This window comes from Rana temporaria, chromosome 3 (assembly GCF_905171775.1).
Source record: "Rana temporaria chromosome 3, aRanTem1.1, whole genome shotgun sequence".
In the NCBI taxonomy this organism is placed as follows: Eukaryota; Metazoa; Chordata; class Amphibia; order Anura; family Ranidae; genus Rana; species Rana temporaria.
This window is the reverse complement of record NC_053491.1, coordinates 312,551,279-312,666,645: the sequence shown is the minus strand read 5'-3', so window position 1 is coordinate 312,666,645 and position 115,367 is coordinate 312,551,279. Positions and strand designations below refer to the sequence as shown.

General features: G+C 44.7%; 2 protein-coding genes across 2 annotated transcripts; both read left to right on the top strand.

Annotated features, from left to right (window-relative positions):
- Positions 1–24,467: 24,467 nt before the first annotated feature.
- Positions 24,468–34,753, top strand: CD14 (CD14 molecule). Its single transcript, XM_040344822.1, has 2 exons — positions 24,468–24,706; positions 32,100–34,753. The coding sequence occupies exon 2, from the start codon at positions 32,113–32,115 to the stop codon at positions 33,511–33,513; it is 1,401 nt and encodes a 466-aa protein (XP_040200756.1). The 5' UTR covers positions 24,468–24,706; positions 32,100–32,112; the 3' UTR covers positions 33,514–34,753.
- A 33,000-nt stretch (positions 34,754–67,753) lies between these two features.
- Positions 67,754–106,550, top strand: LOC120930478 (kinesin heavy chain-like). Its single transcript, XM_040341658.1, has 6 exons — positions 67,754–67,849; positions 75,762–75,813; positions 84,721–84,797; positions 88,213–88,260; positions 93,681–93,827; positions 106,446–106,550. Exons 1-6 carry the CDS (start codon positions 67,754–67,756, stop codon positions 106,548–106,550), a joined length of 525 nt encoding a protein of 174 aa, XP_040197592.1.
- The last annotated feature ends 8,817 nt before the right edge of the window (positions 106,551–115,367 follow it).

The window sequence follows — 115,367 nt, the reverse complement described above, 5'->3', positions numbered from 1 at the left end:
ATGTCATAAGCCTAGGCTAATGACCAGACAAGAAACAGGAACGTCGGTCCGGAGCAAAGAATTGACCTTGTAGGCTCAGGCCCAGATTCAGAAAGATCAGCGTATTTTTCTGCGGGCGTAACGTATCTCAGATACGTTACGCCGCCGTAAATTAGGGCGCAAGTTCCGTATTCAGAAAAAACTTGCGCCCTAAGTTACGGCAGCGTAACGTATGTGGTCCAGTGTAAGCCTGCGTAATTCAAATGGGGATGATGTGGGCGTGTTTTATTTAAATTTAGTGTGACCCCACGTATTTGACGTTTTTTACGAAGTGCGCATGCTCGAAATTCCACCGCAAATCGTCAATGCTTTTGACGTGAACGTAACTTACGTACAGCCCTATTCGCAAACGACTTACGCAAACGACGTTAAATTTTCAAAATTCGACGCGGAAACGACGTCCATACTTAACATTGCGTACGCCTCATAGACCCAGGGGTAACTTTACGCCGGAAAAAGCCTAACGTAAACGACGTAAAAAATTGCGCCGGGCGGATGTACGTTTCTGAATTACTACCTAATTTGCATATTCCTCGCGGAAGCGCCACCTAGCGGCCAGCGTAAATATGCAGCCTAAGATACGACGATGTAAGACACTTACGCCGGTCGGATCTTATGCCGCGTACACACGGTCGTTTTTTGTGATGAAATAAAACAATGTTTTTAATCATGAAACAAAACAACGTTTTTCAAACTTCATTTTAAAAAACGACGTTGCCTACACACCGTCATTTTTTCAAAATGCTCTAGCGCGGTTACGTTCAGCACGTACGACGGCACTCTGTTCACGTCATAACTTGCTTCTGAGCATGCGCGGGTTTTTAAAAACGTTGTTTTAAACATCGTTTTAAACGTTGTTTTACCCACACACTATCATTTTAAATGACACAAAAAACGACGTTTTAAAAAACGACATAAAAAATTGAAGCATGCTCGAATTTTTTTTTGTAGTTTTTCAGAAGACATAAAACAACGTTTTTCCCACACACGGTCATTTTAAATGATGTTTTTAAAAATGTCGTTTTTTTTCATCACAAAAAACGACCGTGTGTACGCGGCATTAGGGAAATCTATGCGTAACTGATTCTATGAATCAGTCGCATAGATACGACCCCGCAACTCAGCGTTACGACGGTGTATCCGGAGATACGCCGTCGTAACTCTGTTGTGAATCCGGGCCTCAGTGTGTAGACTGAGTCTGCGGCTGCAGAGTTGTCCTGTGCTGTCCGTCCCGAGGCAGGAAGTCGACCGATGGAGAACCTGTCTGGGAAATACCGAGCAGGAGGCTGGTATCTCAAGAGAGGCCTACTGCTTCATCGAAGGACACTTTGTTTCTGAGAGGCTGGACGATGGTCGTCTATCAGTACCGAGATTACTTAACGCTGTTCAAGGGAGATCTAGGTGCTTAATCCAGTGTTGAGAAGGATTTTGGACCGAGATAATCTCCACCTTTGGGAAGGTCTGTGGCAGAGACTTTGCTAAAGCTCCGAGTGACACTCTGGCTGCTAGTCTGGTGAGAGCTGCCTATCCAGATGCACTATACCCACTCTGGCTAGAGTCATGGGAGATGTGTGCAGGAGAAGGATAATGCTATGAGAGTCAATGGACTATAGAACTGCAATTGCCAATGTGAGCATAGTAGAGAGATAGAGAGAGCTGTATTTTCCCAGACTGAATACCAAGGGGTTTCCTTTTTGCAGAGAGGAGACCAAGGTGTGCATGTCTCTGCTCCTGTGTGTACATCAACCTGCTACAAGCCTAGAGCTGTGTGCTGAGGCCGGGGTCACTCCAGACAGATCCAACAGTGAGGTGATATCTGAACAGTGAGTTGCTGTATCGCTGGGAATGGTGAGAGGACACTGTTGCCATTAACCTGTTGCTGCTAGCAGAGACTGAGCACAAAGAGAATGGCCATCTAAATAGCTGCACTATTTACTGCATGCAGCCTTTACTTTACTTACGTACTTTTTTGAGCATAGGGTTTTGAGCATTTGGCAACTGAGCGTACAAGTGTGAACAGAGACAACTAAAAATAATGGGGTTCTCTGCATGTTTAGCATAGTCAGGTGTAGTGTGATGTAGGAAAACAAGCAGAAAAAGCTCAAGTTTAAACGTGGGCAAAAGCTGAATTTTTGCATAATTACAATGGACCAGCTTAGACCAATGTAGGTATACATACTCCATACGTGGTCAGTCCCTGTGAAAGAGGAAAATCACTGTAGTAGGCACTAATACTCCATTTCCACAGAGATTGGCCTCACCTCATATGAGTCTCTCCAGCACCTCATACACCATATGTTGCTTAGGGGGAGGGAAGGGGTGAATATCCTGGTTATGACTTTACGGATCTTTAGAATCTCTAATCTGCTACTGCCCACTGCCCTTAACCTATACTCACCCAATGCCCCCTTATAGGGAAATCCATGCCTACCAGAATTTTTCCAAAGAACTGATGGGTGTTACTGGCTCAAAAAATGGGTATAAACAATCTCACACTTATTTACAGATACTACATTCCGCTCTTTCATGGAATTCCAGAGGGATTTTGGTCTTCCTCGCACGGCTTACTTTCAATACCTTCATATACTACACACTACTGCTGCACTAATTGGCCTTCGAAATATAGAGCTGCAACCTTCCCTACTTGAGCACCTATTGACTTACCCCTCCCACACCAAACTTGTTTTAACATACTACAAGACTTTACTCCACTCCACGACTAGCAGAGTTACCACTATTGAGCATAAATGGCACAGATTACCATCTCCCTTAGGCCCCGTACACACGATCGGTTTGGTCCGATGAGAATGAACCGAAGTTCATTTTCATCGGACCAAACCGATCGTGTGTATAGGCTATCGGTCTGGTTTCCTTCGGTCCAAAATTTCTAAACATGCTTCAAAACCGAACCGATGGACCGCTGCCCCATCGGACCAAACCGATGGTTAGTACAGAAAAGCATCGGTTCAAAACCCGCGCATGCTCAGAATCAAGTCGACGCAAGCTTGGAACCATTGAACTTTGTTTTATTCAGCACCGTGTGTTTGACGTCACCGCGTTCTGACCTGATCGGATTTTGGACTGATGGTGTGTACACACATCAGACCATCAGGCCACTTCAGAGGTGAACTGATGAAAACGGTCCTACTTGCCAGTCTCATCGGTTTGGTCCGACTGTGTGTACGGGGCCTTACTAATGATTTGTATAGGGGCAAAATGATATCTCTCTCTCTGGAGTCCATACCTCTCTTAATACAAGAAAGGACTTTGCTTGCTTTGGAAACTGCAGCTTGGCATTGCATGCCATTATTCAGCTTATGATCTACCAAAACCCCCAGATCCTTCTCCACTACGAATCCCCCCAGTTGTGCTCCTCCTAGTATGTATGATGCATGCATATTCTTACCCCCCAAGTGCATAACATTTATCAACATTAAACCTCATCTGCCACATAGTCGCCCAATTAGACAGAGCATTGAGGTTGGCTTGTAAATTGGAGACATCCTGTAATTACGTTATTCCACTGCATAGCTTGGTGTCATCTACAAAGACAGAAATGTTACTTTTGATCTCAGACCCAATATCATTTACAAAGATATTAAAAAGTAAGGGTCCCAACACTGAACCTTGGGGTACACCACTGATAACATTAGACCATTCAGAGTAAGAATCATTAACCACTACTCTCTGAATTCTGTCTTTTAGCCAGTTTTCTATCCATTTACAAACTGATAATAGCTATATTGGCACAAGGGGCATGTGCTAAGTAAACAAAGCAGATAGACCTGTTTTAGGTCTACCTGTGCCACCCATGTTCATTTCTATTTCAGAGTGAAATAGAAATTGGCATGGGTTCATGCCAAATCAATAAAGAGATGTTGACACACCCACAAAATCATGCTTCCATTTTTATTATGAATTTAAATAATTAGTCACAGACATTTGGAACAGAAGGTGGACATTCAAGGAATATTGATCAAGATATACACATACATAATTAGGAGGAATGCCTTGAAGGTATCAAGAAGATAAATGTGGTATGCCCGCCAAACACCTGGAGGTTTATCCAAAAAAGGGGATGTATGGCTTGGAGTGTGGGAGTAATATGCACTGAATAAATATTTGTCCTATTCACTGCTCATGTTCATCCAGAAATGAATATACTATGCTCCATTAGTGCATTCTGTAAAGATTACAGAAAATTTGTATATTTGGCGTTGCAGTCATGTCCTCAATGTTTCCCTCCTTGTTGGGCACCAAGCAAGTGTCTCATGAGAGGCCTACCCCAGAATGGGTTTTTCTGCCTACACTAGGCACCTGGTACAGGGTAATTTTGCTTTGTGCCATTTTCATCAATGCCCTGGGACAAGGCTGAGGTTGCCATGCAGTACACTTGCATTAAGGAGGGAAACACTGATGCCGCGTACACACGATCGTTTTTCAGCATGGAAAAAAACGTTGTTTTTCAGCATGTCTAAAAAACGAAGTTTTCCCAACTTATCATTAAAACGACGTTGCCTACACACCATCGTTTTAAAAAAATGCTCTAGCAAAGCGCGGTGACGTACAACACGTACGACGGCACTATAAAGGGGACGTTCCATTCGCCTTTGGGCTGCTTTAGCTGATTCCGTGTTAGTAAAAGACGATTCGTGCTTTTCTGTCTGTTACAGCGTGATGAATGTGCTTACTTCATTATGAACGGTAGTTTTACCAGAATGAGCGCTCCCGTCTCATAACTTGCTTCTGAGCATGCGCTGTTTTTTTACGTCGTTTTAGCCCACACACGATCATTTTTTACAACCCGAAAAACAACATTGTTTAAAACAACGTTTAAAAATGCAGCATGTTCGAATTTTTTTTTGTCGTTTTTTAGAACCTGAAAAATTATGTGTAGCCCACACACGATCATTTTAAATGACACATTTCTGTACCTCTGTACAGGATGGGAACCTCTGCGGCGTGCATCCGTTCCTGTTGCTCTGGGAGACAGACCACTGGCAGAATGAGTGCCAATAACATCTCCCTCACGGATAGAAGCCATTCCACCTACAGTATAACAGGTACATGCTATTGACAGGCTATTGTAAAACCTCATCTTACCACAATGTGTTTAAGAGTCACTTGGTAGACTATACACCACTTTTAGTAACGTCAGACCAGGCAAGGACAAGGTTTCAAATGCTTCACTTAGAAAAGTACAAGGGACAATTACAGAGTCTAAGGCCCCATACACACGAGAGAATTTATCCGCGGATACGGTCCAGCGGACCGTTTCCACGGATAAATCCTCTCAAAGATATCCGCAGATTTCTATGCGATGGAGTGTACTCACCATCGCATTGAAATCCGCGCGGAAATCCTCTGGCGATGACGTGTCGCGCCGTCGCCGCGATTATGACGCGGCGACGGGCGCGACGCTGTCATATAAGGAATTCCACGCATGCGTCAAATCATTACGACGCGTGCGGGGAATCCCTTTGGACGGATGGATCCGGTAAGTCTGTACAGACGAGCGGATCCATCCGTTGGGATGGACTTCAGCAGATGGATTTGTTGAGCATGTCAGCAAATATCCGATCTGCTGGAATCCATCCCAGGGGAGATTTATCCGCGGAAAAAGATCCGCTGGCGTGTACACACCATAGGATCTATCCGCTGAAACCCATTTGCTGGGATTTATCTGCGGATGGATTCTATGGTGTGTACGGGGCCTAACATTCAAAAGCATAGATCTTCCCTAATTCCTTAACTCTAATGCCGCGTACACACCATCGCTTTCTGCGATGAAAAAATGCGACGCTTTATGTGCTTTAAAAAAACGTCATTTTTCAAACTTCAATTTGAACAACGACGTAGCATACACACCATCACTTTTTCACAACGCTCTAGCACAGCGCAGTTCCGTCAATCACGCACGACGTCACTATAAAGGGTCGTTTCCATGCGGAAGACGGCCTCTTTTGCTGATATCGTGTTGCTGCGTGTTAGTAAAAGTTTGGTGAGATACGATTCGTGATTTTCAGTGACTGTGCTTTAAATTTCGTTTTCTGTCGTACAGTTTGTCGTCGGATCTGTGATACAGTGCTTGTACTAAGGACGTTTTTGTTTTGGCATTATGTTTTGTGTGCACGGTGCTGTTTAGCAGGTCGTTCTTCAAAGGCCATTCTGTACTTCAGGGCGTAATTTTTAGTCTGATCTGATTTGACGACCGTTTTCTAGCCATGTTGCGGGTACGAACTCGTCGCCGAGATCGTGCTGTGCTTGTTGTTAGGATGTGTGCTGCATCCCAGCGACGGTCCATGAACAGGGTGAGGAGGAGGTTGTGGACCAAGAACTGGTTGCTATGCAGGGACCAGTTCTCTCATAGGCCTCTGCTGCGGGAGATCCGAGAAAATAACCCTGATGATTTCAGGAATTTTCTTAGGATGTCTGACCCCGTATTTCAGCAGCTTTTGGCTTCGGTGTCGCCATATATCACCAGGCAGGACACCGTTATGCGGGAAGCCATCACTGCTGAGCAGAGGCTAGTTGCAACATTGCGCTACCTTGCAACAGGGAGAAGTCTGCAGGACTTGAAGTTCTCGACGGCATCTCCCCCCAGGCTCTGGGCCTCATAATCCCGGATACCTGTTCGGCCATCATTCAGGTTCTTCAGGAGGACTTAAGGTAAGTGGTGTTCTTTCAATGGTCAAACTATGGCCCTAAAAAAAAAAATTACCTGTTTCTAAAATATGCTCAGAATGTTCACTTTGTCTCCATGTATGCTGTTCTACACAATTTGTAAAGCCCTACATGTTTATTGTATTTAGCCAACCTGTCCATCATTCTATGTTGTGGCCAAACCCACCTAGCATAGTCCCTATATCCCCGTTTATTTGTGGCCTCCATTGTAGTGCTGCATTTTGTGTGTCCCTATATCCCCTTTTATTTGTGGCCTCCATTGTAGTGCTGCATTTTGTGTGTCCCTATATCCCCGTTTATTTGTGGCCTCCATTGTAGTGCTGCATTTTGTGTGTCCCTATATCCCCGTTTATTTGTGGCCTCCATTGTAGTGCTGCATTTTGTGTGTCCCTATATCCCCGTTTATTTGTGGCCTCCATTGTCCAAACCCCCCCCCAAGATTGTTTCACTACATACTAATAATTATTTTTATTATTATTTTTTCTTTTTTGTGGGGTTGTTTCTCAGGTGACAAACTCATCTTGGGCCCCCACTCCCCCTAATTAGATTTTTGGAACATCAGAGGGGGTGATTAATATGCTTAGTGTTCACATGTTATTTTTTAATCCTAACCTTTTTTGTTTAAGTTTTGGTGGGATCCCTTGAAATTGTAGCTATATTCTGTTCAGAATGTTTGTTTGAATGGATTTTTTATTTTCTTTCTATCCAGTTCCCCACCACGCCACAGGAATGGCAGACTGTGGCAGCGGACTTCTCCCAGCGTTGGAACTTTCCGAACTGCGGAGGAGCCATTGATGGCAAGCACATCCGCATTGTGCCCCCACCCCATAGTGGATCCCATTTCTACAACTACAAGGGGTTCCACAGCGTTGTTTTGATGGCGGTGGTCTCTGCCAATTATGAGTTCATGTACGTGGATGTTGGGAAAAATGGCCGGATGTCGGACGGCGGTGTCTTTGCGGAGACGGAGTTCGCCCAACGGCTTCAGTCGGAGGACCTAGGATTGCCACCTGCGGAGGAGAACGAAGAGGGTCTGCCCTTCGTGTTTGTTGCAGATGAGGCTTTTGGTTTGGGTCCCCACCTCATGAGGCCATTTCCCCAACGCACCCTCACCCATGAGAGAAGGGTTTTTAATTATCGGCTGGCCAGAGCAAGACGTGTGGTAGAGAATGCCTTTGGAATCATGGCCAGCCGATTCAGATTGTTTTTAACAGCAATAAACCTTGCGGAATACAAATGGAATCACATTATTTTATGTTGTTGCATTCTCCACAATTTTTTAAAGAGACATTCACAAAATTACCTCACGGTATTGCCTGATGAGGCAGATGTTGTGGCTCCGGAGCCGGGACATCAGGCTAGCCATAGAGGCTTGGCCCCCCAAACCGCACGTGCAGTGCGTCAATCCTATGTGGACTATTTTATGGGGAGGGGGGCCATTGCAATGCCCGATCTTCAATAAATAATAAAATGTACTTTTTGCTTGATTAAACAGTGTTAATTTTTTTTTGTTTCTTTCTTTTTTCTTTTTTGGGGGTATTGTTTCTTTTTCCTAGGTTCTCATCCAGCCATGTGTTTGGGATGTCATAAATTCCCATGAGTGTTAAATCTTAATAACTCTACAAATATGCCTGAGTAATTTAATGAGTCAGCATTGATACCAATAACTACACACACATTTTTGGGAGTACAAAATATTTTTTTTTTTATTTTTTTTTTATTAGTACACAATATAATCATTTTTTTTATTTTTTTGTCTTTTTTTTTATTAGTACAAAATATAATTTTTTTTTTTTTTTTTTTTGTCTTTTTTTTTATTAGTACAAAATATAATAATTTTTTTAATTTTTTTGTCTTTTTTTTTATTAGTACAAAATATAATCATTTTTTTAATTTTTTTGTCTTTTTTTTTATTAGTACAAAATATAATTTTGTATTTTTTTTTTTTTTTTTGGTTTTTAAAATTTTTTTTAAATAAAATGAACACAAACAATTAAACCCTCCCCAAAACATTAATAACATTTTTAAGCTGCCGTTCCAGCGTCTTCGCTTTGTGGCGAATTTCCCGGCAGGCCAGAAGTATGTCCTCGACTTGGGCCCTGCATGTGAGAACCTCGCCGATGAGGAGCTGGGCACTATATGTGTCCAGTCCCTGACCAGCCCGATTTCCTCCTGAAATGTGGAACCAAAACATGTGTTAAAAGATTGTATGCCTATATCTATATTCCCTGAAAATGTGGTATATGTTACTTTACCGGATGTTGTGGCAGGTTCCTCGTCATCTACATCCCTCGGGGGTGTGGCTTGGTTGGCTTGTGCCTCCTGCCTTGCTGCTTCATTGTGCCCTACAAGATTGAAGAAAGGGAAAACAGGAGGTTAAAACATTACGAGCGGCCTGAAATGACCCAAAAATATTGGAAAATAAAAAAAAAGAGGGCAATATTGTTGATTTTAAAAAGCGTTCCAAGAAAATAGACCAGTATTTAATCCATTCACAAAGTAATGTAAAATCTGGTGACAATTGTTTTTTTTTTCTATATGTAAGCTAACCAAGTATCCCCTGGATCTGCTCACCCCTGTGTGTGACCCAACATAGGTTGTGATTGTGACAAACAATTGTGCTACTGAGTACACATGTTCAATAAAAAAAGGAGTAGCAAACGCTCCTTTTTGGGAATCTCAAGGTATTTAAGTTTCTTCAAAAATAAGCTGAAACACATTGACATCAATACCAGAATTGAAGACACCTTTTAAGCCCCAAAAATGTCACAACTTTCATATTTGTGTCGAATAATTGGTCCTAGGAGTTGTCGTTCATTCGCCCACAATTCCTACATTTACGTTTTTATTTATGATACAGTGCTTCAACTCCCCTTTGCACATGCAAACTAGGCATGATGCCATTTCTGAGTAATATGGTATTGGATTATTGAAAGTCAGCGAATGAACGACGACTACGACGACTGCATCATGCGTCCACATTCATAATATTAATTATGGTCAACCTGCAAAAAAAAAAAAACATGGCACAAAGAACACACCAAAATAATTAATACACATGGAAAAAACTTACTTCTTCTTCGAATCACCCTATTTATTTTGGCAAGTTGGTGGGGTTCCCTCTTTTTTAAATCGGACCACCTTTTGCGCAGGTGCTCTCTGCTCCTGCGTTTTCCAAACTTCCGCTGGAGCCTACGGATGACCTTCTCCATAATTTTTGCTTTCACTTTATTTGGATGCATGTAGGGGCCATGCTTGGCATCATAGTCCTCCCTCCTCAATATGGTGACCATCTCCACCATTTCATTAAATGTCATGTTGGAGGCTCTGCATGTGAATCTGCGGCGTGGTTGGGCCTGGCCTGCCTCCTGGCTTGAGCTGGAATACACCTCCATGTTGTCCATCTTTTCTCCCTCACCAAACGACAGAGAAGGGGCGTGGAAAGGACGATACCGAACGTCAGGGGCGGGGTTTCGTGCGGAGCGTCACGCGTGCGTAGTGTAAAAAGGGATGGGACGTGTTTGTAAACGGCGTGCATAGTCTGTGGAAGAAGGCGTAAATCACGATCTTTCATAACGACGATACGTAAGTTTTTTTTTGCGACTTTATTATAGTGAAGAGGGAATGAGTTTGTGGGCTAGTTAGGGGAAGTAAGCTAGTGGCTTTAATGACATTATGTTTTGGCTTCTGTTTCATGTGCAGAAAGAATGGATCCCTTCAAGGATGCTGATTTCCTCACAGAATTCATTCAAAAATGGAAGGAACATCCTGTTCTGTGGCAAACCAAAAATACAATAAATGAAAACAAAGATGCCAGGGAAAAAGCTAAAGAGAGCATGCTTGCTTTTCTGAAAACAAGGGTCCCCAACGCCACTAAAGCCACAGTGAAAAGCAAAATAAATTCCATCAGGGGCACCTACAGGGCCCAACGGGTCCAAGTCCTGGCCTCAATGAGGTCTGGGGCTGCAGCTGACTCCATATACAAACCAACCCTGTGGTACTACAGTCAGCTGCAGTTCCTGGACGACCACATTGAGACCAGGGCATCCCTGTCTACCCTTCCCCCAAGAGGTAGCTCCCAGCTTCCCAGCAGCCAATCCTCCAGTATTCTCTGCAGACAAGAGCAGGCAAGCTCGGAGGAAGAGCAAGAGTTCCTGGAGGACCCCAATTGTGAGCCATGGAGCATGGTATGTGTTTTTTTTCTGAATTTAGTTAGTATATGACAAGTATAGTAATAATGTTAAATGTATGTTACTATTGTTCTAAATTCTAAGTGAATCTCCTAAGTTTAGGGATAAGATCAATAGTCAGTAGTGGCAAAACAGGATGGGGACAAAATTGCCCAATTAATAATGTTTATGAAGGAGTGGGTGGCATTTTCAGATAGGCCAGTAGGGGGGAGTAACGCAATACACCTGCAAGGGGTCCCAGATGGAAAACACCCTTTTTGAGTACTATCTAGTTGACACGAAATTTAATATTTATTTTTTGGGGGAAAAGGCCACTTATTTCCTAAATTAGGCTTGCAACAACCCAAATAATTCCAGGGGGACCATGTCTGAAGGTGTGTAAGGGGCCACATAATTAGGGATGGCGACCCTGTGTGTAATATATGTTGACATTCAATTTGCATCACTCATGATTTTAAAAATGTGTGTGATTAATGACAAACACAAATAAAATATGTTCCTTTTTTTGATACACAGGCAGACCAAAGCCAGGAAGAGACAGGGCCCACAGGGAGCCAGGAAGAGACAGGGCCCACAGGGAGCCAGGAGGAGCCAGGGCCAACTGCAAGGCAGGAGGTGGCAGAGCCCACTGGGAGCCAGGAGGTGGCAGGCCCCAGTGGGACCCAGGAGGCACGCCGGCGGGATACCATCTCCCGGATCCCTCCATTCCGCAATCCCAATAAACGGCTCAGGAGTATGCGACAAAGGGAGGAGGAGACCCAGGGCCTGCTTCGCCAAGCTACTGCAGCCATCCGAGAGCCACCCAGTGAAGTTGAGGGGTTCGCAGCGCTCATTGCAGCCAGGCTCTACAATCTGGAGCAGAGCCAGCGTGTGCGCTGCGAACAACTCATCTTCAAAGCCATAAGCATGGCATCCCTGGGGCAGCTCGATGACGACACCGACATTGTGCGGATTGCTCCTCCTGTCCTTGCTGCTCCTCCTGCTCCTGCTCCTGCTCCTGCTCCTCCTCTTCATGAGGCTGCTCTGGCTCCTGGCACTTCATCTCCTCCAGATACCCAGCCCCCAAGGACTCGGGCTGCAGGGAAGACTGCAGAGAAGACTGCAGGGAAGGCTGCTGGGAAGAAAAAGCCCAAAAAATAACACAGTGCCCCTGATGGAATTTTAATGTGGACTCACAGGCTGTATTTGTGGCTTCGGGGACCCTTGTTTTCAGAAATATTCAAGCATGCTCTAAAGTGCTGCCTTCCTTGGCATCTTTGTTTTTATTATGTTGTGTTTTTGGGTTGCCACCATTTTTTATTTGAATTTTTCTGCAGAATAAAAGAAATGTTAATTTTTCAGCCAAATTTGACCATGTTTCTTTATTGTAGATTTGAGAGATCATTATTGAGTGGGCAGACCCATTCCCAAATAAATATTGCAAACATTAACAAGGTAAAAAAACATGCTTGTGGGTGAGTTAAAGAAAAAATTAGGTTGTTGCAGCCACTTCACACACTCCCAAATCAACACAAAATAGAGATTAAAAATAAAATTGGTGACAAAATAAAAATCAATAAATAAAAAGGTGGACCAATATATATATTTAAAATTTTTAAGATGGAAGATACAACTAAATAACAGAACACAAACATAAACATTATCAAACAAGAAAGAAACTAATTAAAAGCTTGTCATAACTATGTAACAAGATCAGCCGCAACAAACGTCCATTTCTGGGTAGCAGTTAAAAGCAGGGGTTAAAGAAGCGCTTTCTTTTCTTGTCTATAAGCTGAAAAAGACCTTAACGAATGTGCTGATTCCATTCTGAACAGTCGTTTTACATGAATGAGCGCTGCCGTCTCCTAACTTGCTTCTGAGCATGCGCGGGCTTAAAACAACGTTTTTACGTACACACGGTCAATGTTTAGAACACAGAAAACGACGTCGGCCAAAAACGACACATAAAATTGAAGCATGCTTCAATTTATTTGTGTCGTTTTTTAGAAGACATAAAACGACGTTTTTGCCCACACACAGTCAATTAAATTGACGTTTTTCAAAACGTCATTTTTTTTCATCGCAGAAAGCGATGGTGTGTACGCGGCATTAGTCTGTGTGCTGCCCCAGCATACCATGTAGTGTTTGTGTATTACAGAGTCTATCAGAGGCATTCTTCCAGTACTGGTGTCTTCGGGGTGAACCCCAGGTTCTGATGATTTTACATCCAGGTAGTAGTGAGCGACATCCTTCTGCTCGAACGGGTGTCATTCTCTATCTTACTCTCTTACGGGCATCGGTTTTAGCTCTTCACTAGGCCTTTTTCGGGAACATGCTGTCAGAGGTAACTTAATTCGAACCCAATTCGAACTGACCCTGGCTGGCTTCTCTCAGGGGGAACCCCTCGTACTGGACCACTGTCCCATACTTATATCACAGGATTATAGTGGGCCGGACCAAGAGAAGAACCCACAAAAAGACCAAAGAATAGGGAAAGGCATTAACTCTTTCCCTCCCGACCTGGACAAGACCTAACTGGCTACAGTATTTCAACGTGCTTACAGACATCTACTGCATATGTATTAGCTATCCAACCCCAACACTGTAATAACTAACTACAGCCAGTTTACATACTGTATATATTCATAAGTGAAAGTTATTCACTGTTTACTTTAAGGAGTGTTGCATATAATTAGTATTCCTGAAGTTTATGTTGCTGCATTATGAAGGCGCAAACTAACAAGTTTGGAGGGACACATTTTACGCCTTATGCACACAGACTCTTAGCAGCCAGGGCGTAAAATCCCAAGTGCTTTTTGACTCCCGGGGAGCTGCACATGGCACATACAGCTGCAATTACACATAAATGGCTGAGAGAGTGGGTAACCGCTCAAAGAGAACCAGGTAATCTGATTCCTGTGGTCCGAGCCAAGGGTGCAGGCAGTGCAATCAAAATGCAGGTTAGGATGAAGGAAAAAAACTGGGACAGCCGCACTCCAAAAAAACTCCTCCTTTAATTAAAAATCACAAAATACATGCCACAGCAAAAAACAGCACAACAAAAGAAAAGCTGACGTTTCGCACTATGCCTTAGTGCTTCTTCATAGCTTCATAGCATAAATGGCTGTAAGCAGCCACCCTTGGATAAAACACTCAACATCAGCGTTTACCCCCACATGTATTTATGGTGTTTCTCCCCAAATGGGCCCTTTTCTCATTCTGGGAGAAGAACTGCACGCACATATGTGGATAACTGCTGATGCCGAAATCATCTGAATTTACCTGACTATAGACGAATACAGCCATTCATTTCTATTGGTAGCTGTATGCCGCTTCCCAGGCGTCAGAAAGCATTAGGGATTTTACTCCTCCGCACACAGTTATGCCTATTTGACTGTTTGCCAATTCAATTGTTTTGATTGAATTGCACAACAATCTAATAATAAAATCAAAGTGTGTATGATCATCATAAACCAGTAACTGTGCAAATAGTATACTTATAGTACAATAATAAAGACCAAATATGTGCATCACAATGAACAAATTTATGATAAAGATAAAAATTATTTGATAAACATATAAATGTGGTTTCTTTCTCAATAATCAATTTACCATGTGATCATATGATTCAAATTTTTACTCCACCGCGTATTCAGTGAGTCCCACCACCTTTCAGACCATGCTCTTACCTTCAGATGTGGACCTGCATATAAATTAGGTCTAAAAGCCTTTTCCTTTAAGGCAGGGGTCTCAAACTCAAATTACCTGAGGGCCACAAGACAAGTTTTCATATCCCATGGGGGGCCGCATACAAACTTTCAAACTTCAAAAACAACAGTACTAGTGTCAGCGAACGCATTATTAACCCCCAGCACTGGTGTGAGCGGACACATTATTAACCCTGACCACTACACTGCACACTACACACTGACCACTACACTGCACACTACACACTGACCACTACACTGCACACTACACACTGACCACTGAACAATACACACTGACCACTGAACAATACACACTGACCACTACACTACACACTGACCACTGAACAATACACACTGATCACTACACTACACACTGACCACTACACTGCACACTCACCACTACACTACACACTCACCACTACACTACACACTCGCCACTACACTACACAATGACCACTACACACCCCACTGACCACTACACTGCACACTGACCACTCACCATCAGGGCACAGCACATCAGGGCACAGAGCCCAACACATCAGGGTACAGAGCCCAGCACATCAGGGCACAGCGCACATCAGGGTACAGAGCCCAGGACATCAGGGTACAGGGCACAGCGCACATCAGGGTACAGGGTACAGTGCACATCAGGGTACAGGGCACAGCACATCAGGGCACAGCACATCAGGGCACAGCACAACAGGACACATCAGGGTACAGGGCATGGCACATCAGGACAAGGCACATGTCATATCAGGACATAGCACATCAGGGTACAGGGCACAGGACACAGCACATCAGGGTACAGAGCCCAGCACATCAGGGTACAGAGCCCAGCACATCAGGCTACATGGGGCACATCAGGGTACATGGGGCACATCAGAGCACATGGGGCACAATCGGGGCACATCAGGGTACATGCGGCGCATCAGAGCACATGGGGCACATCAGGGTACATGGGGCGCATCAGAGCACATGGGGCACATCAGGGTACATGGGGCGCATTAAGGCACATCAGGGTACATGGGCACATTAAGGCACATCAGGGTGCATGGGGCACATTAAGGCACATCAGGGTGCATGGGGCACATCCACGGTACATGGGGCACATCCACGGTACATGGGGCACATCAGGGTACATGGGACATATGAGGGCACAATCAGGGTACATGGGGCACATGACTTCACAATCAGGGTACATGGGGCACAATCGGGGTACAATCGGGGTACATGGGGCACATGGGGGCACAATCGGGGTACATGGGGCACATGGGGGCACAATCAGGGTACATGGGGCACATGGGGGCACAATCAGGGTACATGGGGCAAAATCAGGGTACATGGGGCACAATCAGAGTACATGGGGCACAATCGGGGTACATGGGGCACATGGAGGCACATGGGGCACATGGAGGTACAATCGGGGTACATGGGGCACATGGGGGCACAATCAGGGTACATGAGGGCACAATCAGGGTACATGGGGGCCCAATCAGGGCACATTCAGGGTACAGGGGGCACATTCAGGGTACATGGGGCACAATCAGGGCACAATCACGGCACATGTCAGCGTTTACTTGTTGTGTTTTTTTCTTCACAAGCAGAGTAGCGCAGGAAGCATCTGTCATAAGTTCACTTCTCAGTCTCACGCTGCGGCTGCTCCTCGCCCCCCCGGCGGCCCCCCCCTCTCTTCTCGTCCATCCCAGGTGATATCACAAGCAAATGTGATTGGACGAGAAGAGAGACAGAGACAGAGACGCTTCCTGCGCTACTCTGCATGTGAAGGAAATCTACTCCCCCCACTTCCGCGGCACCCACCCGCCCTGCCTGCGGGCCTTTTCAACCAGTCCTGAATCGTCTTAAGGCGCTTTTATCCAACTTGTCCAAGGTCCTTCAGAAGAGATGAGTCTTACGTTTTTTCCTGAAGGCCCGATGGTTTTCTTCTATGCGGATGTTCGTTGGTAGAGCGTTCCATAGCCGTGGTCCTTGGACTGCGAATCTTCGTTCTCCTTTAGATTTGTAGCCGGACTTCTCGCATAAATATTGAGGTGCGTTTCTTTGTGTACATTTGTGGGCGAGACAAAGGGTTATGAATGTAATCCGATCCTTTACGGATAGCCAATGTAGAGTCCTCAAGGCCAGGGTGATTGATTCCCATGTTTTTTTCCCTGTTATCAGTCTTGCTGCTGTGTTCTGGACGACTTGTAAATGAGAAATCTAGTATTTGGGTAGTCGAGCTGGGAATTGATGAGTGTTCCAACTACTGCTGCTGTGTCCTCTTCCCGGGATGAATGGGATGAGTCTACGCAGCAAGCGAAGAAGATGGTGCAATCCGCTGACTACTGATCCTATTTGGGCATCCATAGTCATGTCTGAGTCAAAGATGACTCCGAGGCTTTTGACTTTGGTGCTGGGGCTGATGGTTTGTCCAAGAATGGTGGGTGGTGTCAAAGTTGTCCTGGAATTTGTCTTTCAGTTTGCGTGGTGACAGTTACCAAGGCAATGGATGGCGACAGTTAGTAGGACAGGGTATGCGGACACTTAAAGCGGTTGTATAGTTAAAATTTTCACTTTCAAGGTAATTGGGCATGTCATTATTTTAAACCGATTGCTATTAGCCATTTTTTTCTTACCTGTATACTTGTGAAGTTACAGGTGCATTCACGAGTGGGGACGTGTACCGCGCATGCGCCGGATCCCCGTTCATTCCGGCAAGCAGAGCCTCGGCCGGATAGATTCTGTGTCTATGTCGGGGCTGCGTCATTTCCTGTTGTAGACGTCAGCCCCGACATCCCGCGATGCTTGCACTGAATTTTCCCCCCCAGAGGATCCTGGACTCACTACGTCACAGGGTGGAGGGTTTTCTCTTGTATTGGAGCAGCTGTGATTCGCTATGCTTCGTTTCCGTAGTAACAGGAAACGAAGAAGAGGCTTGGACATTGCTATTAGTGTGCATGCACGGTATTACGGAGAGGAGTATGTACTGTGGGCGGAAATGCATATCTTTACAGACACGGAAGACCACAGTGGAGATGGCGCCAGCTAATATGCAGAGAAACTTTTACAATATAAAGAAAATTTGCAGTAAGAACAAAATTTTATATCTATTCAAAGTAACCATTTGAATCGTAATTATATATCAGACAGGAGGCTCATATCTTATGCATTATCTTTCTTTAATAATGCCCATAGCAGAAATACAACTTTTCAGTGATTTCAAATAGAAAAACGTTTTAACTGAAAGAAAAGAAAAACTACAACACCCAGCAGCCCTCAGGCTGGGACTGCCAATCATGAGGCAGGACAGCCGGCATATAAGGGGCTGCCTCCTTAGAACCTTCCTCTTTCTTTCTGCTCATGGCAGAGCATACAGATAAGTATTTCATGTAACTTTAAGCTTGATTTGTGTATATCTTAGCCCTGATACCGAATTTGGTCTCAGGTACTTTTATGGAATTTTGATTCATATGTTTAAATATTGTGGAATATTGGGGGTTTCCCTTGTATTTCCCCGATTTTGTGATTTTATATTGTCTCCCTGATACCGGATGTCCCGGTGTCAGGTAGGTTTTTGCTGGAAATTCTGATTGTTTTATTGGAAGATTGTGGATATGGGGAGTTCTTCCCTGGTATCCCCCGATTTTGCACCTTTTGTCTGTTTTCCCCTGATACCTAATGGTGTCAGGTAGTTGTATTCGAGCCATGTCTGTACTTTATTTTTACTTGCAGTCATCCTGACTTGGGCTTCCCCCTCCTTGGTGCCGGAGCGCTGCGGCTCCTCCATGAGGGGTCCGTGCTTTTTCCCTCGCTCCCTCAACAGGCGCCATCTCTGGGCAACTGTCCCTCCCCTCCTTCTTCCCCACGCTCGCCTTCGCGCGCTCCGTCGGGGGGCGTGGCCTCCGTCGGGGGCGTGGCCTCCGCGGGGGGGCGGGGCCTCCGTCGCGGCCGCTCCCCTCCTTCACAGTCTCATCGCCCCAATCTCTGAGCGGGTCGGGAGAGAGCGGACCTCATCGTCCGCTCTGTCCCTCAAACCCTCGGCTCAATATGGAGTTGAACCCCGTCAGACTCTCCTCGCAGGCTCTCCTCCCACCGCAAGCTAACCCAGCGGTGTTGGAGGCAGGCAGGCACTGTGATCGTTCTCCTCTACAGTGGCAGTGCTCCTAGCTTAGTGGCTAGCACGCAGACTTGGCAAGGCTGTTCTCCATAGGCTCGTAGGTTCGAATCCCCAGGGGGGTCTGCTCAACACAGCTTGCCAGCGTGTGCCCTAAATTGAAGAAGATCTCTTTTAATTCCCCCTTGTATTGCTACTGTCAGTAAATCAAATAATTTGAATAAAATCTTCTAGATAACCTATATTTAAATATATATATATATGGATATTCTCATTGTCTTTCAATAAATGAATACATTTAATAAAATTTAATAAATTAATCTGAATTGAAATACATAAATAGATAATTTAAAGATTCGAATCAAAATAAATAATTAAATAAAATAAATATATATAATAACAAATAAATTACATAATTTATACAAGCCAGGACCTCGCTCCCCCCTGTATCGCTACGCCAGTGTGCGGCATGCGATGCAAGACCCAGGACGCGGGTTCTCATGCTTTGCTCCACTGTGGTGGGGAATCTCTCCCCTCACTGTACTATCACAAACAAATGAATACATTTAATAAATGAATAATAATACATTATATTGGTGAATAAGTGTTTTATGATTATATGATTAATTTGATATGACAAATATATGATGTATATTTTAGAAATATAGATCATATTATGTAAATAAATGAAATATTATTTAATGAATATATTATACTAATCATCGGTTATGTCTCTGGGGAATTTATTCCCCTGGCATGTACTCTTCTGAACAATTAAATAAATAAATAAATACGTTAATATACATAGAAATGTATGAAATTATACAAATAAATAATAAATTATACCAATAGATGATTTTATCACAGGTTTCTAAATATCTGATCGGTAGATCCGTCCGGGCCGCCCTGGCGTCGGTTATCCCAACCCGCCTGCGCCCCCTACGTCCGGACCGTCCGGCAACGGTTTACCGCCCCTAAGAGGGACTAGGTGTCTCCAAAACACCGCCACATTTCTGTGGCCCCCGACTCCCCGGCAGGGGAAGTAAATAACATGCCCCAGGCAGTACCCCACCAGGACTGCCAACCCACTGCTCTCCCAGACTCCGATCGACCCCGAGCCTCGGGGAGATGCACAGGCAGAGGCAGCCATCCGCTAGACGGATTAGCCAGACCCACTCATGGACTCTTCCAGAGTCGTCCGAGGCGGCTAACACCTTTGAGTCTGAGGATGAGGATGATGATGACTATTTGAGCAGTGGGCACATGACGCTTCATGACGGCACCAACCCTGTGGACCAGGGTGGAACACTATTGGACTCTCATGGAGAGCCATGTCGATCCGGGGGCGATTGCCATCCTCACTCCGGTGACTGGGCACCTCTACCCGAGGTGGCCCAATATATATCAATACTGGACCCGGACATCGGTCGGTAAACCCCACCGAAACAAATTGAGGGCGTACTACCCCCTTCCATTGCCAAATAAGGTCGTGCACACTCCTGGGGTGGACCCCATACTCTGGAGGTATCTCACCAAACACGAGAAGTATCCCAAAAGAGGATAGAGAGGTCCTTTTGGACCATTCAGTCCAGGGTCTTAGACCTTTTTGGTCCTATCACCACAACCTACGCCTTACCGAACGGGCTACTGCCGCTGAACAAACGTTCGACCCAGTCCAACTCAGGGGCTGGGCCCAAGGGGAAGTTGCCTCCTGGGATGCACGAACATTACGTGTCCGACAGGACACCGCCGCTCAAGCTCAATGAGACTTGATCCCCAGCGGTTCCACCTAGCCGAATCAGACCCCGGTCATACCACCGAGGGCATACTACTCGGGACCACGCTGATAAAGTTATTACAAGTCGGTAGGGCTCCGGGCTTCCTCAGTAACATCTTCCTGGCCAGGTAAGGGTGGAGGTTATCGCCCTGCGGTAAAATCTCACCTCTGCGGTTCAGAGGGGTGAGGTTGGTTATCTACTTGGAAGACCTACTCTTAACAGCTCGTCCTCCTCGCCTGGCGAGTGAACACGTCTTCCGGACAACTCCCCATAGATCACGGGGATCTAGCCTCTCCCCATCGCAGGGGATAGAGTTTTTTTTCGGGTTCTTGGTGGACACCAGCCGAGCGGTCCTTCAGCTACCCATGACCAATTGACCGCCATCTGCAAGAGGTCAGTATCTTACTGGGCAAACTACGGGTCTCCTTACGCGGATTGGATCGCCTAGTCGGCCTGTTATCGGCGTAAATCCAGGCCATTTTTCCGACACCACCCTTTCACTATCGAGCCCTCCAGAAACTCAGGGCCCTGCGTTTTCGCTAGGGGCTTCACTGTGCAGACGAAATTGCTTTGGGCACAGAAGCCATACTGGACCTACGGTGGTGGTTGCGTCAGGCCGGCGATCGGACGGCAAGACCATCTTCAATTCCATGACGGACTTCGTCATAGAGTCGGATGCCATCCGCCTCGGCGGGGTGCTCGGTGCGGTCCCTCGTCCGCAAGAGGGACCTGGCCCGCAGCGGAGTCTCTGCTGCATGTCAACACGTAGAACTTCTGGCGACCTTCCTGTCGTCAGGAATCTGCTGCCTCACGAGTCCAACTACTGTGTGTTCCTGCGCATGGACAACGTAACCACGGTCCGGTACGTCAATCGCTTGGGGGGTCCCAGATCCAGTATCCTAGCAGATCGTCCAAAGACTTCTGGCAATATACCTGGAGCACAACATCGTTCCGGTTGCGGAATATGCCTCAGGCACTTCCAATATGATGGCGGATTGGAATTCTCGTTACCCAATCGATTCCGGCGATTGGCGGCTTCGCCGGTCAATGCTCCTGACCTTCGCTCACCTATGGGATCCTTGCTGAAAACTATGGACTATTCGTCTTTCGTCTCTCCTGCGCTTTTGCAACCAGAGGCCGGATCCGGGGGCGGACTCTGTGGACGCCCTCCGCCGAAACCCAGCCACAGGGGACACATTACGCGTTCCCCCGTTCTCGTTGACCCTCAGGGTCCTCCTTCACTTTACAAACATGAGAACATCAGTCGTGCGGTTCACTCTGCGGTGGCCGACGTAACCAAGGCTTCCCCTCCTCCTGGGGATGTCGATGGATCTTCCCGGGTTGTTTACTCGCTCCCCTCATCTCCTTGCCAGTCCGGACGGGGATCTGCACCCTCTACTCACGGCGCTCATCCTACCTCGCCCCGCTTGGGTGACTTCGGGGTGCCGGTCGCGAACAGCGATTTTTAAAAGTTCAGCTGGGGTCTCCTTGCTTGGACCTGGGCCCCGGGACTAGATCGACATCTCGATCTACCTGGGGACGCTAGTTGGTGTGATCAAGGACAGGTTGGCCTGTTCGAACGTCTGCCTGTAGTGACCAACTATCTGACGGACTATTTGGAATCCGGGAGGTCCTATGGCTCCCTTAACATCTATCGCTCGGCAACTCTAGCCTAACGCTCCCTTGTAGTCTTACTACCGGTGGGGGAAGATCCATGGGTGTACCGACTTTGACAGGCGTTAAGTTTCAACGCACTTCACTCCGCCATACGTGTGTCGGGCTTCACGACGTTGGACATAGCCAGGCGTCGGGTCTCATTTCACTGAGTCAGGTTTTTTCCATCATGTGTAGGCCAGCGACGGGTCTTCCATCGGCTTTCCACCCGTTCTTCCCTGCGCATCCACAACTAGGCGTGCTCCGCTCTATACAGGCTTACGAGCCCTTGACGGTCCCGCTGCGATCCTCACAATTCTCTCAATTCCTTATCTCCTACGTCAATCCTCAGTTTCTGGATTTCGCGGCTACGCTAGCCAGAGGGGCACGGTCGGTCATGGTTAGGGCAAGGTTTGACATAACCCCATTAGGTGCCCATCACTAGGGTCGTCACCTCGAACGGCTCCCTCTAGGACTTACGACTAGCGGCGGACTGGTCGTCCCGACCACCTTCCGCCAATTCTGCTTCAGACCGGAGGAACACATATCTGTATCAGTTTGTAGTTGTTCCGATTGCTATCATTTATATATACATTGTCATAGCTTTGAACTTGCATAAGATATGAGCCTCCTGTCTGATATATAATTCGAGATTTTCCTAGCTTGTGACGGAAAATATTAATTATATGAAGACAGGAGGCGAGTATCTTCCCTCCCGACCCAACCCTATCACGGTGTTGTCTCTCTCTCGTTCTAGGCTGTTGAACCACGCATCCTGCAAGTCGGGGGCTGATACGCCCCGGGAGTTGAGATTGCTGTTCCGTTTCGATCCATGGGTTTTAGTTCATCGCAGACCAAAGAGGGAGATTCCTACTGCGCTCCAGATCCGGAGTCGGGATGCCGTTGACCGAATCCGGTACCGAAGGTCCAGTTTACCAAGGTCCCGGTGTTTTCGAACTGTTTGCTGTTCCGGGCTACCTGCCGATTCGCCTCAAGAAAGAGGAAGGTTCTAAGGAGGCAGCCCCTTATATGCCGGCTGTCCTGCCTCATGATTGGCAGTCCCAGCCTGAGGGCTGCTGGGTGTTGTAGTTTTTCTTTTCTTTCAGTTAAAACGTTTTTCTATTTGAAATCACTGAAAAGTTGTATTTCTGCTATGGGCATTATTAAAGAAAGATAATGCATAAGATACTCGCCTCCTGTCTTCATATAATTAATATTTTCCGTCACAAGCTAGGAAAATCTCGAATTACTATTTATTTAATAATATTGAGAAAATCGTTTTTATGTGGGAGGGTTTACTACCTCTTTAATAGGGCAGTGGATGGTGACAGTTAGTAGGGCAGTGTATGGTGTCAGTTAGCAGGGCGGCGCTCTCTTGGAGTCTCTCTCTCTCTCTCTCCTCCTCCCCCCTCTCTCTCTTTCTCTCCCCCTCCTCTCTCTCTCCCCCCTGCCCTCTGTAATGTGGGAGAAGCAGTCCTGGGGTCTGCAAGGCAGGATCACCTATTTACCCATTACCTGCCTGTGATCGACAGGTTGCCAACCGCTGCTTTATAGTCATGACTATACACTTCCCCATGTCTCCACATGAATCTGCTGAAAAGGTTGGTGATGTAGCCGGGGTAGAGATGTGGATGGCTTGGTATGTTGTTGTTGTTAGTATTTTACATTTTTTTCATTGGGTGTTCAGAATCTGTTGGTAAGGTGGATGAGTCTGGCCGCAGTCTGGATGACAAGTATAAGAATAATGAACAGGAGTCAGTTCCATACTTGCTTATTTTTATTTAAACTATATTCAGCTTAAAGGGGTTGTAAAGGTTCATCTTTTATTTTCGAAATGGGTTCCTTTAAGCTAGTGCATTGTTGGTTCACTTACCTTTTCATTCGATTTCCCTTCTAAATTATTTTTTTCTTTGTCTGAATTTCTCACTTCCTGTTTCTCCTCAGTAAGCTTGCCCCCATCATCCGAACGGTGGAAAGTCATTTAGAACAGCTTACTAAACACTTTACTGAGGAGGAACAGGAAGTGAGAAATTCAGACAAAGAAAACAAAGAAAAAAAAACATTTAGAAGGGAAATTAAAGGAAAAGGTAAGTGAACCAACAAAGCACTAGCTAAAAGGAACCTATTTAGAAAATAAAAAACAAGCCTTTACAACCCCTTTTAAAAAGCTTGTGAAATTGTCATAAAAATGTGTTTCTATATAAATAAACTAAATTAAAAATGTTTTTAACATGCCTAAAATAGAAGTTACACGTTTAAAAGCATAGCTTGAAATGTAACATCCAGAGTATGCAACTTTAAGTTTCTGTCCCCGCCCCTAGCACAAAAAAAGTCTTCAATGTAACACCTTTCTGCAGACTCAGATTCTTTCCTGCAGCTCGGTTACGAAATGGGAATTTCTGAAAAGGAAGTCTGTCCTTTGAGTTGTTTTTGCCATTACTCTTTTTTTCTGCTCCCAACTGAAAAACTGCAGAGAAGAAAATGAGCTGGCTGCTGTCAGAAATGCAGCGCAGAAACTGAAAGGAAGCACACAGCTTTGACAGCACAGCTACATAAGTCTGAGAAGTAAGTTGTTTTGGTGATGTTGTCTCTTTTTTCTTGTTTTTTTTCTCTTTACCGTATATAGAAAGATAATGTGAAAATAATCCAAAGACCCTGGGATAATAAACATTTGCAAATACAAAGTATTTTAATCGGAATCCTGATTGCAGTGATGTCATAGCTGAATTCTTCTTCTGATATAAGTGAAGAACTTTTTTCTGGGACAACAATACAGACAGCATGCTAGGTGGTAGTTGCAATCCATGGTTTTTAACTCAACAATTACCCACAGCAGAGTTCAAATCTTTGCCAACTCGTGTAAAACTGTTTTTTAAAGTTCATCAGTCGTGTTACAATCTGATTGCAATCTTCTTTAGATCTGTAAAAACAGTGCAATGGCCTGCCCAATTAGATGCAGATTCATTGTATCATTTAGGTAGGCCCTCTAATCACATAGTTTTGGTAAATCTAAAGATGATTGTATAGTCAGATTGTAATGTGTGTGGTAAGCATAAGGGACTTAAAGCGGAGATTAAATCCTCCCCCTTACATGCCACATTTGGCATGTCATTTTTTTTGGGGGGGAGTGGGGGCTTTAGTAGGAGTGGGACTTCCTGTCCCACTTCCTCCTTCCGCCCAGGGACCGCTTAGGTGATACGTCATATCGCCTACGGCGGCCCCTCCCTGTAGGCAATCACCTGGGACACTTGACAGGTCCCAGGCAATCGTCTGACCACTCACAGAGCGCAGCGCCAATTGCGCATGAGCAGTGAGTGCCCGGCCGTGAAGCCGAAAGCTTCTAAAATCCCTTGTATGTTATCTTATATGTCCATATACACATATAGCTGGATTCAGGTAGGGGCGCGCATCTTTGCGGCGGCGTAGCGTGTTTACGCTACGCCGCCGTAAGTCAGAGAGGCAAGTACTGTATTTACAAAGTACTTGCCTCCTAAGTTACGGCGGCGTAGCGTGAATAGGCCGGCGTAAGCGCGCCAAATTCAAATGAGGATGTGGGGGGCGTGTTTTATGCATATTAACTATGACCAGACGTGATTAAAGTTTTTTATGAACGGCGCATTCGCCGTCCGTGTACATATCCCAGTGTGCATTGCGTAAAAGTAAGCCGCAAGGACGTATTGGTTTCGACGTGGACGTAAATTACGTCCAGCCCTATTCACGGAAACAACGTAAAATTTTCAAATTTCGACGCGGGAACGACGGCCATACTTAACATTACTAGTCCAGCTATTTGATGGAATAACTTTACGCCTGAAAATGCCTTACGTAAACGGCGTATCTTTACTGCGACGGGCGCACGTACGTTTGTGAATAGGCGCATCTAGTGATTTACATATTCTACGCCAAACTCAATGGAAGCACCACCTAGCGGCCAGTCTAAATATTGCACCCTAAGATACGACGGCGCAGGCTGTCGTATCTTAGCTAGGTTTAAGTGTATCTCAGTTTGAGAATACACTTAAACTTAGGACGGTGCAGATTCCGAGTTAGGTCGGCGTATCTACTGAGTTTTGGCAGGAAAAAAAGCTTGACGCTGCTAAACGCACTTAAACGATTGGCAGGTTTAGCACTTTATAAGCGTTTATTCATTTCAATAGCCAGAATAAATTATTATTCTGGCCAATGAAATGAATACCCAGCTCTGTGGCACCTTTAGACACTTTTACAAGCAACTGCCTTTTTTTCGTCCAAAAAGCTGCTGCCAGGGGAGGGGGGGGTGTCTTCTAGGAGGGATTGCAAAACATCCTGTGTGCTTGAGACCTTAGGCACCCTCCACATGGGGCCATCTAGCTGCAGTGCTTATCTCCTGGCGGTGCACTCACACTGACAGTTTTAAGCATGCCTAGGTCGGTTCCTTCCCTGGGTCCAGTTAGATTGTATATTGTGAGTGCTTCAAACCATGCTTGGGAATGGTTAAGTGTTTTGTGCCCAAAAACACTTGGAAGTAGTGGTCGTGGGCGCGGTTCACTTGTGGTTTGGTATGATTCACTTTAGTGTTAGTGTACACCATGTCTGAGCACAGAACTTTCTATAGATCTCTCTATAGAGCAGTGAGAACAGAATTCGGGATCACTGTGGTCTGGCTGGCAGAGGTTATGATATTAGTGTGCTCAGGAATACTTAAAGGGGTTGTAAACCCTCGTGTTTTTTCAACCTAATGCGTCCTATGCATTAAGGTGAAACAACAACAGCAGTGTCTAGCCCCCCTATTTTACTTACCCGAGCCCCAAATTTCCATGGGTGTGATCCCGTGTTGCTCTCTCCATGATTTCTCGGCTCTTCATTGGATAGATTGATAGCAGCGCAGCCATTGGCGCTCGCTTCTGTCGATCAAATCCAATGACGCGGCTGTCTATGGACTCCGAATGTGTATGACACAGGAGCGTGCCTGCAAGGTAACCCCCTCGGGCGAGAGTTTCTCAGAGGGGGTAATCTAATGCCAGGTGGAGCCGCGAGAGCCGCCGTGGGACCCCAGAAGAGGACGATCGGGGCCACTCTGTGCAAAACAAACTGCACAGTGGAGTTAAGTATGATATGTTTGTTATTTAAAAAAAACACTAAGCTTTAATATCACTTTAATCATATCTCAGTGTGAGTGTAGACCAGAAGAGGAGAATTACTCGTGCAACCATGCTCAGTGTTAGTACACCCTAATGCTGACCATACACATATAGATTTTCATTTGAACATTATTTTAAGATCATTATTTTATTTTCTAATCATTAGTGGGGTCAAAATCGATGTTCGGTTTTGTCAACAGTGACGAGAAAATTTAAAGGAGCAGAATTACATAGTTGGTAAGGTTGAAAAAAGACACCAGTCCATCCAGTTCAACCTATGGTGTGTTTGTGGGTGTATGTGTTTATGTCAATAGTACATTGTATATCCCTATATGTTGTGATCGCTAAGATGCCCATGGAATCGTTTTTTTTTTTTAAATCAATGCTGCTTGCTGATACCACTGCATGTGAAAGAGAATTCCACATCCTTGCTGCTCTGACAGTAAAGAACCCTCTATGCAGTTTAAGGTTAAACCGCTTCAATTCTAGTTATTATATTATATATTATAATAGTTAGCATATCCCCTCTCAAGCTTCCCTTCTCCAGAGAGAATAAATTCAATGCATGTAGTCTTTCTCTGTAGCTGAGATCCTCCAGTCCCTTTATTAGTGTAGCGCCCCCCTTACTTTTAGTGCAGGCGCTACACTAAAGTTAGTGGGGAATGGAAGGGTTAGTTTTACTCCCATTCGTGATTTATGGAAACTCAGGCTTCTGCCCACTTCAGAATCGGTCCTGTAGGTCAGTTTGCGCTCCAGGGGTATGTTATCACCCCTGGGCGGAGGGGTTCTGACAGACCCACCTTCTCCCAGCAGCCAATCAGAGGAGTTCTTCCCTCGTTCGGCATGCTGGGAGGGGGGTATATCTGGGGCAGCCGTTTTTGGCGGGTTGTTCTATGCGGGCCAGAGTTCCAGGTGCGGTACCCACCTTCAGGGTACGCGCATCCATGGGCCCCGCCTGCTTCGCTGAGGTTGTGCACCATGCAGAGCTTCATCCCGACATTGAGAGGGGCCCCAGCGACTTGCTGGGTCCCAACCTTCTGTTGAGAGGATCCTAAGCTGGAGGCTGTTCGATGGGGGATCGGCTCGGGGGAACCTAGAACTAGAGGTTGTCCAGGAGGCCTAGACGAACCATCGGGGATCCGGTCACCACACCATATGACAGGTATGCTCAAGCTGTCAGTGGGTGACATTGATTGAACTAACTGGGAGGATTTGCTAAAATTGATCTCACAAATCCCAAGTGTCCGGCCTGTGGCAGAGGCCCTGAGTCAGGCCTGTGGCAGAGGTCTGTTTCCTCCCAGTGATCAGCAAGTGACGCTCCGGCTGACAGGCTTGAGATAACCGCCTGTCCGGGGGCACTTTACCCACCCTGATTGGGGTGGCGACGAATTGAGCTATATCATTGCTGAGAGCAGGCTTGCTCTCTCTCTTCATATCCAAGGCCTGATACTAAAGTTTTCTGTACGCTCATCAGCCTTTCTCTGCCATGTTGATGTTGGCCGTGTTGGGCCTTGGAATAAAGCATTGAAAACTGAATTTGATGTCTGGACACTTGCTCTTTATTCACACTTACAGAAATCACCCCTAGACCAAGTCAAGAAAGTAACTCAGTAAGCCGATCCCAAACTAATCAGCGGCTCCTTCGGGGGTGAGCGCTACATTAGCTTTGTTGCCTTTCTCTGGACTCTCTCCAGTTCCAGCACATCCTTCCTGAGGACTGGTGCTCAGAACTGAACGGCATACTCAAGATGCAAACAGACCAGAGTCTTGTAGAGTGGGAGAATTATCGTTTTATCTCTGCATCGAATGACAGTGTTTGCCGTCTTCATCAGAAATTACATTTACTTTTAAAAATGTTAAAAGCAAGTGAAATCTTTGAATTACATTCGTCCAATCATTGAATGTACAAAGAATTTTCAAAAATCTATACATGTATTGCCAGCATTAATGTGCCCAGAAGGGACAGGTGACACTGATGCTGCTGTGCTGTGCAATTGTAATGAAGATGTTGTTGCTGGTTGGTTCCTCCTCGGCGGCCCTGGCTCCTCTAGCAGGCAGCTCTCTACGCTCCTCCCATCATTCACAGCCATGAATGATAATCCCCTCCCACTGTGAGTGATGTTATGCCGCCAGGACGGGCGCCGGGCGGGGCGCGATGATCATATTGGCTGACGCCGGCAAACGGGTGGGCCGCGGGGGCGGAATAAATGCAACACAGACACTGACAGACATGAATGATGACAGTGACAATCGGCGGTGCCGGTGGCCCTGGCCCACTGATGTGCAGGAGGCGGCGTGTCATTGTCAACACTCTTTTACGATTCCAGGGGGGGCAAACGCCCTCCCTTGCCCTATGGAGCGGACGCCTATGCACGTAACCTACCCCCTGGCCTGCCCGTGTGGCCAGCAATATGTTGGCCACACTACACACAGGCTGGCGGTGAGGTTGGGTGAGCACTTGAATAACATTAGGAAGGGGTTTAGAAAGCATAGCCTCTCCTATCATTTTAGGCAGTTTCATAATAGAGACCCTTCTTTGCTTACCTTTGTTAGTATAGATAACGTTGATAACCATTGGAGGGGTAATGATATGCGGAAAGCCATATCACAGAATAAAACAAGGTGGATATATGAATGATGTACTTTGAATCCACAGGGAATTAATTTAGATATAGACCTTAAAGCGGAGTTCCAGGCTTTTTATGTTTATTAAAGGCAGCAGCTACAAAAAGTGTAGCTGCTGACTTTTAATAAACAGACACTTACCTTTTCCACGGTACAGTGATGCAGCCACCTAGAGCATCGCTCCTCTCCCCCTCCTCTCCGCCGGCGCCTCCATTTTCACTCTGGGCACCTGGCTGTGACTGCTTTTGAGTTCACGACCGGGCACGCTGTTCTCTCAGAGTGGACAGGCGACCTGTCACGTGTCCCAGAAGATCGCTTAGAGCAGTGGTTCTCAACCTGGGGGTCAGGACCCCCTCGGGGTCAAATGACGATTTGCCAGGGGTCACCAAATCCTGGGCTGTTCCTGATGCCCGCGCTGCTCTCCCAGCAGGGCTGTTCCTAAAGCCCGCAGCCACCCATTCAGTTCACGGCATGGCTGGGGGCAGAGACTAGAGGTCAGCTGACTGATGAGGAATGTGAAGTGGGAAAAGCTGGAGGAGACCCTATTTCCTGATTTCGGCATAGGTGTTACTGCTACGAGACACCACAAAGTCGGAGATACAGTGATTAACACTACCTGTGATTATAGTTGCCATTACAAGTCCCCACTACTATTCTCAGATAAGCAGATGGCCTTGATCAAGAACACCTAAGTTGGCTGATCAGAAATCCCCCCCCCCCCAGCACTGCCACTCATTCCAACTCTGCCCAGCACTGCCACTGATCCCACCCCCCAGCAGAACTGCCACTCGCCCCCCCCCCACCAAGGAGTAAGAGAAAAAATAAAAATAGAGAAGTCATGGAAGGGAGAGGAAAAGAGAGAGTGGAACAAAGAAAAAGGAGAGAAAGAATAAGAGAAAGAACAAAAAAGACGACTAGAGGGAGAGGGAAGGGGGGGAATCAAAACAAGAAATTAGGATAGTGAGAGCTTAAAAGCAAAGAAAGGAGAACAAAGAGAAACAGTGGCACATCCCAAAATGTACCATAAGGGGTTTTAATACTGTACAAGTGGAAGGGACTCAGGGAGCCCTAAATGTCCGTGGGTTAGGGGTGCAAATTACTTGTCTTGCCTTGGGTGCTGACAACCCATGCTATGCCTAGGTGGACAGGAGGAGTTGACTAGGCGGCCTGTAGGCGGAAAGAGGAAGTGGGACAGGAAGTACCACTCAAAGCGAAGCCCCCAACCCCCCCCTAAAAAAAAATTACATGCCGAATGTAAGGGGGCGAGGAGTGCTTAAATGCTTTTTGACCAATTACTAACTGTTTATTAAAGAATGTATGGGGTTGGTTGGATATGCTAGCATCCATTCAGAATATAGGTATTTTATATAAGTTTTAATTATTTAATTTAATTTCAATATTGTTTATTATAGGGAAGGTTATTATATATTTGTGCAGAGTTCCACATACTCACCTCTAGATGTCGATGGTGATTTTTTTTTTGTATAAAATAGATTTTGGAATTTTAATTAATTAAAATTTTAAAAGTTTATATGATGGTGTAATTAATGCAACTATCTGATATGTAACACTTAAGTGGATTTGTCCACGAGGATGATATTTGTTAGTTGAGTGCTATGTGATATGTGCATTTACCTGCAAATTATTCAATGTGGGAGTTCCCAGGAAACCTAGCCTGAAGGGTATATTAGGTTAATTACACACCATGAGTACTTAGCTTCTGATGACGTCTATAATGTACCTAGTAGGAAGAGCCTGGTATGCAGAGGAAGGCATCTTTTACTCCTCTGACTCGGGCACCAAGGCACCAATGCCTCAAAATCTAAATGATTAAATGAATTAGCTGTATTCTCACTTGTAGTTAGGCTGGTCATAGACGGAGCGATTATATTTCTTCCAACCAGTGTAGACAGGGAAATCCCTCCCACAAGGCTATTGTGATTATTGTGAACGGCTATAACAGCCACTAGCAATAATGACATGTAAAACTCAGCAGGCTGGTTCTACCCAAGTTGATTGATCGATTAACTTGGGTACATTCAGCCTGCACATACATGGCTGAACTGGCAGAGATTTGAACCACCTATTGCTAGCTTTGGAAGTGCCAGAATGTCATTAGAGCTTTCTAGCTTTAACAGAAAACTCCTTTAATAGTATGGTTAAATAATATTCAATTAACTTGTTTGTTTTTTCATTTCCCTATATTTTTCTAGAAAATATTCCACAATGGAGATCAGCCATTCTTTTATTGTTATCTTTTTATTTGCTCAGAAGATCCCAGCTTTAGAGGCACAGTCAGTTTGCACCTACGATCCCTCCGTTAGACATTGTTCTTGTTTGCCTCTTAACTTCAACAACATCCTGTCTATCATTTCATGTATTTCGGCTTCCAGCTTTGAATTCATTGGAGGAAACTATGTGAATGCAGAATATTTTAACACCTTCAACGTTGAACTGCTGCAGGCTCAGAATGAGGTTCAAAGTCAGTTAACCAAGATCAGCTTTGTAAACCTTGTTTTGTCTGAGGATTTTTTATTTGACTTTATAAAATGGTTGCAGAAGATTCCAGTCACTTTGCTTTCATTTGAAAACACAACTTTTGTTGGACAATATAACCGGACACCAGAAAAGCAACAGCCTCATATATCGTCTCTGCAATTCATCAACGTGTCTTCACATCCATTAATACAGACAGATACTGTGTTCTATGGTCTTGGAAACTGGATGTCTACACTGGGAAAATTAACAGTGTCCAAGTCCAACTTGAAAGCTTTTCCATGTAATATCAGTTTGAATTTTGAGTTCATGTCAGATCTAGACCTATCGGAAAATCTTATTCAAGAGGAAGGTCTCTCTTCTTCTTTTTGTAGTGGTGCATTTCCCATTCTCAAGATATTAAAGCTTCAACATAATAATTTAGCTAATTTTGGATCTGTGTGCCAAACACTAAGGAAGTACAACCTATTGGCGCACTTAGACCTAAGTCAGAACAATTTCTCAAGCATGTCCAATTTTATTTGTGATTGGCAGCCTTCATTAATTCGCTTAAATTTGTCTTATACTGGCCTGAAGCATGTGGATATTGGTTTGCCTAAAAACTGTGAAGTTCTTGATTTAAGCCACAACAAAATTGAAATGCTAAATATCTCACTGACAAGGCTGAGGGAGCTTTATCTGTCCTACAATGCATTTACAACTATTTCTCCCATGGGTAATCTCCCTTTTCTTCAGGTCCTAGCTGTTGATGGGAATCTTATTGAAACCATAAACAGAGGGCAGCTGCAACACTTTGAACATCTAAGAAGTTTTAAAGGAGACAATAATCCATATACCTGTTCATGTTCTTTTGTGACTGAAATGAGAGAAATTGCAGAAACTGATTGGATAGTGCAAAAGTGGCCCGAAGGATACATATGTAATTCCCCCTCTTCAATTAAGGATATGTTGGTCGATGATGTCAATCGATCATTCTTTGAGTGTCATACGCATCTCTTAATAGTTTTGATATGCATCATAGTATTATTGTTAAGTATAGCTATAATAATTTGCTTTGTTAAGATTCATCGGAGTAACAAAACAAGATCTTCACGGACAGATAGCAGAATTTCGAACAGTGTGCAGTTCTAATAAGAATGATTCTTCTTTGAATCTGCTGGATTAGCCAACGGGTGCTTTCAGAGGACATTGTTTTAAAAAAAACTGTCAGGCTGATTTCATTGGTGACCCAAAATTTAAAAAATAAATATTACAGCTTATCAGTTTTTATGCAAGGTGGCTGCATTCATTTTCTGCAGATCCTGCAAATAACCCACATGCAGTCCCTGGTTGGCTATGCTCACTTTTTCATTCTGTGGAAGCAGCCAGTGCCGGATTTATAAGTGGGCAAAAGGGGAAATTACCCCAGGCCTTTATAAAAAATGTAATGATTATAAAATTTGTTTTATTATTAAAAAGGTAACAAGGTGTGTGTAGGTGTCAGGATATGGAATAGTTAAACCTGATTTTAGAGGCAAATACATGGATGAGGGCTTCTGGCAGATGTTTCACATTTCAACTTCTCATATTATTTTACTATTCGAGATGTTTATTTTTACATGTGTTGCAGAATTGATTGCCTTGTTTACAAGAGACAAGTGGGTGTGACAAGAGCTGGGGTGGCCTGTCCATTAGGGGCGCCGACCCCCCATTCTCTCTTCCTCCTATATGTAGTGGATATATTCATGCATAACATGATTCTAATTACCGCCCCCGCTGCCACCCCCTATTCATGTGTCCTGCCCCTTTCGGGTCACCAGGCATATGAATTAGAGCTTTGCTTCTGGAGCTCACCCAAGTGTTTCGCAACAGCGAATGAAAGTTCGCTGTTGCAACACTGATCCTCCTCTCCGTCAAATGGGAAGCAGTTATGAAACCTGTTTCCCGATTGGCCAAAACGTCATTCTATTGGACGCCTAGTGCCGGGAGGAGGAGAGAGGAGACACAGTGGAAGCTGCTCCAGGAGAGGACACCAGAGCAGCTTTCCCCGAGCTCCCACTGCCCACATCCAAGGTAAGGACAGCAGGTGGTGGTGGGGGGGGGCTGTGTTAGTGCTGCGGGGGGTTAATGCCATGGGGGGGTTAGTGCCATCAGCCACCACTGGATGAGAGGAAAGTTTGAAATGTGCTAGGCAACATCCCCGACAATAAGTTAGTGAAGTTAATGAAGTATTCATTTATTGCAGTGAGAATCACGGGAGAGAAGCTCAATCCCCCGCTTGACCCTGATTGGGACAATGGGCAAATCTGAAACTCCCTGGGGTAGATTCAGGTACAGCTGCGCGCTCCTTACGGAGGCGCAGTGTACCCTTTTTACCCTGCGCCTACGCAAATCATTTGCGCTACGCTTCATTCATGAAGCAGTAGCCACGTAATTTGCGTGGGCGCTCTTCAAAAATGCCCTGCGTAAGGGCGCCTAATGTAAATGATCCCGTAGGGGGCGGGAATCATTTAAATTAGGCGCGTTCCCGCGCCGAGCGTAGAGCGCATGCTCCGTCGGGAAACTTTTCCGACGTGCATTGCGGTAAATGACGTCGCAAGGACGTCATTTGCTTCAAAGTGAACGTGAATGGCGTCCAGCGCCATTCACGATTCACTTACGCAAACTACGTAAATTTCTAATTATATACGTAGCATTGGCTGCCCCTGCTAATAGCATGGGCTGCCTTACGCAAAAACCGCCGTACGCAAACAACGTAAACTGCGTACGCAGGGCTCGCGTAACGTTGTGAATCAGCGTTAGTATGCAATTTGCATACTATACGCTGACCACAACAGGAACGCCACCTATCGGCCTGCGTAAGAATGCAGCCTAAGATATGAGGGCATAAGAGCCTTATGCCACGCATATCTTAGGCTGCAGTTGGCGTAACAAGCTCTCTGAATCAGGAGAAGTCGTTACGCCGCCGCAAGTAAGCAATTGCGCTGCGTAACTATGGTTACGCAGACGCAATTGCTTCTTGAATCTGGGCCCCTGATTTCAAATAGGGTCAAACTTTGTTAGAAAGTTTTACCCAAAATTACTAAATTGGTCAGATTCGGACAGGCGTAGACCTGGATCAAAATTTAGCCAGAATGACATAGAAAAGTGTCAGATGAAATTGGCAGAGTAGAGGGGCCCCAAACTTGAAATGCCTCGGGCCCAGCAAGGTATAAATCTGACACTGGTGGCAGCCTTGGTTGTCATACAGGTAGCACTTCAAATAAGTCAGCATTTGTTTATTTTCCTATTACATGAGGGCTGATAGGGGTTAGCAGTTTACACAAGAAAGATAACATTATTTTTGCTTAAAGTTTATCCCACAGGAAGTGACAATGACACTGCATTTCTGGTAGGATCAACCAGTATTTTCTGTGTTTGGTAAAAATGTTCTTAACCAGAAAATGAAAACTATTGCAGCCACCAAATCTAAAGACTGGTAAATCGCAATATTGATGATTAAGTGCCCGTTCGTGTGAAATGTGTCAACACTTGCTCCTTCTGTGTGTTATGCTATTTTTATTTTTTCAATAAACATATGGATCTCAGCAACAATAGTGTTCAGTCATCCACCTGTTGATTGTTCTTGGTTTTAGGTATCCTTGAGGGTTTGTTCACACCACAATTTCAGTGTTTCAGATGCGTTTTTACTTGCACACATTTTTAATGCTTTTTGAATGCAGTCCAGTGTATTTTATTCCTCTTTTTTATTGTGATGCATGAAAAACCTTTATTTTTATTAGAACAATTGCATCCCAGAGCGGTTTCACACACACACGTTTTGATGCGTTCTGGATGAGAAAAAATGCAGCAGGCTGTACTTTTGTTGAAAGCACCAGAACTGACCCCACTGGTGTGAGCTAGCGCCATTGGAATACATGGCAAACACTGGGCATGCATTCTGAATGCAGTTTGAAAATGCACTGGAAAGCATCTGGTGTGAACAAGCCCCCAGGCTGGGTTCACACTATTGCGAATTGGATGTCAGGAGCGCTCCGGTGCGAATTGCACAGGAGTCCTGTGCGAATTCAGCCAAAAATTCTGACTGAGATTGGACCAAAAACGTTGAACAGGGACACACACAAGCGCCCCACACCCGGAGCGAGGTGTCCGCACGCGCAGCCCTCAAATTTACACTCGCCTGCTCGCATTTGGCGAGTGTAAATTTGCGGAGGGCGAGTGTGGAGCAGGGGCAGACTGGGCTGACAGTTTCCTGGCTGATCGCTTCTGGCAGAAGTGGTGAAGCCATCAGAGCAGCCCGGAGGGGGGGGGGGCTACTTGCCCCCGGGCCACTCTGATGTCCTGTACAAAAGACGCTTCTGCCAGAAATTATTAGCCAGGAAACTGAAGGATCGGGTAGCCAGATGACACAGAGCGGGGATCTCCCGCTGAGATGCGGCTTGTATATGAATAGCCGGCCACTGTCAAACAAAGTCTCGCCTCCTAGACTGGCATTGGACCAGTGTCCTGTCTATTAGAGTAGCCGGTCTAGGAGGCAGGACTTAATTTGACAGCACCGGCTATTCGAATACAAGCCGCGTCTCAGCAAGAGATCCCTGCTCTGTGTCATCTGACCGGGAGATCCTCCTGATTCCTCCCTGATGCATTTATGGGAACTGATGAGGCTGCACATATGGGCAATGATAGGCTGCAGTGATAGATACTGATATGCTGCACTGATGGGCAATGGTACGCTGCACTGATGGGCAATGGTACGCTGCACTGATGGGCAATGATGGGCTGCATTGATGGGCAATGATATGCTGCAACTGATGAGCAATGATACGCTGCACTGATAGGCAGTGATACGCTGCACTGATGGAGGCGATGATACGCTGCACTGATGGGTAATAATACGCTGTACTGGTGGGCAATGATATGCTGCACTGATGGGAAATAATATGCTGCACTGATGGGCACTGAAACGCTGCACTGATGGGCACTGATAGGCTGCACTAATGGGTACTGATATGCTGCTCTGATGGGCAATGATATGCTGCTCTGATGGGCAATGATATGCTGCTCTGATGGGCAATGATAGGCTGCACTGATGGGCAATGATAGGCTGCACTGATGGGCACTGATGAGGCGGAACTGATAAGCTGCACTGATGGGCGCTAATGAGGCTGCATTAATGGGCGCGGATAAGGCTACACTCATATGCTGCACTGATGGGCACTGATATGCTCTATGTTAATATTGTTAAAGTTGTTGGTGATCAGCATTGATATGCTTTATGTTAATATTGTTAAAGTTGTTGGTAATATTTATTTTTGGAAATTAATTCTGCATAAAATATTTAACAGTGTAATTTCATGAGATAATTTAAGAGGGCGTATTTGACGGTGGATTTAGGGGCGTGGCAGGGTAGGGGTAAAAAACTGATTAGAAATGGCTAATCAGACAATGGCAGCTTGATCCTTCTATTAAAATGAGGAAAAAAGTTGCGCTAACTGTAAATATTGTAAACCAGTAGCAGCTAGCACCAACAAAAGACAATATTGTGTACAAAGAATAAAAAAGAAAAAGTGCAGCGCTGAATATTCAATGAAATGAATCAAAAAATATGGTAAATAATCAAAATTCAGTGAAAAATCAAAGAAAAAAAAAAAAAAAAAAAAAAAAAAAAAAAAAAACACAAAAAAGGGGGACACACCCCCAAGTAATGTGACAGGTAAATAACCTGAAAGGCAGCTAGAAAGTGAGATCTAGCTGGATAATGTGTAATGTGAACACACCGTGATAAGTGAGGGAACACAAAAATAAATGATAATAAGAACCTCAGATGAAGTCCATATAATTTAAACGTGTAACTCCAAAATGTAAATGTGATAGTCCAAGGTCAAAATGGCCTATACAGTCCAAAGAAATATATATATGCAATGTATTTCCTTTTTTTTGGAGTTGGTCAGAAGTTCTTTGTGGAAAAGACCAAATGACTGTAGAGGAATGGAAGATGTTGTGATCTTCTCAGGTATGGAACTCAGATGTTCTTAATAAGCAGTTGGAACCTCATCGGCAATCCATAATAGTATCCAAATAAACAAGTATAAAGATGGGTACTCTTACCGGAAAGTGTGGACATACACGTCAGCGACGGTATGTCAAACACGCATGTACGAGCTCCTAGGCAGCCGTGATGTCAGTGGGGAAGCTGTTTGATGTGCCGGCCTTTAATCCGCCAGGACGGGTCCAATCCAATGAGAGGAGACAGCTCGTGCAGGTGTGGTTCTCAGATGAAAAAGTATGATATGCAGGCCAAACGTAGAAACCATGTAAGGGAAAACGTACTCACATAGTGCGGTTAATCCCAAAACAAGCCTTTATTAGGCATAGAAAATAAAAGCCAAAATAGACAAAAAACTGGATAAAAATATATAAAATAGATAAAAAAGTACAAGCCCAGTGAAAGACGAGTACAAGTGATCACAAGTAAAATATGGCGTAATGAGCGAGTAACGTATGAGCTATGTACCCGACATGTTTCGAGCGGCAGAGCTCTTCAACTGGGGCATGCCCCAGTTGAAGAGCTCTGCCGCTCGAAACATGTCGGGTACATAGCTCATACGTTACTCGCTCATTACGCCATATTTTACTTGTGATCACTTGTACTCGTCTTTCACTGGGCTTGTACTTTTTTATCTATTTTATATATTTTTATCCAGTTTTTTGTCTATTTTGGCTTTTATTTTCTATGCCTAATAAAGGCTTGTTTTGGGATTAACCGCACTATGTGAGTACGTTTTCCCTTACATGGTTTCTACGTTTGGCCTGCATATCATACTTTTTCATCTGAGAACCACACCTGCACGAGCTGTCTCCTCTCATTGGATTGGACCCGTCCTGGCGGATTAAAGGCCGGCACATCAAACAGCTTCCCCACTGACATCACGGCTGCCTAGGAGCTCGTACATGCGTGTTTGACATACCGTCGCTGACGTGTATGTCCACACTTTCCGGTAAGAGTACCCATCTTTATACTTGTTTATTTGGATACTATTATGGATTGCCGATGAGGTTCCAACTGCTTATTAAGAACATCTGAGTTCCATACCTGAGAAGATCACAACATCTTCCATTCCTCTACAGTCATTTGGTCTTTTCCACAAAGAACTTCTGACCAACTCCAAAAAAAAGGAAATACATTGCATATATATATTTCTTTGGACTGTATAGGCCATTTTGACCTTGGACTATCACATTTACATTTTGGAGTTACACGTTTAAATTATATGGACTTCATCTGAGGTTCTTATTATCATTTATTTTTGTGTTCCCTCACTTATCACGGTGTGTTCACATTACACATTATCCAGCTAGATCTCACTTTCTAGCTGCCTTTCAGGTTATTTACCTGTCACATTACTTGGGGGTGTGTCCCCCTTTTTTGTGTTTTTTTTTTTTTTTTTTCTTTGATTTTTCACTGAATTTTGATTATTTACCATATTTTTTGATTCATTTCATTGAATATTCAGCGCTGCACTTTTTCTTTTTGATCCTTCTATTAAGCTTTTGCATCAGGTTTCTCAAACCTTTGTATGCCTGCACTTTATGTGATGACTAAGCCCCTCCCTTTCATGACATTGTCAAAAAGGGGCAAAGCATGGGTGAACTTAGAATGATGCCCCCCCTGAAAAAAGTTCTGCGGACACCCATGGTTCCAGATCAGTGATTTTGAATGTATGGAAACCAGTGGGTCAGCATAACACCCAGGTAATTAGCTTTTTTAGGAGGAGGTTAACAATGACAATTCCCATAATCTACTTAGAACAGGTTCACTTAAAGGACAACTGTAATGGAGTCAATTTTATATTCTTTTTTATTTATTTTTTATTAGGTTTGTATGATTTGAAACAGTTTTATATCCTTTTTTGTTATACATTTAGGTAGGGTTGCCACCTCATCCCTTTAAAACAGAACACATATTAATTACACAGGTTCTGTGGCTAATTAAGATGGTAATTAGACTCATTTGGTGCCTTACCTGCATTAAATTAGCCTCAGAACCTGTGTAATTCTTATGTGTTCTGTTTTAAAGGGATGAGGTGGCAACCCTACATTTAGGGCTAGATTCAGTAAGGAGATACGACGGCGTATTTCCAGATACGTCGTCGTATCTCTGATTTGTGGCGTCGTATCTATGGGCCTGATTCTTAGGATCAGTTACACATAGATTTGACTAAGATCCGACTGGCGTAAGTCTCTTACGCCGTCGTATCTTAGTTGCAATTTTACGCTGGCCGCTAGGTGGCGATTCCGTCGATTTACGCGAGGAATATGCTAATTAGGTGGATACGCCGATTCACAAACGTACGTAGCCCGGCGCTATTTTGTTACGTCGTTTACGTTAGGCTTTTTCGGCGTAAGGTTGCTCCTGCTATTAGGAGGCGTACGCAATGTTAAGTATGGACGTCGTTCCCGCATCGAAATTTTAAAATTTTATGTCGTTTGCGTAACTCGTCCGTGAATGGGGCTGGACATAATTTACATTCACGTCGAAACCAATGACGTCCTTGCGGCGTACTTTGGAGCAATGCACACTGGGAAATACCACGGAAGGCGCATTCGCCGTTTGGGAAAAACGTCAATCACGTTGGGTCACCAATAATTAACATAAAACACGCCCCCTCATTCGAATTAGGCACGCTTACACCGGCCCCATTTACGCTACGCCGCCGTAACTTAGGAGGCAAGTGCTTTGTGAATACAGCACTTGCCTCACTTACTTACGGTGGCGTAGCGTAAATCTAGCAAAGCTACCTGAATCTAGCCCTTAGTGTTTGTTTAAAAATAAAATATATACATTATCTCACAAAAGTGTGTACACCCCTCATTTTTGTGACAACACTGAAGAAATGACCCTTTACTACAATGTAAAGTAGTGAGTGTACAGCTTGTATAACAGTGTAAATTTGCTGTCCCCTCGAAATAACTCAACACGCAGCCATTAATGTCTAAACCTCTGGCAACAAAGGTGAGTACACCCCTAAGTCAATATGTCCAAATTGGGCCCAATTAGCCACTTTCCCTCCCCGGTGTCATGTGACTCATTAGTGTTACAAGGTCTCATGTGTGAATGGGGAGCAGGTGTGTTAAATTTGGTGTTATCGCTCTCATTCTTACACTGGTCACTGGAAGTTTAACATGGCACCTCATGGCAAAGAACCCTCTAAGGATCTGAAAAAAATAATTGTTGCTCTACATAAAGATGGCCTAGACTATAAGAAGATTGCCAAGACCCTGAAACTGAGCAAGGTGGCCAAGACCATACAGCTGTTTAACAGGACAGGTTCCACTCAGAATAGGCCTCGCCATGGTCGACCAAAGAAGTTGACTCAGCATCATATCCAGAGGTTGTCTTTGGGAAATAGACTTATGAGTGCTACCAGCATTACTGCCAAGGTTGAAGGGGTGGGGGGTCAGCCTGTCAGTACTCAGACCATACGCCGAACACTGCATCAAATTAGTCTGCATGGCTTTCGTCCCAGAAGGAAGCCTCTTCTAAAGATGATGCACTAGAAAGCTTGCAAACAGTTTGTTGAAGACAGACTAAGGACATCGGTTGCTTGTTTCTAGTGTCAAGATCTCCTGGAGGTAACAGTATTACCAATAGCCAAGAAATACAACATTTCCGTGTCCCTCCTTGAATGATAGAAAAAACAGAATTACATCATGAGGCTAGTGTGGCACATAGTAGCTGGATATGAAACTTATTTAGACCATCATACAGTCTTAGTTCAACTTAACATTTCATGCAAGCTGAAGTCTGGGCTAAACAAATGTTGTCTAAATACAAAAGGCATGCATATTCTTGTTTATAAGAAAATATGGATGTCGGATTTTTGTTTTCCTAACATAGGCCACTACTATGTATTTCTTTTATATCTGTGCAATCATTTGGTGTTAAGTTTTTCCTCTGTGTAGACCCTTCTTGTAATAATTCAACCACTGCTGCTCTTTCCCCTTGTGCAGGGTGACTGGTCTTGAATCAGCCTGTAGTGGTGGGACCTGCTGGGTCCCTGCACAGGCTATGTACAGCACTGTGATGATGTCACCACCATTCAAGGTATTATCTGGGTATTTGGTGCACACAGAGGATTATATCCTTTTGTGGCCATCGAGGAATATGTTACTTAAAGTGGTTGTAACACAGGAAAATGCTCCTACCTCCATGGAGTGTGATCAAATTTGCCCTTTCTGGAACCGGATTTTTTACATATACAATGATATGTATAATGATTCTCTCATTCCCTCCCCTAAGGTGGCCTTCCTATCCATCTTACCGGTTCCAATTAACTCCCATAAATAGTGCCTTCTTAGATTCTTTCTATCTGCACCTCGCCATGTCATAACGCAGCATTGGAAAACAGAAGTCATCCCCCCCATTGGCAGATGGATAGACATCATCAATGACACAATGCTTATGGAGGAGCTGCAGGCAAAGATAGGGATAAGCACACAAAATTATGGTACACCTGGCTTCACCACTCATCCTCTGACCCTCTCCTTAAAGCGGAGGTTCACCCAAAAAAATCAATTTTTGACATTACATTCAGCCGAGTTGTCCTAATGACCATCGGCTGTTTTTTTTTTTTTGTACATACCGTATTTTCACCGCCGCTTCCGGGTTGCCAAAAGAAGCCGTATAGAGCCGCACCGACGTTCGGCTTCTTTCAGCAACTCGTGACGCGCTGTATGCGACGGTCGGGAGCCTGTCAATAAATTAGGAACGCCCAGTCCCGCAGAAGACATACCCGGAAGCGGCGGTGAAAATACGGTATGTACAAAAAAAAAAAAAACAGCCGATTGTCATTAGGACAACTCGGCTGAATGTAATGTTAAAAATAGATTTTTTGGGTGAACCCCCGCTTTAACAGGATTTCTGCATAGGGAGCAGGTCTGATTTCACACAGATGCATGTTATATATGTATTATGTAGCAAACCCCTGAGGGAGCTGCTTTTGTTTGTTCAGTCCGTTACTCTGCCTTTCAACCCCAATGAACTGTCCCACCCCCTCTGGCACACCTAGCAATGTGATTAATGGAATAACTCAGCAGGAATACACAACACAGTTCTTCTTGTAGTTTACTTGAAGAAAAGTAAAATTCAGGTTAACATTAGTCAGCCAGGGCCTGTGTAAGTACCCAGGACTTGGTTGAAACAGTTTAAAGAAAACAGTCAGGAACACTATACAAACAATGAAAGCAATAGGTAACAACATGTACAGATTAAATAGATTCCCCAATAACTGTTGGTGTGTGTGGCATGCTGTGGCTAAAGGGGAACCCCAGGCCAGCCTACAATACAATACTACAATACCCAGTGAAATTATCTACCCGTGGTGTGTCCCCTTTAAGAGCAACCGCGGTAATGTCCTGGAGGCAAAGCTTTGTGTTTTATTATGTTCATCTGCAATGTAGGAGCTCTGTGGACAATATTTGGATGTGGTATTCTATGAAAAGCATTAAAGGTTCCTGGGCAAAGCCTCCTCACCAAATCCTGTACACAGTCTGCGGTCCTCCCCTGAGCGATCGAGCGACCTTAGATGCAGGTGTGTCGCAGTGACATTCAGTCCTTGAGCTGTTGCAGGTTGACCTTCTTTAGCATGGACAGTCTGTTCCTCTGGGCTGCAAGAACAATCTGTTCCTCTGGGCTGGAGTTGCAGGCTGTGTGCCCCTTGGTAGGCCGCGATTCCACACACACATAGAGTGCAGGAGATGCTCTCCTGATGGGGTGCAGGCAAAAAGAGGCTCTGGCCTAGTTCCTCTGGCTTTTTATCTTTAATAGGGAGTTTACAGACAACTTCCAATAGGGAGTTTACAAACAAGCAGTTCTGAGAGTCTGTGTGTGAAGAGAGAAAGGGGGAATGAGGCTGCTTTTGAAATCTCTCCCTTGATGGATGTGTTGGGGCAGGCCATAGTGTACAAAGAACTTCTCCACCAAGACCTTGGCCACAGTGGATGCTTGTTAATCCTTCGTGGGAAAGGCCTGGGCATACCTAGTGAAGTGGTCAGTCACTACCAGGATATTTCCCTGTCCACTTATATCAGGCTCCAAGCACAGAAAGTCAATGCACACCAGCTCTCCTGCCGGCCGCTAGGTGACGCTTCGGTTTTTTACGCAACGAATATGCAAATTCCGATTTCCGCCGATTCAGAAACGAACGCCCGCCCGTCGCTTTTTTTTCAAGTTGTTCGTGTTTGGCTTTTTCCGGCGTATACTTACCCCTGCTATATGCGGCGTATCCAATGTTAAGTATGGCCGTCGTTCCTGCGCCGAGTTTTGAATTTTCGTCGTTTGCGTAAGTCGGTCCTGAATACGGATGGACGTAATTTACGTTCACGCCGAAAACAATGACGTTCTAGCGACGTCATTTGGAGCATGCGCACTGGGAAAAATCGCGGCCGGCGCAGGCGCAGTACGATCGGTGCGGGGACGCGCCTGATTTAAATAATACACTCCCCCTAGCCGCGGAATTTGAATTCCGCCGGGGAAATTACGATCCGCCGGCGCAAGTTTCGAGGTAAGTGCTTTCTGAATACAGCACTTGCCTCAAAAAATTGCGCTGGCGGATAGTTAATAAGATAGATTACGCGGATCTAAAGATCCGCTGATCTATCTGAATCTAGCCCAATGTAACCAAGGTAGTTGAACGAGGGTTGATAAAACTGGCACTTCTCCAGAGACAGCTTCAACCCCTCATTATAGAGTCTTTTCAGGACCTTCTCCAGACGCTCTTCATGCTCTTCCAGGGTCTTCCCGAAGATGATGATGTCGTCTAAGTACACCAACACCTCTATAAGGTTCATGTCACCCACGTTCTTCTCCATGAGCCTTTGGAAAGTGGCTGGGGAACCGGACAAACCCTGAGGCATGCAGTCAAACTCAAAGAACACCACCAGGATGATAAAGGCAGTTTTCTCCCTATCCTCAGAATGCATGGGGATTTGATAGTACCGCTCTTCAGGTCCAGTACGCTGAACCACTTAGCTCCTGACAGGCTCTGCAAAGCGTCTTCTATCCATGGTGTGGTGTACTGGTCGGGGATGGTCCTTCTGTTTAGTGTTCTATAGTCGATACAAAGCCTAAGTGATCCATTCTTCTTCCGTACCACCACTATCGGAGAAGCTTATGGGCTCCGGGACTCTCGGATGATACCTGCTTTCTTCAATTCTGCCAATTGTTCACGCAGGTCTTCCAAGTCCCCTAAAGAAATCCGTCAGACTCTCCCTTTGAATGGCTTTGAATTTTGGCTCTTTCTTTCCATTACGGAGAGAGGAGAGTGTTCTTCGGATAGAACTCCTCTACAGGTATCCCATCCTTTTCTCTGCCCACCAAATCAGACGGTGAGACTGGGGTGGCTGGGTTCACTTGGCCCAACAACATCCGAGCCGGTATCTTCACAGGTGAGGTTGTTATGTTGCGAACACTAACTGAGCTCTTCCCGTGACTTCTCTGCAACGCCTTAGTTGGAACCACTTCAGGAATTATCTCCACCCCCATGTCTTCTTTCAGCCTGTCAGCTTCAAGGACGATGAAAAGGCCTGGTTGCTTCCAACTAAGCTTGACTGATGCTCTTAAGCAGACTACCTCCCCTGACTGCAACACTTTCTCACTCTGGTCCAGATCTTTCACACTCTTTTAGCTGGGGCCTTCTGTTCTTGCAGCAGGCGCAGATAGGCTTGTCTCAACATGGGGTACACACTTGTGGTTGAAGTGTCCTGCTCTTGGACAAGAGGTGTTAACAGTCTTCAGACAAGGTCAATATTATTCTTGATGATGAGGGAACTTTTACCAGTCCCTGGTGGGCGAGGAAAGACCAAAGTGTCAAAAGTCTCAGCCCTCCCAGCTACAGAGGGGTCAAAGGTCAGTTTGACTGGTAGATAGCCATCATAGGGGAAGTTCTAAGTCCCAATACCCCATATCTTTAGCTCTTCTAACTTCTGTAATGGCAGGTGTTTGAGGTGCTTGTCGTAGAAATGTCTCTGTAGAGGAGAGTCACTTGAGCTCCAGTATCCAGGAGGGCCTTGGTATAGATTCCTTCCACTTGGATGGAGACGATTGGAGAGGGCCCCACTAGCTTGGCAGGGAATTTGTGGGGAAGTGGCAGGCTTGCCCTGTTTGGTAGCTTGTATCCGCACTCCTTTCTTGCGGAAGTTCTGATCTGGCTTGAGTCTCTGTTGAGCTTTGTGAGTCTGGTGTGCATTGACTCCCCGATGTTGAGTAGCATGGGTCAAAGGGAGTGGGACACTGGGTCGCTCGGAGGCAACAACAGAAGCCCTCTGCAGAGGTTTGGACTCCCGCTGCGGACTCCCAGCTTCGTTGTGTGTTTTGGAGCTAGCTAATGTAGATGGGCACCCGGTTGACTCCTTCACCGGGGCCCTCTGGAGTTTCCCGCCAGCTTTCGGTATTGTGTTTCAGCCTTCACTGGGCTTGGGCATACTTGTCGATAATGTCCGAATCCTCCGCAGTTGAAACAAATCCCTTGGTTTGCTGGCTTCTGCACCTGAGCAACCGTAGAGCTTCAAAACTTCTTGGGCCCCTCTGATACTTCATCACTGGGTAGAACAATTGGCTTGGCAGTGAACAGGGCCATCATCTCTATCAGTTGTGACACTTGAGTCTTAAGAAGCTCCACCTGTGGGTCCCCATCAGCTGCACTGACCATCCTGCCCCCGACAACAGATTCTGGATTTCCTTTTTGTTTTCCAGCATGGCCTCCTCTTCCCGCACAATCTGGATCAGGTCTGGATATTTCAAGATGGCACCATCTTACTGGGTTCTCAACAGGAGGGTGATGGGGTCCAAGGGCTGGGCACCCCTCAGGACTTGCTGTGCTCGGATTTCATCCACCTTCCGAGGGTCTAGACCAGTGATGGCGAACCTTTTTGAGCCCGAGTGCCCAAACTGCAACACAAAACCATAATTTTTTTTGAAGTGCCAACACTGCAATTAAACATGAATACCAAGATTTTCGTTTAGAAAAATCAACTCGTACACTTGTCTAAACTAATTAACAGCTTTTGTTTTAAAAGAAAAACACAATAACAGAGCTTTCTATTAAGCAATTTTTTTTTATTGAAAAAAAATCTCAACAACTGTACTTGTGCACAGAGCTTTTTTTCTCAGAAAATAGGTGCAGGAACTCAACCACGAACCGTTCAGATTTCACAAACAGTAGAAGGGTCTTAAAGGGGCATTAAATACCAGAATTGCATTACATACAGAGTGCAGAGTTCAGGGGGTTACAAAGCTGTCACTTGTAAACACAGAAACCAGACTTCTGTGTTTACAAGTGATTGTGGTGAGCAGGCACCAAAGGGTCTGAGCCAAAGGTGGTGAGACTGAGTTCCCCCAAGTTCCCCCTGAAAAAAAGCCCTGCTTGTGCATGTATTTTTGGATAAGGATACATTTGCAACTGTGGGTATGGAGTTGGGTGTATAGGATTTTACTGTGTTTTTTATTTTGTTTTTTTTATTTTTGTGGTTGAACTGGATGGACTTATGTCTTTTTTCAACCTGACTAACTATGTAACTAACTAACTAACTAACTAACTATGTAATTTGCTGATCGCTGGTAAAGATGCCTTTGCTGATCACTGGTAAAGATGCCTTTGCTAGGCATTTTCAAAGATGGCTTTGCTGGGCATTTTCAAAGATGGCTTTGCTGGGCATTTTCAAAGATGGCTTTGCTGGGCATTTTCAAAGATGGCTTTGCTGGGCATTTCCAAGGATGGCTTTGCTGGGCATTTCCAAAGATGGCTTTGCTGGGCATTTCCAAAGATGGCTTTGCTGGGCATTTCCAAAGATGGCTTTGCTGGGCATTTCCAAAGATGGCTTTACTGGGCATTTTCAAAGATGGCTTGGCTGGGCATTTCCAAAGATGGCTTTGCTGGGCATTTTCAAAGATGGCTTTGCTGGGCATTTTCAAAGATGGCTTTGCTGGGCATTTCCAAAGATGGCTTTGCTGGGCATTTTCAAAGATGCCTTGGCTGGGCATTTTCAAAGATGCCTTGTCTGGGCATTGGTAAAGATGCATTGGCTGGGCATTGGTAAAGATGCCTTGGCTGGGCATTATTAAAGATGCCATTGTTGGGCATTTTTAAAGATGCCTTGGCTGGGCATTGGTAAAGATGCCTTGGCTGGGCATTATTAAAGATGCCATTGCTGGGCATTGTTAAAGATGCCTTGGCTGGGCATTATTAAAGATGCCATTGCTGGGCATTTTCAAAGATGCTTTAGCTGGGCATTGGTAAAGATGCCTTGTCTGGGCATTGGTAAAGATGCCTTGGCTGGGCATTTTCAAAGATGCTTTAGCTGGGCATTGGTAAAGATGCCTTGTCTGGGCATTGGTAAAGATGCCTTGGCTGCGCATTATTAAAGATGCCATTGCTGGGCATTTTTAAAGATGCCTTGTCTGGGCATTGGTAAAGATGCCTTGGCATTATTAAAGATGCCATTGCTGGGCATTTTCAAAGATGCTTTAGCTGGGCATTGGTAAAGATGCCTTGTCTGGGCATTGGTAAAGATGCCTTGTCTGGGCATTGGTAAAGATGCCTTGGCTGGGCATTATTAAAGGGGTGGTTCACCCTAAAAACTACTTTTTTTTATTACACTGCCCCCCACATTACAATACGATTAAGGCTATTGATTTTTTATTTATGCTGTACATACCTTTGTACAGCATATTCACCCGTGGCATCCGGCTTGCGAGTCCTGCGGGAGTGGGCGTTCCTAACATGTCTGTGATTGACGTTTGACCAAAAACGAGCCCCCCCCGTCGCGTAAGCCACGTCACGGTTGGCAAAATGAGCCGAACGGCGAGTCGGCGCTATACTGCGCATGCGCATCGCCGTTCGGCTCCTTTCGCCAATCGTGATGCGGCTTACGCGACGGGGGGAGCTCGTTTTTGGTCAAACGTCAATCACAGACATGTTAGGAACGCCCACTCCCGCTGGACTCGCAAGCCGGATGCCACGGGCGAATATGCTGTACAAAGGTATGTACAGCATAAAAAAAAATTAATAGCCTTAATCGTATTGTAATGTGGGGGGGCAGTGTAATAAAAAAAAGTTGTTTTTAGGGTGAACCACCCCTTTAAAGTATTTCTGCTAAGTGGCATTTCAGAGATTTGTTGCTTAATTTTGTCCTTGTTTGGGAATTCATGAAAAAGGGAATTACTCACAGCCAACATGGCCGTTTTGATAAAATCGCCATCAGAGAGGGGCTTTCCATGTTTTGCTATGCACAGTGAAATTTCAAAGCTGGCATTTGCCAGATAATTTGTTTTAGAAAGATAGTTGCAAAAACTACGATACTGGCAGTGATATCTCTTCAATTTCCCATCAAGAAACTCTTTTCTTTCAGCTACATCAAGTTCGGCAACACTTTTGTGGTTGGTATCAAAATGACGTTTGACACTTGATGTGCGAGATACCACACTTTCACTACACAGAACACATAACGCTTTCTCATTGCGTTCAATCACTCCAAATGACCAGGTCTCTTGGAATGATCTTCCACTATCTGTTTTTAATTTTGCTTTTTTGGATTTACTCATTTTTGGTTGTTCATGTCTACAAAAAACACAAAGGGCTAGATTCAGGTAGCTGCGCCCCTTCTTACGGCGGCGCAGCGCATCGTATTTACGGTACGCCGCCGCAACTTACAGGAGCAAGTGCAGTATTCACAAAGCACTTGCTCCGTAAGTTGCGGCGGCGTAGCGTAAATGGGGCTGGCGTAAGCCCGCGTAATTCAAATGTGGAAGGGGGGCGTGTTTTATGCTAATATGTGATGACCTGACGTGATTGACGTGTTTTACGAACGGCGCATGCGCCGTCCGTGTACATATCCCAGTGTGCATTGCTTCAAATGACGTCGCAAGGACGTCATTGATTTAGACGTGAACGTAAATTACGTCCAGCCCTATTCGCGAACGACTTACGCAAACGACGCACAAAATTCAAATTTCGAAGCGGGAACGTCGTCCATACTTAACATTGGTTGCGCCACCTAATAGCAGGAGCAACGTTACGCCGGAAAAGCCTTACGCAAACGACGTACAAAACTACCGCCGGGCGCACGTACGTTTGTGAATCGGCGTAACTAGGTAATTTGCATACTTTACGCAAATTCAATGACACCTGGGCCCAATAACAGCAATGAGGGGGGTAATATGTTTGCAAATGACACCTAGGCCCAATAACAGCAATGAGGGGGGTAATATGTTTGTAAATGACACCTAGGCCCAATAACGGCAATGAGGGGGGTAATATGTTTGCAAATGACACCTAGGCCCAATAACAGCAAACATATTACCCCCCTCATTGCTCTTATGGGGCCTAGGTGTCATTTGCAAACATACCCCCCCCCCCCCCTCATTGCTGTTATTGGGCCTAGGTGTCATTTGCAAACATATTACCCCCCCTCATTGCTGTCATTGGGCCTAGGTGTCATTTGCAAACATATTACCCCCCTCATTGTTGTTATTGGGCCTAGGTGTCATTTGCAAACATATTACCCACCTCATTGCTGTTATTGGACCTAGGTGTTATTTGCAAACATATTACCCCCCCCCTCATTGCTGTTATTGGGCCTAGGTGTCATTTGCAAACATATTACCCCCCTCATTGCTTTTATTGGGCCTAATTGTCATTTGCAAACATATTACCCCCCTCATTGCTGTTATTGGGCCTAGGTGTCATTTGCAAACATATTACCCCCCTCATTGCTGTTATTGGGCCTAGGTGTCATTTGCAAACATATTACCCCCCTCATTGCTGTTATTGGGCCTAGGTGTCATTTGCAATGAGGGGGGTAATATGTTTGCAAATGACACCTAGGCCCAATAACAGCAATGAGGGGGGTAATGATACATGAACAATGTTTCCCAAGTCAGTCAGCATCAGCAACTGTCAGAACACCCACCAGCGATTGCAGCAGATTAGCTGAAGTCATTGTTCAGCAAAATTTTACAGTTTATATTGGGTGATGTTGGCAGGGCAACCCATATAAAACGTCATGAAACCACCCAGGTATCCCATGTCTAAATAGTATTCGAGTAATAAGTATTCTTACTTTTGTCTCATCTGCAGCTGAATAACACTTCAATACTGCGCAAAAAAGAAAAAAGATGGCTTCACGAGTCTTGCAGCTCTTTCCCGCCGCGCGTCTTCTCCTCATGCTCCCAGTCACGCCCAGCACGTCAGGCAGTGTGGATGATCTGAGAGCATTCATTGGGTAGCAAGCTAGCACGTGACCTCCGGGCGCTCATTCTATGTTACGCCCACTCGGACACGTCACCGCTAGCACAGGGAAGTGTGGGAAATGTAGTTTCTAGTTGTGGTTTGACGATTTCAGCATTTTTTTCTTTGACATTTATGCATTGTCACGGCGTGCCCACCGAAACAGCTTGCCGTGCCGGGAGCAGCACGCGTGCCACACGTTCGCCATCACTGGTCTAGACCCTTCTTCAACAAGATTTGATGTATAAATTAATTTTATCCAAACGTCTCATGTACTCCGACAGTTTCTCTCCCACATTTTGGTAAGTGTGCTCCAACTGGTAAATAAAATCAGAAGCTTTCTCTGTGTGCCCAAACACATCTTGCAGAATGTTCAGATAGTCTTGAGCAACACAATCCTGCTTGCTGAGCTTCAAATTGCGAAAGGCTTTTGAGGCCGGCCCTTTAAGCTCTCTGTGATTCTCTGTTTCTTGTGGGTCTCCGGAATGTCCCATTCATCCAAGGCTTGTGTGGCCTGGTTCAGCCACTCTTTAAAGCTGTCCTCCCCTGTAGGCACTGGTTGTCTTCCAGAGAAAACCCTGAGCTTCCGATATCCAGTTGCCGAGTATGTTGGAGGGTGTTCTTCTTTATTTGATACAGCTTGACTGGAGGATGTAGGGCCCTCCTCTGGAACCTTCAGATGGATTACACAAAGCTCCATCTTGTCAGCCAATTGCACACTGGCACCTTTGAAGTTTTCACAGATTCCTTGTTTCCACTCTAGTAGTGCATAGGTGCGGGAGGTCCCATGGTCTGTTTTGACAGCAATCACCCACGCCTTTCTGTCTAGGGATAATGTCTTCACAGCTTGGCTGATTTGTTCCTAAGCCCAGGCCTCCCCTGGAAGCTTGATTACCACGCTGTCAGGGCTGGGCTCAGTCCTTACTTCTCTGTGCTGGCAGCTCGGCTGTCAGCTAATTGCAAGCTACTATCTCTTCACAGTGATCCACCTGTTGATGATCCTGCTCGTCAGCTCTGCCTACTTAAAGCCTTCCAGTTCATTTGCTCTTTGTATTCGTCTGTGTTAACATCACAAGAGACTTTCTCCTGCGTTCCTGTTACATAGTTAGTCAGGTTGAAAAAAGACACAAGTCCATCCAGTTCAACCACAAAAAAAATAAAAATAAACAAACAAAATAAAAAACACAATACAATCCCATACACCCAACTCCATACCCACAGTTGATCCAGAGGAAGGCAAAAAACCCCAGCAGAGCATGATCCAATTTGCTACAGCAGGGGAAAAAAATTCCTTCCTGATCCCCCGAGAGGCAATCGGATTTACCCTGGATCAACTTTACCTATAAATGATAGTACTCAGTTATATTCTGTACATTTAGGAAAGAATCCAGGCCTTTCTTAAAGCAATCTACTGAGCTGGCCAGAACCACGTCTGGAGGGAGTCTGTTCCACATTTTCACAGCTCTTACTATGAACTAACCTTTCCGTATTTGGAGATGAAGGGCCAGATTCACGTAGCTCAGCGGATCTATAGATCCGCTCGTTCTACGTGAATTAAGATCCGCTCCCGCAAGTTTAGGAGGCAAGTGGCTAATTCACAAACCACTTACCTCCAAACTTGCGACGGCGGATCCTAAATCCCCCAGCGGAATTCAAATTCCGCGGCTAGGGGAGTGTCATATTTAAATCAGGCGCGCTCCCGCGCCGATTTAAATACGCATGCGTCGTCCGGGGAATTTCCCGGCGTGCATTGCTCCCACTGACGTCAATAGGACGTCAGTGGTTTCGATGCGTACGCAAACTACGTAGTTCCGTATTCGAGAACGACTTACGGAAACTACGTAAAAAAATACAAATCGACGCGGGAACGACGGCCATACTTAACAATACTTACCCCTGCTTTTAGCATGGGTAAGTATACGACGGGTACCGCGCTACGGAAACGACGTAAGAACACAGCGTCGGGTCCGCGTACGTTCGTGAATTTCGCGTATCTCGCTGATTTACATATTATTCAGTGTAAATCAGCGGGAACGCCCCCGGCGCCATTTTTAATTCAAAAAAAAGATCCGACAGTGTAACACAGTGTGACACTGTCGGATCTCAGCCCTATCTATGCGTATCTGATTCTATGAATCAGGTGCATAGATAGGACTAGAAAAAATCCGAGATACGATGGTGTATCTGAGATACACCGTCGTATCTGCTTCGTGAATCTGGGCCGAAATCTCTTTTCCTCTAGACGTAAAGAGTGCCCCCTTGTCCTCAGTGTTGACCGTAAAGTGAATAACTCAACACCAAGTTCACTATATGGTCCCCTTATATATGTACATGTTGATCATATCCCCCCTTATTCTCCACTTCTCAAGAGTGAATAAATTCAGTTTCTCTAATCTTTTCTCATAGCTGAGGTCCTCCATTTCTCTTATCAGTTTGGTTGCCCTTCTCTGCACTTTCTCCAGTTCTCCGATATCCTTTTTGAGAACTGGTGCCCAAAACTGAACTGCATATTCCAGATGAGGTCTTACTAATGATTTGTACAGGGGTAACATGATATCTCTCTCTCTGGAGTCCATACCTCTCTTAATACAAGAAAGGACTTTGCTCGCTTTGGAAACCGCAGCTTGGCATTGCATGCCATTATTGAGCTTATGATCTACCAAAACCCCAAGATTCTTCTCCACTACAGATCCCCCCAGTTGTACTTCCCCTAGTATGTATGATGCATGCATGCATATTCTTAGCCCCTAAGTGCATAACTTTACATCTATCAACATTAAACCTCATCTGCCAAATAGTCGCCCAATCAGACAGAGCATTGAGGTCGGCTTGTAAATTGGAGACATCCTGTAAGGACGTTATTCCACTGCATAGCTTGGTGTCATCTGCAAAGACAGAAATGTTACTTTTGATCTCAGACCCAATATCATTTATAAAGATATTAAAAAGTAAGGGTCCCAACACTGAACCTTGGGGTACTCCACTGATAACCTTTGACCATTCAGAGTAAGAATCATTTACCACGACTCTCTGAATTCTGTCTTTTAGACAGTTTTCTATCCATTTACAAACTGATATATCCAATCCTGTAGACCTTACCTTACACATGTGTGCGGAACTGTATCGAACGCTTTTGCAAAATCCAAGTATACCACGTCCACAGCCACGACTCTGTCCAGGGTTTTACTTACCTCTTCATAAAAGGAAATCAGGTTTGTCTGACAACTTCTGTCTTTCATGAATCCATGCTGTCTGTTGCTTAAATTATTATTTTTTTTCCCAGCAAGAACTCATCCATGTGGTCTTTTATTAAACGTTCCAGTATCTTCCCAACTATAGAAGTTAAACTAACAGGTCTATCGTTACTTGGCAAAGACTTTGTTCCCTTGTTGAAGACCTGTTTGACTGACGTTCCCTCTGGCTACAGATCCTGCTTGCTGTACTACTACCTTTATCGCTGGCTCTTGGACATTGACTTGCCTGACTACCCGATCCGGTTACTGAACTCTGGCTATGTTTTGACTACGCTTACTCTGTTTACCTGTCTCGGTCTGATTCATGGTTTCTGACAGTAGGCGAAGGCCATAAATTCAGAAGATGCAGCCAATCCACTTGTTAATAATATTTTTTCCAGATTGTATGACCTGGATCACCGCATGGATCAGTTTGCCACGACGATACAGACGCTTCTGAGTCGCACGGCTCATCAAGAGTCTTCCACTGTGGCCGCTCTGGTAGTCTCTGTGCAGGCACCCACCTCGAGTATTACCTGTTTAAGAGATATGTCTGGTTCCGCTCCGCTTCCCCAGCGATTTGGGGGCTATCCAGTTCAGTGCAGAGATTTTCTCAACCAGGTTGAGATATACTTTGGGATGCTGCCCCAGGTGTTTCCCACGGACAGAAGCAAAGTGAGTTTCTTGATATCTTTGCTTTCTGACAGAGTCTTGGCCTGGGCAAACCCTCTTTGGGAGACGCAAAAACCTGTGGTCCTGAGCTACCTAGAATTTGTGGCTTCCTTCAAAAGGGTATTTGACGCTGCCTCACGCTCCGCTTCGGCTGCCAAGTGCCTCATGTCCATTAGAGTACGAGGACGGTTGCTGATTATGCCATTTAATTCCTGTCAGGAACGTTACTTACCGAGGCCGAGATGCCAAGGGCGGCTCACCTTTGCGACTCGATGCGATCCACCCGCTGGAGTTTGAGACAGAGGGGAGGACGCACCAAGAGGCACCGGGTCCAGTGGCAGGAGGGAATCCAAGGTGGACCGGGAACTGGATAGCCGAAGCTCACTGGAGGCTGTTCAGAAGCACACAGGAAATAGTCCAAACAGAAGGTGCCCACGGGAAACAAGGTTGAAGATAATACCAGGAACGAGCCGGGGTCAGGGGCTGAAGCAAGCAGAATATCCAAAGTCCAAAGCCAAAGGTCAGGGAATAAAGAGATCAGGTAGTCCAAGTCCGAGCCGGGGTCAAAGGGTTACAGAAAGCGACAATCCAAAAGCAGGCCAAGGGTCAGCTAACAAGATATCCAAACAAGGTTTTCAGCGGCAAGGTCAATCCAGAAGCTGCAACAAACCAGCCCTTTGCAAGGAGGAAGGGGCTGGTTTAAATAGGCCGCTCAGGCCACTGATTGGTCCGATGTAACACAGGGTTCAGAACCAGGCTCCGACGGACAGCAAGAAGAATATCAACTGAGCAGTGGCTCAGAGGCAAAGACTTGGACCAGCAATGGAGAGGTCCTGGGTTCAAATCCACCCAGAGCCAACTAGGGGAAGACCACGCCTCGCTGTCTGTTTGGCACGGTAGCGATCGTGACAGTTCCCCCCCCTTAAAAATGCCCTCCGGGCGTTGGAAGGAGCTTCTTCATAGGCACAGTCTGTAACGTCCAAACCACCCTCTTCACTAGAGTAGCCAAACACATCGTCTGACAGGAGAGATATGTTGCCATAGGCATCCATGCCATACACACAGTTCTCATCCAAACCATGGGGAAACAAAGCACCAACGACAGAGTCCGAAGACTTTTTCTTTTTGGACTTCGTTGCTTTTGAAGTTCTGGTTGGGGGTGCACTCACCGCTTGTAAAGCTTGTTCAAAACCTACTAGATCCTGCTTACGGACCATAGTACCATTTGAGGCATATGTATAGTCAGGTGGAAGAACTTCACTTGGGGACACCGGAGCTGGAACCGGAGACACAGGAACTTCAACCGGAGACACAGGAACTGGGGACACTGGAGACACAGGAACTGGAGACACAGGAACTGGGGACACAGGAACTGGGGACACTGGAACTGGAACTAAAGACACAGGAAATGGGGACACCGGAACTGGAGACATCGGAACTGGAGACATCGGAACTGGAGACACCGGAACTGGAGACACCGGAACTGGAAACACAGGAACTTCAACTGGAGACACAGGAACTGGGGACACAGGAACTGGAACTGGAGACACAGGAACTGGGGACACAGCAACTGGAACTGGAGACACAGGAACTGGGGACACAGGAACTGGAGACACAGGAACTGGGGACACAGGAACTGGAGACACAGGAACTGGAGACACAGGAACTGGAGACACAGGAACCGGAACTGGAGACACTGGAGCCGGAACTTCAACTGGGAAGGTAGGTACAGATTCTGAGGTATAGAAAAAACTCCCAATAGTACCCACCTGAAGAACCTTTGGCCGAGGTGGACGAGTTGGGCAGAGAGATATAAGGTGCCCACTAGCACCACAATAAAAACAAAGTCCAAAGCCTCTCCTCCGCTCTCTTTCTGTCTTAGATAGGCTGGACCGGATGGCCCCGATTTGCATGGGATCCTCATCCTCCAAGGTAGGCGTGTGTGCATCCACAGGAATGTCAAGCCTTTGTGGTGGGGGAGCTTCGTGGCTGGGCACATACAGAGCTTCATAGCTTGGCACATACTGGGCTGGCTCGATGTCATAACTGTACTGGGGCTTCCTGTCCCTGGATACCCGTAGGCCACGTGAACTGAGAGCAGACCTGGAAGTGCTGGTCTTCTTGGAAACAGGAATGTATGAGTCCAAAACAGACATGAACGTTTCCCAGCTGTCCAAGACTGGACTCTTTTCCTGCAACAGCAGATGAGCCCATGATTTGATCTGCCCTGTTAGCAAGTTGATGGAAGCACGAACCTTAACATAGTCCGTGGCATAGGTCCTAGGTTTAAGGGTAAACAACAGCTCACAATCAGTTTTAAAACACAAGAAGGATGCACGGCTACCATCAAATTTCTCTGGCATGACAACAAACGACTCAGAATATGCTGGTTCCGGGGCTGGGCGTGCTGTCCCTTTAAATATTTGAACTTCTTGTTGTAGTTCCAGAATGGTATGGTTCAGGCTGGAGACTTGCAGAGCCAAGGAGGTGAGCATTTTGTACAAGTCTGCGGACTCCATGTTATTGGTCAGTCCATTATGTAAGGGCTTACCTTCTTGCAGTTTTTGAACGGCATCAGTCAATACAGACACCTGTTGACACAGGGCTTCAAAGGGTGAGCGTGCCCTGTCGGCCTCAGACATCTGGCTGGTTTGTATTGTCAGGAACGTTACTTACCGAGGCCGAGATGCCAAGGGCGGCTCACCTTTGCGACTTGATGCGATCCACCCGCTGGAGTTTGAGACAGAGGGGAGGACGCACCAAGAGGCACCGGGTCCAGTGGCAGGAGGGAATCCAAGGTGGACTGGGAACTGGATAGCCGAAGCTCACTGGAGGCTGTTCAGAAGCACACAGGAAATAGTCCAAACAGAAGGTGCCCACGGGAAACAAGGTTGAAGATAATACCAGGAACGAGCCGGGGTCAGGGGCTGAAGCAAGCAGAATATCCAAAGTCCAAAGCCAAAGGTCAGGGAATAAAGAGATCAGGTAGTCCAAGTCCGAGCCGGGGTCAAAGGGTTACAGAAAGCGACAATCCAAAAGCAGGCCAAGGGTCAGGTAACAAGGTTTTCAGCGGCAAGGTCAATCCAGAAGCTGCAACGAACCAGCCCTTTGCAAGGAGGAAGGGGCTGGTTTAAATAGGCCGCTCAGGCCACTGATTGGTCCGAAGTAACACAGGGTTCAGAACCAGGCTCCGACGGACAGCAAGAAGAATATCAACTGAGCAGTGGCTCAGAGGCAAAGACTTGGACCAGCAATGGAGAGGTCCTGGGTTCAATTCCACTCAGAGCCAACTGGAGGACGACCACGCCTCGCTGTCTGTTTGGCACGGTAGCGATCGTGACAGTTCCCCCCCCTTAAAAACGCCCTCCGGGCGTTGGAAGGAGCTTCCTCATAGGCACAGTCTGTAACGTCCAAACCACCCTCTTCACTAGAGTAGCCAAACACATCGTTTGACAGGAGACATATGTTGCCATAGGCATCCATGCCATACACACAGTTCTCATCCAAACCATGGGGAAACAAAGCACCAACGACAGAGTCCGAAGACTTTTTCTTTTTGGACTTCGTTGCTTTTGAAGTTCTGGTTGGGGGTGCACTCACCGCTTGTAAAGCTCGTTCAAAACCTACTAGATCCTGCTTACGGACCATAGTACCATTTGAGGCATATGTACAGTCAGGTGGAAGAACTTCACTTGGGGACACCGGAGCTGGAACCGGAGACACAGGAACTTCAACCGGAGACACAGGAACTGGGGACACTGGAGACACAGGAACTGGGGACACTGGAACTGGAACTAAAGACACAGGAACTGGGGACACCGGAACTGGAGACACCGGAACTGGAGACACCGGAACTGGAAACACAGGAACTTCAACTGGAGACACAGGAACTGGGGACACAGGAACTGGAGACACAGGAACTGGGGACACAGGAACTGGAGACACAGGAACTGGAGACACAGGAACCGGAACTGGAGACACTGGAGCCGGAACTTCAACTGGGAAGGTAGGTACAGATTCTGAGGTATAGAAAATTCCACACAGAGCCAACTGGGGGACGACCACACCTCGCTGTCTGTTTGGCACGGTTTGGCACAGTAGCGATCGTGACAATTCCGTACTCTGGCAGCAGAGGTTGCTTGGAACAATGAGGCCCTCGAGATTTACCCACTGAGCTGGAGAAGTTGATCACATTTGCCATCATTGACTCCAGACTCAGAGAGAGACTCTCTCCTAAGGAGCGCTTGCGGAAGCCTCCTGTACATTTGTCCCCAAGCTTTGCAGTCCCACCCTTGCCTCCCTCATCTCCCATGCCTCTTGGTACTGAACTGGTCTGTGAAGATGAACCCATGCACTTGGGCTTCACGTGTCTCTCTGCGGATGAGAGCCCTTAGGAGGAGGGAGAGATTGTGCCTTTATTGTGGCCAGGCTGGTCACTTTTTGAAGTCTTGTCCTACCTGTCCAGGGAACGCCCGAACCTTGAGGTCCTGGCATGGACAGACCTTAGGTGGCGTTGTTTCGTCTCCAGTTTCCCAGAAGGATAAGCCCCTGGTTTTGGTTACCCTGTCATGGGCTGAGTTGTCTGTTGAGATGCTGCCGATCTGTTCATTGATGCTGCCTTTGTATCAAAGCACTCAATTCCGCTGCAGCTGCGTGGCACTTCACTTGCCATTGAGACTCTTGACGGTAGACCTCTACAGCCTGCCCATGTGACTCTTGAGACTGTCCCGTTGTCCATGGCCGTAGGGGCTCTTCACCATGAGATAATCCAATTCCAAGTTATTTCCTCACCTAAGTTTCTGCTGGTTATTGGTTATCCTTGGTTACAGAGGCACAACCCCTCTTTTGATTGACTCCGTGCTGAGGTTCTGTCCTGGTCTCCACAACACCTTCCAGTGGATCTTTTGCTTACATGGTCTACCCAAGGTCATTGTCTCTGACAGGGGAAGTCAGTTTGTGTCCCGATTCTGGCGAGCCTTTTGTGCACAGTTGGGAATTCAGCTTGCCTTCTCCTCTGCGTATCACCCGAAGTCTAATGGGGCTGCAGAACGAGCCAATCAGTCCTTGGAGCAATTCTTGCATTGCTATATTTCTGACCATCACAACAACTGGTCAGACCTCTTACCTTGGGTGGAGTTTGCTCACAATAGAGCTCTGAATTCTGCTTCCTGTTTGTCCCCGTTTATGGCAAACTATGGTTTCCAACCTTCCATGTTGCCTGACTCGTTTGTTCCTCAGAGTATTCCTGCGTTAGAGGAACATCTCCGTGGTCTTCGTTCCACTTGGGTACAAGTCCAGGAGGCTTTGCGACAGGCTAACAAGAGGTAAAGACTCCATGCTGACTGCAGACACCTGCCTGCACCTTCCTACCAGGTCGGGGACAGGGTCTGGCTGTCATCTCGCAACCTCCAACTTCGTGTTCCTTCTCTGAAGTTTGCACCTCGGTTTATTGGGCCTTTCCGTATCCTTCGCAGGATAAACCCAGTGGTTTACGCGTTGGACCTTCCTTCCAGTATGCTTATCTCTAATGCGTTTCATGTCTCCTTATTGAAACCTTTGGTCTGCAACCGTTTTACCACCTCGTGCCACGTCCTCACCCTATACAGGTTGAGAACTGTGAGGAGTATGAAGTACAGTCCATTGTCGACTCCCGTAGGTTCCGTGGGCGCATACAGTACCTGGTGCATTGGAAGGGGGTACGGTCCGGAGGAACGCGCTTGGGTCCAATCCTCAGATGTACATGCCCCTGTCCTCTTCTGTGATTTCCATAGATTTCCAAGCCTGGTGGTCCTCCGAGAGGGGGAGGGGGTCGTTGAGGAGGGGGTACTATCAGGGCTGGGCTCAGCCCTTTCTTCTCTGTGCTGGCAGCTCAGCTGTCACCTTATTGCTAGCTCCTATCTCTCCACAGTGATCCACCTGTTGATGATCCTGCTCATCAGCTCTGCCTACTTAAAGCTTCCCAGTTCATTTGCTCTTTGCCTTCGCCTGTGTTAACTCTAAGGGTGGGACTGCAAAGCTCGGGGACAAATGTACAGGAGGCTTCCACAAGCGCTCCTTAAAGGGTCACTAAAGGATTTTTTTTTTAGCCAAATAGCTTCCTTTACCTTACTGCAGTCCTGGTTTCATGTCCTCATTGTTTGTTTTTGCTCTGATGTTACTGTAATCCTTCTCTGTTCTGAACACTTCCTGGTTGTCTGTTTCCTGATGAAAAAAGTCATGGGAGCTTTCTCTCTGTGGTCACTAATCAAGGAGGTGTGATTACTGTGTGTCTAAAACCCCTCAACACTAATAAGTTTCGTTTTACAAACCATCACTGCCCTGTATTGGCTCTGAGTCTCTGTACATCACATAAGCAGGAAACAACATGCAAAAACGAAACTGAAACTGCAGGTACATTATATGATTGATTTTTATCTATTTTTAAAAGCAATCAGTTAACTATTATGTCTCTATACCCTCTAAACAGTCATTTCAGCAAAACATTTTTTTTCCTTTACAACTCCTTTAAGAGAGAGTCTCTCTCTGAGTCTGGAGTCAATGATGGCAAATGTGATCAACTTCTCCAGCTCAGTGGGTTACCCGATCCGGTTACTGAACTCTGACCATGTTTTGACTACGCTTACTCTATTTACTTTTTTATTTTTATTATTAAACAAGTGTGATTTAACTGTGCTTCTGTCTCGGTCTGATTCATGGTTTCTAAAACACTCTTGATTCTGAGTGGGTGCCTTCCTCCTCACACCACTGGACAGCAGCGGCAGGGTCCATCCTGGCGCTTGTAGGTGAGTTGAATGCAGAGCAACGGAATCCCGGATGATGAGCCCCCATGTGTAGCAAACCCCTGAGGGAGCTGCTTTTGTTTGTTCAGTCCGTTACTCTGCCTTTCAACCCCAATGAACTGTCCCAGCCCCTCTGGCACACCTAGCAATGTGATTAATGGAATAACTCAGCAGGAATACGCAACACAGTTCTTCCTGTAGTTTACTTGAAAAAAAGTAAAATTCAGGTTAACATTAGTCAGCCAGGGCCTGTGTAAGTACCCAGGACTTGGTTGAAACAGTTTAAAGAAAACAGTCAGGAACACTATGCAAACAACAAAAGCAATAGGTAACACTATGTACAGATTAAATAGACTCCCCAATAACTTTTGGCGTGTGTGGGATGCTGTGGCTAAAGGGGAACCCCAGGCCGGCCTACAATGCTTATAGTACACACCCAGTGAAATGATCTCAATACCCGTGGTGTGTCCCCTTTAAGAGCAACTGCGGTAATGTCCTGGAGGCAAATTTTTGCGCTTTATTATCTTCACCGGCAATGTGGGAGCTCTGTGGACAATATTTGGATGTGGTATTCTATGAAAAGCATTAAAGGTTCCTGGGCAAAGCACTCTCACCAAATCCTGTACACAGTCAGCGGTCCTCCCCTGAGCGATCGATCGATCTTAGATGCAGGTGTGTCGCAGTGGCATTCAGTCCTTGAGCTGTTGCAGGGTGTCCTTCTTTAGCATGGACAGTCTGTTCCTCTGGGCTGGAGCTGCATGAACAATCTGTTCCTCTGGGCTGGAGTTGCAGGCTGTGTGCCCCTTGGTAGGCCGCGATTCCACACACACATAGAGTGCAGGAGATGCTCTCCTGATGGGGTGCAGGCAAAAAGAGGCTCTGGCCTAGTTCCTCTGGCTTTTTATCTCCTCCCCCACAGTCCTTTGCTGCTGTCTGATGATTGGCTAAGGCTCTACCAATAGGGAGTTTACAGACAAGCTCCAATAGGGAGTTTACAAACAAGCAGTTCTGAGAGTCTGTGTGTGAAGAGTGAAAGGGGGGGGGGGTGAAAAAGCCCATGCTTTTGAGCACCATTGGCTCCTGCTGAAATAAAAGTATGAAACTACAGCGCTACTAGATCAGAAAATTATACCACACAATTAATAATTAAATATATAAAGCTGCAATATGTGAAAGAGGTGACCAACCAAGGCAAATGTGAAAAATAATATGACATATGCGCTAAAACATCTAACTGGTACCTACTATAAAAAATCAAATCAAATAAATGTGATTTAATCCATTCAAGATATGCTGGTTAATTAAATGTTAAACCACCACAACCACAAAGTGAAAGATAAACCAAACAAACTAAAAAAGCATCATTTGCAGAACTGGTTAATCATAAAATCTGTCCCTGTAATTAACGTTTTGAATCACTGAAAAGGTTAACAGTATTGCGCTTCATAGCAGAAGGTGAGTGTCTGAATAGACACACAAAGCAGCGGCTCGGCTTGGGTGCCCTCATAGCAAGCTGCTTGCTGTGGGGGCCCTTGGCAGGTGGAAGGGGCTAGGAGCGTCAGCAAAGGACCCGAGAAGAGGAGGATCTGGGCTGCTCTGGGCAAAACCACTGCACAGAGCAGGAAAGTATAACAGAGCTGGGGTAATAATGCAACTCAGGGTATATTTATTTATGCTGAAATTATTAATGGTGCCCAGCTATTCTACATTATAACAAACTTGTATCAAAAACATGATTCTAGTTCCTTTATAAAAGGGACAAATTGCCATAATAACATTTAGTTAATCCTACATTTTTAATCATAAAACTTGAAGTAAAAATTTTAGTTAACCCTTGTTATTTGTATTACCTCATTTAATTCACTCCTTTACCTGTTTTACCATTTGAAATGCTTTTTAGTTTTTGTACCAATACATTAATAAGCTTGGTGGGAGGAGGAACACACTTCACCTTGGGTGCCAGAGAACCTTGTCTCAAAACAGATTATATGTATAAAGAATAGCAAAACAAAAAAAACACAATAGCTTCATTTAAGGCTGTCCTAGCTCCCACAGACTTTCCGTATGTTCCTCAGATCCACAGCTTCTACAGGAAATTGTTTACACACCTTAACAATACAGATATATTCAATTACCACTCTACCTGTATAGCTAATTACATCTTTTGAAAGGTTGGACTTTTCAGTAAAACAGAATAAGAACTTTATAGTGTCCATGTAACATTTGTATTGTAGTGAAGAAAGTATGCTAGACATGGACAGCATTTTTGTTAACTTATTCCTTTAACTACAGACACATATGAATTACAGGTTCTGTGGCTGATTAAATATAGGTAAGCACTGATTCATAGTGCTAAAGGAAAGCACAAGCTTTAACGTCTCTTGGTCCAGGGCTGTCTTAATGACAGGGCACACCCGGGCACTGCTCAGGGGCCCCAGCTGCATGGGGGGCCCCTCCACTTTCCCCAAAGCAGCTGGTCCTTAAGCTTACGCTGCCCCGAAATTGGGGGCCCCATGATGGCACTGAGAGTAATGGATACACAGGGGAGGCAGGTTGGCATGCTGTGCAGAACGATACCTATTATTTCACAGCCCGCAGGGAGGAGAAGGGTCGGAGCGCCAGTGATGCTCTGACCCCACCCTATGCAGCTTGAATGCTCGGGACTCAAAGGCTGCGGGGTAGGAGCTGGAGTGGTAGCTACTGAGTTGGCAGCACTGAGAGCCCACCTGTGGAAGTAGCATTGTGGATGGTGTCATGGTGAGCCCAGCTGTCCAGCACTGTTTGCACCAAAAGGCTTAGAATGCCCAGAGGGATGCTCCCTCCTCCGCACATCTTTCTGCCTGCTTGATTGGTATAGGTGAGTGCAGTGCTGGAGGTGGGCACAGAGCCAAAAGTTTACATGCACTGTATTTCCACTGGAAAAGGGGGTACTGCATGGACGGAATGATGGTGCTGAGGGATATCAAGGGTGCATGGGGGAAAACAATGCTGAGGGGGGATCTGGGGTGTATAGGGGGTAGCTTGGGTGACTATAGTGCTAGAGGTATCAGGGATGTAGAGAGGCCACAGTGTAGGGGGCAGGGATGTAGTGGGGTCACAATACAAGGGGTATCTTATGGTATATGGTTACAGTGCTGGGGGGGGGATATCTAGTGTGTGGAGGGGCCAAAGTGATGGGGGGGATGTCTAGGGTGTAGAGGGGTCAGAGTGCTGGGGGAATATCTAGGGTGTAGAGGGGTCAGAGTGCTGGGGGGATTTCTGGGATGTAGAGGGGTGAGAGTGCTGGGGGGATATCTGGGATGAATAAATAACTTGTATAGTGCTACAAATGCGAACTAAATCACCTCAAGGCACTTTTGCAGCCAGTGTCCGCCCGTGTCTTCAGAAGAGATGGGTCTTAAACTTCTTCCTGTAGGCCAGATGGTTTTCTTCCAAGCGGATGTCCACGGGTAGACCGTTCCATAGCCAGGGTCTTTGGACTGCGAATCTTCGTTCGCCTTTTGATTTGTAGCGGGTCTTGGGAATGTGGACGAGGTTCTGGTTAGTTGACCGGAGGGGTCGACTTGGGGTGTAGTGATTTATTTTTTCGCAGTGGTATTGCGGGGCTTTTCCTTGTGTACATTTGTGAGTGAGGCAAAGGGTCTTAAATGTAACCCAATCTGTCACAGCTAGCCAATGCAGGGTGCTCTGGGACGGGGTGATTGATTCCCAGTTTTTTTCCCAGTTACCAGTCTGGCTGCTGTGTTCTGGACAACTTGTAGACAAGAAATTTGGTATTTGGGAAGTCCTAGTTAGAGGGAGTTTGCATAGTCGAGTCGGGAATTGATGATTGTTCCAACTACTGATGCTGTGTCTCCTTTCCGGGATGAAGGAGATGAGTCTACGCATTAGGCGAAGAAGGTGGTGAGATCCGCTGACTACTGATCCTATTTGTGCATCTATTGTCATGTCTGAGTCAAAGATGACTCTCAGGCTTTTGGCTTTAGTGCTGGGGGTGATGGTTTTCCCAAGGATGGTGGGTAGTGTTAACATCGTGCTAGGGTTTTTGTTTCGGTATCAGGGAATTAGTAGACCAAACTGTGTGGACTGCACAGGGGAGACCAGAAACCCATGTAAGTGAAAGATAATGGTGTTTATTAATATAGGTGACAAGTAAGTGAATAAACACAAAAGCCAGGCCGAGGTCATACACAGGGAGATCAGCAGATAGGTAAGGACGGGGAACCAACAGGACAGGGAGAGGACAGATGGATAGGCTGCAGGGCAAGGATCCAAGGTAATCAGGTAACAGGAGGGACAGGTCCAGGATGGGCTCAGGATAGGGATCAGGTCAGATCAGATGCAGGCTCAAGGTCAGGGAGAAAGATACCAAGGCAAGCATGTAAGGGCTTGCCGGGTATTTATGAGACTGCAGTAATTGTCCTCAGGTAACACCTGAGCGCAGGAACTGCTGCCTGCCCCACACTGCCAGAATACATCCACTGGTGGACACCAGTACTACGGCCCATGGATCTGACAGTGCCACCAGCAGGTGAGATCCTTTATCACAGATACTGGCTGTAAGAAGACACCTGCTGGTGGAAACTGGTCCTGCTATCCACTGGACCAACAGTGCCACCAACGAGTGAACCCTTTCATAACATTCAGTTTGCATGGAGGAAGAGGAGTTCTGTTTTGGATCCATTAAGTTTGAGGGAGCTCTCCGTCATCCAATCGTCAATCAATGAGAGGCAGTTTTCCAGTGCGTGGTATTCGTCTTTTTTATTGGTGATGCGTAGATAAAGTTGGGTGTCATCAGCGTAGGAGTGATAGAGCAGGTCCTGGTTGCTGAGGATTTTGAGGAGTGGACGGAGGTAGATGTTAAAGAGCATGGGCAAAAGGGGTGATCCTTGAAGGACTCCGCATGTAATTTTACGTGCTTCTGAAGTGAAAGCTCCTAGTTTCACTTTCTGTGATCGGTTCTTTAGGAAGGATGCGAACCATAGTAGGTCTGAGTCTGCGACTCCAGCTACTTCTGCCAGACGAGTGAGCAGGGTTTGTGGTCTACTGTGTCAAAAGCTGCGCCAGGTCCAGCAGCACCAGGAGACACGATTCTCCTTCATCTGCTGCTTCGAGGGCATCATCCCAGATTTTGAGAAGTGCAGTTTCTGTCCCGTGGCCAGGGCGGAAACCAGATTGTAGTGGGTCCAAGAGTTTGTGGGTGTCCAAATGGGGTTGTAGCTGTTGTACTACTGCTTTTTCGATAATCTTGGAGATAGTGTTAAGGCTTGTGACAGGTCTGCGGTAGTTTGAGTCTTTGGGGTCAAGGTTGTACTTCTTTATGAGGGGTTTGATCATGCCTTGATTGAGGGAGATCGGAACGATTCCTTCTTTGAATGATTGGTTTATGAAGTTTGTTATGAAGTGTGTTATGGTGGGTGCCAAGATGTCGGTACATTCTTTCAGAAGTTTTGTGGGAATAATGTCGTTTGGTGATGTGCTGTCTCGGAGGCTTCTCAACTTTGGTTTTGGACGTGTATCTGTGAGGGGTTGCAGTGTTGTGGCACCAGCACCAGTGCCTAAGGCCCAATTTTTCTGCACCTGTTTAACAGGGGCGTGTAATTACATTTTTTTATGCAGTACCTTGCAACAGGGCTCATTCCTGCGCTCCAACTAGAGTATCTGTGAGGGGTTGCAGTGTTGTGTCACCAGCACCAGTGCCTAAGGCCCAATTGTTTTGCCCCTGTTTAACAGGGGCATGTAATTACAATTTTTGATGCAATACTTTGCAGCAGGGCTCATTCCTACGCTCCAACTAGAGTATCTGTGAGGGGTTGCAGTGTTGTGGCACCAGTGCCTAAGGCCCAATTTTTCTGCCCCTGTTTAACAGGGGCATGTAAATAAATTTTTTGATGGAATACTTTGCACCAGGGCTCATTCCTGCGCTCCAACTACAGTATCTGTGAGGGGTTGCAGTGTTGTGGAACCAGTGCCTAAGGCCCAATTTTTCTGCCCCTCTTCAACAGGGGCATGTAATTACAATTCTTGATCTAATATTTAACAGCACAGCCCATTCCTGCGCCCACCAAGACTAACTGTGAGGACTTACAGTGTTGTGGCACCAGCACCAGCACCAAAGGCCCAATTTTTCTACCACTGTTCAACAATGGCATGTAATTACAATTCTTGATATAATAGTTCACAGCAGGGCGTTCCAGCGCCCACCAAGACTAACTGTGAGGGCTTACAGTGTTGTGGCAACACCAACACCTAGGGCCCATATTTCTGCAGAGTATATACGGCAGGCCCCTACTTTCAAACATCCAACTTACAAATGACTCCTACTTGCAAACAGAAGGAGACAACAGGAAGTGAGAGGAAATTCTCTTCTGTAAGAGGTGTCTCCTGTCCACTGATGCTTTATCACCAATCATTGTTTCACTAAAAAAAAAACATTTTCAAAAAAACATTTGTCATTGGGACAGAAAGTGAATAGAAGAAAATAAATCACCGCTCCAGGTGGGTCTGCTATGCAATCACAGGCTGGCTCAGGATACCGAGGGTGCTGGCAGTGCACTAGGCAAGCATGAAAATTGAGGGAAAGATGGATAGCCGCACTCAGGGGCGTTGTTAGGGGTGGGCTGGGGAGGCTGGAGCCCCGAATGGGTCCGAGAAAAGCCCAGAGTCTCGGCCATTAGGGATGTCACACATAGCCCTGAGTCCCGCCGAGCAGGGAACATTTTATTTACATCTTACGGCACTTCACTTGGCTCCTGCGCTGTTATCTGTTTTTTTTTCAGCCCTTCCGCCTGGTTGGCTGGTGGAACTGTCTGTCTCCCTCGATGTGGGAGTGGCGGGGAACACCAGCCAACCAGGCGGAAGGGCTGAAAAAAACAGAATAACGTCGCAGGAGCCCAAGTGAAGTAGGCAGCGATTGGCGGGCGGTGGAGTGGGAGGCGCTGTGCCTCTGTGGTGCGCTGATTGGCCGTATGGGATATGATGCCCATCATGCCATGACGTGTACACGACACGTGTTTACAGCGCGGCGGCGGCGCCAAGTTTGATTTTCTCCATCTGGAGAATCCAGGCAGCAAGCCAAGGTAAGCAAAAAACACTCTCCCCTGTACCGCAGGGGAGAGAGACAGTGAGCAGTGCCAAGTAGAGAGCTGCTAAAGTAAGTAAACCAGCAGGTGATTGCCCTCTGTTCAGCGCTGCTCACTGTCTCTCTCCATCTGCATGGTTAATGTAGGAAAGGGCAGAGCTGGGAGGGGGTGTCTGTGTAAATCTAAAGGGGTCTAGTGGTGCAGAGTGTTGCTGTCTAATGTAAAAGGGGCCCAGAGGTGTGGTGCTGTCTGTGTAATGTAAAAGGGGTCCAGAGTGCTGTGTAATGTAAAAGGGGTCCAGAGATGCGGTGCTGTGTAATGTAAAAGGGGTCCAGAGATGCAGTGCTGTGTAATGTAAAAGGGGTCCAGAGGTGCAGTGCTGTGTAATGTAAAAGGGGTCCAGAGTGCTGTGTAATGTAAAAGGGGTCCAGAGGTGCGGGGGGCTGTGTAATGTAAAAGGGGTCCAGAGATGCAGTGCTGTGTAATGTAAAAGGCGTCCAGAGATGCGGTGCTGTGTAATGTAACAGGCGTCCAGAGATGCGGTGCTGTGTAATGTAAAAGGGGTCCAGAGGTGCAGTGCTGTGTAATGTAAAAGGGGTCCAGAGGTGCGGTGCTGTGTAATGTAAAAGAGGTCCAGCGTCGGCAGTAAAGCGTCGCTATTTTAGCAGCACTTTACTGTCATTTTTGCGGCACTATGCGGCGCTGTGTGTGCATGCTGTGGGGGGGGGGGGGGGGGGGGGGGGGGCGACAAAAGTAGTGTAGTCAGGCCAGTGTAGTGTAGTCAGGTTAGTGTGGTGAGGTCAGGTCAGTGTATGCAATGCAGGTCAGGTTAGTGTAGTCGGTGTAATGTAGTCAGGTCAGTGTACTGTAGTCAGGTCAGGTCATTGTAGTCAGGCCAGGTCAGTGTAGTCAGGTCAGTGTAGTGTGGTCAGGTCAGTCAGGTCAGTGTAGTGTATGCAGGTCAGTGTAGTGTATGCAGGTCAGTGAGGTCAGGTCAGTGTAGTCAGGTCAGTGTAGTCAGGTCAGTGTAGTGTATGCAGGTCAGGTCAGTGAGGTCAGGTCAGTGTATGCAATGCAGGTCAGGTCAGTGTATGTTGGTCAGGACAGGTCAGTGTATGTTGGTCAGGACAGGTCAGTGTATGTAGGACAGGTCAGGCCAGTGTATGTAGGACAGGTCAGGCCAGTGTATGTAGGACAGGTCAGGCCTGTGTATGTAGGACAGGTCAGGCCAGTGTATGTAGGACAGGTCAGGCCAGTGTATGTAGGACAGGTCAGGCCAGTGTATGTAGGACAGGTCAGGCCAGTGTCAGTAGGTCTGGTCAGTGGTGTATGTAGGTCATGTGCGTGTCACGATCCTACGGGGTAAAATGACCGCACCAGCCAAGCAGACTCTGGCTGGAAAAAGCGCCCAGAGGCGATTCAGTTCGCATGAGTTGCGCTATACAAGTCATTCATTCATTCATTCATTCATGTGTCAGAAACAACCCTGAAAGACATGCTAGTGTGCCTAAGAGCTTCCTTACATGCTGATCTCATGGAGTGTGTAACTGACATACATACACACACACACACACGTTAGTGTGTGTACTGACACACGCGCGCGTAGGTCAGGTCAGGTGAGGTGAGTCGCACCGCGGGAGGAACGCCCACTCCCGCGGGATTCCCTACCCGGAAGCCGTGGTGAATTCAACGGCTAAACGCTATCTACGGCAAAGAAAAAAAAAAGGTCAGTGTCATTTTATATGCAGGACTTGCCTCTCTAAGTTGCGGCAGCGTAGCGTAAATATGATACGCTACGCCCGAACATAGTTACGCCACCCTACGTGAATCTAGGCCACTGTGTCTTGGCGTGGTGTGCCCGGTGAGGACCTGGAAGATGCTCTTTTCCAATTTACAGGTAACCTGGCTCTTGTACCCCTTTCCCCTTCATCTTTTCCCCCCCGCTCTCCCTTCCCTTCTATGAGTTAGAAGTCTTTTCCTTTTTTTTCCCTTTTGTTCATATATGGTTGGTAACTGAGAAACGCCTGACGGCCTGCTGAGGGCTGTTAACCCACATAGCACTAGGACCCGCGGGACAGACCCCAAATTTCCTGGGGATGCTGGTAGTCCAGTCCGGGCACGTGTCACTGCGTTTTGGTATCCCTGGTGTGCGGAGGGGTGGGGGGCGGCTAGATGGAGGCGGTTGGCCCCCCCTACCCCCGTTGCGTACCATGGGACCATATCCCCTACACATTTTTGGTGGCAGCCCACCTCCGGTCTATTTTTGGGGCTGAGGTTGCTCCTGGATTGGACTATACGCTTTTTATACCCCCTCCCCTTACCTCTATAACCTTTTCAACATTGTACTGTTACCCCTCCTTTTGGGCTCATTATGTTTTTCACCATACCTAGGAATGCTGTAATTCTTCGACTGAGCTATTGTTGACATTGCTCTTGTTATCCCGTTTCTTCTTATGTTTTTGCCATTTGTTTTTTGGTTCTGTTTCTTTTTATGTGTGTCTTTGCTCAACATGATCACTGAACAATAGTCACTTTACGACCCTGCGCGGTCGATGGTCTTGTGCCTTATAATCTGCTGGGCATGTCTTGTCATTTGTTATCTCAAAATAAATACTGATTATACAAAAAAAATAATACAAAAAATCTAAGTAACCCTCATAGCATATGTTTATGTATTATTATTTATGTATTATTATGCCCAAATTGCATTGAGTTTGAATAGGGTAAACAAGCTGGTGATTATTGTATTAGCAAAATTGTTGGAGTTGGTGGCATGCACTCTAATCTTCAATGGCTTTAGTTTTATAGATGAGCCAAGTGATTTAATCACGTATGTCAGATTAAACGCTGGAAAAACTGGGAGGATAATTTCCTGTTATTGTAAAAATGCAATATATTTTGCATGCCACCTGCTAAAGAAACATGTGTGCTAACCCCTGTTTGATGGAACATTCACCTGAACATTGTGGACCTGGGAAAATTCACAAAGCACTGCAAGGTTCTCTTAAACATTTTTATATTTTTTTTGGTAGTTTTAAGATGAAAAGTAGAGGCAGGCATGATACTAGATGACAGTTAATTATTAAAAGAAGAAATGTTGTTGTGCAGCCCTGTTCTGCTCTAGCCACAGGAAACAAGCAGCATAAACATGATACCTCTACATGTAAAAAAGCCTTATTAAATATTAAGCGGTACTTCAGACTAGCCTACAGATGACTTTCTCTCACAGCAAAATGGACACAGGAAAAGTAGGTACTTTCAATTGATGTTCCATTTGAAAATGAAATTTAGCTTTATGAGACAAGAAGTATATATCTGGTTTGTTTTCTCTGTCTAGGATGGATCAGAAAATGTAAGAAACAAAATATCTTAGATACCTTTGGTTAACAATAATTGTGTGATATATATACACACATATATATATAGAATACACCAATCTGCTTTACTGTTAAACATTTGGGCCTGTTTAGTTGGGTGTTTAGCGCCCTATTGACAGCACAACCATAATCTGCCTGTGCTTCTTCTACTTCAGACTATATTTTAAGAAAATTTACATTTTCCTAATGTATGTATAATAATAGGTCCTAGAGAGTCCTGTTTAGTTGGGCCAAGTTATGGGGTTATTATTGCTGCCCCTGCTCAGTTTGTGCATTATTGTTGGTGGAATAATATAGTGTGTTTTTAGAATTCACCTGATCTGGGTCTGTACACCTATAACCAAATCTCAAAACTTTGCCCTACTCTATTCTAGATACCGTATATACAAATTGAGTGGGCAAACTTTTTTAGCCATACTGCCCACAGGCTCATTGTGCCTTGTGTAGTTATTACATCTAATACTGTTATGCCGTGTACACACACAATCGGAAATTCTGACAAGAAAAGTCCGATGTGAGCTTTTGGATGGAAATTCCGACCATGTGTATGCTCCATCTGACTTTTGCTGTCGGAATTTCTGCCAACAAAAGATTAAGAGCAGGTTCTCTATTTTTCTGACGGAAAATCCGCTCGTCTGTATGCAATTCTGACGCGCAAAAAAACATGCATGCTCAGAGCAGAAGAGCCGAACTGCCTATTGAACTTCATTGATCTTGGCTCGTCGTACGTCTTGTACGTCACAGCGTTATTGACGGTCAGAATTTCTGTCAAGATTTGTGTGACCGTGTGTATGTAACACAACTTTGAGCCAACATTCCGTCAGAAAAAATCCACGGTTTTCTTGTCGGAATTTACGATCGTGTGTACGTGGCATTAGTGTGATACCAAGGAATAGGAATAAGCAAACTTGGAAAACTTAAATTCTCTGGACATTTGCCAAACCCAGCGGAAAATTTGTGAAAATCTGTGAACTCCAAATATAGTGCTCAAACCCTTTTGATGTCTATGAGAGCTTAAATTTTTTGGACTTTTTTTAGTTTGCAAGAATTTATCAAAAATAAATGTGTTGCTACCACAGGTACGGTTACAGTTTTAAAAAAAACTAACCATCATGTATAAGCCACTTGTTAGGGCCACATGTGAGAATGTTTCTGTATATATTTAACTATTTCCAATAGTGCAAAGTAGGCCTTTTTAATTGGTTGAATAATTAATGTGTTGTTTAAGTGCTTTTTAATATTCCTTATATCAGAAGCGCTGACAATAGAGAAACACATCTAAAAGCCTCAATAATTCAGTGACTTGACAAAATAAAACCACAAATATATGTTTTCAGTCAGCTGTTTGTGATAATAATATTACATTAATGGAGACATGCTGAGGACTCCAAGATAGTTATTAACCTTACATGACAGATGTATAAGCATCACAGCATAAGCAGGAAATCTATAAATGAAATATTGACTTGGTGAAAATAAGCAGTCATTGCATTATTGTACTTCAATATTTAAACAAAGGGTTGAATATCTAAACAAGTAGATTATGGCCCGGATTCACAAAGCACTTGCGCCAACGTATCTCGAGATACGCTGCGTAAGTGCAAATATGCGCCGTCGTATCTGTGCGCCGTGCCCACAAAACTAAGATACGCCTGAAAATAGGCTTCATCCGACCGACGTAACTTGCCTACGCCGGCGTAGAGTGGGCACATATTTACGCTGGACGTATTTAGCGCTCCCATTGATTTTCTATTCACATATGCAAATGAGGGAGATACGCCGATTCACGAACGTACGTCCGTCCGACGCAGTGCACGTAAAGTCGTACGTCTGGCGTAAAGTTATGCTCCATAAAGGAGGTGTAACTCAGCAGCATCCATGCAAAGGGCTGCACCAGGGAACACAAGCCGACGTATTTTACGACGTTTACGTATGACGTGAATATGACTAGGCGTAGGTTACGTTCACGTCGTAGGCAGTGATCCAACGTATTTTAGGCAGTTGTTCCGACGTGATTGTGAACATGCGCACTGGGTAGCGTCCACGGGACGGTGCATGCGCAGTTGGCGATACGTATCTGTGTGGCGCTCAGCCCATCATTTGCATGGGGTCACACCTCATTAGCATGGCTCACACCCACTTCCACTTACGCCGACTTACACCTGAGAAACCCAGCGCAGATTTGGGAGGAAGTGCTTTGTGAATTCAGTGCTTGCCTCTCTGCGCTGCGCTGCGCCGGCGTAGCGTAAAGGAGATATGCTACGGTGGCATAAATATGCGCCAGTGTCTGTGAATCCGGGCCATAGTTTTTAGGGAAAAGGTCACTGGGTCCTCAATGGACAATTGGCCCAATGTTAGGTATACAAGAGAGAATTCTTAGAGGAGCTACAGCCCACCCCCCAATAAATAAAAGTCAGCAGCTACAAATATTGTAGCTGCTGACTTTTAATATAAGGACACCTACCTGTCCAGGGATCCAGTGCTGTCTTGACCCAAGTTGATTTTTCAATAGGCTTCAGGTCCAGGCGTCGACATCTTAACTAAGAGAAACAAGGCTTCACAGCTGGCTTCCTATTGCACATGCATGAGCCATGATGTGCCTTATGCATTATCCTGCAGTGTTCTGAGACCTGTGATGTGTCTCAGAAGGCTGTGGGTCAAGGGGGGTGGGGAGTGAATTCCAATTGGATTAGGAAGTATGAGTGGATACTTGTCAAAACCAGGCATGTACATGAGGTGTAATTGAACAGGCAGAGACTTGAAGGAGGGAAAGGAGGCACAAAGCAGAGAGAAGCAGTGTGGACTCTATTTGGGGGAAAGTTTATCTATAGATTCATTTTTGGTACATCTTACATGGAAATAATTATTTTCGATAACTAATTGCCTCATTGTATGTATTTCCTCCCATCAAAAAGTTGGTTTTATTAAAATGCAGATTTTAATATAGTATTATCATTTTGTTTGTTGTATGCAGCTGGGACAAGAAGTCTGTGTAAAGGCTGCTGTAGGATTATGGCAAACAGAAGGTAAGGCATACTTTGTCAAAAAAATACATATCAATTTTACTTATTTTTTTATCTGTATTTTTAGTATATAGGCAAACAGACATTTGTATATAAATAACATATACTTTGTCAAAAAATACCTACAAACGTTCATATTTTTTTTCTGTATTCAGGCAAACAAAAACATTGGTATATAAATGTACAGTTACTTCTTTTCAGTCAGTAGAAACACAATGCATTTCTGCCTCTTACTTAAAGGGGTTTTCCACCTTTTTTTTAAGTTTATTAAAAGTCAGCAGCTACAAAAAGTGTAGCTGCTGGCTTTTAATAAACTGACACTTACCTGCTCCACGGCTCCAGCGATGCGCCGGCCGGGGCTCCGCTCCTCGCCCCCCCTTGCCGGCCGGCGTCTTCATTCTTAGTGTGGGCACCCGGCAGTGACAGCTTTCGGCTTCACAGCCGGGCACCCACTGCGCATGCGCGAGCGGCAGTGCGCATGCGCGAGCGGCGCGGTCCGATTGGACAGGCGCTCGCCTACAGGGAGGGGCTGTGAAGAGGCGATTAAGCTAATCGCCTTTCCAGCCCCTCGGCGGAAGGAGGAAGTGGGACAGGAAGTCCCCTTCTCCTGAAGCCCCCACTCCCCCCCAAAAAAATTACATGCCAAATGTGGCATGTAAGGGGGCGAGGAGTGGGTTAAGAGGAAGTTCCATTTTTAGGTGGAACTCCTCTTTAAAGATTAACTTCTGATAATGGGTGGGTTGAAATGGCGCCTAGTGAATTGTATTAAAACACAGCTGCCCTTTTAAGAAGGTGTAAACACTGAACCGTATAAAAAATCAAATGTAAAGGTGTTGGCTCAGACGGTACAAGTTGGAGCTCGGCTTCTTCAGTTCCGACACGTCTGTGCAGCCTCGATAAGAGATTTCTGGACTGTCAAAACAGTATCTACAGGCCAGGGCATACTTGGACGTTTGTCAGTCCACCCACACTTCAGTTCGTACCCACAGCACTACCCTGCTCAGAGGAGAAGAGACAAATCCTTCTATCATACACAAACTCTCTCTTGGCCCAGGGCGCCACCACACAAGTGCCAATAGCCGAAAGATTTCAAGGAACGTACTCACCCCTGTTCATGGTTCTAAAAAAAGATCGGCTCCTGGAGACCAGTGATAGATTTGACACATCTAAAAACCTTTATCAAAAAGGAGAAATTCAAGATAGAGTCACTGCTCACAATTCGTCAGACGGTTCATCCAGGCGACTGGCTTGTGTCTATAGACCTAAAAGATGCCTACTTTCATGTCCCGTTAGCGGTAGAGTTTCAAAGATACCTTCAGTTTGCAGTAGACAGTATTCACCTCCAGTTTACTTGTCTCCCGTTCGGGCTTACAACATCGCCTTGAATATTTTGGAAGCTCTTACTGGCTGTCGTAGCTTTATTCAGATCCAATGGTATTCGTCTACACCGGTCCTTGGTCATCTCCACTCTGACCGAGTTTGGTTGGCTGCTAGACAGATAGAAAAGAGCCTACACAATCCTTCTCGATGCCCAATTCAATACAGTTCAGAGCAGTGCCGGCCCAAGACATTGTGCTGCCTGGGACCAAGAATGAAATGCTGCCCCCCCCCCCCCCAGAAAAAAGATCACGCCAACCAAAAGGCTCCCACATTCTTTATTTTATATCATGATAACTAAAGGGGACCCGTCATGGCTCTATACATGTATAAAGGAGTATAAAGAGGACCTGTCATTGCTCTTTACATGTATAACGAAATATATAGAGGACCTGTCATGGCTCTATACATGTATATAGAGGACCTGTCATGACTCTTTACATGTAAAGTAATATAAAGAGGACCTGTCATGGCTCTATAAAAGTATATAGGAGTATAAAGAGGACCTGTCATGGCTCTATAGATGTATATAGGAGTATAAAGAGGGCCTGTCATGGCTCTATACATGTATATAGAGGGCCTGTCATGGCTCTATACATGTATAGGAGTATAAAGGGACCTGTGAATTTCCGGCGGCCACAATGTCTTTTGCGCAAACTAATCAATGGACGCTAATTGTGTTTTTTTTTTTTGTACCAAAAATATGTAGAAGAATACATATTGGCCTAAACTGAAGAAAATAGTTTATTTTTCTAAATTTTGGGGATATTTATTATAGCAAAAAGTAAAAAAATATATATTTATAGCACAAAAAATAAAAACCGCAGAGGTGATCAAATATCACTAAAAGAAAGTTCTATTTGTGGGGGAAAAAGGACATCAATTTTATTTGGGTGGCGGAACGGGCTGGCGGGCATCAGTATGCTGCCCCCCTAAAAGTGCTGCCTGGTACCCATGATACCACCCGGTCCCATCATAGGGCTAGCCCTGGTTCAGAGTACCATCTCCTTGCCCCTGGAAAAAATCCTGGTAGTTCAGGACTGAATTCGTCTTGCATTAGAGTCTCCTTTTCTCAAAGCCTCACAATGTCTCAAGATGATAGGCACCATGGTGTCCACGGTCCCCATGATGAGATGGGCACAGTGGAGGATGCGGCCCTTCCAGAAGGGTTTTCTCCAACATTGAGATTCAAGGTCTCGGGATCGTTTCATACAGAAAACCTCCGATATGTGGGAAAGTCTTCTCTGGTGGCTACTACGGAAGAACCTCCTCAACTGCCATTCGATAGCCCCCGTCTCCTGGATCACAATTACTTCAGACGCCAGCAACAGAGGCTGGGGGGGCTCTCTGCCTGAAAGAAGTAGCTCAGGGAAAGTGAGACTTTCCGTCCCGGAAGGTAATATCCAATGTCCTGGAACTCCGTGCAGCCTTTTGTTCCCCACAAGCCTTTCTTCACCTAATAAAGGGGTTCTCAGTTCTCCTAAGGCTGGACAATACGTCAGCAGTATCGTACATCAAGAGGCAGGGTGGGCACTTGCAGTCTCTCCCTACTGAGGGAGGTAAATCCAATCATGTCTTGGGCACAGACACATTTGACAGATCTGACAGCTGTATACCTTCCCGGAGCTCAAAATCTACAGGCGGATTTCCACTAGAGAACATCTTTCGACAACAACGAGTGGTCTCTCCACATCGAAGTTTTCAACTGGGTCCTGTCCCTGGGATTTGTGCCGGAAGTGGATCTGTTTGCATCTCCATGCAACTTCAAACTGGAGAAGTATTACACCAGATGCCGCTGTCCCCAGGCCTTCAGGGTGGACGCCTTAATGGATCAGCGGAGGTTCCGCAGAGCTTATGCCTTTCCTCCAGTCCCGGTCATCCTCCAGTTCCTATCGAGACTCAGGTGGGAGGAGGCCGAGGTAGTGGCGATAATTCTATATTGGCCCAACAGGTCGTGGTTTCCGTTGCTGTTCCAACTGAGTTTCCGGTATCCAGTTCTGTTCCCATCCAGACCAGATCTCCTGTTGCAAGGATCGACCCCTCGACGTGTCCAACCCATCTGCATCTGATGGCCTGGTTCTTGAGAGGGGAAGGTTGGAAGCGTTAGGGTGTCCAAGCAGAGCCATCTCTACTTTATTAAACGCTAGAAGATCAAGCACCAATAAGGTCTACCAAAGAATTTGGTCAAAGTTCTCAAACTACACCTATTCCATGGAGGGTTCTCCTAGTGATCCCAGAATTCAAGATGTTCTAGGCTTTCATCAGACGGGTCTTGATCTACCTTTATCCTTAAGGGTTCAAGTTTCAGCTATCTCCGCTTTCACAGGTATATCCTGGGCTAGACACACCCTCGTCAGGCAATTCTTTAAAGGAGCTATGAGGCTAAGACCTCTAAGAAAACCAAGGTTCTCCAAGTGGGATCTTCCTCTAGTCTTGGACTTTTTCTCAGACTTTCGACACACAGACCAACTATCGATCGGTTTATTAGGATCCAAAGAACCATTCCTTACATTCTTCCCGGATCGTGTCGTATTGATCCCTATGTTAGGTTCTAAACCAAAGGTGTCATCGGTTTTTCATGAGAACCAGGAAATTGTCCTGCCCACTTTTCGGTCTTCTGAGAACTCTAATGCTCATCCTTTGGATGTCGGAGAAGTTTTAAAGCAATATCTGGAAGCTACAGCATCTTTTCGCCAATCTGATCATCTATTTGTTTCCTTTCATGGGAAAAACAAAGGAATGCGTGCTTCCTCCAGAACCATTGCGGCGTGGATCGTCCAAGCTATCCAAGGGGTTTATAAGGCGAAAGGATTGGCTCCTCCGGAAGCGGTAACCGCTCATTCTACTCGGAGCATTTCCACATCATGGGCGGCTGCCCAGCATGTTTCCCCAGATGTGATCTGTAAAGCGGTCTCTTGGTTGTCGTTAAACACATTTATGACACACTATTGCGTAGAACCGGCTTCTTTATCGTCGGTTAATTTTGGTTTACATGTTTTATCTGTTGACAATGTCAATTAAACCTTTTCTTTAACCAGCAATTGCCCACCCGAGTGTGTAGGGCTAGTCATTTCCCACACGTAGGCTGCCATGGAGTCTGTCAGGAAAAGGGAAAATTTATATGAAATACTTACCGTAATTTTCCTTTCCTGATGGACTCCATGGCAGCAGGAGTTCCCTCCCTTTGCTGGAGTAGGCTATATTACGGAACACAGTCTATGGTGAGAAGCAAAGCTTTATGGGAGTAGGGTCCTATGAGGTATGAGAGGCGGGATTAACCCACACGTAGGCTGTCATGGAGTACATCAGGAAAGGAAAATTACGGTAAGTATTTCATATAAATTTTCCCTTTTCCTGCAACCACAGGTTGCAGGAAATAATTGTCCTTGATTCCCCAATCAACACAGATAGTGATGATGCTGGAATCCCTCCTGCTGGGCCACTGTCCTCTCCCAGCGGGGCATAAGCTGTCCCCGCCAGGAGAAGACAGTGATTATCCCCAGCGGCTATAGCAGCCACTAGCGATAATCGCAAGAGAATCCGGTAGGCTGCTTGTACCCAAGCTGATCGATCAATCAACTTGGTGTATTCAGCCTGACCATAATGGGCCAGATTCTCAGAAGAGATACGACGGTGTATCTCAGGAAACACCGTCGTATCTCTGTTTTTGGCCCCGGGTATCTATGCGTATGATTCCTAGAATCATTTTCGCATAGATACGGCGTAGATCCGACAGGTGTAAGTCACTTACACCGTCGGATCTTAGATGTAATTCGACTCTGGCCGCTAGGTGGCGTTTACGTTCTGTTCTCTTTTGACTATGCAAGTGAGCCTGATACGCCGATTCACGAACGAATTTGCGCCGCGTCGTCGTCGTTTTCGTCGTTTCCGTAAGCGTAAGGTTACTCCTGCTATATGAGGGGTAACCTTACGCCAGTCCGCCGTATGCCATGTTAAGTATGGCGTCGGGTCAGCGTCGTCTTTTTCCGTCAGTTACATCGTTTTACTAAGTCGTCCGCGAATACGACTTTACGTCAATGACACTCACGTCGGCGTCATTGACGTTTTCCGTCGTGAGCTGGAGCATGCGCACTGGGCTATTTTTCCGCCCGGCGCATGCGCAGTTCGATCGGCGTGGGGGCGCGTTTAATTTGAATACAAGCCGCCCCCTTTGAATTATGCGGCCATACGCCGGTCCATTTACACTACGCTGCCGCAAATTACGGAGCAAGTGCTTGGAGAATACAGCATTTGCTCCAGTAAGTTGCGGTGGCGTGGTGTAAATGGCTTACACTACGCCGCCGCCGATTCTATGAGAATCTGGCCCTAAGGGTTCAAATCTAGGCCAGTTCCTGCTGAACTGGCCAAGATTCAAACTTTGTTTTTCTTTTTTTTTTTTTTATGATAAATTGAATCATCATAAGAATGACTGGTCCTGTTGCTAACATTTCTATTCTAATCTTAAAGAAAAACTTCACCCTTATCCTAAAAATTACAATTAGAAATGTTTACTAATGGAAATCTACACACAGATACTATAGATAACTGCAGGCTTTTTATTCTTTGCACATCCTATTTTAATTCCCCCCCCATTCTCCTCACTTCCGCCCAACGGCCATTAACCACTTCAGCCCCAGAGGATTTGGCTGCCAAATGATCGGACCACAAAAATTGCAATAAGGGTTTATTGATTGGTTTGTGCAAAAGTTATAGCGTCTACAAAATAGGGGTTAGTTTTATGGCATTTTTATTATTATTATTTTTTTTTTTACTAGTTATGGTGACGATCTGCGATATTTATCATGACTGCGACATTATGGCAGACACATTGGACACTTTTGACGCTATTTTGGGACCATTCACATTTATACAGCGATCAATGCTATAAAAATGCACTGTATTAATGTAACTGGCAGTGAAGGCGTTAACCACTAGGGGGCTAGGAAGGGGTTAAGTGTGTCTTAGGGATGTGTTCTAACTGTGTGGGCGCGGGGCTTACTGTGACACGACACTGATCACTACTCCCGATGAGAGGGAGCAGACGATCAGTCGAGGGACACTGGCGGACATCGAGTCCCAGTAGTCGGCAGATTCAAAGCAACGTACATGTACGTTGCTTTGCCTGCCCGTGCCATTCTGCCAACGAATAAGTGCGTGAGGCAGTCGGCAAGCAGTTAACTGGTTCCCGACCGGCTCCTGTAGATTTACATACCGCCCAACTTTTTGAGATGAGAATAAGTGGCACCTATCAGCAAAAGTATGCAGGCATAGGACACACCCCTTGCCACGCCCCCTTAAAGGAGAATTGTACACAAAACAAGATTGGTTAAACCCACAAGTGCTTTTTTTACCACTTCTATTTCTTTATATTGGCTTTTGGAACTTACAAATGCAGCAATTTAGAAATGGGATGAAAGATTTAGCACTGGAAAACACTTTCTTATAGATAAAAAGTGCATTGTATATAAATCACACCAAAATGAGGGACAAATGAGGAGGAATGAGGGACAGAGGGACATTGCTCCAAATCAGGGACAGTCCCTCGAAATCAGGGACAGTTGGGAGCTATGGTTTTACGTTGGCAGAATATATATGTCACTTTGAAATTCCTGCCACGAGCTCCGTGACCGTGCCCGCGGGACACGTGGACTCGATTTCCGCCGCTGTCCCGCGATCGGGTCACAGGGCTGCAGAACAGGGAAAGGCAAGTGTAAACATGCCTCTCCCCGTTCTGCTTAGTGACACTGTCACGAATTGTCTGTTTCCTGTGATGTCCGGGAACAGCGATCAGTGACATGGTCCCAAAAATTTGTCAAAAGTGTCCGATGTGTCTCCAGCGGCAATCGGGTCCGCGAGTCCCGCGGCCGCGGTCACTGAGCTTCGGACCGGGTCGCGTGCACGCGCCCGCGCGACCCCACAAGCTGGGCTTAAAGAGCCACGTACATGTAGCTCCTGCGACTTAGGATCCAACTTTTGAGACCCAAAGTCGCATGACATGTGAAATGCCATCTATCTCTATGAGAGACGTTCCAATTGACACTACTAAAGTCACTGAGACTTCAGAAAAGGTTCCTGCACTACTTTGATCAGATCTTGACACAGCTTACCAGAGAGTGTAAAAGTCTTATCAAAGCCACTTCAAAGTCGTACTCCAAAGTTGCACTGAAAATCACGCAATTTTGGAGTTGGCTAATGTGAATGGAGCTTTAAACCTGAAAAATGATGGGTTTCTATGCACAGCTGCACTAGATATTGCATGCTCTAGTTTTAGTAAATCCACCCATGATGTATTAAAATATGTTGAAATAAGCATTTTTATATTTCAATGACCTGTCCGTAATCAGCCTAAATTCTATGCACATTTTGAGAATCATGACTATATTTGGAGAAAAGCAGATTTCAACTAGTTTTTTTTTGTCCCCTTATTCCAGTACCTAGAGAAGGGATATGCAATTAGCGGACCCCCAGCTGTTGCAGAATTACACATCCCATGAGGTATAGCAAGACTCTGAGGCCTCGTACACACGGCCGAGGAACTCGACGGGCGAAACACATCGTTTTGCTCGTCGAGTTCCTTGTGAAGCCGCCGAGGATCTCGGCGAGCCAACTTTTCCCATTGCCGTTGGGGAAAAAGAAGACATGCTTTCTTTTTGGCCCGACAAGATCCTCGGCGGTTTCCTCATTGAAAAGTATACACACGACCGGTTTCCTCGGCAAAAAAAAAACCCAGCAAGCTTCTTGCTGGTTTTTGCCGAGAAACTCGGCCGTGTGTACGAGGCCTGACAGCCACAAACATGATACCCAGAGGCAGAGGCATGATGGGACTTGTAGTTTTGCAACAGCTGGAGGTCCGCTAATTGCATATCCCTAACCTAGAGTTAAATATCACATATCCATACTCAGTAGTGTATTTAGGTTTTGTGCTGCCCTAAACCTGACTAAACTCGTGCACCAATTTAAATATGACCCACCACTTCCTGTCAAGGCCACACCCCTTGCTGTTTAGACCCACCCTGAAATTTTCAAGTGGGGACACTAGTTCTGAGGGCCTGGGGGCAATGGATTCTCCTCATTTTCATAGATTTCCTCTCACTTCCTGTTTTTCTATGGGGCAGGAAATGAAGGGAAATCTCTGCAATGGGACAGGTATAGTAAAACATAAACTGACAGGGGACTAAGAAGATATAACCATGCCAATGGTGCAGCAGAAAACATATAGCACAATGAGGAAGGTTTGTGGTCCAGGATGATAGGAATGTCAAAATTAGAAGTGGCCGGCCGCCCACATAATGGAAGCAGTGCCCAGTCTACCCCATAAGACTGGCGCTATACTAACAGTGTAGCGCAAGTCGGCGGGGACTCTTTTCATGCTGCCCCCCCCCCCCTGCAAAGTGCTGCCCTAGGCCTGGGCCTTGTTGGCCTAGGCAAGGATACTAAATTTTCCTATCCAGTTATTTTGTTGTGTTTCTTTTGGTAACGGCTCTAAAAAAAATTGAACTGCAAGCTCATTAAAAATGTTTCTCCTAATTTCAGAACAAGAGAAAACAATCTGTGTTAATGAAGACTACAAGAGTTTAATTTTTAGAGATAAACATGACACAGAAACAAAGGTAAAGCTATGCTCCAATACATGATACAATGCAGCTGCTGTAAGATTTGGCAGGATGGATAGGGTCTGCCATCCTTATTGCACCACAGTAGGCCTTTGCATTTATTTTTCTTTTTTTTGGGTTTTGGAAGTTTCTAATTAATGACATTTTGTATTGTAGTCCAACAGGAACGACTAGGCAGTTCTGACAACACTGTGTGGGGTTTAGTGCAACAAAGGCTACCACTTAGGCAAAATAGTGAAAAAAATATATATAATCAACGTAATAAGCAATGTGATTGTGAAAATAAAAATAAAATAATCAATATAATAGCCTACTAATAGGCTTGACGTGATTGCTGCCCACGCCACTTACAGTGTATCCACTTGTGACTCTCAATAGGTAAACAACTAAATATGATAAATATAGTGTAGCTCAACCAAAAACTCATAAATCAAGTCCAAATATTAACAAAATTCCACCGTAGTAGAATTTTGTTAATATTTGGACTTGATTTATGAGTTTTTGGTTTTGCTACACTATATTTATCATACTTTGTTTATTGCCACTTAGGCAGATTTACTAACGGATTTAGGAATGATTCACTTCAATTGTCTAATCATGTAAAAAAAAAAAAAATCCCTGTTTATTGTGTTAACTTTCTCGAATCTTAGCGTATGTCAGCCTCACTGTATTGTTAGCTATTACCAGAAGTTATGGGGAATACTGGATATCTGGCAGATCGGCAGCTATTTTCTCAAATTTTGGGGGTATGATTTATGGGAAATGCACTGGTGTTCAGTCCAGAGCCATCTGTCAGTTTTTCAGAGGGATCCAGACTGAACCACAATGTATGTCTATGGATGGGCAGATGTAAACAGATGATCCTCCGTTTACATCAGCCTACATTCATACTGTATCTGTTTAGGTCTGTTTTTCTTTTTAACGAGAACACCGTTGATGGGTTTCTCTTTAATTATTGTTAGAATGATAAATTATGGTAAATTTCTCTGAAATAAAAACCTACAAGAAATTTTAAGTGTTAGTCAAATTCAGTCAAATTCTAATTATGTTTAAAGGGTTTGTAAATGATTTTTTTTTATCTTAATAGCTTCCTTTACCTTAATGCAGTGCTGTTTTCATGTCCTCATTGTTCGTTTTTGCTCTCAAGTTGCTGTAATTCTTCTCTGATCTTCACACTTCCTGGTTGTCTGTTTCCTGATAACCACAGTACTGGGAGCTTTCTCTCTGTGGTCACTAATCAAGGTGATGTGATTACTGTGTGTCTAGGTTCTAGTTTCGTTTTCCAAACCATCACTGCCCTGTATTGGCTCTGTGGCTCTGTACAGCAGAGAGGCAGGAAACAACATGCAAAAACGAAACTAGAAACTACAGGTACATTATATGATTGATTTTTTATCTATTTTTAATCGTTTTTAAAAGGAATCAGTTAACTATTATGTCTCTATACCCTGTAAACAGTTATTTCAGCAAAAAAACATTTTTTTATTTACAACTCCTTTAATTCTGCTCCCACCCTCATTCTAAGCCTAATATAAACTACCCTGCAAAGGAAAGATGCCTAAACTTACCTATTCTGAAGTTTCTTGGGTCTGGTCACATGATCTCTTTAGCAGCCGGTTTCCGTAAAGATGAGAGATCGCCGACAATGGCTGCAGAGCCTATGTGGTAATGTCTTCCATATGCTTACTATGGGGCATCTGTTGACAAGACTGAAGCGCCCTCAGAATAGGTAAGTATTGATATCTTTCCTTTCACAGGGTAGTTAGAATAGACTTAGAATGAGGGTGGGAGCAGGTTTAAGTATAGTTATGATTTGACTGAATTTCCACTTTAAAACATTTTTTGTCAGCTCATAGGATTCATCACAGCATAAAATAGATGTTCTGGGTAGGTATGCTGTCTGTGAGTGCAAATTCATGTTTAGATTGCACCTGTAAATATTACAGTAACAAATTATACAAAACAGCCTACAGCATTTTTAGAACAAGATAAACATACTAAAAGATGGAAATTTCAAATTAGTATATTTATGCTTGTCATATCAATACCGATTTACAATATGATGAATCTGTTTAAATTTTCTGTTTCTACCATTCTACTGAAAGAATTAACTATAGTTATAAAACTGTGTAGTTAGCAACAGCTACAAAATTACCTATGTCTTTCAGATTATATGTTTCTTATATATTATGCTGGTCCAGATGCAGATAAGAGGGAAAGAATTACTAAATGTTTACATATTTAAAGGAAAGTTCATGTTCGACACATATTTAAGTTTTTTCAACCCCGTGTTCATGCTTTTGCTCCCTCTCCTCCCAATTCCTTTCTCCCTGTGACAGTGGGCACTCTCCCCACGCCCGCCCACACAGCCGCATTATTAATTTACAGATTCCTGTAAATGAATAAACTACAAGTACCATCTTCCACTGTGGCAGAAGGACTTCTAGTTTTAGTGGGCTGCAAGGGGGGCACTGATGAGCGCTGTCGTACTCTACTGACATGTCCTCCAGCTTTCACAAAGAAAGTCTGTACAGAAGTATGGGCTGAAAGCCCATATTTTCTACAAAAATATGTGGATTGAATTTTTTTTTCTGTAAAGGTGAACTTAGCCTTTAAAGTGTAAGTTCACTTTCAGCAATATTTTCCAAAAATTCCCCTATGTAATTCCATACCCTCTGAATAGTACATACCAACACTGCTCCTAGCCCCTTGACCCCCCCCCCTCCATTCTTTCCTTTGCAGAACAAGCTGGACAATACAATTATGTTAAGCTCAGCTGAAGGAGAAGAGACCACCATGCGCCTACACACAATTTGAACTGCCTGGAGTGGTCGTTACTAAGCTTAGCTGTAGTAGGGGAGTGCACACCGCACACGTGCACAGTTTAAACAGCCCAGGACGGCTGCTAGGGGGCATATAATTGTAATGTTTTAGCCCATACTGCAAATGGCAGGACAGAGGAGGATTGTGGGGCTAGCGGGTTTTGTGGAGAGGCTCCCCAATAGCTGCATGTATAATGGTAGAATGTGCACCATTTAACACAGGAGGGGCAGTAGTATGAATTATTCAAAAGATATAGAATGACATAGGTGGATTTTTATAAAAAGCCTGCAAAAAATTAACTTACCCTTTTAATAAGCAAGTATTTACTGAAAGCAGTTATTATGGTCTTAAGTGGAGCATGTAGGGGGTATGATCTTTTTTTGGATTGCTAAGAGAGTTTTGGGCCTTGTGGCAGTTCTCCTCTACCCTATTCTGTCGCTATCTAATGATAGAAAAGATATTTGAATTATTTGTAGCTTTATACAGTAAGACAGCAATCCTAATTTACCTACGTGACAAATATGGTTTACTTTTAACTGACAGAATAATTTGCAAGAAAATAATTTGTATCCGTTTTGCGTTGTTTCAGGAATACCATTTTACTTTTGATGGTGTCTTCAATTTTAACATGGGACAGGTAAGCCCTAATATTATGTGTGTGTTAAATTAAAGCAGAACTCCACTGCATCTGAGCATTGCAAACCAAAAACACTATTTAATAATTTTTTTAACATTCAAAGCAAATCACCCATCCATCCGTGTCTACGTGCTTTATTTTGCTGAGAAATCATTTTGAAAAACACTTGAGTAAGGGCAGATGATTCATGTAGCAATTACTTCCTGTAAACCATCTGGCCTTAGCTTAGGTATACAGGCAGGAGGGTGTGCTTTGCTCAGAAAACCTCTCCTCCCCTCCTGAAGACTCCTTGGATGTATGACATCATTTGCCTAGGTCTGGAAACCAGAAGGTAACTGGAGAAATGTAAAAAAAAAGTTTAAAACAAGTGTAGCACTACCCCCACAGGAGCTGCTGAGTATTTCGGGTGGCATGTTACCTCTATTATCGTGGTGTCCAGAGTAGTAGAAGAGAGTTGAAAAAGTTCAATGTCCACACTTTACACTTATTTTTCTAGGATTTATTTGCCGAACTTGGTAAGAAAAGAAGAAATTGTTGGAGGGGTGGAAGGATAAATAGGTAGGTAGGTTCAGGTGCATAATCTCAATTAGGAAACACTCCTGCTTCCAGCAAACAGTTCTCGTAGCCACTCTAGCTAGAGTGGGTATTGCTCACAAGGATAGGTCCCTCTCACTGGCCTAGCTGCCATAATGGCGCACGGAATAAAGTACAGTCTCTGACACAGACCCTCCTTTATGAGGAGACGCTTTCGGTTCAGAATCCCCTGACACAGGATTCAGCACCCTGATCTCTCCAGATTAACTTCTGTAGAACTCAGATCTGACAGGCGATCAACATCAAGCCTCTCAGTACATGGTGCATCCTTCGATGAAGTTTCCAGGCCTTCTACCAAGATACCAGCCTCCTGCATGGTCATCTCCAGGATAGATCCTCCCCTGGCTTCCTTCATCAAGTGGCTTCCTCCCGCAGGACAGACAGCACAGGATCACCTTAAAGGCGCAGACCCAGTCTGACTACTGGGCCTACTTAACTAAACCACAACCCCGGACCAACGTGGTCCCGGAGCTAGGATTCAGGAGCACGTACCCCCGGCCAGGTGGGCCACGAGGCACGTGGGACGACGGACCGACGACACCGGTCCAATGGCGTCTGTCCCTTAAGTACCCCTCCCCAGCATGGACAACCACTCCCCCTATTCGCTGCTGAGGGAGACACCCAATACACCCTGACCCTGCTGCTGCCACCCTTGGCCTGGAATGGTAATAACACCCCTGGGTGAACACTGGTGGGTACTCCCAGCACAGCCATAGCTGGAACAGAGGCTAAATTGCCCATAATTACATTTGCCTGAGTCAATTAACAACTCAGGCCCCCTCTAAATTTAAAGCAGCACCTGTCCAACAGGAGCAGGCTGCTACACAAGTAATAATTATAACATTTTCTATCTATATACTAATGCTAACAGCATAATGATTAAAAATAGTCAATGGTGATTGAGAGAATGAAATTCTGCTTTTTAGTCAGGCAAAAAAAAAAAAATATAGTAGCTTATTCTCCTCTCCTTGTTCCAAGAGATTGGACATGTAGCAAAACCTTTTCTGCGTGTTTTTTGCTTTGCACCTAATAGTTCAGCACCGGAAGTGTCAAAATGCCTCCCCTCCACAGGGTTAACAAGAATAGATGCACAATTCATGTTTCATGACCTGAAAATGCTTATTGTCCGCGATGGCCTTTTTTGTGTTTGTACCCAACTTGGACAAAACTTTTATTATTGTTTTGTACAGACTAGGGAAGGGTTAGAATATTACTTCTTGTTTCTGTGTCCCCGTTGCCGAGATTTAACCTCCCTTCTTTTCCAGCCACAAGGGCAACAATTAACGGTACATTTCTCTGATTGAGGACAAGGAAAATCAAAAATAGCACATTTATTGTGGGGAGGAGTCAAACATTTGTCAGGTTTTTATTGCTGTCTGTGTTTTCAGTGGCATCCACACCCTCCCAATGATTTCCTTTTGTCACTGGGACAGATAATGAGAAGAAATCTCCTCAGTAAGGTACCACAATAATGAAAACTTGACAAAAGTTCTAAACCATAAATCAAAGTTCTGAATCAAACATTGACTGGGGATGCTTTAAAGGCTTGGAACAGATTTGTTGGCATAGGCTAGTGTCATTCAATTCTAGCCCTTAAGACCCCGTGTAGTGTGTATTGCTCAGTTATATCGTGAAGGTTTGCTGTGTTAGAGAACATCTAAAAAATGTATTGTGCCTGTGAAACACTCTGAAAATGTACATTGTTGTCCTGAATTCCTCCTGAAAAATAGCAGTGCACTTTCTGGTATGTGAAGGTGCTCAGGCACTCCTGACCTGTAGCCTCAGGAGATTTAGATGTCCGTTCTCAGGAAATCTCAAAGAAGATCACTTTTCTCTGAGTGCCTGTTCATGAAGTAGTGTAGATGTGTGCATCGCTTCTCCTTTTGAGGAGTGAAGTGATCTACAAACCCTTCGAACTGTGAACGCCTCCTGCTAATGTAATCTTGAGAGACATAGCAAGATTACAGTAACAGAAAATTTATACCGTTGTTGAGTTAGCGGGCATTCTCAGTACCTCATACTACACTGCAAATTATTAATAAAATAATAAAGTCCCTCTACACAGATACACTAATAATATGTATATACACATATTTTTATATATATATATTCATCTAAATAAACTTGTATGCCTGCAAATGCTCCGATACTAAAACCAGTAAAACCGATACCTTCAGAGTTGATTCACATATGTCCCGGCTGGTTTGCAGTGCAGTTTTTTTCTTTGTTTTTTGTTTATAACCTGTTTTACTAGTTTTGGGGTGTTTGTGATAGAGGGCTTTTTTGCTGTCTTGGGGGCTCTGACTGAGGAAGAAGGAAGTCAATAATCTTCCGCCTCAGTTCCTCAACGATTCTTTTTTCTCTCCCCCTCTGGGTTGGAGAATCTGTCAGGGAGAATTCACACATAGATTGCCAGTGAGATTCTGAGATCGCACCCTCACAAACTGGCCATTTCTGTCAATGACAGATCCTCTGTGTGCTGAGATGGTCAGCGGAGAACATGTTCTCTACTGGTCATCTCAGTTTCATAAACCACTAATTATCTGAGATGAGCTGCGAGTGAAATTTTGTGATTTTACTCCTTACTCTGTCTACTGTTTTACCCAGTGTACCTTGCTGGAGGCTCTGACATTATAAAGCAAAGCCCTGTCTTTACTAAGAAGGCCACCTCAATACAGAGATGCAGTGCAAGGCATGGTAAGTAAGACTTTGCAATGGGTAAGAGATCAGTTGCAAAAAGACCAAAGGAAACACTGGTGACTAATCCTTTGCCTGCCTTTCTTGGTTGCAGCTTCCAGAGTTTCATTTCTCTTCAATTGTTTGAACTGTTACATTAGTTATTTATGTATTACAGGTATTTATATAGTGCATTTATGCAGCACTTTACATATTGTACATTCACATCAGTCCTTGTCCTTACAATGACACTACACAACAAAAAACCCCAGTGTAGCGCCCTGGGGTTTAGTCAGGGAGCTCCTCACAAATTTACTTGCCAGGAGTAGTTACCCTAGTCAATTGCTAGAGACACATTGACTTCTCCCTAAGTTTGGCCTTGTTGCACTATTCTCTTCTACTGCTAGGTGGCCGGGTACTTGGTGGTACTAGATACGAGAAGGGCAATCAATACAAGATCAGGTTATGGGTATATAGGGTATCTCAGCCAATGGGCAGGGGTTTTCTTGAATGCCTTAGCCTGCTGGGAGAACCTATATATTCAGGTAAGGTCAGGTAATTATGTTCTGTGCCACTTGGATGGCTGTCTGGGTGGACGTGTGTCATACGCCCCAGGCTGCTAGGCTGGATATTGGACCTATCCTGGGGTTATCTGGCTGCCAGGCTGTGCGAGGGCCTATCCAGTAAGGGGGCAGCACAGGGTTGGGATTGTGGCTTGCAGTCCAACCATAAGTGACGGTTCTGCCGGCCAGAGAACCTGTCGAGGTCAGAGGTAGAAGGAAAGCTGTTGCTACTTAGGGACCAACCACCTTTACCAGGGACCACAGTGAGTAACTGAAGCAAGTACCGGAGCAGTATTCTCACCGAACGGGCACGGTGTAGATTTGGGAAACTTGATGATCAAGTCAGGGACCCAGCCAGCAGAGGTGAAGCTTGCAGAGCAGCCTTGTGAGTCAAGCCAGGGACTGATTAGCAGGGGTGAAGCTTGAGAAGTATCTGGAGTGCCAAGCTAAGGACCCAGCAGGGAAGCTTGGGTGACGCTTGAGGAAGATACCAGCGCAAAGCTTTGAGAAGCTCCAGGGATTCAGAGTCAGTGAATCAGAGTGTCCAGTGAGAGACCAGGAGCTCAAGGGGCTGAAGAACTACAGGTAGAAGTTGTAGTGAAGCAAAGAGGACTGTAACGATTTGTGTTCGGATCTGTTAAAGACTGTTGCCACAGGAGACAGCAATCCTGTACGTGCATATGTGGCGCCTTGCTGGGGGCCTTTCCCTGTACGACTGTCCTCCTATTAAAGTCTCAGAGTCTGCCAATTAAAATTGGAACTACTCAAGGGTGTCCTGGCCCTAACTCTCTTTCCCCCTCAAAATATAAAACGAACTGTTAAGAGAAATAAAACATCTTTTAAACCCAAGAAGTGTCTGGTGCCCAATATCTTTATCCACCTTACACCCATTATACACTACAACCCACTACATACAGAAGGATGTCAGCTATCTTTAGCCCTGATGGTTCTCATTAGACTAGAGGAGGCTAGAGACTTTGCTACAATAGTCATATTCAACTGGACTTGTTCTGTAATGCTGAAGAGGTTTTGATTCTCACCCAAGTAACATCATCTGTTTTAATATTGGGGCTAAATACTACTAGCTATACCATAGACCATATGGAAATGTTACGTTGTTTCAAATTACACTTACTACGAACCTGAGCAATTCAGATTGAGGATATAAAGAAAAAAAGAGAAAAGACTTGGTTACCTTCAGTGAAATATATAGTATATACAGCTGATGTTATACACAAATCATAACTTCTGCCATAAAATCCACGCATGGGCCTGCCCTTGCCGCCTCCTGAGTCTCCGTATTGGTCAATAATGTTTGTGATAGATCAAATGGGCAGGCTTGTGAGTTGGGATAGGGTCGGCCAAGCTTGCCCTCTCAATGAAAAATTTTGATTTTCTTTGAAATTCAGTAGCCAATGTTTTTGAATGCACGGATCACTTTGAAATGCAGTTTTCACAGAAGGTAACCTCTGCATGCTGTAACTTTTTACCAAGTGCTTGGTTTGGATTGCCCAGGCTTGTGATGGGGGTCACTGTGACGTCCATTTGAAGTTATTAACTCTATTAACGCTAATCTGTTTGTTGTAGGATAAGGTATTCTCAGAGCTCATTCAATCCATGCTGAACACCGTTACTTCTGGATACAATGTATCTATTCTTCTGTATGGTTCACGGAGTTGTAGCACCCAATTTCTGCATGGTGAAGATGGAAATCAGTTTGGATTAGTATATCAAGTAAGAGTGGTTAATGCTAACATTTGTTTTTCTAAATCCTCACTTTACTTAATTTTACATTTTGTAAAAAACAAGAAGGGTTTCATAATAAATGTATGCAGTGTCTACATTTTTAGATATTATTTTAGTAAATGGTGGTTGAAGTAAATTAGTTTGGGCCCAAAAACTAGCACAAGTATTCAAAGCTCTAAAATAGAAAAACACAATCAGTGATTATCTCGTTTCTGATCTGACCATAGTGAACAGAAAGCTGATTGTGTACTATGATTGTCCGCACTTCACATTGTCTACTGCTTCCAGGTGCCCATGGACTGTGGCGCATAGTTATTGCAATTCAACTCCAAACGTGCAGAGGTGCAGATAGCACAATGCAATACAATTCCCTCACAGAGGTAAATTCAGCATAAGCACAGCTACTATGTGAAAAGTTCAGTGTCTTTTACAGACTTTGAGACCCATGTCTGTTCTGTCACAGGCAGTACTCACATGGACTCTGCAGCGGAGTCTCTGTCAGACTGCAACCTTTTCCTTCTTCTGAAACGATTACACCCATAGCCTAGTTTGGCTGGCTTATTTTAATCCGTCAATACCTTTTTATTTGTCAAAACTAGAACAATTTTAATTTTACCTACCCAGAAGTCTAAAAATTGAAAACCCAAGCCACATACCAAATTTTTGGAGAAGAAAAATAGAAAGCATGCCCCAGGGATGGGCAAGGGACGTATCAAAGTATAAGAGTAGCAAATATATAAAGTATTACAAAGTTTTATTATACAAACATAATTTACATAAAATAATTGTTATAAAAACAAACAATTACATCATAACGAATTCAGAAAACCCAACATGTTTCTGAGTTAATGGTTATATTCCTTCTTCAGGGGTCCAAAGGTAAGCCGTTTTATCTAATGTAAAGATACATAAAAATAATTCATTAGGGTATGATGTATGAGCAAAAATGGGCAAATATTGAGGGGCAGTTAATTTGAATGTGAAAATACTCACATATAAAATGACCATTATTGAATAGGTTCAAATGCATATTAAAGACGATTTCTGGGCAGGATCAGCGTCACGCCACAATTCCATCATCCGTGTCATGCAATGCTATATTCAAAATGGTGTACGATCTTTTTAATTCGTCAGATAGTGGATCGTTGTAAGGATCAAAAGTAGATAGTCTCACCTGCCAATTAGGGGAGAAAAATGGGACAAAGGGAATGGAAGGGAGGGGGGAGGGAGGAGGGGGTTGGGAGGGAAAAGGAGAATGGGGCAGGAAAATAGGGCAGGGGGTGCAAACAAGGCAATGAAGTCCATGAGGATAGGTGAAAAATCAACAAAGACCCCTAAACATAATGATATATACCGTATGTATATTGGTAATTTATTAGAGAATAATGTCCACAATAGGATCAAATTGTCAGAGAAGCTAGTGGACCAGACTGTGTGACTGCACAGAGGAGACCAAAAACGCATGTAGGTGAAAATATAATAATTTATTAAGATAAGTGAACAACACCAAAACCAATAAACAGTGACCCAAAAATAACTATAGACAATATGTACAAAAATGGGAGATACCAGACACAAGTATATCAGCAGGCGGGTAAGGATGGAAAACCAACAGGAACAGGGAGGGGACGGATGGAAAAGCTGCAGAGTAGGGATCCAAAGTAATCAGGTAACAGGAGGACAGGTATCTGTGGTAATCAGGGGACAGGTACAGGATGGGCTCGGGATAGGGATCGGGTCAGGTAAGATGCAGACTCAAAGTCAGGATAGCAGGCTCAAGGTCAGGGAGATAAATATCAAGGCGAGGTGTGCTTGTACTCGCCGGGTATAAATAGGGATGTCAATGATTGGCTTCAAGTCACACCTGAGCGCAGAAAGAGCAGTACGCTCCACACTGCCAGGATCCATCCGCTGGTGGAGACCAGTACTGCGTCCCAAAGATGATATAACACCAGCAGGGAGGAGTTCTCCTGACAGTTCCAAACTGCCAGGAGACACCTGCTGGTGGACCACAGTACTGCAAGCCAAATAATAATAAATATTACCAGCGGATGGAACCTTTCCTGACACAAATATATAAAGTAAACTGATAATGGTGCAAAAGGTCAAACAGTGCGACACTGGGGGGGGGGGGGGGGGGGGCAAACAGGTTTTATCAAAACATTTCCTGAATAGTCAAAAATTGATTTCTCAATAAACCTATTCAAAGGGTAAATTTGAATTTGATGTCCTAAACAATATATTGATAACTTCTGGAGGGAGGTTTGGAGGATTACTCGGGGGTTCACTGACTTTGAGATCCCTGACGGGATCTTCTTGTTACATGTATTGTCCATTCCAGAGAAAAATCTATAATACGTCACCTGTTAAATGCCTCCAAGTCTTGTATACCCTTGAATTGGAAGAACCCACCTTCCCCTACTATCAGTGGTTGGCTTCAAAAGGTGAAAGAAATCAACAAAATGGAAGATTTGATATTAATGGCACAACATAAACAGGAAAAGTATTTCAAGATCTGGAGACTATGGAATATGTTCATTTGTTCTGACGAAGAGAAAGCCCTGCTGGGTCCATAACTGTCCCAAAAGACATTACGACCTGCATACTGTCTTTAGGATGAGCCATCACATTATTTTAGCTCCCCAATCCTCTCTGCTTGCCCCCCCCCTCCCTACCCCCCTTTATTCTCCCCCCCTCTTCTCTTTTCTTCTTAGCTGCTATTCTACTTCTCACCTATGCCTCAATATTACTTGGTACAAAAATTTGGGAAAGTGTAGTTCTATATCCCTTTTCATAAGGCTGATTTTTATATATAACCATGTGAAAATATAGGCGTATTATATACTGTAGAATTATTATCAATTCTGTTTCATTGACGTGTTTTCTTAATACTGACTTAGTTTGGATTACATATGCGCCTTATCTGTTTATGTGATCCTATATACAATTTTGGATCTGCCTTTTCCTGTTTCTTATAAATAAAAAAATTGTAAAAATAAAAATACACCTAGAAAACATGATACTACAATTACAACAAGAGACAGAACAATAAAACAAATTTTATTATAGTTCTTCTTTAAATGTCATGCTAAAAATAGACAAACATTAATGATATCATTACTTTAAACATACTTAGGACCCCAGACCTAAATATATATATTTATTTATTTAAAAAACGAAACATTATAAAATGTAATGTTTAAAGTTCTTGATATACTAGTTTTATATACATTTATTTTCACGCTCAGATTTGGTTTTGAGTTAGGCCTCTCGCACACTGCAGCTTAAAAAAGCTCAGTACAGTGTTTTTTTCACTGAGCTAAAATGTAGCCCATTATTTACAATGTACTTGTGCACACTCCTCAGTAAGAAAAATAGAAACATCTGTGTTCTCGGTTAGTATTTTTCACCGGTGTGCATTTGAGCATAAATATGAATACATTTTTCCTAGGAAGGTATTGTGCGCACGAAGGTGCAAACTCGCATATGTGCGCAAATTCACACAAAACAAACACCTGAAATTACGACCAAAAAAGCAGAAGCTCAAACAGTACCGGATGCATGGGACTGTACAACACCACAAACAGCCACCCTAACTTCACCCCCACCATCACCATCTGATCAACAAGATAGTTAAGAAAACCATTATTTGGGTTTTAAAACAAATATGATAGATAACCTTTAACCTTCGTTGTACCATACCTTTTTACATTAAACACATAGACCAATATCCAGTGCCGATCCTGACCTCCCTGGGTCCCTAAGCAAAGTTCTGCTAAGGGGCCCTCTACCTGACCCGTGAATAATGGGCGTGGTTTAAGCATAATATCGGGCGTGGCTTAAATGGGTGTGGCTCAAAGGGGTGTGGTTAGAGTCCAAGATGAACAAGGGATGGAGGGAGAAACAGAGAAAGAAAGAGAGAGAGGAGGAATGGAGGGACAGCAGGCCCAGATCCTACACCACAATAGCAATCTGTGTATTCCAGAAAGTTTAACAATCAGCAGATAAAGATACTCCAAATACCTGGTGTTAGCGCCTCAATCATCCCGGCACCATGGTTGTTATGGTGTCACAATGATTGAAGCGCATTATTTATATTATTACATTGTAATATAAAATGAAATCATTCAACTCACCATAATGCAAAATCAGTGGGAGCGCCATGTCACTGTCCCCAGCCAGCGGAGTGCTTCCTTACATCTCAGGTGTCCCCAGCCAGCGGAGTGCTTCCTTACATCTCAGGTGTCCCCAGCGGAGTGCTTTCTTACATTTCAGGTGTCCCCAGCGGAGTGCCTCTTACATTTCAGGTGTCCCCAGCGGAGTGTCTCCTTACATTTCAGGTGCCCCCCCCATTTGGAGCCCTTCTATAGTTTAGCAGCGGTGTCTCCGCCGCCATAACTGAAGGCAGAGGCAAGAGGTGAGGGGGAACAAATTCGAGACGGAGCCGGCCAGCTACACTATAGAAACTGAGCTGCAGCACCGCCCACCCGCCACCCCTTCACCACTTTCCACACAGGTTACAGATGACAGACAGGCCGGGGGCGGGGTTTGCAGCGCCGCAGCTCTCTTTCTGTTACGGCAGAGCTCCCTTCTCTCTTCTGGTCTGGTCTTGGGGAAAATGGCGACCGGCGGAGACATTATCATCTCCGCCGGCCGAGTACCTCTAGCGGCGGCAGCGGCGCCGGGGGCGGGGGTGGGCAGCGCCGCAGCTCTCTTTCTATTATGGCAGGGCTTCCTTCTCTCTTCTGGTCTTCGGGAAAATGGCGGCCAGCGGAGACATTATATCCGCTGGCCGCGGACCTCTAGTGGCGGCAGCGGCGGGGCCCCGAGTAGTCTCGGGGGCCCTAAGCAGCCTGCGTAGTCAGCATATAGGACGGATCGGCCCTGCCAATATCACCATGAAAACTTTCACCAAACCACCTACTTAGTCTTTCAGGACTCGAGCACCAAGTAACTGTACCAACCACCAGGTTCCACCATAAACACTATCCACCCACACCTGTGGGGTGACATTACCCCACTAGCCAGGTTATGACCTGGCACCCCTCACCACCACAGCCAACTCAAGCATGTACTGGAGTCCAGCAATAAAATATCACAACCAGTCTCAGACAAACAGATAAAATCATTGTAAAATAATCCAGGAAAAAACCCTTCCAGCTCAGAATGGCAGTAAGAATCCCCCCCCCCCCCCAATTGGGGGCATGTACTCGCACATCAATCTGTCAACCCTTTTTCTAATCTTATCCATGTGCTGAATTCAACAACTGGGAGCCCAAATCATGCAATGGACAATTTCAGCAAAACCAACTTAGTATCAGGCAGATGAGAATAAAACCCAGAGCAATTCTTTGCAGCAAGTCCAGGGGTCTTTTATTTGCAAATATTATTTTTGGCATGGGCCAAACTTTCAACAGAAGAAACCAATTATTAACTATGTTGTCAAATCTCATTTCACTACTACATTTCCACCAAACAAGCAGCTCATCAGTTGAAAAAGAGAAGTTCTTTGTGTAAATCCTTGCTAAAGCCCTTCTATGGGCTCAAATGATAGATGAGTGGTCTATAATCTAAGCCACCCTTGGGGAATCAAAAATGAAGTAAAATGCTTAAAGCGGAGGTTCACCCGTACAATATACTTTTTCCCCTTAGCTTCATGCTCGTTTTGTCTAGGGGAATCGGCTAGTTGTTTTAAAATATGAGCTGTACTTACGGTTTACGAGATGCATCCTCTCCGTCGCTTCCGCGTATGGGCTGCGGGACTGGGCGTTCCTATTTTGATTGACAGTCTTCCGAGAGGCTTCCGACGGTCGCATCCATCGCGTCACGATTTTCCGAAAGAAGCCGAACGTCGGTGCGCAGGCGCAGTATAGAGCCGCACCGACGTTCGGCTTCTTTCAGCTACTAGTGACGCGATGGATGCGACCGTCGGAAGCCTCTCGGAAGACTGTCAATCAAGAAGGAACGCCCGCTCCCGAAGACCCATACCCGGAAGCGACGGAGAAGATGCATCTCGAAAACGGTAAGTACAGCTCATATTTTAAAACAACTAGCCGATTCCCCTAGACAAAACGAGCATTAATCTAAGGGGATTGTTTGAAAAAATAGATTAATGGGTGAACTCCCGCTTTAATTAATATTTAAAGCAGGGGTCAAAATCTACCAGACTCCCATGTGCCAATCATCTTTATAGAGTTTTGGGTAATGACTAGCTTAGCTGCTTCAGTAGCTCCTCATTTTAAATAAATACCACATTGAATTAAAATAAAACCGAGGAGTACCATCTGCATGTGGTTGCCAACTACTGAGATATCAATGCAACATGACCAATAACTACCACTTGGGTAACTAAAGGTTTAACCATTTAGCTTTACTCAACTGGTCTGTACTTAATTTACACAAAATATATTAATAGTTTTATTATAGTTAATAGATTTCTGACAAGAAAAACGCGGTTTTTTTTCAGCAGGAAATTTGTCTTGTATACACACGGTCACACTAATCTTGGACGAAATTCCGACCGTCAAGAACGTGGTGATGTACGACGAGCCGAGATCAATGAAGTTCAATAGGCAGTTCGGCTTTTCTGCTTGATTCTGAGCATGCACAGGTTTTTCTGTGTCGTAATTGCATACAGGCGATCGCGATTCCCGATAGGAATTTTTACGGTTACAAAATTGCGATCCTGCTCTCAATCTTTTCTTGGCAAGAATTCTCACAGAAAAAGTGCAATGGAGCAGAATTTGCGACAAAAAGCTCACATCGCACTTTTCTCTTCGGGAATCGCGATTGTGTGTACGAGGCATTACCCTCATGTTCTCCAGCAACAAACCTGTACCATACTTACACAAACAATAAACCTAATTCCAAGATATGGAAGGTACCAAAAAGGCTAGAGAAACTGCAGTTTACAAAAATAAAATAAAAATAGTTTCCAATACTGAAGAAAAACAGTTTTAGTAGCATCAAGCAGATCACAGAGCATTAAAACTGAAATAAATAACCTCCTGTCGGGGGAGTAATACTGATTTCTATGAGGAACTGTTTTATGATCACAGGAACAAACTAGAACAGCATGTAGCTTCCTAACAAAGGAAACACTTGCTAAAGTTTTGGATAAATGTGCGTGAGAATAACCAGATTGAATATATAAAACTATAATATATAGATTATATATATAAAAAGTCAAAATATAAAAATAAGAATCAATTCCGGCGAGTCAGCTGATGGAAATAATTCACAGGCATCTGAATAGTCACACCACCTCCTCCGTGCTAATAAATAGTTACTACAGATTTTTTCATATCATGGCTGTCTCTTCACATCCTGAAATGATTGCTAAATCTTGTGGACAGTTTACATTTTTGACCACTGCTCCTTGGGCCAGTTTAAGAGCAGTTGGAATTTATGGAGATATAAAACACCCAGCAATTACTATGTTTGCATTTTGCCTTGAGCTAAATTTTACATTGTAAACATTGAAGCACTAAGGGGTTGATTTATTTAAGGCAAATCCACTTTGCACTACAAGTGCACTTGGAGTTGCAGTCATTGTAGATCTGAGGAGAAGATCTGAAATGAGGGGGAAGCACTGCTGATTTTATCATCCAATCATGTAAAGCAAAAATGCTATTTTTTATTTTCCTTGCATGTAGAACCTGCAGTAGCTATGTGTAAGGGTGCAACGGATCGTCACCGATCCGCGATCCGAACGGGTCACCCCGTTCAGATCGGCACACCCCGCGATCCGTGGAGCGCTCCGGAGCCTCGGCCGTAGGAAAGTCCCTGGCTTCGGCCTAGCTCCGGAGCGGCGGCCATCTTGCTCCACCCCATGTGCTTGCCAGTGCACAGCGTTACACTCCTCTGCATCACTGCGCTGACTACAGACCCGGGACCACCGAGATCTGCACCTGGTAGGAAAAAGACTGTTTGTACTGAGCGGAGGAGGGGGGGGGGACACCAGAGTCACCCGTGGAGGGGGGGACACCAGAGTCACCCGTGGAGGGGGGGACACCAGAGTCTTTTTTTTCTTTTTTGCTGATCCGAGGATCGATCCGATCCGTGACTCGTGATCCGAGGATCGATCCGATCCGTGATTTTTTTGATCCGTTGCACCCCTAGCTATGTGTAATATTTAAAATCAGTATCCCAGGAAACTTCCCTTGCAAATTGACCTATCATTTTCTTGGATAATGAATAAACTATGGAAAGCTAGTAAATCATCATATTTAACCCTGCAATTATAAAGGCAAGCCTCCTAAATTCCATTATAACTGTATCACTTGAGATTTACAAAAAATCTTGGTTGGACAAGGAGAAACCCTTTCAACTTCCTCAAAGGGAACACCAATGTGCCCCATCAACCACTGGAAAACATTAAACCACTGTGGCAAATGGCAGAACTAGCAGATTCAATAAACAGGAAATCATTTACATAATGTACCATGGCCCATTCTGGGTGTCATCAATCCAAGAAAGGAGGAAAATTATTCAAAATACAGGCAATAAACTGAACAACCTATTGGAAGACATTTAACAAATTAAAACCCACCTCAATTGAATGTCCAATTAGAACCCAAGAGGGTTACCTGACCGAAGGCTCCAATGATGGCCACCGATTCTTTAAAAGTAAGCCATGACCAAGCACTAAATGTAAGTGCGAAACGCGTAGGCCATACTGTTTTTTGTTGGTTGCAGTGACTGTGTGTACGGTTGAAAAATAAAGACAACTTATTTTTAAGTGATTTGGAGTGCGGCTATCCAGTTTTCATCCTTCCACTTGCTATCATCAGCATTGCCAGCACCTTGGTGGTTCAACAGCCCTTGATTGCCTACGGGGCTCACCTGGAGCGGTGAGAAATTTGTCTGCTAACAATAGGAACTGATGTTATGCCATCATTGCTTTTAATATTCAGAGACAACCCCATTGTAAGTCAGGGGTGATGAATAATTCTGTATTCATTAGGCTTTGCTTAGGCATGAGCCCTGGCAGTGAAAGGCAAAACTCCTTTCCCTAATTATCTTGTTTTAACTAATATCTTTGCTCAGTTTACAATTAACAACATCTGGTAAAGCAGTCACAGATTTTAAATCATCAGTTTAAAACAACCCTGACCCAAATATGTGGGCAGGTTTAAAACAATATCAAAACTTTAAATGAGCATGTGCCTGATACATTTGGGAAGATTATTTAGCCATAAAAGCATTTTTTTTTTAACTCACCATGCTTTCATGAAAAAGCTTCTCCCCAGACATGGGGACTTGTAGATTAGACCAATGATAGTAACAATAACCTTCATGTCTACATTTGCATGTTTGGGGGGGATTGACACCAAGATACATTGAAGGAAAAAAAATTATTATATTCTTAAAAGGTAAATGTGAAGTACTGAACTTGTGTTCGCTGGGGAGTCATCAAATTCAGCCAAAGGCCAATGTAAAGTACTTAGATTCCCATTTTATAGGTGGGTAGACTGCCGGTTTTGGTCTGTAAGATTTGTCATAATGGAACAAAGCCAGCAACCTGTAATGCCGCGTACACACGGACGGAATTTCCGACAACAAATGTTCCATGTGAGCTTGTTGTCGGACCATGTGTATGCTCCATCGGACATTTGCTGTCGGAAATTCCAACCACAAATGTTTGAGAGCTGGTTCTCAATTTTTCCGACAACAAAAGTTCTTGTCGGAAATTCCGATCATCTGTATGCAATTCCAACGCACAAAAATCCTACGCATGCTCAGAATCAATTTGACGCATGCTCCGAATCAGTGAACTTAATTTTTCTCGGCTCATCGTAGTGTTGTACGTCACCGCGTTTTTGACGTTCGGAATTTCAGACAACATTTGTGTGACTGTGTGTATGCGAGCCAACATTCCGTCAAAAATCCACGGTTTTGTTGTCGGAATGTCCGATCATGTGTACGCTGCATAAGGTTTGTAAGCCTCATGGAAATTGTACACATGCTGAAAAAGAACTGAAATGAAGGATGGACCTGTTTTCACCCATCACGCTTGCGTAGATTGAGTGAGCCTATAATCAACTAGCAAATGTTTCAGCCACAAAACAACTTCCCTCTATGTCTGGGCTCACCCTTCCTTTCTGACCAAAAGCCTTATGACTGGGTAGCAATAGGTAATCTACATGATCACCTGGCAATTTTTTTTCTCATAAAATGAAACACAACAGAGAATGTCACAAGTTAATGCTTCTCTTTAGCAAGTTTCCATCTCAACCTGTGAAGCCATAACTGGCTGACAAGATAGAGCTATGGAGATGTCAGCGACTGGGGTGGCATAAAAACTAAGATAAATTGGAGAAACACTAAGGTTATCATGGTCAAATTGTGTAGATACCCAAAGAGCAGCAGGGGAGGAAGGTACAGTATGTGTAGAGATGGAGGAGAACCCATAGAAGCTATTAGTTGAGGAAAGTAACCTAACAAATGTACCTTTCCATCCCCATATTTTGCACTCACCACGTGCAGAAGACGGTCCTGATTCCTGTCCCACGAGGGGTGCTTAGTCCTGCAGAGTTGTGAGAGCAATAGCTGTTTTCCCAATGCTGTTTACCACTCAGCTAATCCTCTTCGAGTCACTGGAACTGTGAGGCCTCGTACACACGCTCGAGGAACTCGTCGTAAAAGACACATCGTTTTCCTCGACGAGTTCCTTGTTAGGCTAGTCGAGGAACTCGACAAGCTTGCTTTGCATACACACAGTCAAGACAAAATCTCCTCGTTCTCAAACCAAAATCTCCTCGTTCTCAAACGCGGTGATGTACAACACATACAATGGCAGGGGAAGTTTGATTCCACTGGCACAACCCTGGGGGCTGCTTTTGCTAATCTCATGTTACTGCGTGTTAAGTAAAAGTTTGGTAAGCGACGTTTTGCACTTTTCAGTCTGTTACAGCGTGAACAATGTGTTCTCTCCATTACAAATGCTACTTGTACTCCCGTCTCATACTTTATTCTGAGCATGCACGGGTTTCTTAGCATACACACGCTCGAGTTTCTCGTCGAAAACCAGCCCGGCGAGGAACACGACGAGGAAATTGAGACTCCCGTCGAGGAAAAAGAGAAAACTTGTTCTCTTTTTTTCTCGTCGAGTTCCTCGACAGTTTCCTCGATGAAAAACGTACACACGACCGTTTTCCTCGGCAAAAAGCTCTCCCACCAAGTTTCTTGATGGATTCTGTCGAGTTTCTCGGTCGTGTGTACGAGGCCTGAGTCTCTGTTGGAGAGTAGGGCACTTAGGCTTTCTGCTCCACTTCAGTGGGGGGTCCTGCCTCTTTCTCCCGGTGATCTGGTGACCTGACCATTGCCCATCTCCATAGAAAGGAAGACATTTAGTGGGACTTTGCATTTGCAATGACAATTAGCCAAATTCAGAGAGAGTTAGGCCGACGTATCAGTAGATACGCCGACCTAACTCGGAATCTACGCTGTCCTAAGTTTAAGTGTATGCTTCGTGGATCATCGGAAAAAGCTAATTTGCATACCCGACGTGGAAAACGACACAAAATCCACCCAGCGGGCACCGAAGTATTGCACCTACGATCCGAAGGCGTACGAAGCCGTACGCCTGTCGGATCGAACCCAGAAGCCGCCGTATCTTTGTTTGAGGATTCAAATTAAAGATACGACGCGGGTAATTTGAAAGTAAGCCGGCGTATCAGTAGATACGCCGGCGTACTCGCTATGTGGATCTGGCCCTAAATGCGTTTCATGGCATTATAGCCAATCATCATGAGTAAAATGCACGGTAACTGCTGAAGAGTCAGATAGATATCCATTAATATATAATGCACTCTGTAAAGGGAAAATATTGAGGCAAACAAATTCTAAATTACAGTTGGCTGTAGGGATGAAAAATTCCATGGGGACACTTTGGTTAGCTTTGTGTCCCTAGCAAGAGGCTTTAGGCTGCTTTCACACCTGAGCGTAGTGGTTTCGGTTGTTTTTTTCTGGCGTTTTGTCGCGTGTATTTACACGTATTCGCGCGTTTGCATACAGCGTTGTCCGAAGTTTTTGAGCTTCGTCGTTTTTTCTTTTAGCTGATAGGAAAAATTATGATCTCTTTCATCATTTGTTGCTATGTTTTTAGATTTTTTTATCTTCTTCCTGGGTGAATATTTTATTTCACAGAACAGATTAAAGCGATAAAACGCCTGTAGAAACGCTCGTTGTCGTGCTAGATGCTTGGATCGAGCATTTCCATTAGTTTCTATGGGAATACAAACGTTCAAAAACACCCAAATAAGCCCGATTCGCGTGACAAAAAAGGGTCCAGAACTTGTTTGAGCTTCAGGCGTTCGGCTTCAGACGTTTTGGAGTGGAGATGTGAACCATTTCCATTGAGAATAATGGATTTTTTCCCCCTCTAGCGTTTTGGAGTTTAATGCTTCAGGCTACAAAAAACGCTTAGGTGTGAATGCACACTAACAAGTGGTTGTGTTGAAATACAGTGATGACATTCTCAAACATCTGTAGCAATCAATTGTTTTGAAACAAGTAATTCCCCTTAAGGGACTGAAATTAGTTCCCTATATTAAAAATAGACTTATCTTTTCATGAGTAATAACTTTTTATTCTCCTTTTCAGTTACTGGAACAAGTTTTTCAAGGAGTTCATTCAATGAGCAATGAGGAATTTCTGATTACAGCAGCATTTATGCAGGCATGTATCACTGGTAGCTATGGTAAATAATCCATTATACCCACAAATTGTATAATCAGCAGAATTTATGCAATATATATATTAATATATAAGCTTGTAAAGAGCAGTTGTGTGTTGTAACGGTGTAGCTGATCGTAGGCCATGATTACTCTGAACATCCCATAGCTGACTTTTTGTGGGCAACAAAGTTATTGATTTTAAGGGCTTTAATGTTGCAACCTCTGCCTTTTGGCTTGTTGTCAGTTAAAAGATACCTAACTTCTAAAGAAAACATCAAGATTCTTTCATAACATGTCTCCGCCCTTGTTAAAATAACATAATTGAGGAGCAGATGCTTTGGATCTGTATTGCCTGGCATAAACATATAACAGGAATAGCATCCTATATGAACTACCAAGGGCAGTGGAGTGACTACAGGACAATACAGTAAGACCATTCCATCTAGAGATCTGTTATTGCAGGGAGGAAAGGAGGGAGGCGCACCTAAGTGTAGTATGTTAAAAAAAAATTGTTTAATGCACAAGGTATTGCACTTGCATGATTGAAGAAGCCATAGACATATCTGTGATAAAAACGTTCTTCTCGAGGGGTGCCTGCTGTCCGGTAGATCCGGGCATCCAAATGGTGTTTGGATTCAGTGTTCTGTTCAGATTTCTAACACCATTTGACGCCAGGATACCCCGGACAGCAGGAAGCCCTTTGAGAAGGACATACTACACTTAGGTGCGCCTCTCTCCTTTCCTCCTTTCATATTTCTCATAGAATTTCTGGATACGCTCTGGGGATGGCTGGCACCTGAACTTTCTTTTGTACCACAGTTTTCATGGACAACATTACCTACAACAAGGACCATTACAATTATCAATTTTGATCAACTGGGCAGACTCATCAATGTTATGCGCTGGGTGGCTTTATCTTTTTAATACTGATCTGTTACTGCCAATCTGGGTCACAGCATGGGTTAATGCTTTTGAGTAGGGATGAGCCGAACACCCCCCCGTTTGGTTCGCACCAGAACCTGCGAACAGACCAAAAGTTTGTGTGAACTTTAGAACCCCATTAAAGTCTATGGGACTCGAACGTTTGAAATCTAAAGTGCTATTTTTAAAGGCTAATATGCAAGTTATTATCCTAAAAAGTGTTTGGGGACCTGGGTCCTGCCCCTGGGGACATGTATCAATGCAAAAAAAAGTTTTAAAAACTGCAGTTTTTTCGGGAGCAGTGATTTTAAATGACTTTTTATCCTTCAGAAATGACACTTTGTGCAGGGACAGTTCTAAGCACAGGAAACAAGCGCTGCTTTACAGGCATACTTTACACACCCCCAGGTACGAAATTTAAAGGAATATTTCACTTTTATTGTTTCACTTTAAGCATTACTAAAATCACTGCTCCCGAAAAAAACGTCCGTTTTTTTAAAAACATTTTTTGCATCGATAAATGTCCCCTGGGGCAGGACCCAGGTCCCTAAACACTTTTTATGACAATAACTTGCATATAAGCCTTTAAAATTAGCACTTTTCGAATTTGCCGCGAACACCCCAAATTGTTCGCTATTCGGCGAACAGGCAATGTTCGAGTCGAACATGAGTTTGACTTGAACTCAAAGCTCATCCCTACTTTTGAGTCCCTTAGTTTAATTGTTAAGGTTAAGTTGTTAAGTGTTAAAGGGGTTGTAAAGGTTTGTTTTTTATTTTCTAAATAGGTTCCTTTAAGCTAGGGCATTGTTGGTTCACTTACCTTTTCCTTCGATTTCCCTTCTAAATGTTTTTTTTTTCTTTGTCTGAATTTTTCACTTCCTGTTCCTCCTCAGTAAGCTGTTCTGGCTGACTAACCCCCAGCCAGATGATGGGGGCAAGCTTACTGAGGAGAAACAGAAAGTGAGAAATTCAGACAAAGAAAAAAATCATTTAGAAGGGAAATCGAAGGAAAAGGTAAGTGAACCAACAATGCACTAGCTTAAAGGAACCTATTTAGAAAATAAAAAACAAACCTTTACAACCCCTTTAAGCATTAAGTTGGCTATACATTGAGTACATTTCGACAGGTTCCTAATAAACCAACCAAAATACATGTAGTGCTTGACCCAGTAGGCACAGCCCTGGCACTAAGCCCTTCAGATACAAGCGCTTTCTGAGTATTTAGACAGTTTGCAGTGCTGGCTGTCGGAATAAAAAATTCACGGCAAGAGATTTGTCCAACAGCTCTGTTTAGTGTTTTAGATTTGGACATACAGACAGCTTTATCTTTAAAGCGGTTGTTTTGTCATTTTTGGAACTTTTACCTACAGGTAAGCCTATAAGGCTTACCTGTAGGTAAAAAAAATACCTTTACGGTTTAGGAGATATTCCCCTTGCAATGAGCCGCTGACTGCAGTGGCGCATGCGCACAGGGGATTCTCGGCTGAAGGCCCGGCAGACACCGACCTTGCTGGAAAGAAGTCTCCCACGCGCATGCGTGGGAGTGACGACATCGCAGCTCCAGCCACTCACAGCGATGGAGCCGCGATACCCGGAAGACACGCTGAGGCAACATGTCAGATACCTCGGCGTGTACCAGGAAAGTTACTGACGCCTCGTTCTAAGGTAAGTATTTCATAATGAGCTAGTATGCTGTGCATACTAGCTCATTATGCCTTTTGCCTTACAGGTGACAACATTTTTTATTTATTTTTTATGTGACTATACAACCGCTTTAAGGGGTAGGTTAGGTGCTAGGAGGGAGGTCAAAGTTTAATTTGAGTAGTTTATTTAGATTATCAGATTCAGATGAGATGGTGGGTAAGTGTAATGCCGCGTACAAAAACTTTGTTTTACAGCATGTCCAAAAAACAAAGTTTTCCAAACTTCATCATTAAAACGACGTTTTAATGATCTAGCAAAGCGCAGTGACGTAAAACACGTACGACGGCACTATAAAAGGGAAGTCCCATTTGCCTTAGGGCTGCTTTAGCTGATTCCGTGTTAGTAAAAGACAATTCGTGCTTTTCTGTCTGTTACAGCATGATGAATGTGCTTACTCCATAATGAACGGTAGTTTTACCAGAACGAGCACTCCCGTCTTATAACTTGCTTCTGAGCATGCGCAGGTTTTTTACGTCGTTTTAGTCCACACACGATCATTTTTTACAACCCGAAAAACTACATTGTTTAAAACGACGTTAAAAAATGCAGCATGTTCGATTTTTTTTTGTCGTTTTTCAGAACCTGAAAAATGAGGTGAAGCCCACACACGATCATTTTAAATGACATTTTTGAAAAACTAATTTTTTTTAATTCCGTAAAATTAACGTTTGTATGCGGCATCAGGGTGGGTTTAGGGTTTCAGTTATGGCCTGAAGATCAAGTTATGATGGGAAACACTTTATTTTTTACTTGCTGAGAACTACCAGTGCCAGGTTTTTGGAGTGTTGATTATAGATTCTAGTGGGAGTGCTGGTTGTAGCTTTAAAGCCGTATTAAGCCCAAAAGCAAAACATTTTATATTGCAGCTTACCAATTCTGAGATATGATGGCTTCATTTGTTATCTTTTTTAGGCTTTTTTTTATTCTTTTTAACTGGGTGATCTTGTAAGTAAGTCTGTTGTTTTTCAAGCTAATCCGTAGATGTAGCAATTAGAGGGCTCACGCAAACCATTTACCTCTGGCAGGGGTGCTTACAATGATCAGCTTTTATTCACGTATGTAAAACCCTCATCTAAAAAGCAACAAAACTGTAGCTGCAACTGCTTAACTGCTTGCCAACCAGCCACGTCATTATACGGCGGCAGGTCGGCCCATTCCCACAGACCGTCGTAGCTGTACGTCAGTCCCTTTAAGTGGGATAGCAGGCGCGCACGCGCCGCTGCACAGCGGGGGTGCCGACACTCGTGACCAGCGGTCGTGATGACTGATGGCCACGAGTGACTGCGGGCAGGAGAGAAAGAACAGGGACGTGTGTGTGTAAACACACACATCCCTGTTCTGAGAAGAGTGGAAATGCAGATTGTGAGTTCCTACAAGCTGTCATTTTCTATAGTGAGTCCCATCCTGCTACAGTTACAACACACATTATGGAACACAGTTGACCCCTTGATCGCCCCCTAGTGTTAACCCCTTCCCTGTCATTTACACAGTAATCAGTGCATTTGTATAGCACTAATCGCTGTATAAATGCCAATGGTCCCAAAAATGTGTCAAAAGTGTCCGGTGTGTCTGCCATAATTTTGACGTCCCAATAAAAATTGCAGATCGCCGTCATTACTAGTAAAAAAATTATAATAATACATTTTCATAATAATAAATCTATTCCCTATTTTGTAGACGCTATAACGTTCGCGAAAACCAATCAATATAAGCCTTTTGCGATTTTTATTACCAAAAAAAGGTAGAAGAATATATATCGGCCTAAACTGTGGAAAAATATATATATTTTTTTTAAATTGGGCTATTTATTACAGCAAAAAAGTACAAAATATTGGGGTAGATTCATAAAGAAGTTACGCTGGCGTATCTATTGATACGCTGCGTAACTTCTAGGTTGCTCCGGCGTATCTTTTTTCTGTATTCAGAAAACATGATATGCCGGAATTTGGCTAAGATCCGACTGGCGCAAGTCTCTTACGCCATCGTATCTTAGTTGAATATTTACTCTGGCCGCTAGGTGGCGCTTCCATCGATTTACGCGAGGAATATGCAAATTGGGTAGATACGCCGATTCAAAAACGACGTCCGCCCGGCGCATTTTTTTACGTCGTTTACGTTAGGCTTTTTCCGGCGTAAAGTTACCCCTACTATATGAGGCGTATCCTATGTTAAGTATGGACATCGTTCCAGTGTCGAATTTTGAAAATTTTACGTCGTTTGCGTAAGTCGTCCGTGAATGGGGCTGTGCGTAATTTACGTTCACGGCGAAAGCATTGGCTTTTTGCGGGTTAATTTGGAGCATGCGCACTAGGTTACTTTCACGGATGGCGCATGCGCCGTTAGTCAAAAACGTCATTTACGTGGGGTCATGTTTTATTTACATAAAACACGCCCACCTCTTCACAATTTGAATTAGGCGCGCTTACACCGGCAGATTTACGCTACGCCGCCGTAACTTAGGGCGCAGGTTCTTGGTGAATACAGAACCTGCCTCACTAAGTTACGGCGGCGTAGCGTATCTGAGATACGATACACCTGCAGAAATTTACGCCAATCGACCTGAATCTACCCCATAGTGTTTTTTTTTCAAAATTTACACTTTTTTTGTTTATAGCGCAAAAAATAAAAACCGCAGAGGTGATAAAATACCACAAAAAGAAAGCTCTATTTGTGGGGAAAAAAGGACGTCAATTTTGTTTGTGTACAATGTACGTGACCGCGCAATTGTCAGTTAAAGCGACGCAGTGCTGAATCGCAAAAAATGCTCTGGTCATTGAGCAGCCAATTCTTCCGGGGCTGAAGTGGTTAAAAAGTGTTAGCTGGAGTTTGGCTTCAAATTTTTTGGTGTATCTAAATCTCCCCTCTGACTGACAATGCTGCTGTTTAAAGGTGCGCCTGTGCGCTTTAATCCAGAACGTAGGCACTCTAATACAGGAGGTGTGTTGCTTGCCAGATCACCAGATGAAAACAATGAAAAAAAAAAAAACTAAAAAAAGAAAAAGAATGCAGCCAATTCATCTAATAATTGGTAAGTTGCAATATATTACATTTTTGGTTTTGGGTTATGTTCTGCTTTAAGTTAACTTTTGGATACCCTGTACAGACTGCCTTTAGCAAGGAATGTCCACACAAAAGATATAGTATAATGCATGCACTTTACTGGTGTTCTTCAGAAGATGGCATTTACACATCACATAGTCCAGTGGTCTCCAAACCATTTCACCTATTGACACCAATGTCAATGGGGCACTATTCCTCCCAATGATAGCATTGATGGGGCCCTATTCCTCTCCTTAATACCAAAGTGGTGATGTTTACTCCCACTGATGCCAGGAACATTTCCACTCCCACTGGCCACAGTCTGACCCACCTAAAGTCTGAAGGGCAATAAACTGGCCATTTGTTTAGAAAGAATGGAGACACCTGGCATAGACACACTATCTGGGGTCCTTTGCCATTACTTTGCTAATCACACATAAGGTGGATGTACCGCAGCAGTCATTATGTGAAAGCAGCAAATTACACATCGCTCTCAAGCCATCTTCCCTTTGACATAGTCTCTCTTTCCTTGGGAGCACCAGAGGTTGGGACCCATCTCCCTGTATATTATATCTGCAGCATTCTGCTCTTTGCAAACCAAGATTTACAAGGTCAAGCAAACTGCTTTGTCAGCCAAGATCAACAAAAAGCATTCTATAGTATACCAGTCTCTCCTTTCAAGTCCCACTGCCATGTACACTCCCTGAAGTTACTCTCCTGATCTCAGAGTCATTAGTACTCACTCAGAGGGCTCTGACTTGCCCATTAGACTTCATGCATCCAGCTCATCTCCTCCAGTTGTTCCAAAGACAGGACTGCTGTAGCTGCTCCTAATGGATTATGTACACTTCTCCTAAAGCCCCATACACACCATCAGATTATCTGCAGATTTTTGTCTTCAGATTTACCAAAACCATATAATAGGAGGTCAAACCTTAATGCCGCGTACACACCATCGCTTTCTGCGATGGAAAAAAACGTCATTTTCAAAAACGTCAATTTAATTGACTGTGTGTGGGCAAAAACGTCGTTTTATGTCTTCTAAAAAACGACAGAAAAAAATTGAAGCATGCTTCAATTTTATGTGTCGTTTTTGGCCGACGTCGTTTTCTGTGTTCTAAACATTGACCGTGTGTACGTAAAAACGTTGATTTAAGCCTGCGCATGCTCAGAAGCAAGTTAGGAGACGGCAGCGCTCATTCATGTAAAACGACTGTTCAGAATGGAATCAGCACATTCGTTAAGGTTTTTTTCAGCTTATAGACAAGAAAGGAAAGCGCTTCTTTAACCCCTGCTTTTAACTGCTACCCAGAAATGGACGTTTGTTGCGGCTGATCTTGTTACATAGTTATGACAAGCTTTTAATTAGTTTCTTTCTTGTTTGATAATGTTTATGTTTGTGTTCTGTTATTTAGTTGTATCTTCCATCTTAAACATTTTAAATATATATATTGGTCCACCTTTTTTTTTTTCTTTTTATATTTTTGTCACCAATTTGATGTGTAATCTCTATTTTGTGTTTATTTAGGAGTGTGTGAAGTGTCTGCAACAACCTAATTTTTTAGTTAACTCACCCACAAGCATGTTTTTTTACCTTGTTAATGTTTGCATTATTTATTTTGTAATGGGTCTGCCCACTCAATAATGATCTCTCAAATCTACAATAAAGAAACATGGTGAAATTTGGCTGAAAAATTAACATTTATTTTAGTCTTCCAAAAAATTTCCAAAAAAAAAGGTGGCAACCCAAAAACACAACATAATAAAAACAAAGATGCCAAGGAAGGCAGCACTTTAGAGCATGCTTGATTTTTTCTGAAAACAAGGGTCCCCGAAGCCACAAATACAGCCTGTGAGTCCACATTAAAATTCCATCAGGGGCACCATATTATTTCTTGGGCTTTTTCTTCCCAGCAGCCTTCCCTGCAGTCTTCCCTGCAGCCTTCCCTGTAGCCCGAGTCCTTGGGGGCTGGGTTCCTGGAGGAGATGAGGTGGCAGGAGCCAGAGCAGCCTCATGAAGTGGAGGAGCAGGAGCAGGTGCAGGAGCAGGAGCAGGAGCAGGAGCAGGAGGAGCAGCAAGGACAGGAGGAGCAATCCGCACAATGTGGGTGTCGTCATCGAGCTGCCCCAGGGATGCCATGGTTATGGCTTGGAAGATGAGGAGTTCGCAGCGCACACGCTGGCTCTGCTCCAGATTGTAGAGCTTGGCTGCAATGAGCGCTGCGAACCCCTCAACTTCACTGGGTGGCTCTCGGATGGCTGCAGTAGCTTGGCGAAGCAGGCCCTGGGTCTCCTCCTCCATTTGTCGCATACTCCTGAGCCGTTTATTGGGATTGCGGAATGGAGGGATCCGGGAGATGGTATCCCGCCGGCGTGCCTCCTGGGTCCCACTGGGGCCTGCCACCTCCTGGCTCCCAGTGGGCTCTGCCACCTCCTGCCTTGCAGTTGGCCCTGGCTCCTCCTGGCTCCCTGTGGGCCCTGTCTCTTCCTGGCTCCCTGTGGGCCCTGGCTCTTCCTGGCTCCCTGTGGGCCCTGGCTCTTCCTGGCTTGGGTCTGCCTGTGTATCAAAAAAAGGAACATATGTTATTTGTGTTTGTCATTAATCACACACATTTTTACAATCATGAGTGATGCAAATTGAATGTCAATATATATTACACACAGGGTCGCCATCCCTAATTATGTGGCCCCTTAAACACCTTCAGACATGGTCCCCCTGGAATTATGTGGGTTGTTGCATGCCTAATTTAGCAAATAAGTGGCCTTTTCCCCAAAAAATATTTTATTCAATTTAGTGTCAACTAGATAGTACTCAAAAAGGGTGTCTTCCATCTGGGACCCCTTGCAGGTGTATTGCCACCCACTCCTTCATAAACATTATTAATTTGCCCATTTTGACCCCATCATGTTTTCCCACTACTGACTATTGATCCTATCCCTAAACTTACGAGATTCACATAGAATTTAGAACAATAGTAACATACATTTAACATTATTACTATACTTGTCATATACAGGCATACCCCGCTTTAAGTACACTCACTTTACATACACTCGCGAGTAAGGACATACCTGCGAGTGTATGTAAAGTGCCTTACAAGTACTGTACAGACATTTTGCAGGCGCAGTAGAAGGAGCTGAAGCTCCGAGAGCATACCCCACCCTGTTCCAGTGTGCCCCTGAC

Coding starts and splice junctions, on each gene's coding strand:
- CD14 (XM_040344822.1), top strand. CDS start 32,113: ATGGAGATCAGCCATTCTTTTATTGTTATCTTTTTATTTGCTCAGAAG.
- LOC120930478 (XM_040341658.1), top strand. CDS start 67,754: ATGTCGGTACATTCTTTCAGAAGTTTTGTGGGAATAATGTCGTTTGGT. Junction 88,261..93,680: donor TCAATTTTAACATGGGACAG/GTAAGCCCTAAT, acceptor TGTTTGTTGTAG/GATAAGGTATTCTCAGAGCT. Junction 93,828..106,445: donor AGTTTGGATTAGTATATCAA/GTAAGAGTGGTT, acceptor TCTCCTTTTCAG/TTACTGGAACAAGTTTTTCA.